The sequence below is a fragment of the Coregonus clupeaformis genome, chromosome 23 (genome assembly GCF_020615455.1).
Source record: "Coregonus clupeaformis isolate EN_2021a chromosome 23, ASM2061545v1, whole genome shotgun sequence".
Lineage (NCBI taxonomy): Eukaryota > Metazoa > Chordata > Actinopteri > Salmoniformes > Salmonidae > Coregonus > Coregonus clupeaformis.
The window spans coordinates 13590128-13712023 of record NC_059214.1 but is presented as its reverse complement, the minus strand read 5'-3'; the positions used below and the strand labels follow the sequence as shown (position 1 = coordinate 13712023).

Genomic DNA, 121896 nt, shown 5'->3' with positions numbered 1-121896 from the left:
ACAAACCCCATGCCAATTCCACCCCAACTACCATTAACAGTTCTCTATGTTTGACAAGTAGTATGAAACTGCGGCTTGGAGTATTGTTTCTCCATACTATGTAATGTATTCCCTGTGAATCTTATTTTTTTATTGAAGTCGATTGCATTATTTACCATAAAGTAGAGCGAAAGTTACAGGTTTTGCCCACTATATGCCGCTGTTCCTGTTATACAGCCACACCCTTTTATCAATATTGCTGGTATCTTGTGTTTATTAACTAGATTACAACATTTCCTTTGCAACTTTGGGTAGAAAACCAATAGATTTGGCTAATGATGAAAATAAATTGTGTGATCATCTTCACAATTCAAGCCAGTCCTCCATGAAAGAAAATCAGATGTCTTTTTTTTTTACGCTTAATCTGTGTCCAGAAAATGGCACCTTTGTGTATGGTTTATTCCCTTCAGAAATGTCTGGTTGAGTTACTATTAGGCCATTCCTGGTGAACAATCAAACCACAAGGCTACAGCAGTGCTAATGGTTTCAATGTTATGGTCTCTAATGGTCTTCAATGGTAAAAGGCCAAACACACACTGTATAGTGTTTTGCCATTGTAATGATATTGGGTTGGGTTTAATGGTAAATGTCACTAACTACAAAACATATAGAGCTGTTTCCCAATAACTTTATTGAAAAACATAAGACTGCCATGCAATTCATTAGTGTTGTCACAACATTTTAGTCCCTAGCCTATCTCTCCATCAAAGTTTTGGGCTTGTAGGAAAAGCCTTCATATGAGAATTGCACCATAGGGATAGCCCTCTCAGAGGACCACTTGTTGGACTATTGATGGAGAGTTGGGTTGAGAAGGGCATTTAATTGCTTTAATGGAGGACTGGCTTGAATTGTGAGGATTCATTTTTCATAATGAGCCAAATGTATTGGTATGTTATACCTAAAGTTGCAAAGGAAATGTTGTGATCTATTTAATAAACACAAGAGACCAGCAAAATGGATAAAAGAGTGTGGCGGTATAGCAGGAACATGCCCAATTTGGCAGCAATCAATAAGCTTAATTTCTCAGAGATCAAATTATATTTCAACAAAATAATGTTTCAGGAATGCTAATTGTATCTGTTACTAACTACAGAACAATCTGAGATGGTGGGTGTCAATCTTCTTTCTTGTGATTTTTGAGGTGGAACGACCCTGTTATGAGTGGAGATCCCGCCTATACTATACTTCTGTGATTGATAGCTTATTAGCCAGTCAGACAGCCTTGAAGTTATGTTTGTTGCGCACTGATTTTGAGTGTCAGTTGACAGTACGTATAGATCGGGTTGCCTGACAACGTCATGAAAATTATGCCTCCGCATCGATGGGGCAGAAGAACATGTGTTATGATTCTGAATGGTCAGATAGCTAGCAACAATTACAAAAATCTGCCATGTGGGGAATCAAAGGTGGTTTGTTTCAGCTAGTTGTATCTTGTTCTTGATACCATGTCTTGTTTTGAGGTGCTTGACTTATGTCTATGCTTATATGGCAAAAATTTGCTAGCTAGCTAACCAACAACTGTAATTATCTATTTGAGAGACAGCAACAAGTGCTTATTGTGAAAAAGTATGTTTTCAATAAACATTCGGAGACTAAATATAGTTCACATGTTGTCAATAATCCTTTGGAGTTTACAGTTGTTTTGCCCCAAAGTTGCGCACGCATCGGTTTTGTTGCTAAACAACCCAACTGTCTATTGCCCAGCATGGAACCTAGCTAGTCAGTATTGTGTTGCAAATTGTTAAAGGGATAGTTCTCCCAAATGACTAAATTACATATTGCTTACCTTACCCTGTAAGTAAAACCAAAGCATGAATTGCTGTCTTACTTTGTCCAAAGACTGCTTACAGGGTAAGGAAATCAATATGTTATTTTGTAAATTGGGTGAACTATCCCTTTCATAGAACTCCCGAAGGAGAGAACATCATTGTGGTGTTTTTCCCACGCCATCCATCTACAATTAAGTTGATAAGATAAGGAGCAATTAGAAATTACAGCACAGTACCTATGTGTGAGCTAACTGGTAAAGCTACTAAAGAGGCTAATGTGTGTCAAGTACAGCAAACCAAACACAAAGTCCAATGATGATAATAATTGCCTGTGACTGTAAATCAATGGCTTGCTGATTTGAACAATGTGGACAGAAACTCATCAGACAGAAATGGGCAACTTTCAGGCTTCTAGCATTCATATGTTGCCGTGACACGTTTTCATGGGCAGTTCTATTCCTAAAGGTTGGTATAGTGCTTTTGTCTGACCCGCCATGAGCCATTGTAATCATGCATCTCCCTGTAGGTTACATGCCTGCTGATTGCCCTCTCTCTCTCTTCCCTCGATGCTGCTCATTTTGTTCCATAATTTAGTCTGAAATGGAAGAGGAAAACAGGATTAGATGATACAGGGGGGAAAATCTACATCTGTGTTACACAAAAAATGCTAATGCCATTGTTTAAGTATGAAAAACAGCAAACTCTCCACCCACTGCTGTTGGGATGAAAGTTAAACATCAACCTTCCTACTAATAATACAAAAGTGATTTTGGCAGTACATCAAATCTTAGAGTTTCAGCCATATGGACAATAGAGGAGTTTCATTGCAATGGCATGAATCATTTGCAATTGGACGATTATGAGCTCAGCAAAATGTTCGAGACACCTGTCTCTCTGCTGCTGCCAATGTGTTGGAATGCAACATCGGGTCAAAGCCATCAACTTCAATCATTCTTGCTCATAATGATGTTTCACTGAAGGCTGCATATGTGAAAATGGAACCTAGCCCCACCCCCCAAGGTAGTTATTGAAATGACAAAGACTTTTACACGTTAATTAAGTACATTAATGCATTAAACAAAAACAACTAGGGGGAGGTGAGACATATTTTCTAAATCACCCCTTTCTGAACTACCAATAACATTTTAGGATCTATGTCTCTTTGCATGGCTATTTATTCGGTTACAGGGGGAGATTTTTGTAGGAGCACATATAGAGCAGGTTTAGCCTCTGGCTGTTAAAGATATACCAATAATGTCATCATGTCAATCATTGGGTCAAAGTGAGGACCTAGAGTACTGAATTAAATAATTACAGCTGTGCATAGGGTCAATAACTTTCTCTTACCTGATCAGAAAAAACTCTGGTTCCTAATCATCACCAATCATACATTATTATTAATACTGTGAAATCGTTATGCACTTAGCTAATACACACACCAAATACTAACCTCACTGTTAATATTTTACTTTGACCTTGGGACCAGGACATTGTAAAGACACGTTTGCCAGGAGAAATTTGCCAGGAGTGATTAAAAAAACACAGAAACACATGTCACATACTTTCTGGATTCTTCTCAGAAAAAAGTAACCTATACAGAAAATCGATGCAGAAGACAGAAGCCACACTTCATGTCAAGTTCAATTTCCTGCACACAATTAAAAAAGTTTTTGGTGAGAAAATAAGATGTATCAGACCTCGGGCCATTGTCGAATTTCTAACCTTATAGCAAACTACAGCCTTTCTTTCAAAGTCTTCGGATGCTTGTGAAATAACAAGAGAGCAGAAAACAGTCACAGGAGCAGTTCTGTGAAAGTGTAAAACAGTGTATACAACAGTGCAATCTAACAGTCAAGTCTTGACTTTGACATGCTTTACGGCTCTTTACAGTCAAGTGCACAGTCTCTAATTTCAATGATGAAATATGAATCACTATAATATCTAACACTCTTTTCCAAATGGTCAAAGTGCTTTATATTTAGAAAATGAAGTTCAATTAAGTTACATAAAATACATAAAAGTACTGTCATCAATATATTTGTATTGTCATCAATATATGTGTTGATGTTCCAGTCAGTCTACATAACTTTTACAATGACACACAGGAATACACTAGACTATATTTATGGTCATTCTGTTCTGCTGTCTGTTATCATTCCTCCAGGGGACATTCAGTGAAGGTGGAGAGTTAGAGGCCGCGCTTGACAAATAGCTTAGACCTGTGGGGTTGTATTGTGATGGTTTAATCAATACTCTCATTAACCTGACAGAGACATCAGGCTGGCCCCAGTCTTTAACTATAAGTGTGGCATCCACAGGACACTGTTAACTGACTCATCATACTCCAATTTGGCAAGGGAATTGAAGATAAATAATCAAGAGAGGCTTTATGGTGCTCAACAGAACCCAACATCTTACATATTTACTCCTGTAAGTGCAGGCCTATGGTTGATCAACTACAGATGACTTTAGAAACGTTGATTCTATTCTGAAAATGATTTGTGTGCATTACTTGATTGCTATAACCAATTAATTGGATATGAAACGGGTAACGGATCTAACAGCAAACTGGAGTCTTGTCTGCTCTCTATGTTGGCAGGGCTTGTCTTTGATTTGAAATGGCTAAATCAATTTAAATCAAATTTTATTTGCCACATGCGCCTAATACAACAGGTGTAGACCTTAACGTGAAATGCTTACTTACAAGCCCTTAACCAACAATTCAGTTAAGAAAAATAAGTGTTAAATAAAAAATAGATAAGTAAAAAATAACATACAATTAAAGAGCAGCAGTAAAATAAAATAACAGTAGGGAGGCTATAAACAGGAGGTACGGGTACAGAGTCAATGTGCGGGGGCACAAATTAGTCAAAGTAATTGAGGTAATATGTAACATGTGGGTAGAGTTAAAGTGACTATACAAAGATAATAAACAGAGAGTAGCAACAGCGAAAAAGTGGGGGGGACAATGCAAATAGTCCGGATAGCCATGATTAGCTGTTCAGGAGTCTTATGGTTTGGGCGGCAGGTAGCTTAGTGGTTAAGAGCATTGTGCCAGTAACCGGAAGGTCGCTGGTTCTAATCCCAGAGCCGACTAGGTGAAAAATCTGTCGATGTGCCCTTGAGCAAGGCACTTAACCCTAATTGCTCCTGTAAATCGCTCTGGATAAGAGCGTCTGCTAAATGACTAAAATGTAAAATAAGTAGAAGCTTTAAAGAAGCCTTTTGGACCTAGACTTGGTGCTCCGGTACCGCTTGCCGTGCGGTAGCAGAGAGAACAGTCTATGACTAGGGTGGCTGGAGTCTTGACCATTTTTAGGGCCTTACTCTGACACCGCCTGGTATAGAGGTCCCTCTGTAGTGCCTTGCGATCGGAGGCCGAGCAGTTGCCATATCAGGCAGTGATGCAACCAGTCAAGATGCTCTCGATGGTGCAGCTGTATAACTTTTTGAGGATCTGAGGACCCATGCCAAATCTTTTCAGTCTCCTGAGGGGGAATAGGCTTTGTCGTGCCCTCTTCACGACTGTCTTGGTGTGTTTGGACCATGATAGTTTGTTGGTGATGTGGACACCAAGGAACTTGAAGCTCTCAACCTGTTCCACTACAGCCCCGTCGATGCGAATGGGGACGTGCTCAATCCTCTTTTTTCCTGTAGTCCACAATCATCTCCTTTGTCTTGATCACGTTGAGGGAGAGGTCGTTATCCTGGCACCACATGGCCAGGTCTCTGACCTCCTCCCTACAGGCTGTCTCATCGCTGTCGGTGATCGAACGTACCACTGTTGTGTCGTCAGCAAATGTAATGATGGTGCTGGAGTCATGCCTGGCCATGCAGTCATGGGTGAACAGGGAGTACAGGTGGGGACAGAGCACGCAATCCTGAGGGGCCTCCGTGTTGAGGATTAGCGTAGCAGATGTGTTGATACCTACCATTACCACCTGGGAGCGGCCCGTCAGGAAGTACAGGATCCAGTTACAGAGGGAGGTGTTTAGTCCCATGGTCCTTAGCTTAGTGATGAGCTTTGAGGGCACTATGGTGTTGAACGCTGTGCTGTAGTCAATGAATAGCATTCTCACGTAGGAGTTCCTCTTGTCCAGGTGGGAAAGGGCAGTGTGGAGTGCAATAGAGATTGCATCATCTGTGGATCTGTTGGGGCGATATGCAAATTGGAGTCGGTCTAGGGTTTCTGGGATAATGGTGTTGATGTGATCCATGACCAGCCTTTCAAAGCACTTCATGGCTACAAACGTGAGTGCTACGGGTCGGTAGTCCTTTCGGCAGGTTACATTAGTGTTCTTGGGCACAGGGACTATGGTGGTCTGCTTGAAAATTGTTGGTATTACAGACTCAGTCAGGGACATGTTGAAAATGTCAGTGAAGACACTTGCCAGTTGGTCAGCACATGCTCGGTGTACGCGTCCTGGTAATCCATCTGGCCCTGCGACCTTGTGAATTTTAACCTGCTTAAAAGTCTTACTCATATCGGCTACAGAGAGCGTGATCACATAGTCATCTGGGACAGCAGATGCTCTCATGCATGATTCATTGTTGCTTGCCTCGAAGCGATTTAGCTCGTCTGGTAGGCTCGTGTCACTGGGCAGCTCTCGGCTGTGCTTTCCTTTGTAGTCTGTAATAGTTTGCAAGCCCTGCCACATCCGACGAGCGTCGGAGCCGGTGTAGTACGATTCAATCTTAGTCCTGTATTGACGCTTTGCCTGTTTGATGGTTCATCAGAGGGCATAGGGGGATTTCTTATAAGCGTCCAGGTTAGAGTCCCTCCCCTTGAAAGCGGCTGCTCTACCATTTAGCTCAGTGCGGATGTTGCCTGTAATCCATGGCTTCTGGTTGGGGTATGTACAGTAACTGTAGGGATGACGTCATTGATGCACTTATTGATGAAGCCAGTGAATGATACTCCTCAATGCCATCCGAAGAATCACGGAACATATTCCAGTCTGTGCTAGCAAAACAGTCCTGTAGCTTAGCATCTGCGTCATCTGACCACTTCTTTATTAACTGAGTCACTGGTGCTTCCTGCTTTAGTTTTAGCTTATAAGCAGAAATCAGGAGGATAGAATTATGGTCAGATTTGCCCAATGGAGGGCGAGGGAGAGCATTTAACATGCTGGTAGAAATTAGGTAGAACAAATTTAAGTTTCCCTGCATTAAAGTCCCCGGGCACTAGGAGAGCTGTCTCTGAATGAGTGTTTTCCTGTTTGCTTATGGCCTTATACAGCTCATTGAGTGCAATCTTACTGCCAGCATAGGTTTGTGGTGGTAAATAGACAGCTACGTAAAATATAGATGAAAACTCTCTTGGGATGAGATACTCTACCTCAGGCGAGCAAAAACGTAATATTAGATTTCATGCACCAGCTGTTGTTTACAGATATACACAGACCGCCACCCCTTTTCTTACTGGAGTCAGCCGTTCTATCCTGCCGATGTAGCGTATATCCCGCCAGCTGGATGTTATCCATGTCGTTGTTCAACCACGACTCGGTGAAACATAAGATATTACCGTTTTTAATGTCCCGTTGGATCGTAGGTCGTCCGCTTTGTTTTCCAATGATTGTACGTTGGCTAATAGGACTGATGGAAGAGGCAGATTACTCGCTCACCGTCGGATCCTTACAAGCCACCCCGACCTACGTCCATGATATCTCCTTCTCTTTCTCATGCAAATGATCGGGATTTGGGCCTTGTCGGGTGTCTGTAGAATATCCTTAGTGTCTGACTCGTTGAAGAAAAAATATTCTTCCAATACGAGGTGAGTAATCGCTGCCCTGATATCCAGAAGCTCTTTTTGGTCATAAGAGACGGTGGTAGAAACATTATGTACAGAATAAATTACAAATAACGCAAAACAACACACATAATAGCACAATTGGTTAGCGGGCCGTAAAACGGCAGCTATCTCCTTCGGCGCCAATCTCATTGGTTCCATTCCACCTACCAATAAAACAAATAATGTTTTAAAAACAACTCACTGCTGATGGTTTCTTAGCAGTTGTCCTTGTCAGTCTTTTCATGATCATGTCATTCTAACTGCTGAAAAAGGAAGAGAGAGCACTGTTTTCTTCAAGTTGTATGGTCATTACATTCTAACACATTCTAAGTATTCTAAAACAGCAATATAACAGCAGTGTCAAGTTGATTTGCTCTTACACCCTCAGGGTAACAATATCTGCAATGCAGACGGATGTAAGTTGTAACACTCTCTCCATGTATAAAAAGTCATATTTTATTAAACATACAATAATATTACATCCATTCCCAGTAGTTACTTATTTTTCGGCAGCACCTCCTCTCTATTTGTTTGAGCACAAAACATTTTTCACCGCACACATTGACATAAAACAATCCTTGCTGTTGCGGAAATTGTTGTTTCCATGATACTGCTGAGTGTCATCCCATATAAAGTTAACCTCATCCAGAAAATAAGTTATTAAGGGATTGTTCTGTTGTTTTGCACACAGTAACAGGAGAACATGACAGTTGTAATAGAACACTTCTAGAGAATAGAGCCTCATTCACTAAATCTGGTGTTCGGTAATTAACAGAGGTTATATTGTCTCATCCTAAGGCATTAGCTGGACATCACTTAACATCTGCAATTTCTTCAGTTTTTCCACTTGACACTACACCCCAGAAATTGTGCCAACCAAAAAATAGACCCTCTGTGCATCACTATAACCAGGTTTCCATCCAAACTTTTTATCAGTGAAGTACATGAAAATGTCATAACAGGTCTAATAAGTTATGCGAGAAATGTCGGTGGAAACGCTTTTATTCGCAAATATTGTTATAATAACCATCATATCGAAGTAAACTTGGAGACTTGGGAAACCATGCAGTTTATTAGGCTACAGATGAAATGTATGAACTTCACAGAAAGTGGAAGTGCACAGTGATCTTCATGCTCCTCAGGTGACAGGATAATTGATGCTTGGCTGCCGTTGGACAAATACAAATAATCTCGCTATTTTGTCCATAATAATCTCATCATGTAGGCTATAGGCCTACCCACACTGTATCTGAGCTGTTGGCTAGATTGCATGTGCCATTACCAGAGTGGGCACACTCGCTTTATAAAGCAACATTTTTGGGTGATAAAACCATCAGTAGAGTTGAAAATTCGATGGAAACCCATTTAACATGTATTTTGTATTTGGTACATGGGAATTGAACTGCAAAAGGTATTTTTATGTGCATTATGTCATCACGCATAGCCTTTTGTGAAAATCTGTCACCAATTGGATGGAAATCTAGCTAGTGAGATATGAATTTCAATCACCACCAATTGTATTTATTTGTCTGAAAAACTCAGATTTGAAATACATCTCCTCTCATGAAAGGATAATTGAGTGTCTGCACTGTGCATATTTTGACAGCAATATAAACGCCTCCTCAACAATAACCCTCAAAGCCCTGGAGTCAGGCTTCTTTTGGTGGTCCTCTGTAGCTCAGCTGGTAGAGCACGGCGCTTGTAACGCCAAGGTAGTGGGTTCGATCCCCGGGACCACCCATACACGAAAAATTTATGCACGCATGACTGTAAGTCGCTTTGGATAAAAGCGTCTGCTAAATGGCTTATTATTATTATTATTATTATCTCCATGTTCACAAGATTTATTGAGTTGAAACAGCATGAAACTGAAACTAAGACAAAATTGTCTAGGTGAGACAATGTAATCTGTCCTAAAATACAAACTAGATATGAACGTAACCTGATATTTTTTCCTCACACTGACAACTAGCAAAAGCTAGGCTAACATTCTGTAGCAATTAAGCTAGTGCTGTCATACACATCCAAATTCCACAAATAATGATCTGAAACGAAAGATACATGCAAAAGGAATGAAAATACTCACTGACAAAGCTTCCTAAGGCATACAACGTAAAGGATGGATGAAGATTGTGAGCAGACAATTGAAACAGAGCACTCTGAGCTCTACATGAGGCAACAATGACCAACTTCCTCCTAACAAGTCACATGACTGGTCATTTTCTAGCTAAAGGAAATTAATCCAGACAACAATAAGGGAAGCCAAATTCAAGGTAAGTTTTACAACAAACAGAACACTCCCCACCTGCCGTGATAGAACGCCACTCTAATAACTATGGAATGTCCATATAAGAGACCTTGTTTGCTTAGACCTCTGGAGGAAGGAGAAGGACCGTCTCTGTGACGGGCCTTAGAAAGAGATTAATTCCTTCTTGCTTGCAGAGTCTAACCTCGACTTTACGGACTTTACCATCCTTGCTGGGAAAGACCTCAGTGATAAGTCCAACAGGCCATTCATTACTCTTGACTTGTTTGTCTTTGAGGAGCACAATGCTTCCAGGCTCGAGGTTGGGCTGGTTTGACTGCCACTTCCTTTTTATCTGGTGAAGAGAGGTATTGTTTCCTCCACCTATCCCAGAAGGTATTTGCAAGATGTTGAACCTGATGCCACTGCCGCTTAAAGAGGTCCTTGGCGCCATAGTCGCCAGCAGGACTCGAAGGGATACTCACTTTCTGTGAGGAGAGTAGCAAGTGTAAGTATGAGAGGGTCATCTGGATTTGTAGAGACTGGAACCAGAGGTCTGACATTGATGATGGTCCCACGGTCGGAACAAATCTGCTTTGCTGGGCCTCGGATCGAGAAGAAACGCCTCAGGGTGTTGATAAAGCTTGAGGTATCCAGTGACTCAAGGACTTTGATATGAATGGCTCTCACGCTCATACAGGTGAATATGACGTCCCACGCTTACTATGGGCATGGCCTCTTGTCCGGCGAGAGGCAACGATCCATGGACCAAATACGTCCAGGCCGACATGGGTCAACGGAGGTTCGGTGGAGAGATGATCAGCAGGAAGGCTAGCCATCTTCTGTGCCTGAGGAAGACCACGAAGTCTCCGACAGGTGACAGGCTGGTGGATGATGCTGTTCACGTACCTTTTACCGCCAACTATCCAAAGACCGGCTGTACGGTTGGCTCCCTCTGTGAAAAGGCATCCCTGGAGTTGGTTCCGTTTGTGGTAATGCTTCAGCAGAAAAGTTGCGACGTGATGCTTCCCCGGGATGATCAGGGGGTTCTTCTTGTCGTGTCCGGGTTTTGCTTCTGTTATGAGACCCCCAACTCTCAGAAGGCCTGGAACCACAGGAATCTCAGAAAGTTATGGTCTTCGTGTTTCACTAGGAAACAGTGAAACATTTGTTGAATAGCCACTGTCATAGCGACAGATTCCTTACGGAAGCGAGTAAGCACCCCAAGGAGTGTGTTGTTGAGGTCGGGCCCAGTCATGTGGACGTCATTGAGGGATAATCCATCGTATTGGGCACTGGAGTCAAAACCACGCGGATTTGACCAGGCTTCTTTGGGTGATAGACACCAAATGTAGGTAGGTACCACCGTTCTTCTTCTTCTTCTTTCAGGGGCGGAGCCACTTCGACATGACCATTCTCGAAAATCTTCTACATGAAAGAGACAAAGTTGTCTTTCATCTCGGGCTTCCTAAGGAAGTTGCATTTGAGGGAGGAGAAGCATTTCAGCGCTAGAGGTCTATTGTCGGGGAGACGACGCCTTGGTGACTTGAATGGTAAGGGTGCCACCCAGCTGTTGCTGTCATCCTTCCTGATCCCTTCCTTCATAATTTTCAGAAAAGTGCTGTCTTCAATGGAGAATGCCACTTTATTGTCGTCTCTAGTTTGCTGGAACACATTGCAGCCCAAGTGAACATCCTCTTTGTCGCAAGGAAGTCTTTTGCAGCAGCATAATGCAGGTTGATCGGGAGCTCGGGCATTCCGGAATCTTTCTTTCATCAAGAAGAGTTTGGGACAAGGCTCGAAGAGAGTAGGGCGCCTTTCTCCAAAGTGTTTGTGTAAAAGGTACTCACAGAGAGGCTTGTGAATGCTCCCCAGGCAGACGTTGCCTATTATGACCCACCCAAACTCAAGCTTCTGGGCGTATGAGTCATGGGGCCCATTAACTTGCTTGCGCACCTTATGGACTCTGATAATGTCTCTTCTTCTTCGCTTTAAGTTCTGGGATGAGGTGAGCGAGGGGTTTCAGGTGAGCATGGTGGAGCGCTGCATCTGGAGTTGGGATCTCAGATCGGTTGTTCGGGATCTCGTTACACTCGATGAGAGTTGGCAGCAGAAGACTGACTTGCCCATCCATAGATTCTACCTGGTAGCCGTTGGCTCTTCTTCCTACTGTCTCCATCACTCTGGCGCAGGTCTTAAGGGAGTAGGGAGAGCTGGGGTCTTGTACCCTGAAGATATCGAAGAACTCAGAACGAACTAATGATCTGTTGCTTTGCTCGTCGAGGATGGCATAGAATGTCACTGCTCTATCTCGTTAACCTGTTGGGTAGATTTTGACGAGGCAGATCTTAGAGCAAGGCCTGTCGGTGAGGTTCCCACCGCAGACTTGCGTACACTGGGACGTTATGTCAGAGGGAGGTGTGAGCTCTTCCTCCCCCACCATGCTCTGTAGGAAGGTCTGCCTTTTTGATCCAGGGGGTGGTCCTGGATGAAGGGCGCTGTTATGACTCTTGCGCTCACATTCTGCGCAGCTAACGCTTGACTTGCAGTTCTTGGCAATGTGAAAGGAGGATGAACAACATCTAAAGCATATGCCATTCTCTTTCAGGAAAGCCTTGCGCTGGTCAAGTGGTTTCTCATGGAAGGCGCTGCACTTCTGTAAGGGGTGAGGATAGGGCACTGCCGTTCGGAGTTCTCTGCTTTCTTAATAGGCTTGTCGGAGGAGGTAGTGAGGGATACCTCTGTTTTGTGAACCAAGACTTCTCTCTGTCTGCCTTGCTTCCAGGGAACGTTGTTTGCTTTAGCAGGAACATCAGCAACAAGGTTGAAACTGGGGTCGTTCCTGATTCTGGCTTGCTGGATGACGAAGTCAACAAAGAAGGCAAAGGGAGGGAACGGAACATGATATTGTTGCTTGTAGTTGGAACCAATGGAGAGCCATTTCTCTTGTAACCCGAAGGGCAGTTTCTGCACTATAGGGTTAACACCTTGAGCCATATCGAGAAAAGCTAGGCCAGGGAGGTCTCCTTCGGCCTTGGTGGCGAGTGGTCTAAGGCACTGCATCGCAGTGCTAGCTGTGCCACTAGAGATCCTTGTTCGATTCCAGACTCTGTCGTAGCCAGCCGCGACCGGGAGACCCATGGGGCGGCGCACAATTGGCCCAGCGTCGTCCAGGGTAGGGGAGGGAATGGCCGGCAGGGATGTAGCTCAGTTGGTAGAGCATGGCATTTGCAACGCCAGGGTTGTGGGTTCGATTCCCACGGGGGGCCAGTATGAAAAATAATGTATGCACTCACTAACTGTAAGTCGCTCTGGATAAGAGCGTCTGCTAAATGACTAAAAATGTCAATTGAAGCTCCATAAGCAGGTCACCCAACTCCCTCAGCTTTGGGTAATCCTTGTTGGAGATCTTGGGGAAACTGTTGATATGTTTGGTGAGCGCACTCTATCACCTCTAGTGAACTGTAGCATTCCTCGAGTCTAACCATCCTCAAACCTTGTTCTGGATGGTTTACGTGAATGGCTCTGATTCATTTTATATGTGCAGTAGACTCTCTTCCAAGCCACTTAACTAGAAGATCAATTTCTTCACTGTAGGTTAAGTCTAAGCCTCTGATGGCATTGTGAAAGGAGAGCCGCCAAGCCTGTAGCTCTCCAGTTGGTCATGAAATTGGAGTAGACCCGTCGTCAGAGGACGGCTCTACTCCTGTCGTTGGCTTGGGAGTGTCGTAGGATTTAGCTTGCTCCATGAGATACTCCCTAGTTCGCTGTGTGGGGTCGAGTGGGTTGGAGTCGAGCTTGAGTCTGCAGATACTTTTCTGACTGCTTAAATCAGCAGCGGCCTCTAGAGCCTCAGCTTCAGCCACTTGCTTTTCCTCTTTCAGCACGTCCATAGATGCTTCTAATTGTGCTTTTTCTATTTTCATTCTCCTTTCTTTCTCCGTAAAGGAGAACCGAGCTTCTGCAGCTTCTTCTTTTGCCCTTGCTATGGCGGCTGCGGCTTCTGTAGATGAGCTGCTTGAATGGTGGAATGAGGCTGAGGCACGAGACCTGGTATTGAAGGTGGATGCCTGCTCCTCGGCCATAGTGTGTTGGAGGTTGTCTTTACACTGCCGTAATTGTCGTAGGCCTCTCTTGGCGTTGTGACGGATTAGCAGTGTCTGTTGCTTGATCCAACTTGTGGTCCTGCCCACTAGAGAGCTGTCATTTCACTGTACTGTCCTCCGTATGCGTTACTGTGCATATTTTGACAGCAAGATAAACGCCTTCAAATCAATAACCCTCAAAGCATGATCTCCATGTTCACAAGATTTGAGTTGAAACAGCGTGAAACTGAAACACAAAGACAACAATGTCTGCATAAGACAATGTAATCGGTCCTAAAATACAAACTAGATATGAACGCAACCTGATATTTTGCTCACACTGACAACTAGCAAAAGCTAGGCTAACATACTGTAGCAATTAAGCTAGTGCTGTCCATCTATTCCACAAAGTAAACATACACATGCAAATTCCACAAATAATGATCTGAAACGAAAGATATATGCAAAAGGAATAATAATAATAAATACTCACTGACAAAGCTTCCTAAGGCATACAACGTAAAGGATGGATTACGATTGTGAGCAGACAACTGAAACAGAGCACTCTGAGCTCTACATGAGGCAACAATGACCAACTTCCTCCTATCAAGTCAGATGACGGGTCATTTTCTAGCTAAAGGAAATTACTCCAGATGAACAATAGGGGGAGCCAAATTCAAGGTAAGTATTACAACTAAAACAGAGCAGTGTCCCTTTGACAGAGTCTAAACTGGGGGTATCATTCACATACTAATATGGGTAAGCCTCTCCTCTCTGCACACTTAAAAGGTAATCCTCTGCCTTAATGCTGGCTTTAGTTGTAGTAATAACAGGGTCTGATCACTGTCACCTCCAGGACTGTATTTACCTCACGGGTAACTGCGATCAATAAAAGACAGTACTGTGCAGCCGTCTTCATTGACCTGGCCAAGGCTTTTGACTCTGTCAATCACCGCATTCCTATTGGCAGACTAAATAGCCTTGGTTTCTCAAATGACTGCCTCGCCTGGTTCACCAACTACTTCTCAGATAGAGTTCAATGTGTCAAATTGGAGGGCCTGTTGTCTGGACCTCTGGCAGTCTCTATGGGGGTGCCACAGGGTTTAATTATTGGGCCGACTCTATTCTCTGTGTATATCAATGATGTCACTCTTGCTGCTGGTGACTCTCAGATCCACCTCTACGCAGACGACACCATTTTGTATACATCTGGCCCTTCATTGGACACTGTGTTAACAAACCTCCAAACGAGCTTCAATGCCATACAACACTCCTTCCGTGGCCTCCAACTGCTCTTAAACACTAGTAAAACTAAATGCATGCTCTTCAATCGAACGCTGCTTGCACCCGCCTGCCCAACTAGAATCACTACTCTCGGCGGCTCTGACTTAGAATATGTGGACAACTACAAATACCTAGGTGTCTGGTTAGACTGTAAACTCTCCTTCCAGACTCACATTAAGCATCTCCAATCCAAAGTTAAATCTAGAATCGGCTTCCTATTTCGCAACAAAGCCTCCTTCACTCATGCTGCTAGACATGCCCTCGTAAAACTGACTATCCTTCCGATCCTTGACTTCATTTACAAAAAAGCTTCCAACACTACTCAGCAAATTGGATGTAGTCTATCACAGTGCCATCCGTTTTGTCACCAAAGCCCCATATACTACCCACCATTGTGACCTGTACGCTCTCGTTGGCTGGCCCTCACTACATACTCGTCGCCAAACCCACTGGCTCCAGGTCATCTATAAATCCCTTCTAGGCAAATCCCCGCCTTATCTTAGCTCATTGGTCACCATAGCAACACCCACCCGTAGTATGCGTTCCAGCAGGTATATCTCACTGGTCATCCCCAAAGCCAACACCTCCTTTGGTCGCCATTCCTTCCAGTTCTCTGCTGCAAATAACTGGAACGAACTGCAAAAATCTCTGAAGCTGAAGACACTTATCTCCCTCACTATCTTTAAGCATCAGTTGTCAGAGCAGCTTACCGATCACTGCACCTGTACACAGCCCATCTGTAATTAGCCCACCCAACTACCTCATCCCCATATTGTTATTTACATTGTTATTTATTTTGCTCATTTGCACCACAGTATCTCTATTTGCACATCATCTTCTGCACATCTATCACTCCAGTGTTAATAATAAATTATATAATTGTAATTATTTTGCACTATGGCCTATTTATTGCCTTACCTCCATAACTTACTACATTTGCACACACTGTATATAGATTTTCTATTGTGTTATTGACTGTACGTTTTGTTTATTCCATATGTAACTCTGTGTTGTTGTTGTTGTTTCCGCACTGCTTTGCTTTATCTTGGCCAGGTCACAGTTGTAAATGGGAAGTTGTTCTCAACTGGCTTACCTGATTAAATAAAGGTGAAATAAATAAAATAAAAACGGGCAAAACATTTTAGAGGTCCCATTTCTGGCAGTGGAGAGAAAAATGTGCAGTTTTAAAGCACATTTTCTGCAATTCTACACATTTTGCTATGGGGCTAATTGTGTGACTGTCAGTGACTGACATAACAGGAGGAAAACTGCTGATGCACTACCAAATTTCAAAACTGCAACTACCATTCCGGACGCACCGGTAGGATTGTCGAGCATCTTGTACTTAGCACCTCTGAACAGAGTGCCGGTTGTAATTTGCAAACTGAGTGCAAGCCGATTCTAAATGTAAAAAAGCGCGGGGAAATTACGGCTGTCAGTCTCCCACCGGCAGGTTCAACAAGCGAACGAATAGCGAACAAACGGCAGACCATCAATCGGTGCGATGTGTTTTCTCCTTAAGTCTCAACAGTAAGTTGAGACACCGACTGAGTTCCCGGTGACCAGAGACGTATCTCTGGACAAGAGCTCTTTTGGCTTTACCTGAGGATAGTCTGGGCAGCCTGCTCTGGGTTTCACACACACTGGCACAGGTCACAAGGGGCTCAGACAGAGATTGGACAGGCTGCAGGAAGGCCACAGTGGGATAAGGCACTGATTGGACAAGGGTCACAGTGGTGTCGGATAACGAGGAGTTGGCCAGGCCTGGTTGGCTGCAGGGATGGTATTTTGAGCCAGATGGTCCTCTCCACCGGGGTAATGGGGAGGGTGACACCTTCTCACTAGAGGAACTGGGAGCACTGGGAGGGCTGAGGGAGTGTTGGGCCGATATTGACTTGGGAAGGAGGTGGAGGATGGAGGAGAAGAAGGAGGAGGAATCGAGGAGGGGGAACGTTCCAATACCACTGTCCAACGTTCGCATCTTGCAGCCGGAGCCTGAGGCACAAGGAAAAAACATGATGGGGCTTGGGGATGCAGGAATTACACACAACAAAAGGAAAGACATAAACAGAATTACATGTTTTCATATAATTGGTTAAATAGCTATCAACAAGTCAAGCATAGGCCTACTGTATTGCATCAAATAAAAATGAGATACAATCACACTGCAAAAAATAATTGTCTTTGGGTCATATTAATACATACTATGGCATGTGTTATTTATGCCCTATGAATAATGATAACGACCTCATGTTATGACTAGTATAACATAAAATCTATGAATTAATGGGTTTATAATAGCATTGGGAGTATGTCTCCACAACTTGAAATACAACATTATCCTCAACATGATCAATTATTTTCTCTCCAGCCGGGTTTGATTGTCTGTTTTCTCCTTGTCCGCTGTCCTATCTCGGCCACATTATGTTGTGCATGAGAGAGTCTAAACCAGCTGCGACTGGCTGATGACACCCAGGCCGCCTATGAGGTCATTTCAGTGCATTAATGCAACAGATGGTCTGGTTTTTTCGTTCTACGACACTCGGCAAAGGTCCTCTCTAAGAGCCAAGCCAGATGGATGGTAGTTACAAACCATCCAATTACATTTAACTGTGATGCTGGCTAATGACTCCTTGCTAATTAGCACATAAAACCATGGTTGCCACCAGAGAGAATGGGCTTCACCAAAACTGAGAGGAATCGTGGTGGAAAAAGCTTAGGGAAAATTAGGCACTTTTGAGACCAATTGAGATTTTGATTTAGTGACAGTGTGTTAAATGAAGTGCATGTATGATATTGTACAGTTGGTGACAAAGCGATTGCTAATTAATTACTGTTCATGCAGTATTGAATACATATCTATTTAAACTGTAATACAACTGTGCACATCATATAGTATGCTGGCCTACACAATTTTTGAAATATTTAATGTATAAAATAATTAAAGTACTGTAATGACCGCTGTCAATTTGCATTCTCACACTTCATGCTTTGATACAGTTACAGATCTTATGTAAACTTTTTGAAAGAATTGAAAATAAAAAATTGATCATTTTATTCCTGCTGTTATCATGAAACAGAAAACCTGATCAAGCTGATAGCTTATCTGAAAAAGTTTCACATGTCCTTCCTGGCACAGACAAACACAGCTCAGAACAAGATATCCTAAATTCAAACCATCAAAGTCCCTGTCTCCTTGTCATGCTTCTTTATCAACAGAAAATAAAATACTGGCTTCTCTTCAGCGATCTAGAGAAAAGCTTGTCTCAAAACAGGTGGGCTGCTAACTGACAACTTCACTGATAATTGGATGTCTTCATTCAATTTGTGTTTTAATTATACATCAAGAATAAACATAAAAGATTCAGGGGGTCAGTTTCAAATTGTGACAAATCTGTGACAAACAGCTCTAAAAATAAATAACAACAACGATGGAATAGCTCTTACTTTCCTGTCACACAAACAGGAGTAACTAATAGGATTAACGAATTAAGGCAAGAGCACGATACAGATCGCAGACATTATTGATTTGTGTTCTTGAAGGAAAAACTTAACAAGGACCTCTGTGACACTTCCTTGCATGGGAAGGCAGCATCAGAGAGGTTGACCATTGATTGCCCTCAACAAGCCCTTGGCACTAGCTAAGGATCCTCTCCTTTCAATTTGCCTGAAGGAATGGAAAGATACCGAACAAGGACTAACAAGCTAACACCTACAAAGTTCAGTGGCTACAAACAACCGAAGATGCACAAATGGAACAGTATGAAAATCAAAACTCTTTAAAGGTCAACTGTATATTCAATTTCATAAAGTCATACAGAAGTGTCCTTGTGTGTAAATATTCATGAGAAGGAATAAAGTAGTATTTATGGCAGGATGTTTACAGTTCATCCATATTCAAGCATTAAAAATAGGTTCAATGCACAGCAGCAGAGTTCAAAGTATTAGTCTAACACTGTGTACACGACCAATAAACGTTGATTTGATTTATCAACTTTTCATCAATGTGGCTCGGTGGTTGAATAACATTTTTATATAACATAATCAACATAGTTTAAACGCAGATTTTAAGCACACAGGTTTCAAGGTTTGCTAGGGGTTGATAGGGGTAGGGGTTCTTGGCCAGAAAAGTTAGATAATCACTTCGGTAAAGACCAAAGATCTTTATAAGTCTATTTATGAATTCAAAGGAGACAAGATAAATGTATGAATTAGAGACATTTGCTTAGTTGGCGGAGTATAGAAATGTCACTGGTGATTTGGGGAGGGTTGTGTTGGTTTTGGGGGGCACAGGGGAGGGTAGTGCGTTTTCCCTGGTTTACATTAGCTCTTCTGATCATATTTTAAAGGGCTTGACTTACTTTTGATATTACAGTAACCAAATAGGGTTATCTATTACCTTGTCACAACACAACTGATTGGCTCAAACACATTTAGAAGGAAAGATATTCCACAAATTAACTTTTAAGAAGGCACACCTGTTAATTGAAATGCATTCCAGGTGACTACCTCATGAAGCTGGTTGAGAGAATGCCAAGAGTGTGCGCTGATGAAAAAAATATTCAATTTTATTTGGGCCAATTTATTAATGAATATGAATTCGGAGGACAGTCATACAAAAATTATATTTAAATCCAAACTGGTTCTCTAGCAAATTAGTAAGACTGTCTCACCCCATGTTCAAGAATGGCCTTTTTCACTTTATTCAGATTACAACATCTCACTTTCAGTTATTTGAAAAGGAAATCATCTCCCAAATATCACTATTTCTAAAACAAGCCATAGAAAGTTGGTTGCAATTTCAATGTAATCCTCCAGAAATGACAGAACAAATAATGCAACAAATATTGTGGTTAAACTCAAATATACAAATTGATTAAAAAAAACTATTATTTTTTGAAAAAATGTTTTAAAAAGGTATGATCTTCTTAAATTATATCATAGGTAGGACTGGTGGAGTTATGTCGCACATGCAGCTAACAAAATATATGGAAATGTCTGCTCTACCCAAAATTACAACCAAATAATTGCAGCATTACCACAAAAATGGAAAGTGGAAGGGGGATAAAGTAAGGAACTTGTCTGTCGGCCCTGCATTAAAGAACATAATTGGTTAAAGAAAATTGTGATAAATAAAAAAGTATACCAGTTTTATTTAAGGACCAAAGGATTGACAGCCATCCCATATAGATTGCAAAATAGTTGGGAAGAGATTTTGGACGTACCGATTCCATGGCATAGTGTTTATGAACTGATACGCAAAACGACGTCGGATTCAAAACTTAGAACTTTTCAATTGAAATTATACAAAATTCTTGCTACCAATAGAATGTTATTTATATGGGGGATACAATCTTCCCAGCTCTGCAGATTTAGCTGCGAAGAGACAGAATCATTAGATCATTTGTTTTGGTACTGTCCATTTGTAGCTTGTTTTTGGACACAGGTCCAGGAATAGCTAAAGGATTGCAATATTTACCTGGAGTTAACCCTGCAGATAGCACTACTGGGTGATCTGAAAAGTCATTGTAAATCGATCAATAATCTAATAATATTTTTAGCAAAAATGTTTATTTTCAATTTACAATCTGTAGAAACATTGAGAATAGAAGGGTTCAGAACTTGTGTAAAACATCGCAGTACAGTTGAAAAATATATGACAAATAGAAATCCAATATGGATGGTGTTAAGAGATTGATGGGTGGTCTTGAATGGTTGAAGGATGGGACTAATAACAACTAACAACAACTAATAACAACAAGATAACTAATGTAAAGCATACTGTGTCCATAATAAGTATATAGGTTATAGGTTGAGAGCTTTCGTGAAAGAGCACAGTTAGAAAGATATGGCATATAGAAGCAAACCGAAATGATCGGAGATGTTGATGGTAGAGGCAGTTCAGGAGTAAAAACAAACAACATGGAAGTAGAGGCCTAAGCATTGTTGTTCACTAGTTTACTCCAATTAGGGAAGGGTTGGTGGGGTTGGAAAGTAATAAAGGGAAATATATTTTTTTAAAGGATATGTCTATATATGTATGTATATGTATTTATTTGTATGTATGTGTATATATATATTTGTGAGAAAAAAATACATATGGGGGATTGGAAGTGATGCAGACAATTACATTGAAAAAGGTAAAGGGTGGCTATTTGAAGAATTTGTTTCACACTTATTTGGTTTCTAAATGATTCCATATGTGTTATTTCATAGTTTTGATGTCTTCACTATTTTTCTACAATGTAGAAAATAGTAAAAATAAAGAAAAACCCTTGAATGAGTAGGTGTTCTAAAACTTTTGACCGGTAGGGTATATACATATACAGTTGAAGTCGGAAGTTTACATACACCTTAGCCAAATTCATTTAAACTCAGTTTTTCACAATTCCGGACATTTAATCCTAGTAAAAATTCCCTGTCTCAGGTCAGTTAGGATCACCACTTTATTTTAAGAATGTGAAATGTCAGAATAATAGTAGAGAGAATTATTTATTTCAGCTTTTATTTCTTTCATCACATTCCAAGTGGGTCAGAAGTTTACATACACTCAATTAGTATTTGGCAGCATTGCCTTTAAATTGTTTACTTGGGTCAAACATTTTTGGTAGCCTTCCACAAGCTTCCCACAATAAGTTGGGTGAATTTTGGCCCATTCCTCCTGACAGAGCTGGTGTAACTGAGTCAGGTTTGTAGGCCTCCTTGCGCGCACATGCTTTTTCAGTTCTGCCCACACATTTTCTATAGGATTGAGGTCATGGCTTTGTGATGGCCACTCCAATCCATTTACTTTGTTGTCCATTTTGCCACAACTTTGGAAGTATGCTTGGGGTCATTGTCCATTTGGAAGACCTATTTGCGACCAAGCTTTAACTTCCTGACTGATGTCTTGAGATGTTGCTTCAATATATCCACATAATGTTCCTTCCTCATGATGCCATCTATTTTGTGAAGTGCACCAGACCCTCCTGCAGCAAAGCACCCCCACAGCATGATGCTGCCACCCCCGTGCTTCACGGTTGGGATGGTGTTCTTCGGCTTGCAAGCATTCCCCTTTTTCCTCCAAACATAACGATGGTCATTATGGCCAAACAATTATATTTTTGTTTCATCAGACCAGAGTACATTTCTCCAAAAAGTACAATCTTAGTCCCCATTGCAAACTTTTTTATGGCGGTTTTGGAGCAGTGGCTTCTTCCTTGCTGAGTGGCTTTTCAGGTTATGTCGATATAAGACTCGTTTTACTGTGGATATAGATACTTTTGTACCTGTTTTCTCCAGCATCTTCACAAGGTCCTTTGCTGTTGTTCTGGGATTGATTTGCCCTTTTCGCACCAAAGTATGTTCATCTCTAGGAGACAGAACGCGTCTCTTCCTGAGCGGTATGACGGCTGCGTGGTCCCATGGTGTTTATACTTGTGTACTATTGTTTGTACAGATGAACGTGGTACCTTCAGGCGTTTGGAAATTTCTCCCAAGGATGAACCAGACATGTGGAGGTCTACATTTTTTTTTTATGAGGTCTTGGCTGATTTCTTTTGATTTTCCCATGATGTCAAGCAAAGAGGCACAGAGTTTGAAGGTAGGCCTTGAAATACATCCACAGGTACACCTCCAATTGACTCAAATTATGTCAATTAGCCTATCAGAAGCTTCTAAAGCCATGACATCATTTTCTGGAATTTTCCAAGCTGTTTAATGGCACAGTCAACTTAGTGTTTGTAAACTTCTGACCCATTGGAATTGTGATACAGTGAATTATACGTGAAATTATTTGTCTGTAAACAATTGTTGGAAAAATTACTTGTGTCATGCACAAAGTAGGTGTCCTAACCGACTTGCCAAAACTATAGTTTGTTAACAAGACATTTGTGGAGTGGTTGAAAAACAAGTTTTAATGATTCCAACCTAAGTGTATGTAAACTTCCGACTTCAACTGTATATGTACTATGTATCATACAGTTGACAACTAAGCCTATAGGCCTTTGCATGCATTGCCCTGATACATTTAGTGCTTAAATCTCTGACAGCTGAACCGAGGTGGACAATTATTTGGGAAAGTAGCCATAAAGTTTTGCATATGCTATGAATCGAATCACAGAGCTGTGCCAAGCAGGAGCGGCATACTCCGGGGTGGGCCGGTGTAACCGGTGTAGCTGGTGTAAATGGTGTGGCACATGGAACCTATTAAGGCAGCGAGGAGAAAACGTTTTCTGTTGCTCTTGGTTACCATAGTAGCAACCTGCTCACCTCATTGTAAGTCCTTCTGTACCATTACCCCTAAAATCTTCATACTATCACACACTTTGAGATGCTGGCCCTCGATCCAGTGAGGGCATGGGACAGGTGGATTTCTTGTGAAGGTCACTTTGCACTTGACAGTTGAAGTTGTTCAGGGCCTGCTATAGTGTGCTGATGTTTCCTGTTGTACACGTGTGTACACGTTTTAACCAGATTTAGATCGTAAACATATTTCCACCTATTGTCTACATCCCGGGCTGCACTGTCTATGATTGCAAGGATGATGAGAGGGCCAAGAAGAGTTCCTCGAGCCACACCGTCAGCTCCTGCCAGTATGAGAGGCTGTCTTAGTAGTGTACCTGTTGTTTGCGGCCGGTCACAAAACTGCAGAGCTATGCTGTGAGGGCCGGTCTGACACCCAGTTAGATTAGGCGTTCAATGGTTATGGTGTAGTCAATTTTGTCAAAGGCCTTGGAGAAGTCAGTGGTGATGAGGGTGGTTATGATGGGTGGGATGTCTGATTGCTTGTATAAACAGTCCAGGAGGCTAACAAGTGTGTGGGTAGATGATCTTTCTGGTCTACTTCCAAACTCTCTGGGTTCTATGTTGGGTGTTATATCTTCCTTCATCCAGGTGGCAGTGAAGCTCTCAGCAACCTTTGATAGTTATGGTGTCAGGGATATTGGCTGTAGCTAGTCGACTGATGGAGGGTGGGTTTGGGGTTGGCTTATTTCCACTGGTAGGGGAATTCACCTTGCTGGAATGAAGTATTGAGGATGTGGGTTGACTCAACTCACAGACAAATTAAGGTAGGATTCGCTGTGGCACACCGTCGGGGCTGGGGGATTTGTTGGTTTTGATCACACACAGCTTGTCATACACCTCCCAGGGTTTCATTTCCGGGAGAGGCTTCAGGGCAGGTAGGAAGGCTGGGAGGGTTGTTGTGTCCAGGGGGGTTAGTGGTTGGCTGACCTGAGAAAACCGGTTGTTAATTTCATTTGCTATTCCAGGTTTGTTGTTTTGATCATAGCCAGGAATATATTGATTTTCAGATTAGCCTTTTTCATTCCAGCCATGGTTTGCACCTGTCTGTGCCACTGTTTTGGGTTTTCTTTTTTAAGATGAGAAATGTGGTTAGAATAAAATGTCTGTTTTGCATGACAGATGGATTTCTGAATGTGGAAAGTGTAGAATTCTTTCCACGCCCATATTCCTTTTGATAAGGAGTCATCATGTTCTTGATATCAGCTGTCATCCAGGGTCTGTCAGTAGAGTGCCAATATGATTATAATAATAATAATAATAACAATAATAATAATAATATGCAAACCATAATGTAAGATATGCTGATTTCAAAGCTTATTGTCACCAAAAACGTTATTAATTCACTTAATTGTCTTTCCCTCACGTCCAAATATACTTTCCCCTTTTGTCTGTGTCACATCTTCTCCCCTGACCCTCACCTAACTGAACTCAACTGTGTGGGTATGTGCCTGGTCATGAATGATGTCATTACTTGGTTAAAGAGACAGCGCACACTTTTATAAAAGAAGAGATTGCTACTTCTATGCAAATATTCTTGATCAGTACAATAAAATTAATCCCAAATGGATTTCAGGAAATCAGCGAATGCATGCACATACTCTGTCACCTGTATTGTGAATAGGCTTAGTCTACATCTTGATTTACCCAGTTTATGAATAGAGATTTACCATTCAAATACATGATTACCATTATATTTTTATGCAGTTACATTGGTAAAAACAAAGTCAAATGAATTGCATGATTGTATAATTGATTCATTAATGCATACGTGGCTGTCTCTGAAAAATTTTGACATCAAATTTGAAATGTAATGATTGAACTCAAAAGATGCCCAACGATTGAACCGAGCAGTAGCTGAGTTTATCTGTCTGGATCAACCTACTGGGCACAGATGTCCATTCAATGTCTATTCCACATTGGTTCAATGTAATTTTATTGAAATTACATGGAAACAACGTTGATTCAACCAGTGGATACCAAGTGGGAAGTGTTATTCTGTGACTTAGCTAATACGCCTTTTTTTGCTGTTGCATCAATTTGGTATCGTTTTGGTATCGAGTATCGTGAGTACTAAACCTTCGGTATCGAAGTCAAAAATTCCATGTGGTAAATTAGTTAATAGACCAAAAAGAAAGAGAGTTCCAAACCTCTCTGCCAATAACAGCTAATTTTCCGTTTTCCCCTCCCCACTCAAACCACTCCCAGAAAATCCTAGCAAGATTCTTGCTTGAGAAATTGCTATTTGCTAAGAAGCCATTTTTGTTTCTTTTTGACCATTTTAAATGAAAACAATCACAGTAAGGTACTTCATTGTTACCCAGAAATTATTTGATATTGAGATAAAAACGGCTGCATTGGACGTTTACAAAAGCAACATTTTCTCTACATTTCTTTGCCCTTTGGCAAAATGTGTAGAATTGCAGGAAATTAACTTTAATACTTACATTTTTCTCTCCGCCATCAAGAGGGAGTTGACTGAAATGTTTTGCCCGCTAGGTGGGGGGCCTTCTAACCAAATCTCGCTTAGGGCCCCCAAAAGGGGGCATGTTTTTATGAGCTTCGGTTCCAGGAAAACACTGAATTTCTCATTTGGGTCCCAGGCCGTATGTGAAGGCTTCATTAGGGGTGAGACCAATGCTAGAAGGTTAACCATCTGCTAATTTTTTATTCACTGGAAATCGTGTTACTTATTAATGTCTATTTAACTTATTTCAAGGTTTTCAAATGGTTGAGGGAGGGCACTTGACAGGTGAATGTAACATGGCTGTGGGATAGACAGTCAAATTGTTCTCACAGGCTCTTTAAAGAAGATTTTGAAAGGGAAAACCCAACCAATGCTGAAAATAACCAATCTTATCATCCACTCCAAACTATTGTTACCTTAGACATGTTATTAAACTGAACAAAAAATATAAACGCAACATGTAAAGTGTTGGTCCCATGCTTCATGAGCTGAAATAAAATATCCCAGAAATGTTCCATATGCACAAAAAGCTTATTTAGCTCAAATCTTGGCCACAAATTTGTTTAGATCCTGTTAATGAGCATTTCTCCTTTGCCAAGATAATCCATCCACCTGACAGGTGTGGCATATCAAGAAGCTGATTAAACAGCATGATCATTACACAGGTGAACCTTGTGATGGGGACAATAAAAGGCCACTCTGAAATGTGCAGTTTTGTCACACAACACAATGCCACAGATGTGTCAAGTTCTGAGGGAGAGCGCAATTGGCATGCTGATTGCAGGAATGTCCACCAGAGCTATTGCCAGAGAATTGAATGCTAATTTTGCTAACAATGTCGTTATAGAGAATTTGGCAGTAGGTCCAACTGGCCTCACAACCACAGACAACATGTAACCACGCCAGCCCAGGACCTCCTCATCCGGCTTCTTCACCTGTGGGATCGCCTGAGACCAGCCACCCGGACAGCTGATGAAACTGTGGGTTTACACAACCGAATAATTTCTGCACAAACTGTCATAAACCGTCTCAGGGAAGCTCACCTGCGTACTCGTCGTCCTCACCAGGGTCTTGACCTGACTGCAGTTCGGCGTCGTAACCGACTTCAGTAGGCAAATGCTCACCTTCGATGGCCACTGGCACGCGGGAGAAGTGTGCTCTTCACAGATGAATCCCGGTTTCAACTGTACCGGGCAGATGGCAGACCGCATTTATGGCGTCGTGTGGGCGAGCGGTTTGCTGATGTCAACGTTGTGAACAGAGGGCCCCATGGTTGCGGTGGGGTTATGTTATGGGCAGGCATAAGCTATGAACAATGACAACAATTGCATTTTATCTATGTTAATTTGAATGCACAGAGATACCATGACAAGATCATGTGGCCCATTGTAGTGCCATTCATCCGCCACCATCACCTCATGTTTCAGCATGGTAATACACGGCCCCATGTCGCAAAGATCTGTACACAATTCCTGGAAGCTGAAAATGTCCCAGTTCTTCCATGGCCTGAATACTCACCAGACATGTCACCTTTTGAGCATGTTTGGGACATGGGGAGGTGCATTATCCAGCAACTTCGCACAGCCATTGAAGAGCAGTGGGACAACATTCCACAGGCCACAATCAACAGCCTGATCAACTCTATGCGAAGGAGATGTGTCGTGCTGCATGAGGCAAATGGTGGTCACACCAGATACTGACTTGCTTTCTGATCCACACCCCTAACTTTTTTGTAAGGTATCTGTAACCAACAGTTGTACAGTACCAGTCAAAAGTTTGGACACACCTACTCATTCAAGGGTTTTTCTTTATTTTTACTATTTTCTATATTGTAGAATAATAGTGAAGACATCAAAACTATGAAATAACACATATGGAATCATGTAGTAACCAAAAAAGTGTCAAACAAATCAAAATATATTTTATATTTGAGATTCTTCAAAGTAGAATTCAAGGCACTCTTAACCAGCATGGCTACCACAGCATTCTGCAGCGATACGCCATCCCATCTGGTTTGCGCTTAGTGGGACTATAATTAGTTTGTCAACAGGACAATGACCCAAAACACACATCCAGGCTGTGTAAGGGCTATTTGACCAAGAAGGAGAGTGATGGAGTGCTGCGTCAGATGACCTGGCCTCCACAATCACCCGACCTCAACCCAATTGAGATGGTTTCGGATGAGTTGGACCGCAGAGTGAAGGAAAAGCAGCCAACAAGTTCTCAGCATATGTGGGAACTCCTTCAAGACAGTTGGAAAAGCATTCCTCATGAAGCTGGTTGAGAGAATGCCAAGAGTGTGCAAAGCTGTCATCAAGGCAAAGGGTGGCTACTTTGAAGAATCTCAAATATAAAATATATTTTCATTTGTTTAACACTTTTTGGGTTAGTACATGATTCCATATGTGTTATTTCAGAGTGTTGATGTCTTCACTATTATTCTACAATGTAGAAAATTGTAAATTATAAAGAAAAACCCTGGAGTGAATAGGTGTGTCCAATCTTTTGACTGGTACTGTATATCTGTATTCCCACTCATGTGAAATCCATAGATTATAGCCTAATGAATGTCTTTCAATTGACTGATTTCCTTATGAACTCAGTAAAGTCTTTGAAATTGTTGCATGTTGCGTTTATATTTTTGTTCAGTGTAGTTTAAGAATTGTTTTCCTTTGTTTGACTAAATGCATTTTTTACATGCTAATTTTACAGATGTCTTTGGCAGACCTATTTAACAAGTAGATTATTTCAAATATCCAAATATTTTACGTGCATCAGCATATTGTCCTTAAATGGTACAAGTCAAATTGCTAAAATATACTGAGTGACATTTAGACCTCCACTCACTTGGAAGTTGCCTCTAGGTACCTTTAAATTGGATAAATTGCATTACTTCTTAGACTCACGCAGAGTTGAAACAATTTTAGCATGCTTGGCTGTGGCTTTGATACTATCTAAATAATCCTTAATGAGAGAAAGACCGAACACACTGTGCTTCAGTATTTCTCTGTGAAGTTAAATGCATAAAATGGAACGTTAACTCTGGGTGAGGGGGTGTCACGTACAGTCAAAACACAGTGTTTGCTCTCAACCTTGCTATTTCAACTGCGATCCCATCCCTTTCACTCCGGTTCATAGGTTAAAATGACATGACAGAAAAGAGGTAAAGGGGCTATTAAGGAAATCTGCCAACATTACCAGTGCTTGAGTAATTCGAAGGATGAGAAATGAAAATGTACTCAGGACCAGGTTTGAAGCATAGAATTAGTCATTAGAATTCTAATTTCATAGGATCTTGAAGATCACTGCATTGGGGTTAAAACAGAGGGTAAAATGGGCCTTGACTGATGAGAGTGCACTTGTGTAGATCTGATAGGATTGGATGGTGGAGCTATTACCATAAAACAGCTACCCAATTCTCACAAATCTACATGAAGTTCCTATGGGTAGGAGCAAGGGATTGCTTTTCGACAGGGCCCATCTATCAAGTTCAATACAAATAGTTTTCTTAATTCCCTTACCAATCAAGTGATCTTCACTGGGGCTCTTCAATGTAGCTCCTTTGTCGTTATCAGCCCTGTTCATCCTCTGTGTTTTTGTCTGTTTGTGGTAGCAAGAAGAAAAAATAATTATACATGAAAGGAACAGGGGACTATATTGGGATATGTGAATTGTAAAGCCATAGATGAGTTGCCTATACTTGTGATTACATGGTTTATATTTAATTTTAATCTACCATGATGGTTTGAATCTATGATTATAGAGTGGTATGAATCTATTCCTTAAAAGGCAGAGAGTCCCTGATTGACTGACTAAATGTTCCTCTTTCATGCAATCCTCTATGTTAAGACATGATTTCAGTTCTTTGTAAAGCACAATCTCACAAAAGTTTGTGAACCAGCAAGAAGTCAATTTGGCCAGTTGACAACTTGATAGTTTTGACTTATTTTCACCCCTGGTAATGTAATTGAACAACGGCTGTCTTAAGTTTGGTGGGAAAATCTCTGATAGGCCTATAATAAACTGTAATTCAATTGCCATTTTAGCTGTCTAGACTATCTGATCATTTATCCATGCAACAGGTAAACAATATTTATCTGAATCACATCAGGACAATGATGGACTGTCACCTGAAAATACTTCCAAGCAATTTTTATTCTATTGATCACTCTATTATCAAGACTGCTTGTGAATGTTTGTACAAATCAAAAATAGTCCATAGATTTTCCTCAGTATCTACACTGAACAAAAATATAAATGCAACATGCAACAATTTCAAAGATTTTACTGAGTTACACTTTATAAGGAAATCAGTCAATTGAAATAAATTCATTAGTCCCTAATCTATGGATTTCACAGGACTGGGAATACAGATATGCATCTGTTGGTCAGAGATATCTTTAAAAGAAAAAAGGAGGGTTGTGGATCAGAAAACCAGTCAGTATATGGTGTGACCACCATTTGCCTCATGCAGTGCGACACATCTCCTTTACATAGAGTTGATCGGGCTGTTGATTGTGGCCTATGGAATGTTGTCCCACTGTTCTTCAATTGCTGTATATTGGCAGGAACTGGAACATACTTTGGTACACGTTGATCCAGAGCATCCCAAACCTGCTCAATGGGTGACATGTCTGGTGAGTAGGCAGGCCATGGAAGAACTGGGACATTATCAGCTTCCAGGAATTGTATACAGATCCTTGCGACATGGGGCCGTGCATTATCATGCTGAAAATTACCATCGATAAATGCAATTGTGTTCGTTGTCCATAGCTTGTGCCTGCCCATACCAAAACCCCACCGCCACCATGGGGCACTCTGTTCACAACGTTGACATCAGCAAACTGCTCGCCCACACATTCCCGTACACGTGGTCTGCGGTTGTGAGGCTGGTTGGATATACTGCCAAATTCTCTAAAACAATGTTGGAGGCATGGCAACAGCTGGCAACAGCTCTGGTGGACATTCATGCAATCAGCATGACAATTGCATGCTCGCTCAAAACTGTAGCATTGTGTTATGTGACAGAAATGCACATTTTAGAGTGGCCTTTTATTGTCCCCAGCACAAGCTGCACCTGTGTAATGATAATGCTGTTTAATCAGCTTCTTGATATGCCACACCTCTCAGGTGGATGGATTATCTTGGCAAAGGAGAAATGCTCACTAACAGGGATGTAAACAAATTTGTGCACAAAAGTTGAGAGAAATAAGCTTTTTGTGTGTATGGAACATTTCAGCTCATGAAACATGAGACCAACACTTTAAATGTTGAGTTTATGTTTTTTGTTCAGTGTAGATTAAGTATCTCCAGTATCTCATCCATGTTAGTGTGCATGTGAGCATGTGTTGGAGTGATCAATACCACAGGAGGTCAAATTAAATAAAATCATATTGTATTTGTCGCATGCGCCGAATACAACAGATATAGACCTTACCGTGAAATGCTTACTTACAAGACCTTAACCAACAATGCAGTTAAGAGTTAAGAAAAATATTTACTAAGTAAACTAAAGTAAAAAATAAAAGAGCAACAATAAAATAACAATAACAAGCCTATATACAGGGGTTACCAGTACCGAGTCAATGTGTGGTGGTACAGGTTTGTCGAGGTAATTGAGGTAATATGTACATGTAGGTAGGGGTAAAGTGACTATGCATAGATAATAAACAGCGAGTAGCAGCAGCGTAAAAAAAAAGACTTGGCACTCCGGTACCGCTTGCCGTGCGGTAGCAGAGAGAACAGTCTATGACTAGGGTGGCTGGAGTCTTTGACAATTTATAGGGCCTTCCTCTGACACTGCCTGGTATAGAGGTCCTGGATGGCAGGAAGCTTGGCCTCAGTGATGTACTGGGCCGTACGCGCTACCCTCTGTAGCGCCTTGCGGTCGGAGGCCGAGCAGTTGCCACACCAGGCGGTGATGCAACCAGTCAGGATGCTCTCGATGGTGCAGCTGTGGAACCTTTTGAGGATCTGAGGACCCATGCCAAATCTTTTCAGTCTCCTGAGGGGGAATAGGCGTTGTTGTGCCCTCTTCTCAACTGTCTTTGTGTGTTTGGACCATGATAGTTTGTTGGTGATGTGGACACCAATTAACTTAAAGCTCTCAACCTGCTCCACTACAGCCCCGTTGACGAGAATGTGGCATGCTCGGTCCTCCTTTTCCTGTAGTCCACGATCATCTCCTTTGTCTTGGTCATGTTGAGGGAGAGGTTGTTGTCCTGGCACCACACTGCCAGGTCTCTGACCTCCTCCCTATAGTCTGTCTCATCGTTGTCGGTGATCAGGCCTACCACCATTGTGTTGTTTGCAAACTTAATGATGGTGTTGGAGTCGTGCTTGGCCACGCAATCATGGGTAAACAGGGAGTACAGGAAGGGACTAAGCACGCACCCATGAGGGGCCCTTGTGTTGAGGATCAGTTTGGCAGATGTGTTGCTGCCTACTCTTACCACCTGGGGGCGGTCCGTCAGGAAGTCCAGCATCGAGTTGCAGAGGAAGGTGTTTAGTCCCAGGGTCTTTAGCTTAGTGATGAGCTTTGAGGGCACTATGGTGTTGAACGCTGAACTGTAGTCAATGAACAGCATTCTCACGTAGGTGTTTCTTTAGTCCAGGTGGGATAAGGTCAGTGTTGAGTGCAATAGAGATTGTATCATCTGTGGATCTGTTGGGGCGGTACGCAAATTGGAATGGGTTACTGGGATGATGATGTTGATGTGAGCCATGAACAGCCTTTCAAAGCGCTTCATGGCTACAGACGTGAGTGCTACGGGTCGGTAGTCATTTAGACAGGTTACCTTGGTGTTCTTGGGCACAGGGACTATGGTGGTCTGCTTGAAACGTGTAGGTATTATAGACTCGGCCAGGGAGAGGTTGAAAATATCAGTGAAGACACTTGCCAGTTGGTAAGCGCATGCTCGGAGTACAGATCCTCGTAATCCGTCTGGCCCTGTGGTCTTGTGAATGTTGACCTGTTTAAAGGTCTTACATCGGCTACGGTGAGCGTGATCACAGAGTCGTCCGGAACAGCTGGTGCTCTAATGCATGCTTCAGTGTTGCTTGCCTCGAAGCGAGCATAGAAGTAATTTAGCTTGTCTGGTAGGCTTGTGTCACCCTTTAGCTCAGTGCGGATGTTGCCTGGACCTCCTGTAGCTCAGTTGGTGGAGCATGGCACTTGCAACGCAAGGGTTGTGGGTTCGATTCCCACGGGGGGCCAGTATGAAAAATGTATCTACTCACTAATTGGAAGTCGTTCTGGATAAGAGCATCTGCTAAATTATAAAATGTCAATTGGATCACTAAAAAATACAACTTTAAACCCCCGTGTAGCTCAGTTGTAGAGCATGGCGCTTGCAACGGCAGGGTTGTGGGTTCGTTTCCCACGGGGGCCAGTATGAAAAATGTATGCACTCACTAACTGTAAGTCGCTCTGGATAAGAGCGTCTGCTAAATGACTAAAATGTAATCCATGGCTTCTGGTTGGGGTATGTATGTACAGTCACTGCGGGGACAATGACATCGATGCACTTATTGATGAAGCCGGTGACTGATGTGGTATACTCCTCAATGCCATCGGATGAGTCCCAGAACATATTCCACTTTGTGCTAGCAAAACAGTCCTGTAGCTTAGTATCTGGGTCATCTGACACCTTCTGTATTGAGTGAGTCACTGGTACTTCCTGCTTTAGTTTTTGCTTGTAAGCAGGAATCAGGAGGATAGAATTATGGTCAGATTTGCCAAATGGAGGGCGAGGGAGAGCTTTTTACGCGTCTCTGTGTGTGGAGTAAAGGTGGTCTAGAGTTTTTTTTAAATCTGGTTGCATATGTAACATGCTGTTAGAAATTATAGAAAATGGATTTAAGTTTCACTGCATTAAAGTCCCCGGCCACTAGGAGCTCCGCCTCTGGATGAGCGTTTTCTTGTTTGCTTACGGCTTTATAGAGCTCGTTGAGTGCGGTCTTAGTGCCAGCATCGGTTTGTGGTGTTAAATAGACAGCTACGAAAAATATAGATCTAGAGAACTCTCTTGGTAAATAGTGTGGTCTACAGCTTCTCATGAGATACTCTACCTCAGACTAGCTAAACCTAGAGACTTCCTTAATATTTTATTTTGTGCACCAGCTGTTATTGACAAATAGACACAGACCGCCACCTCTTGTCTTACCAGAGGCAGCTGTTCTGTCTTGCCGATGCACGGAAAAACCAGCCAACTGTATATCATCCATGTCATCGTTCTGCCACGACTCGGTGAAACATAAGATATTACAGTTTTTAATGTCCCATTGGTAGGATAGTCTTGAATGGAGCTCATCCAGTTTATTCTCCAATGATTGCACTTTGGCCAATAGGACGGATGGTAGCGGTGGGTTACCCACTCGCCGACGAATTCTCACAAGGCACCTGGACCTGCGTCCCCTGTATCGGCGTCTTTTCTTCATGCGAATGACAGGGATTTGGGCCTGGTCCAGTCTCTGGAGTAAATCCTTTGCGTCTGACTCGTTAAAGAAAAAACCTTTGTCCAGTTCGAGGTGAGTAATCACTGTTCTGATATCCAGAAGCTGTGGTGTTTATTTGTTTATTATTCTTTGTTACAATTTTCTCTCTCTATTCACCTTCTCTCCCTTCTTGTCTTTTTTGTCTTTCACCCTATCTGATATGCCACATTTCTTCCCGGGTCCTTTATATTCTTCTCATATTTTCCTTTCTTTCTGTCACCCACCCCTTTTCCCTTTGAATTAATCTCACATCTCTATTTTTCCATTAGATGGGACCTTGCATGCATATCCCATAACTGAATCATTAGACATGAAATGGACACATTGTAGAGTTATGGTCAATACATTTTCCAGTCAATTCAGGAATTGAATTGGACATAGAATTTGTATGGGAAAATGCCCATAAGGTTAATTGAACAGTTCTCAATTCTAATTCCAAGTTCAATTTAATCCCTGCGTTGACTGAAATCTACATAAAATGGACCCTAAACCGATAACACAGTCCTTCTCCTCATGTCAGGTAATAATTGAATGTACCTTTGTGTCCCCACAGATGGCGGTTTGTCCTTGCATGTTGCTGTTACTTGGGGCTCCCTGGGAGGCCATCGAAAGGCAGAGGAGCAATGCATCTTTGGAGTCTCTTTTCCCAACCGAGCTGAAATAAAACAGGTTTTCACTCTACCACTATAATCTACAAGTCTTTCATACTGACTCAACATGCCCAGGGTGTTTCAGATAATAGATGATACTGTGAAGCCACTGCCTACCTCGCTATGCTATATGGGTATAAAATGTGTCTGAACTGGTCTCGGGGCTTAGTGGAGTGATACATGTTTCAAACAGCGCTTGATAAAAATGGCTTAGGCTATCTGGGGCAGCAAATCACCTCATGGAAAGATATGAAGAGATCTGTTTGATAGTTCAGTCAAGTTGTGATGGTTCAGTGTACATGAGGTATGACTCAAAATTGAGAACTTAGTAGTTTTAAGCCGAGATACTGATGTTGGATTTTATTGATTTTAATCATTACTGAAGCCAATATCAAAAATCAACTTTCACTGAAAAGTGACAGTAGATTTCGGCCTTTGGTAAATATGACCAATGCATTACATTAAAGCAAGGTTATTTTTGTAATGAATGAGAAGTGACATTGTCTTGAAGCCTCATAAACATTATTTTCCCAGCAGTAAAACAGTGAACATGACTTCTCAGCTACCCCACCTCAGCATTATAAAAGCCTTACCCATCCATTCGATGACCTTCACTTTTCCTCCTCTCCTTCATTTTGTCGGACTTTGCCTGCTTCCCACCCAAGAGAGATCCAAGCTTTGGTTCCTTCTTCTCCTCCTTTCCCTTTGGAGAATCTCCTTTTTTACCTCTCGGAGCAGGGAGCTTGCTCTTGCGGAATCCAAACCAGTTTGCCAGTGAACCGGATTTCTGCTTAGTTTCAGTTGTCTTCTCCTGCTGCTGAGATTTCTGCAAATTCTCCTCGATTCCCATCATGACCTTCTCCTCAATGGTGGAGATTGTTGACTGTCTCTCTTGTTCCCCATGGATGCGTTCACAAAAGGTGCTAGGATACTGTTTCTCAGTCTGGAGATGTGATAATGAGTTTACCCTCTGGTGTTTGAGACCAAATTGATCACTGGAAGCCTCCAGATGCAGAGGTATTGGCAAGTCTTCCTCAATCATGAATTTGTTGATGTGGGATCTGTTCATTGGACAATGGTAGCTATTGGAGCAACTCATACTACCCCGAAATACATCACCAAGAGAATTCAAAGAGCTTCCTGAGTTAGTTTTTATGTGAGTACGGACTTTTCCAGACCTGCTGATGTTCGGTCTGTCCATGTAGCGTGCCCCGAAGCTTTGACTGCGTGCCTTTGCTCCGTTCATGCCCATAACCGGATGGAGAGGATGCCGGGTCGAGACTGAGACCGAGCGCTTGAATAGCCAGCTCTCTTCATCAAATCCCCAGTCCAAAGTTACACCATTTTCTGCCACTGGAGGTGGGAGCGCAGGCTCCTCTAGTGAGCTACAGCGGGTCTCAAGCTTTCTCCTGGCTTTGGCCTTGGCTACAGCTGCATTGACACAGTGCATCATTGGACGTGTGTGGGTGTCCTGGTTGGAGGTGTCAAAAGTCTGCACTCCCTTTGTAGCCGTGATAACTGCAAAGTTGTTGCCCAGCTTTGGGGTTGTCTCATTGGTTTTGGAGCCAACAGGAAGGGATGCATTTACTGCCCTGGTCACAGAATGTTGAGAGTTACTAACTATGTCATGGCAAAGAAGAGATGCTGAGGCCTGAGGTAAGGGCTCTGTACTTTGTGGCTCACCATTGCCTTGCTGGGACACAGGTAAGCTGTCCTGATTTGGCACCACAAAGGGGACACTATTTTGCTGATGGGAGGCTTGTGCCACAGTCCTGCTCATTGAGGATTGGGACGAGTCTGTTTCCTTGGATTCTTGAATAGGGGTAGAAGTTGGTAAGGGATGGTAGACTTTGGCAGGGACCCGTTTCGGTGACTTTTTCACCTCAACACCCATTTTGGGAGCCATATGACGAGTGTCTTGCATTTTGTTGGGGGCTTGAGGTTGCATTAGTAAAACAGATGAATGATGACTTGACTGAGGTTTGATGCTACGAGCGGTTGCCTTCACGGTGCTAGAGGTTTGGGGCTGAACCACAGGCTTATGCGCCTGAGGTAAGGAGTCATAACCAGTTTGAATCAGTAGGGAGGTGGTCCGACCTGGTGGGAGTGGAGGTGAAGGGGACCTGATATCATTGCAAGGGGAATCCGAGTGCTGGTCTTGCTGCCTCTGTTTAAGTGGAGAGCCAGCTGAATTTTTGGAGTTGGGGCCTTTTACCCAACAGTCGTTTCTTGATGGGAGTTTGGATACTGTTTGGGATACTTTAGATGCGCTCTTGGGGCAATCATTCAGCACAGGTGGCTCAAATACTTTGACCAGTTTCTGAGGGGAAGAAGAGGGGGAGCCCTGTACTGTACTCTCAAGGGGCGCTGAAGTTCTTGCACCAGTAGCAGTCTCACCTTTCTCAGCAATTTGTACTGATGCCTTAGCTGGACCTGGTGCCTTGCTGAGGTTAATCTTTGTGCGAGTGCCTCTGGGCCCAGGAGGGTTTGAGCGGTTATTGGCCCTTTGATTGACTTTTATAAGTTTCTGATGTAGGGGCTGATGCAGCTTGGCCTGGTCTGGACCTCCGTCCGCACTCTTGCTTCGGAGGATAAAGGCCTTCCTTGCTGAGTCGCAGGCCTTAGGCTTTGTTTTCCTCTGTCGGGACTCCAAAATGGTGTAGTCCTTGGTATCAACTCCACCCTGGCTGTTCGGCTCTCTGTACTGCTTTGTATCCATGGAAGCACTGCGCTGTCTGGCCTCACTAACCCAACTCAGAGCTCTGGCTGCTACACACCGAATGGGTAGACTCACTTCCTTAGCCCGTGCCTCTAGATGTTTGACCGTAACTTTATTTTGTGGCTGTTTAACACTCTCTGGCCTCAAATTGTAACTCTCCCTAATGTTCCACTCTGTAAAGGCAGACCGCTTGTCTTTTTCTATCCAGTTTTTACTCTCAAGTCCACTCATAGTGGTAGGGCTCGCCGTTGGGCTGAGTCCAGGCTTCAGTGTGGGACCCTCGTGCAAGAAGACATCTTTGATAGGTGAGAAGGAGTTGCTGGGACTTCTTACGAGTCTTACAGGCTCCTCTTGGGAGTTGTAGTCCGTAGAGCTCTTTCCCCCTTGTGCCGTTCCCAATTCAGACGGAGGCTCTCCTTCCAGTTGGAGAGTCTCTTTAATGGGTTGGTCACAGGACTCCCTGGCTGGGGATTGAGGCGATTCATCATCTGCATCGTCTGAGTCAGAGATTAAGGTACAGACTCCTGCTCCTGGCTTGAAAGGCTTTCCCTTTGCCAATGCCAATTTGGGCACTACCCCCTGGGGCCCACCCTTTACCCCTAGAGAGTATATGGCCTCATTGGAGGTCATGCAGTCCTTGAAATGTGACTTAGAGACGAGTGAAGATGTCTCCTTGGGAGCTGGGCTGCGCATTTGGAGCCTCTTCAGGCCCTTCAGAATGTGGCCCTCCTTCCAGCTTAGATCTGGTTGCTCTGCTGGGACAGAGTGATTACTGGACACTGACCCTGCGCTCATCCTTTTCTCCCGGCTTATCGCAGACTGTGACAAAAGAGAAAGACAATTTAGTTGTCTACAACAACAAAAATAAAGACATTGGAATTTCTTGATGAACGTTGAGGATCCATCCTACATAGTAATTTATGAAAAATTACCTCACTTTACGCAATTTGTTTATTCAGACTGGGAGACTGACCTGCTTGGAGGAGCGATGTCCTTCTGCCCAAGTGTGTGAGCCACTGGAGTACTCAGTAGAGGCGCTGGATAATGAGGCCTCACTGCCGCTGCAGCTACTGCGTGGACAGGTTAGACTCAGCAGGCTGGGCCACCTCCCTGCAGGAACACTTGTCTTCCCTTTCCGCTGGACCTCCTGGAAAATAGTGTGTTCAGAAATTAAATTCAAACTTTATTGAAAAGATAGACACATGGAAGTGAAGTGTCAGCAGAGAGAAGTGACTGTAATGAAAATAAAGGTTTATTTTGAGAAGATTTTGGTAGAAAGCCCATCTTCAGAGCAATTACAAATATTTTCCTATAGTTTTACCAAATACGTTAAGCAGTTCACAATTAACTTTTTTTTTACTGGGTCTTGGTGAGTCAGGATAGAATCAACTTTTCATCACGTGTGTTGTTTTTTCTTTCTTTCTGTGAAGCAGAGTGACCCCCCCCTCCTCCCCTCCCTCTCTGTGGATGACTTCGTCAACCATTTTGAAAAGAAGGTTGACGACATCCGATCCTCGTTTGTTAAGTCAAATGACACTGCTGGTCCTGCTCACACTGCCCTACCCTATGCTTTGACTTCTTTCTCCCCTCTCTCTCCAGATAAAATCTTGCGACTTGTGACGGCAGGCCGCCCAACAACCTGCCCGCTTGACCCTATCCCCTCCTCTCTTCTCCAGACCATCTCCGATGACCTTCTCCCTTACCTCACCTCGCTGATCAACTCATCCTTGACCACTGGCTATGTCCCTTCCGTCTTCAAGAGAGCGAGAGTTGCACCCTTCTCAAAAAAACCAACACTCGATCCCTCTGATGTCAACAACTACAGATCAGTATCCCTTCTTTCTTTTCTCTCCAAAACTATTGAGCGTGCCGTCTTTAGCCAACTCTCTTGCTATCTCTCTCAGAATGACCTTCTTGATCCAAACCAGTCAGGTTTCAAGACTGGTCATTCAACTGAGACTGCTCTTCTCTGTGTCACAGAGGCTCTCCACACTGCTAAAGCTAACTCTCTCTCCTCTGCTCTTGTCCTTCTAGACCTGTCTGCTGCCTTTGATACTGTGAACCATCAGATCCTCCTCTCCACCCTCTCCGAGCTGGGCATCTCCGGCGCGGCTCACTCTTGGATTGCGTCCTACCTGACCGGTCGCTCCTACCAAGTGGCGTGGCGAGAAGCTGTCTCCGCACCACGTGCTCTGCTCTCACCACTGGTGTCCCCCAGGGCTCAGTTCTAGGCCCTCTCCTATTCTCGCTATACACCAAGTCACTTGGCTCTGTCATATCCTCACATGGCCTCTCCTATCATTGCTACGCTGACGACACACAACTAATCTTCTCCTTTCCCCCTTCTGATAACCAGGTGGCGAATCGCATCTCTGCATGTCTGGCAAACATATCAGTATGGATGACGGACCACCACCTCAAGCTGAACCTCGGCAAGACGGAGCTGCTCTTCCTCCCGGGGAAGGACTGCCCGTTCCATGATCTCGCCATCACGGTTGACAACTCCATTGTGTCCTCCTCCCAGAGTGCGAAGAGCCTTGGCGTGACCCTGGACAACACCCTGTCGTTCTCCGCTAACATCAAGGCGGTGACCCGATCCTGTAGGTTCATGCTCTACAACATTCGGAGAGTACGACCCTGCCTTACACAGGAAGCGGCACAGGTCCTAATCCAGGCACTTGTCATCTCCCGTCTGGATTACTGCAACTCGCTGTTGGCTGGGCTCCCTGCCTGTACCATTAAACCCGTACAACTCATCCAGAATGCCGCAGCCCGTCTGGTGTTCAACCTTCCCAAGTTCTCTCACGTCACCCCGCTCCTCCGCACACTCCACTGGCTTCCAGTTGAAGCTCGCATCTGCTACAAGACCATGGTGCTTGCCTACGGAGCTGTGAGGGGAACGGCACCTCCGTACCTTCAGGCTCTGATCAGTCCCTACACCCAAACGAGGGCACTGCGTTCATCCACCTCTGGCCTGCTGGCTCCCCTACCTCTGCGGAAGCATAGTTCCCACTCAGCCCAGTCAAAACTGTTCGCTGCTCTGGCACCCCAATGGTGGAACAAGCTCCCCTCACGACGCCAGGACAGCGGAGTCACTCACCACCTTCCGGAGACATTTGAAACCCCACCTCTTTAAGGAATACCTGGGATAGGATAAAGTAATCATTCTACCCCCCCTTTACTCCAACACCCCCAAAAACTTGTAAAGTGGTTATCCCACTGGCTATAAGGTGAATGCACCTATTTGTAAGTCGCTCTGGATAGGAGCGTGTGCTAAATGACGTAAATGTAAATGTAAATGTAAATGAAGGCACCCACAACTCAGTTTACCCTCTACGATACAAAGCAGCAATTCATGTGTGCAGCAAAAGAGGCCATAGTACCATCTACGTACCTTTATTAGCATGTTAATGGATAGATTGCGCGATTCACAAAGTGTCAGTGTTAATTGCCATTGATTATTGATTCACATTGCAATACCACACAGAGGATAAAATGCTTGTTTGTTCAATATAGCCAAATACGGGTAACCAGGTAATGTTGATGATGATTCAAGTTTTGCGTATAACCAATCTATTTTTACACGAGTCAGTTTTGTGCTCTTGCAAATAATGCCTTGCATTGTATTCATTAGATAATCTCAATGCTTTGCACAATGCACAACCGAGATGGTTCCCTCTAGCTCTCTATTTGTATTTTTCACAGAACTAGAGTAATCAATATGCTGAATACATCAATATCCCTTTCAATCCAAAGGCTGATTAAGGATAAGAATGACATTCTCCACTCCACTTGTCACAGGAATCCCACTCTACAATGCGGGTATTCACTCATCTTCTCTGTGCATGCAGACAAATCTTTGTTTTGTCTTGATTATGTATTGTTGGACACATGGTCAACAGTCAGAAACTAAGGCTGAGATTCAATCCAATGTGCATTACAGCGCAGGGCACTATAACAGACTTTTAGAGCTAATTTCCCCTTTAGCCGAATGAATGCAATCTATGTGGACATCAGCGAAAATGCTGTTTAAAGGCGCATTGCCGACTGTATAGTGCCCTCTGCTATAACGCACAATGGATTGTATCCCAGTTTCTGAACACTTTACAATCTGTGGTCTCAGTGCCAAGAGAGAGATATACAATTCACTGAGCCTGTAGACCCTTGGGTTTTTGGAGTTCTATCATATCTTAAAAGTGAATGCATAATAAATGACAAATGTCAGATGAGTAATACTGTTGTTTAGCGTGAGTCTACAGGACGGGCAGTGATCGCTAATCATGCAGTGGTCTATGACTCAGCCTCATTCCTCCTCTCTTAACCTCTGTCTCTCTGGCTGGAACCATGGGACCTCGTTTCCCAAAAGGAAAATGCTTTATCTAACTTTCAATCACATAGCCTGTGAGCAAAGGGAGAATGTTTTAGTGCCCAGAATGGTAGGTCTACTTGGCCATCCCTCAGCCACACTTGATGGGTGAGGCCAAGAAGAGCATCAAGGACCTCAGCCACCCGAGTCACGGTCTGTTCATTCTGCTACCATCTAGCAGACAGAGAGAGCACAGGTGCATCAAACTCAGCACCAAGAGACTAAAAAACAACTTCTATCTCCAGGCAATCAGACTGTTGAACAGCCACCGCACCATCTCCTGTAGTAAGAGACAAAGCTTGTCACCTCATTAAAACACAGACTCCAGTACTCACATATACACTCACACACACACACACACACACACAGCCAATGCTGCTGTCCCATGTATATAGAGACAATAAACACTGGACCGTTTCTTTTATACTGTTTTTCACACAGTGTGTTCATATAGTATATTCTTCACAGAGCTCATTCTAATATATCTACTACTGTACATCACATTTTGTTACACTCTTTATTTATACACTGAATTCTCGACGTAGCTCACTGTAATATATCTACTGGTGTACATATCATTCTTAATATATCTTTTTGGTGTATTTATGCGTAGATTGCGTTTCGATTACTGAGAAAGTGACACTTTCTGTATTTCGAACATTCTATATCTTGAAAACTTGATTGCTGACATGCAAAACATTTTGATAGACGGAAAGTGTTAGGTGTGCTGCGACCCCTTTTTAAATAGCATTGATCCCTAACAGGGCTGCCATCGCCAGCTTTCGCTGAAAGTCATTAGTGTCATCTGTTAGCAATAATTAATGTGAATAGAAAATAATTGCATCAGGGAGCTGGGGACTAGGCCGATTTAGTCCATTCATTGATATTCACATTGTATTTGATGATCTGCTCTTTCTTTATTTCACATGCGCTGTGGGAGAATGCCAAACAAAAGCACGTTCCAGCGGATTAATCTGCAAGCTAATTACCGCTGACAACTCCAAGGGTTTCTCAGAGATTTGACATCACCGATATAGTAAGACAAAAACATTCCATGTACAGCAGTGACTACAAGTCAAGGGCGACTTCGCCTGCCAGTCCTGGGATAATTTTTCCTGCTTTCATATCTGAATGACTTTATGGGAATTTGAAAGCAGGGGCTACTGTACAATAACTATTGCTATTAAGATTCATTTTGAATGTGAAATACAAGCTGGGTATAATCAATGTCACCTTGATTGCATCAACACACTTACAATTTGGAGGAGCTGCAGAGCAATTGAATGTAACCCAGCAAACACAGATATTATATGTATACAGTCAGTATTTGTCAACATGAAGAGAGAAAATAGGATGTCACATATCTCAGGATATCGAATGAGTACATATCTGGCCATAGGAAATGTCCATATATGATATTCGAAAGTAATCCCAATATCAAATATGTCTAAAAGACACATATGGATTCAGCATTTGTCAGGATATGGTGCATATCCACAAATCTCCAAATATGCATTAGAAATGGTCTGAAAACGTTTCATGTAAAGATATACCCTGATATGGACCCTTTTCACCCTCTCCCCCTCTTTTTTCCCCATCTCTCCTCTTTCCCCTCGGTTGCTGAGCACCATGCCTTGCAGTCCATACAGTAATTAGGCTGTACTGCTGTTCACTTTCCATTTTCACACTATACAGAGAGATGAGGAAACCAGCACAATAGACCAAGCTTGGTCTGGGCCCATGCAGCGTTACGTAACCTGGTAACTCCCTGTATGTAGCTGGTACTCCCTGTATATAGCCATTTCATTTTTAGTCGTCATTGTTACTCGTTATTTACAGTGTATTCATTCCTCTTGTCACTACTTATATACAGTTGAAGTCAGAAGTTTACATACACTTAGGTTGGAGTCATTAAAACTCGTTTTTCAACCACTCCACACATTTCTTGTTAACAAACTATAGTTTTGGCAAGTCGGTTAGGTACTTGCCACCTTAGGCACCATGCCTTGCAGCCCATACAGTAATTAGGCTGTACTGCTGTTCACTTTCCATTTTCACACTATACAGAGAGATGAGGAAACCAGCACAATAGACCAAGCTTGGTCTGGGCCCATGCAGCGTCACGTAACCCTGAGGGAGAGAATCTCCTGTGTGTCTCTATCTGACTACCGCTCTATGTTACAGGAGGGGGTCGCAGTTCCGGAGCGAACCACTAGGTGTCATCCTCCGACAACCTTAGGTACCTCCTCACTCACAGTCTAGACTAATCAGTATCCTATTGTTGTCACCTGTGTCTACATGTTCACCAGTGTATTTATGCCCTCACTTCCCTGTGTTCCCATGCTCAGTTTTCTCTGTTAGTTTCTCTATGTCCAGCAGTACTACTCAGTGTCTGATTGGAGACCTATGTACAGGTACTTGAGAAGTGTTCTCCCTGTTTCGTTATTTGTTTCAGTCGTAGGTAGTATTTTGAATTTTGGCTGTCAACCGGTTTTTGGAGACTTATTTGCTCCGCCTTTATTTTATTGTGATAAGTCCGTTATTTTGTATTTTGGCTTCGGGACCACCAGTAAAGATCCTTGTTTCACCATCTCTGCCTACTGCCTACTGTATATCCTGCACCGCACCTGGGTCACACCTCACACCAACCCTTACAGCGCTACAGTTACTACTACGTGTTGTGTGCATCTGGTTCATTGATAGAAATAAAGTACCACTTTAGCTACGAAGGTTTTAGGAAACTCACCCCAGGACAGTGTGAGGACATGGTCTTCATTTCAAATACTTCTACTTTCCTTTGTGTTGTTAATATTGAATGTTTCTGGGCCTTGATACTTGGTAAGTAACATTGCCATGATGGAACTATTCATGTTTGTGTGTCTGTACAGGCATTGTTTAAAACTACCATCAATGCTTTGGCCATTTGGGGTATTTCCAGTGATCGTGATACCCCCAACCCATAAAACTGCTAAACAATACCGCTAAATAGCTAGTCAAATGGCTACCCGCTGCTGCAAATATCTATCTATCCTGTTACCTACTTTAACCCTATATGTACATACTGTAGCTACCTCAATTACATCGTACCCCTGCACATCGACTCGGGACAGGTACTCCCTGTATATAGCCATTTCATTTTTACTCGTCATTGTTACTCATTATTTACAGTGTATTCATTCCTCTTGTCACTACTTATATACAGTTGAAGTCAGAAGTTTACATACACTTAGGTTGGACATCTACTTTGGGCATGAAACAAGTCATTTTTCCAACAATTGTTTACAGACAGATTATTTCACTTATAATTCACTGTATCACAATTCCAGTGGGTCAGAAGTTTACATACACTAAGTTGACTGTGCCTTTCAACAGCTTGGAAACTTCCAGAAAATTATGTCATGGCTTTAGAAGCTTCTGATAGGCTAATTGACATAATTTGAGTCAATTGGAGGTGTACCTGTGGATGTTTTTCAAGGCCTACCTTAAAACTCAGTGCCTCTTTGCTTGACATCATGGGAAATTGTAGACCTCCAAAAGTCTGGTTCATCCTTGGGAGCAATTTCCAAATGCCTGAAGGTACCACGTTCATATGTACAAACAATAGTACACAAGTATAAACACCATGGGTCCACGCAGCCGTCATACCACTCAGGAAGGAGACGCGTTCTGTCTCCTAGAGATGAACATACTTTGGTGCGAAAAGTGCAAATCAATCCCAGAACAACATCAACAGACCTTGTGAGGATGCTGGAGGAAACAGGTACAAAAGTATCTATATCCACAGTAAAACGAGTCCTATATCGACATAACCTGAAAGGCCACTCAGCAAGGAAGAAGCCACTGCTCCAAAACCGCCATAAAAATGCCAGACTACGGTTTGCAACTGCACATGGGGACAAAGATTGTACTTTTTGGAGAAATGTCCTCTGGTCTGATGAAACAAAAATAGAATTGTTTGGCCATAATGACCATCGTTATGTTTGGAGGAAAAAGGGGAAGGCTTGCATGCCGAAGAACAACAACCCAACCGTCAAGCACGGGGGTGGCAGCATCATGCTGTGGGGGTGCTTTGCTGCAGGAGGGACTGGTGCACTTCACAAAATAGATCACATCATGAGGAAGGAAAAATATGTGGATATATTGAAGCAACATCTCAAGTCATCAGTCAGGAAGTTAATGCTTGGTCGCAAATGGGTATTCCAAATGGACAACGACCCCAAGCATACTTCCAAAGTTGTGGCAAAATGGCTTAAGGACAACAAAGTCAAGGTATTGGAGTGGCCATCACAAAGCCCTGACCTCAATCCTATAGAAAATGTGTGGGCAGAACTGAAAAAGCATGTGCGAGCAAGGAGGCCTACAAACCTGACTCAGTTACACCAGCTCTGTCAGGAGGAATGGGCCAAAATTCACCCAACTTATTGTGGGAAGCTTGTGGAAGGCTACCAGAAATGTTTGACCCAAGTTAAACAATTTAAAGGCAATGCTGCCAAATACTAATTGAGTGTATTTAAAATTCTGACCCACTGGGAATGTGATTAAATAAATAAAAGCTGAAATAAATCATTCTCTCTTCTATTATTCTGACATTTCACATTCTTAAAATAAAGTGGTGATCCTAACTGACCTATCACAGTGAATTTTTACTAGAATTAAATGTCATGAATTGTGAAAAACTGAGTTTAAATGTATATGGCTAAGGTGTATGTAAACTTCCGACTTCAACTGTATAAACTCAGCAAAAAAAGAAACGTCCTCTCACTGTCAACTGCGTTTATTTTCAGCAAACCCAACATGTGTAAATATTTGTATGATCATAACAAGATTCAACAACTGAGACATAAACTGAACAAGTTCCACAGGGATACAATGGAATAATTTGTCCCTGAACAAAGGGGGGGTCAAAATCAAAAGTAACAGTCAGTATCTGCTGTGGCCACCAGCTGCATTAAGTACTGCAGTGCATCTCCTCCTCATGGACTGCACCAGATTTGCCAGTTCTTACAGTGAAATGTTACCCCACTCTTCCACCAAGGCACCTGCAAGTTCCCAGACATTTCTGGGGGGAATGGCCCTAGCCCTCACCCTCCGATCCAACAGGTCCCGGACGTGCTCAATGGGATTGAGATCCGGGCTCTTCGCTGGCCATGGCAGAACACTGACATTCCTGTATTTCAGAAAATCACGCACAGAACAAGCAGTATGGCTGGTCAGTAGAAAGGCCTCTTTAGTGTCCTAAGTTTTCATAACTGTGACCTTAATTGCCTACCATCTGTAAGCTGTTAGTGTCTTAACGACCGTTCCACAGGTGCATGTTCATTAATTGTTTATGGTTCATTGAACAAGCATGGGAAACAGTGTTTAACCCCTTTACAATGAAGATCTGTGAAGTTATTTTGATTTTTACTAATTATCTTTGAAAGACAGGGTCCTAAAAAAGGGACGTTTCTTTTTTTGCTGAGTTTATATACAGTACCAGTCAAAAGTTTTAGAACACCTACTCATTCAAGGGTTTTTCATATTTTTACTATTTTCTACTTTGTATAATAATAGTGAAGACATCAAAACTATGGAATAACACATATGGAATAATTTAGTAACCAGAAAAGTGTTAAACAAATCAAAATATATTTTATATTTGAGATTCTTCAAATAGCCACCCTTTGCCTTGATGACAGCTTTGCAAACTCTTGACATTCTCTCAACCAGCTTCATGAGGTAGTCTCCTGGAATGCATTTCAATGAACAGGTAAATGCCCAAATAAATGCTTCGCAGAGTTCAAGTAACAGACACATCTCAAAATCAACTGTTCAGAGGAGACTGTGTGAATCAGGACTTCATGGTCGAATTGCTGCAAAGAAACCACTACTAAAGGACACCAATAAGAAGAAGACACTTGCTTGGGCCAGGAAACAAGATCAATAGACATTAGACCGGTGGAAATTTGTCCTTTGGTCTGTAGTCGAAATTTGAGATTTTTGTTTCCAACCGCCGTGTCTTTGTGAAACGCGGTGTGGGTGAACAGATGATCTCTGTCATAAAGGCTGTAGGTGGGTGTAGTGGTGGAATCAAGCGCAGGACACCGAAGTATAGTCCAAAAGACTTTAGTGGAATATCCAACAAGGAAAACAGAACAAACTTGCCCGAAGGCGAAACTACGCACGTAGGCGACAAACAAAAGGCGCACTACACAGGTGCGTAAAACGCTCCAACACAGTGGAGTAAAGCTCAACCGAGCGAATAACGAAATCGACAAGCAAACATACGACAGGAACAATCACACACAAACACAGACACACCCAACGAGACTTAAATAGAACACTAATGAGGACTAACTAGACACAGGTGTACAACATCAAGACCAAACCAAACGAACATGAAACATAGATCGGTGGCAGCTAGTACTCGGGGACGACGACCGCCGATGCCTGCCCGAACCAGGAGGAGGAGCAGCCTCGGCCAAAACCGTGACAGTACCCCCCTTGACGCGCGGCTCCAGCCGTGCGCCGACCCCGGCCTCGGGGACGACCAGGAGGACGCGGAGCAGGGCGCGCGGGATGGTCCCGGTGGAACTCCGACAGGAGAGATGGGTCTAGGATGTCCCTCCGCGGCACCCAGCACCGCTCCTCCGGGCCGTACCCTCCCACTCCACGAGATACTGGAGACCCCCATCCGGCGTCTGGAGTCCAAGATGGACCGAACGGTGTACGCCGGAGCCCCCTCGATGTCCAATGGGGGCGGAGGAGTCTCTCCTATCTCATTGTCCTGGAGTGGACCAGCTACCACCCGGCCTGAGAAGAGACACATGGAACGAGGGGTTAATATTATTATATTCAACAGGTAGATGTAACCTATAACACACCTCGTTCAATCTTCTCAGGACTTTAAAGGGCCCCACAAACCGCCGACCCAGCTTCCGGCAGGGCAGGCGGAGGGGCAGGTTTCTGGTAGAGAGCCAGACTCGATCTCCGGGTGCGTACACCGGCCCCTCACTGCGGTGGAGATCGGCGCCGCCTTGTGACGAAGGACGGCCCGCTGCAGGTGGACGTGGGCAGCGTTCCAAGTCTCTTCCGAGCGCCTCATCCAATCATCCACCGCAGGGGCCTCGATCTGGCTCTGCTGCCATGGTGCCAGAACCGGCTGGTAACCCAATACACATTGGAAAGGGGTTAGGTTAGTAGAGGAGTGGCGGAGAGAGTTCTGGGCCATCTCGGCCCAGGGAATGTAACGCGCCCACTCCTCAGGCCGGTCCTGGCAATACCACCTCAGAAAACTACCCACATCCTGGTTAACACGTTCTACCTGCCCGTTACTCTCCGGGTGGTACCTCGAGGTAAGGCTAACCGAGACCCCCAAACGCTCCATAAACGCTCTCCACACACGGGAGGTAAACTGAGGGCCTCGATCAGACACTATATCCTCGGGGACCCCGTAATGCCGGAAGACGTGGGTAAATAGGGCCTCAGCGGTCTGTAGGGCAGTAGGAAGACCCGACATAGGGAGAAGACGACAGGCCTTAGAGAACCGGTCCACAACGACCAGGATGGTGGTATTCCCCTGAGAGAGGGGAAGGTCTGTTACAAAATCCACCGAGAGGTGGGACCATGGTCGTTGTGGAACGGGTAGGGGCTGTAACTTACCCCTGGGCAGATGTCGGGGCGCCTTACACTGGGCGCACACCGAGCAGGAGGAGACGTAAACCCTCACATCCCTAGCCAAAGTAGGCCACCAGTATTTAGTGCTAAGGCAATGCACTGTCCGGCCAATACCCGGATGTCCAGAGGAGGGTGACGTGTGAGCCCAGTAGATGAGTCGATCCCGAATCTCGAGCGGAACGTACCTCCGACCCTCAGGACATTGTGGGAGGGCTGGGGGTCGTGCACGCAACGCTCGCTCGATCTCGGCATCGACCTCCCACACCACCGGTGCCACAAGGCAAGACTCCGGTAGTATGGGAATAGGCTCAACGGACCTCTCCTCCGTGTCATACCGCCGGGACAGTGCATCTGCCTTACCATTCTGGGACCCAGGGATGTACGTGATTTTAAATACGAACCTGGTGAGAAACATACTCCATCGAGCCTGGCGAGGGTTCAGTCTCCTCGCTGCCCGGATGTACTCCAGGCTCCGATGGTCAGTCAAAATGAGGAAAGGGTGTTGAGCCCCCTCAAGCCAATGCCTCCACATCTTAAGGGCTTGAACTACAGCTAACAGCTCCCTGTCCCCAACGTCATAGTTACGCTCCGCCGGGCTGAGCTTTTTGGAGTAAAAAGCACAGGGGCGGAGTTTAGGTGGCGAGCCGGACCGTTGAGAGAGAACGGCCCCTATACCAGCCTCAGACGCGTCCACCTCAACCTGAAATGGAATTGTGGGATCCGGATGCGCCAGCACCGGAGCCGACGTAAACAGGTCCTTCAGTCTCCCAAAGGCCCTGTCCGCATCAGCTGACCACTGCAGGCGCACCGGACCCCCCTTCAGAAGGGACGTGATGGGAGCTGCCACCTGTCCAAAACCCCGGATAAACCTCCGGTAGTAATTCGCAAAGCCCAAGAACTGCTGCACCTCTTTTACAGTGGTTGGAGTTAGCCAATTACGCACAGCGGACACACGATCCACCTCCATTCTCACCCCTGACGCGGACAACCGATAACCCAAAAAGGAGACTGACTCCTGGAAAAACAGACATTTCTCTGCCTTGACATATAGGTCGTGCTCCAACAGCCTCCTCAATACACGTCGCACCAGGGTTATATGCTCAGCTCGGGTAGACGAGTACACCAGAATATCATCAATGTACACGACCACCCCTTGTCCCTGCATATCCCGGAAAATGTCATCTACGAAGGATTGGAAGACTGATGGAGCATTCATCAACCCATATGGCATGACAAGATACTCGAAATGACCTGACGTGGTACTAAACGCCGTTTTCCATTCATCGCCCTCCCTAATGCGCACCAAGTTATACAACAAAATTCCCAGCTGCGCCTGAATCTACTAGCGCCTTATGCTGGGAATGAGGTGCAACCTGTGGAAAACCAACAGGTATACAAAAGTGCGCAACAGAAAGCTCTGGGTAAGCGGGGCGTCTACTCACCTGGGAGGCCCCCCAGTGCGTGGCCTGTTGTACTCTCCCTCGGAGAACCCTCCCCAGCACCTGGCCGCAGTGTGCCCTCCACGACCGCACTTGGTGCAGGAGACAGGCCCCCTCGGGCTCTTCCTCCTCCGCTCTCTAGCGCCAGCGCCCCCGAGCTCCATGGGGCACGGCTCGGAGGCGCTGGAGGGTGAAATGGACGGACCCCCCTCGGAACGTCCGTGGGTAGCTAGCAGGTTATCCAGCCTGATGGACATGTCGACCAACTGGTCGAACGAGAGGCTGGTGTCCCTACAGGCCAGCTCCCTACGGACGTCCTCGCGTAGACTACATCTGTAGTGATCGATGAGAGCCCGCTCATTCCACCCTGCATCCGCCGCTAGAGTACGGAATTCTAAGGCGAACTCCTGGGCACTCCTCCTCCCCTGCCGGAGGAAGACCAGACGCTCCCCCGCCGCTTTCCCCTCCGGGGGATGGTCAAACACCGCCCTGAAGCGGCGGGAGAACTCGTCGTAGGTGATGGTGTTCGCGTCGATCCTCCTCCACTCTGCGTTGGCCCATTCCAACGCCTTCCCGGAAAGGCAGGAGATCAGGGCGGACACGCTCTCATGTCCCGAGGGCACCGGGTGCACGGTGGCCAGGTAAAGCTCCACCTGGAGAAGGAATCCCTGACACCCGGCCGCGGTCCCATCGTAGGCCCTCGGGAGCGAGAGTCGAACTCCTCTGGGTTCCGGAGCGGGAATGGGCTGACTTCCCGATGGGGCTGGCAGAGAGGATGGCGGTGTAGGAGTCCCCCAGCCTCGGATGGTGGTGATCACCTCCTGCAGTGCGGACCCCATCTGCAGGATCTGGTCACTCTGTTCACGGACCCTGTCCTCCAGCGTCGCCTGGGCTGTTGCGGCTCCTGCTGATTCCATTCTTATGGTGTGTGATTCTGTCATAAATGCTGTAGGTGGGTGTAGTGGTGGAATCAAGCGCAGGACACCGAAGTATAGTCCAAAATACTTTAGTGGAATATCCAACAAGGAAAACAGAACAAACTTGCCCGAAGGCGAAACTACGCACGTAGGCGACAAACAAAAGGCGCACTACACAGGTGCGTAAAACGCTCCAACACAGTGGAGTAAAGCTCAACCGAGCGAATAAGGAAATCGACAAGCAAACATACGACAGGAACAATCACACACAAACACAGACACACCCAACGAGACTTAAATAGAACACTAATGAGGACTAACTAGACACAGGTGTACAACATCAAGACCAAACCAAACGAACATGAAACATAGATCGGTGGCAGCTAGTACTCCGGGGACGACGACCGCCGATGCCTGCCCGAACCAGGAGGAGGAGCAGCCTCGGCCGAAACCGTGACAATCTCCGCATGTGTATTTCCCACCGTAAAGCATGGGGGAGGAGGTGTTAAGGTGTGGGGATGCTTTGCTGGTGACACTTTCTGTGATTTATTTAGAATTCAAGGCACACTTAACCAGCATGGCTACCACAGCATTCTGCAGTGATACGCCATCCCATCTGGTTTGTCTTAGTGGGACTATCATTTGTTTTTCAACAGGACAATGACCCAACACCTCCAGGTTGTGTAAGGGCTATTTTACCAAGAAGGAGAGTGATGGAGTGCTGCATCAGTGGGAACTCCTTCAAAACTGTTGGAAAAGCATTCCAGGTGAAGCTGGTTGAGAGAATGCCAAGAGTGTGCAAAGCTGTCATCAAGGCAAAGGGTGGCTATTTGAAGAATCTCAAATTTAAAATATATTTTGATTTGTTTAACACTTTTTTGGTTTCTACATGATTCCATATGTGTTATTTCATAGATTTGATGTCTTCACTATTATTCTACAATGTAGAAAATAGTAAAAAATAAAGAAAAACACTTGAATGAGTAGGTGTTCTAAAACTTTTGACCGGTAGTGTATATACAGGGAAGCTCATCTGCATGCTTGTCGTCCTCACCAGGGTCTTGACCTGACTGCAGTTCAGCATTGTAACAGACTTCAGTGGGCAAATGCTCCCCTTCAATGACTACTGGCATGCTGGAGAAGTGTGCTCTTCACGGATTAATTCCGGTTTCAACTGTATTGGGCAGATGGCATTGTGGCGTAGTGTGGGCAAGTGTTTTGCTGATGTCAACGTTGTGAACAGAGTGCCTCATGGTGGCGGTGGGGTTATGGAATGGGCACGCATAAGCTACAGAAAACAAACAAAATTGCATTTTATCCATGGCAATTTGAATGCACAGAAGTACAGTGATGAGATCCATTGTTGTGCCATTCATCCGCCGCCATCACCTCATTTTTCAGCATGATAATGTCACAAGGATCTGTACACAATTCCTGGAAGCTGAAAATGTCCCAGTTCTTCCATGGCCTGCATACTCACCAGACATGTCACCAATTGAGCATGTTTGGGATGCTCTGGATCAAAGTGTACGACAGTATGTTCCAATTCCCGCCAATGTCCAGCAACTTCGCACAGTCATTGAAGAGGAGTGGGACAACATTCCACAGGCCACAATCAACAGCCTGATTAACTCTATGCGAAGGAGATGTTTCGCGCTGCATTAGGCAAATGGTGGTCACACCAGATACTGACTGGTTTTCTGATCCACGCCCCTACGTTTTAAAAATGTATCTGTGACCAACAGATGCATATCTGTATTCCCAGTCATGTGAAATCCATAGATTAGGGCCTAATGAATTGTTTTCAATTGACTGATTTCCTTATATGAACTGTAACTCAGTAAAATCTTTGAAATTGTTGCATATTGTGTTTATGTTTTTGTTCAGCGTATAAGCACAATTTAGTATAACACCATAAAGGTTATGAAATCAGTACCTCGCTTGTCCGTGGTTATAAAGGAATACACACAGAATACATTATGCTCCATACATAAATAGATGTGCTACAGTAGAAATGACATGATATACAGAAACTGTATTATGATAAGGCACTTACTTTGATAAGAACGAAGGCAATGCGCCAGGGGAAAAAAGTTTGCCCACCTTCTGACTGGAGATGACCAAATGTCTGCATACTTGACCTGAGGAAACACTGGTGGAGTGCTTGGGCCATTGGGCTCTTATTGAAGAGAGACGTTTGTCCAGCTCATCTAGCTAATTCTCGCTTTACATTAGCATAGCATGCCTCAAGTGTAAGTATTCCGCCACAGTGAAATGGGCTACTTCTATGTGAATTAATGAAGAGGTGGAACTCACATCATTTCAAATTGTTGTTAGAAAATCATGTCAAATTGACAAGTTGAAAGATAACCTATAGATAATTAGCAGGCAGCATGCCTTGGTTTGAGGGCAGCGCGGGTTAACTGTCCTGTTGCATAACAACATTTTGGAACAGTGAGTGAATTCTGACATAACACGCATAAATAAAACTTACTCTGGGGGACCGTTAGATATTTAGAACTCACACGTGAAAAGGTTCAATTCAAAATCAAATAGCTAAATTATCCTTGGTATGACCATCTTAAAACAATTCCATATGTTAGCTTAGTAGAAACTCAGCCCAGGCCCTTGGACCATAGGGGGTTAATAAGCTGCCGCCGTGCAGTTAATATTCGTTATTCAATGCTTTTCGGGGATGTATTAATTGGTTTTTGCTGTGTTACAAAATTTCATATTATTGCAACGTTAATGTGTTGGCTACTCTTATAGCTTGTGGATAGTATGGTGTTGACTACTGAAATTAGTCTGCTGTGCTTTTTCTGTTCTTGAACGCAGTTGTTGTGTTGTGTTGTGGTTTGTTGAGCAATTGGGGGGTGGGGGGGGTGCTTTGGTGAGAGGTTCCAGTGATAAGTGAGTCCACTTTGCTGGATTTAGTTGGGTGGCAACGGCATGATTCTGCATGGAGAGCTCTCAGCTCTGTTTTGTAAGCGGTGCGCTCATGATTTATGCTCTTATCTATTCAGTTGTGGGGGTTTGGAGTCTGACACACGCTCTTCTGTATGATAGGCAGTTTAGTTTCAGTTGAGTCAGGTGTCTGTCTCTCCCTCCTCTCTGTCCCTCTCCCCTCTCCCCTCTCTCTCCCTCTTCTCTCCCCCTTGTGGTGGATATCAAGTGATCTGGAGCAGTGCTCACAATAGATCTTCCACTTCTATTTTCTATTAGTTTACGATTCTAAACTTGGAGGAAGGGCCCATGTCAAACACGTAGCCCACTAGCAAGCAACACAGTACATGGCCCCGCCGGTGCTGGATCAAGGTCCTTTTTTCCGCGATGGCTCGCATAGCTGTCAATGGTCCTAAAACAGTTTATTTTTGTGCTCAGTTTTATTAGGCACAATCTTGTGTTTACTCATTTAGTTACAACACCCCTCTCGTTTTTTCTCTCTCTCTCTCTCTCTCACACACACACACCCATTGTAATTATGCAGTACAAAGAAATGTGCTCGCTGTTCACAACAGTTTTTTTTTACAAACAGCTACGTGTTACATTAACTTAGGCTGCAGTGATACTGTTACCGAATCTTGTACTATGCTTAGGCTACTCATCTCATTAGGAATGATATTTTATTGTTAGTCTGCATAGATGCATGCAATGCTTTATTATAAAGGTTATTTTTTCCCCAATAAAATATTTATTGGGTCAGCACCCCCTCCTCAAAACAACTTCCTATGGCTATGTCTAATCCCACTTGAATCTTGTACTATAGTAACAAATGTTGTACCCTGTCAGATCTGTACCAATACAACTTTCTGCAGCCACTGATCTCCGGCAGGAAGAAGTACATTCAGTCGCTCCCTTAGCAAATTGGTGAATTTAACCTTTAAAGAAAAGGCCAGGGATGTGGAATGACATTTTACTGCACTTGTAAGCATACATTAGACTTAATGAACTGGCAGGGGATTCATACATTTCATAAATGTTCTATGCCAAGTTCAAACCATGACCATTTCAAGTGAGGTCATTTTTTGGTTGAAAATAACTAGAAAGAGACATGATTAATGTAATTATTTTAATCTGTCATTTTCTCTCTCTATTGTAATACATTTTTCTTCTCATGAAATACCAACAGGCAAACCTCCAAAGATTCTTATTCCCTGGTGGACCTGTGTAGCCTCTTACTACTGGTCATGGCTTTGCAAAGAGATGAATGATCCACCATACTGTAGATGTCAAAACATTGTGCAACACTACACAGGGAGTAGATGTGCTAAATCCCCCACTAAACAGAGATATGAATAGTGTTTGTCTATATTGGGCTAATCTACTTCGAACATTGGGGTATTAACAAAGTAGCTCCTATAATTATTTAGGGTAGCCATACTCTTAGCTGACAGAATGTAATTTGGATGCAATTTCTGATGCAGATGAAAGTTGCAAGTGACATGATCTCAAGCAACTTTGCTGATACACAAAGCATTTCAAATGCAATTGAAATTGCATGCTACAGGCAATCCTGTCATACATCACATCATGGTTTCATAAATTATGTGTTTATCAAACGTTTGGTAATTGTAACAACATTAATATACACAAAATGCTGGCTGTACAATTTAGCTAGCTAGCCAAAATCTTGCCTATTTGCCAACCATGTTTTACCAAGCTAGCCAACTAGTGCAGTTCATGTTGGACAATTTCTGTTGAAACTGTACAGAGAAAGGTCTGTGTTCACTTTTACAATTACATTTATTGAATGCCAGATCATGTACATAAACCCTGACTGGCCATGGTGTCTAGAATGTTGTATACATTTCCCATTTGGCATGTCTGTTTTGTCAGCAGCACTGACAGCTGTGTTGACTTGACAACTGGGTCAGAGTTCCAAAATGACAATATGACGAGTCATGTAAACCTTTTTCTGCTCACTGATTGGACATTGCATACAGTCAGTTGCGTGAAATAGGATTGATTTCTATCTCATGGGATGCAATTTTTTGGGGGTGACACACTGAGTAACCCAGATGCAACTTTGTTGCAAGCAACATTGCATCCAGATTGCTTTGTGTGACATCGGCTTAAGCTGTTGAAGGCAATATAGGTTGGGTATCATCTGTTTTGGATATGCCTGTAGCTCGCTTGAAATCAACAACATGCTCCTTTTGAATATCTAAGAGGACAAATAACAAGATAATTGGCTGTCATAACACTGTAATAATCAATCATTCAGAAACATCATTTAATTACATGATTATTCTGTAATTATTATAATTTACTTAATTATACATTACTCATTAAACCTATTCTTAAGATGCATAGGGAATTTGAAGGCGACAAATACGGTTCTACGGTGGAATGTGTGTTGATATGTTATTGCTCTTAATTAATAACTTCTCTGTATCTCCTTTCAAAGGCACAATCTGAGATTTGAAACAAAACTTGTTTTGGTAAACAGCTAAGGGATGGGGCTGGAGAAATGGAACTGCTCTTAAATTCATAGACAGAGCTAAGGATGAAAGGATTGACCATCCATGAGCTAAAAATAACAGTTCTACCCATGTTTTGAAGCTATACAGTGTTTGTTTACAATTATATTGTTTACAATCAAGAAAGTAAAACAATCTTATATTTTGAGTTATGCTGGGGTAAGACATTAGAACTAAGCTCATGAGGCATTTGTAAGTCATAGTCTTCAATAACCAGTGGCTATATATCGTTACTTTAAAAGTCAAAACTACTAGTCAAAAAATGTATTTACCAATCTTAGACTACTCCATTAAGGTCATCACCTTATAATGTTATTATAAACCCATGAACCTGCTCAAATGCTGTTATAGCTTACCTATAACTGGTCAATATTTGTCTTTATCCAGTCTATGCCAAGCCAGCCTACCTGAGAGATGGGGTTGGTGGATGTTTTGACCCGCTGCTGGAACAGAACGTTCAGTAAGCGGTTCTGCTGCTCCAAGTCAAACACGCGTGTTCTCAGCTTCACACACTCCTCCTTCAGGTCCTGGAGATTCACCGACATACACACAACAAAGGATGGTTACACTTTGTATAAACCAGCTTTATAATTATACATGTCCAGTGTGCCTTCTTTTATGCATTATGTAGGGCCAGGAGTTTGTCCTGACCACGTGACCTGACCATTAAAAACATGGGCCCTACAAGACATTCTACATGCAATCATTACAGATCGTGGCTCCTGATAAGAGCCTCAAATACATACAAAATGCAAGTATGCATTCATAATGCTTTACACATACACACATGACTCATAAAAGGTGTCCCTGTAATTTTAATTCAGAAGCATTAGTCCATGGGCCATTGGAAAAACGTGTGTACTTTGGGGTGGCAAAGGTTTGACGGTATTAAATTGTTCCCCACAAGCCCCTGATCAAATTGATACTGTATATCATACTCTCTCCCAAAAAAGTAGTTTCTATGTTTTTCACTCCTTTATATACTGTATCTTGTTGTATGGGAGTCTATGCAATAGAACGTTTCCAGGCTAATAAAGGATTGTTGAGTTGAGTTGGAATGTTCACATGCTCAATGAAAAATGACTGTATCAAAGAACAACGGAACATTCTATTGGGTGGATCTCATCTTAAAAACCATGGGATTTTGTCAATTTTTGCCATCAGATCTAATGAGTTACCTAGACTGACTCATCATTGAAACAACAATGTTAAAAATAGCAGAACTACAAAATAATACAAGTCGAAGAGATCCAAATCTGGTAGGCTATTGGTTTTATGTCAAGTTTGGTGCACTCGTTATGAAGGCATTTTGCGAAAATGGGTTGCCTGTACCTCTTTGCTGGACGTAATGCATTCCTATGGGATGTCATATAGGGTGCAATGTACGGGGCAGGTTTCACATCACATTTCTTGACGTTAACACAATTTATAGAATCATATTGCACGTCATTTTAATTAAATGATGAATGCTAATAGAACCTTTTAAGTGTTTGAAATGGTTACAAAACTAAATACATGTAACTTACATTTTTACATTTACATTTACATCATTTAGCAGATGCTCTTATCCAGAGCGACTTACAAATTGTAACACGCATTTTAAGCAATTATTGGTCTTATTACACAAATTATTTATTCAGTTATGGCCATGCAAAATCCATACAGTTTCTCCCATTTTGAATGAATGACGGCCATCTTGAAAATAGGCTGCTGGGACTGATTATAGATCTATAAAATCTATGATGACTCTATATAGCTATAAAAAAAAAAAATCCCCAATGGGTCTCCTTGTTCTGTGGGAAATGTTATGTAGTTATCATCTCCTGTTACCATTTGATAATAGAGCACATCCCAATACTGTCCATTCTGGATCGGTATACCCCAAAATACATACATGTATGACCTTTGACCCCCAAGGTGGGCCCATAGAGATGTCATTACCATTCCAATTGTTTCATACCTTAAAACGTGTTGTATTATGAAGTTAATAACATATCCAATTGCCATATATTGAGAAGATTGTTCCCTGTATAATACAAAATTAAATTTCACACCATCAATCCTGTTGGCCCAACTGAACGCATAGGGGTCGTAACATATAATGCAGTGATAACCACAATTAGCTAACTCCGATATGTGGGTATCATACCAAAATACAGTGAATTCGGAAAGTATTCAGACCCCTTCCCTTTTTCCACATTTTGTTACGTTACAGCCTTATTCTAAAATTGATTAAATAAAACATTTTCCTCATCAATCTACATACAATACCACATATTGACAAAGCGAAAACAGAAATAACTTATTTACGTAAGTATTCAGAAATCTTGTTTTGTCATTATGGGATATTGTGTGTAGATTGATGAGGGGAAAAAAACGATTTAATCAATTTTAGAATAAGGCTGTAACGTAACAAACGTGGAAAAAGTCAAGGGGTTTGAATACTTTCCGAATGCACTGTATAGCCCACAGACATGGACCTTAATGAAAATCATCATTAGACTTTGCTACCACAATGTGGTAAACATGTGAAATTTGGCCTGCTGGCCGATGGATTACATGGCACATCCGCAGAAATCTGACAAGCATATACCAACAGTTGTAGTGAGCATGTGGTCTTTCAGTTTCAATAGACATGACGTACTACCTAGTACACAACTATATATCATTATGACATTCCATCATTATTTATCTTATAGCCTCCCTTAGACTTGATTGACTTATTTAATGATGCTTCAATGAAACAAAACAAAGACAAACCTTTTGAGTGAGGAGCGCTTGAACCACCTGATTAGCGACCTAGAAGAGGAAGATAGCGGCGAGAGCGGAGGTAAATTATAGAGAGAAACATTGCATAAACAATACACTCAATGAAAAGTTAAGACAATATTCAGTCAACATACACCCGCAATAACATCTGCTAAATATGTGTATGTGACTAATCAAATGTTGATTTGATTCTTCCAGGCTTGTTGTATAACGTTTGTGTGAAGAAGCAGATTTATTCACCAATGTTGTAATTGTTGTCTGTATTGGTTGTTTGTTTCAAGGGCTCTAGTTGTTATTTTCATTCAATATTATCAACAATATTAATGCAGAGTTCAGATGCTCGTCGGATGTGTGAAACTTCCTAATAAGGGACAGTTCGGGGGTGGTCCAACTTGAGTTGTCATAAAAATGAAATGCACCCCCCTCCCCAACGTAAACAATATTTTCACACGACCCTCTCCTTGCACCCCCTCCCAGTGCATTTTACACGACCCCCCACCCTTTGTACTGTAAAAAACAATTATTTTGCGCAATTATTTAAATGACATTTTCACTACAGTTTACAGCCTAGAGTATAATTTTGTACTCACTTGAAAACAATAATGCAATTATTCATTGCAATGTGGTGTTGTAGGCTAGTCTAGGTAGGATAATTGTGTTGTCCCTAAACAAGATCAAGAGGGTAGCTTTTTGAGCTGCGTGTCTCATCTCTTCAATGTTCTTTCATGCGCAATGACTCACCTGTCCTCTCCGCTAATGTGCAGCTTTGAATTATTTTATGTGGTATGATTGCTAGTTAGCAGGATAGACAGTCAGACTGATAGACTATATTGACCTGTAGTATAGTAAGCGTGCGGTAAAGCATGGCCAATTGCATAAGGGAAGTACCAAAACACCTTCATATAGTGGAGTCATATGCAAGCAGAAGAGGAAATTTGGCTATGATAGAATAAATTACACTGAACAAAAATATAAACGCAATATTTAAAGCGTTGGTCCCATGTTTCATGAGCTGAAAAAAAAAATCCCAGACATTTTAATAAAGCCCTTTTGTGGGTAAAAACTCATTCTGATTGGCTGGGCCTGGCTCCCAAGTGGGTGGGCCTGGCTGCCAAGTGGGTGGGCTTATGCCCTCCTACACCCACCCATGGCTGCACCCCTGCCCAGTCATGTGAAATCCATAGTTTATGGCCTAATTTATTTATTTCAATTGACTGATTTCCTTATATGAACTGTAACTAAGTAAAATCTTTGAAATTGTTGCATGTTGCATTTATATTTTTGTTCAGTATATATAGTAAAACCTGCAAGAGGGTGAATGTAAACCAGGGAAAAAACGCACTACCCTTCTTCGTGCCCAATAAAAAAACACACAACCCTCCACTACTTTGGACCACCCACCCCAGTAAATGTTGAACTGTCGCTAAGGAGGTCATGAGTCTGACATTATTGTGTTCAAGTGCTATTAAAGTCAGAATCATTATTCAACCAATACGATTTCAGCTAGCTAGATAAGCAAGCTAACGTTGCAAATAAAGTTACTTGCTTGCTTAACATTGACAATATGGTCAAACTAGCTACATTATCCACATTGATAGGTTTGTAATTGTCAAAAACGGATTTGTTGACATCTTTTGGTTGAAAAGGTGAAAGGCCAGTGGTGAAACGCCACTACCTCGGCAACTCGGGTAACAACATTTTCTCTGAGTTTCCCACGTGTAATTACAACTTGGAGCGTTGTTCAAGTGAAATTTCCCAGTCGGAACTCCGAACTTCCAATAACTCCGATAGCATGTGATGTCCCATTAATACTATCATCTACATCTCTACAGTTGATGAATTGTGTCTAGCTGCTTGTGTGTGTGTGTGTGTTTAGAACAGGGGTGCGTTCAGTTCACTTGAACGTTTGCTAAGTTGCGGAACGGTTTGTACTGAACGACACGTTTTCCCAAAACGTTCTTGTACGTTCTTGAACAGACTTTGAGATACATTTGCTCCATTCGGTGGGTGTGCTGGGGTGTGGCTTGAAGCAATGAGTGATATATTTAAAGGGCAGCGTTTCATTTTGAACCCACAACTCAACCCCTCCCCGTTTTTTCAACTGGTCATTCAGTACAGTAAATATTTAAGTGCCTTTGAATGGGGTATGGTAGCTGCTAGGTTTCTCACACTCAACAGTTTCCCATGTGTATCAACAATGGTCCACCACGCAAAGGACATCTAGCCAACTTGACACAACTGTGGGAAGCATTGGAGTCAACATGGGCCAGCATTCCTGTGGAATGCTTTCGACACCTTGTAGAGTCCTTTTTACCATCAGGCCTTTTGCATTCTCATGACTACCTGTACCATTCAAAAGTTCTGTATTAAACCTTTTCCTTAGACTGGATCCTGGTCAAGTCTCCTCTTTTACCTTTTCAAAGTCAACTATCATGGAGAATTCTCCAGTCTTTTCAAGAAGAAGGCTTTTAATGTGAGAGGCCCTTGGTCCGCTTCCTCGCAGTTTAAACAAATGAGTTGAGTTGGTAGCCTTGAATATGCAATATGAATGAAGGTAGCAGAATGTCATGAAAGGCTTGAACTTATTACTTGATCTCAGTTATATAATTGAGCAATTATGTAGTTTAGTTTCAGAGACCGTGCTGATCATTCAACATTTTTGGGATGTCAAATGTGATGTTCAGTGTACTGCATATTGCTGACTGTGTGAGCTGGTAGGGGGCAGAGATGCTGTAGAAATGTGACTTTAGACTTAAGATCCTTACAGAAGACAGTGGTTCTTTTGGAGGGTACTTTGATAGCTGATGAGTTGCTACTGGTGACAAAGATGAACTGGCTGGTTGCATCACAGTGACCACTAATTCACTGCTATACATGGCATAATTTAATCTAATGAGTTAAGCTCTCCTTATGTAATATTCATAAGAGCTGGAGGATGGGAGGAAGGCTGAAGATTGATACACAGCCGTAAACAGATAAGCAGAAACATGAACACAGACAATATTATTTTTTGTCTGAAAGACAATTGTGTCAACCAGAACTGTATCATGCTGGTTCTGATAAAAAATAAAATCACATTGTCCATTTCAGCACTGTTCCTGAAAGTATGGTGGACGAATACCTAGGCTAGTGCAGACACAGTATAGCTTGGCTTGACTCGGATCTGAATCAACACATGTAGTTGAGACTCAGTGGTACCTCAGTGGTACCATTTTTATTCAGTAGAAAATGTAGCCCTTTAATCTAGCTGTCACAACAATTTGTCTCAGAAGTCATGACACAGAGCACCCTGAGAGATTGGCAAAAAAGCTCATCCACAAACTATAACAAGTTCTCAACCCATACAGAGTGAATTACTCTCACTAATGTTGCTTCAAAACATTTTATCTTCTACCTGAATACTTAAAATTCAAGAGGGCAGCGCCATGGTAACTGCCTCTAAGTAACATAATAAAAAAGTCCCCTTCAAAATCCATCAGTTTAAGCTAGAGATATCTGTTTTTTTTCATGGGCTGTGTCTCAATCCACCACATCCGCCTATGTCAACCTTCAGCTGTTTGTCAGACCAGGAGACATCCCAAAATAGCATCCGAACAGTTTGGCCTACAAACTAATAGGATTCTGATTTGCTCTACGATTTTCAGTTTTGCTCTACGACCCCCACAAGTGTCACGGGACTAGTCTAAAGGTAACCCATAAAAATCAATGGAAGTATGGAGGTAGTTTTGTGCCAACAAAAATAAGGGGTTAAATATGTGTACTACTATCTGTCCTAGATATAGGACAGATAGTAGTAAAGGCAAAATGCAATATTTTATCAAACCATTTTTTTATATATCTTTTTTGATACCTAAAGGGGTCCTAAAATTCCAAATCAAATAGCTAAATGATCCATGGTATGACCATCTCAACACAATTCCATATGTCAGCTTAGAAACATCATGTTATCAAAATGATAGTTTTAACCATGTTTGTTTACATTTAATTTCTTTACAAATGTTGGAGTAAACCAAGGTTATATTTAGGGTTTTTAGTTAAACTAAGCTCATAAGGCAATTACAGTGCATTCGGAAAGTGTTCAGACCCCTTGACTTTTTCCACATTTTGTTACGTTACAGCTTTATTCTAAAATTGATTAAATCGTTTTTTTCCCCTCATCTATCTACACACAATACCCCATAATGACAAAGCAAAAATAGGTTTTTATACATTTATAAAAAATACAAAACTGAAATATCACATTTACTCAGTACTTTGTTGAAGCACCTTCGCCAGCAATTGCAGCCTCGAGTCTTCTTGGGTATGACGTTACAAGCTTGGCACACTTGTATTTGGGGAGTTTCTCCCATTCTTCTCTGCAGATCCTCTCAAGCTCTGTCAGGTTGGATGGGGAGCGTCGCTACACAGCTATTTCCAGGTCTCTCCAGAGATGTTAGATCGGGTTCAAGTCCAGGCTCTGGCTGGGTCACTCAAGGATATTCAGAGACTTGTCCCGAAGCAACTCCTGCGTTGTCTTAGATGTGTGCTTAGGGTCGTTGTCCTGTTGGAACGTGAACCTTCGCCCCAGTCTGAGGTCCTGAGTGCTCTGGAGCAGGTTTTCATCAAGGATCTCTCGGTACTTTGCTCCGTTCATCTTTCCCTCGATCCTGACCAGTCTCCCAGTCCCTGCCGCTGAAAAACATCCCCACAGCATGAAGCTGCCACCACCATGATTTACCATAGGGATGGTGACAGGTTTCCTCCAGACCTGACGCTTGGCATTCAGGCCAAAGAGTTCGATCTTGGTTTCATTAGACCAGAGAATCTTGTTTCTCATGGTCAGAGAGTCCTTTAGGTGCCTTTTGGCAAACTATAAGCGAGCTGTCATGTGCCCTTTACTGAGGAGTGGCTTCCGTCTGGCCATAAAGGCCTGATTGGTGGAGTGCTGCAGAGATGGTTGTCCTTCTGGAAGGTTCTCCCATCTCCACAGAGGTACTTTGTAGCACTGTCAGAGTGACCATCGGGTTCTTGGTCACCTCCCTGACCAAGGCCCTTCTCTCCCGATTGCTCAGTTTGGCCAGGCGGCCAGCTCTTGGAAGAGTCTTGGTGGTTCCAAACTTCTTCCATTTAATAATGATGGAGGCCACTGTGTTCTTGGGGACCTTCAATGCTTCAGAAATGTTTTGGTACCCTTCCCCAGATCTGTGCCTCGACACAGTCCTGTCTGGGAGCGCTACGGACAATTCCTTTGACCTCATGGCTTGGTTTTTGCTCTGACATGCACTGTCAACTGTGGGACCTTATATAGACAGGTGTGTGCCTTTCCAAATCATGTCCAATCAATTGAATTTACCACAGGTGGATTCCAATCAAGTTGTAGAAACATCTCAAGGATGATCAATGGAAACAGGATGCACCTGAGCTCAATTTCGAGTCTCATAGCAAAGGGTCTGAATACATATGTAAATGTCATATTTCAGTTTTAAATGATTTATACATTCATCAAAATGTATTAAAAAAAAACAGTTTTCACTTTGTTGTTATGGGGTATTGTGTGTAGATTAATGAGGAAATTTCTTTATTTAATCCATTTTAGAATAAGGCTGTAATGTAACAAAATGTGGAAAAAGGGAAGGTGTCTGAATACTTTCCCGAATGCACTGCATAAGTTATATTCTTGAAGAGTCAATGGGTATATATCATACATTTATATGTCAAAAAATGGATGTAGCAGCTAAGGATTCTAGCTTTAACTCTCATCAGATTCAAAACTGTGTCTGTTTAAATAAGGAAACTGCAGTCATTCCTAGTCCTTTCCAGACCCTATCAAGCATTTCAGCTTAGAGTAAACCCAGTGAACTCACTGGTTGCATCCCAAATGGCACCCTATTCCCTATATAGTGCACTACTTCTTACCTGAGCCCTGGTCAAACGTAATGCACTACTTAGGGAATAGGGAGCCATTTGAGATGCAGCCACTCTGGTGAACTTCAAAGTCTATACCAGTTCTGGCCTAAATTGCCCCTGATTCATGCTTGTGTCTCATCCAGCAGCTGATTGCAATCTAGATTCTGGCACTGCATCGACAGAGCATTTACGACGATCAATATCTTGATAAGCATCCATTTACTCATGACAATATGGGTTCAGACGGGCTGATACAATTACAAAGGAATGAGTAAAAGACAGAGTGCTTCACATCATTAAGTGCTTTGAGAGGTTAAGGTTCACCTGTCACCCTAGACCCACTTCAATTTGCTTACCGCCCCAATAAATCCACAGACGATGCAATCGCCATCGCACTGCACGGTGCCCTATCCCATCTGGACAAGAGGAATACCTACGTCAGAATGCTGTTCATTGACTATAGCTCAGCCTTCAACACCATAGTACCCTCCAAGTTCATCATTAAGGTCGGGCCGTGGGTCTGAACCCCGCCCTGTGCAACTGGGTCCTGGACTTCCTGACGGGCCAACCCCAGGTGGTGAAGGTAGGAAACAACACCTCCACTTCGCTGATCCTCAACACAGGGGCCCCACATGGGTGTGTGCTCAGCCCCCTCCTGTACTCCCTGTTCACGCATGACCGCATGGCCACGCACACCTCCAACTCAATCATCAAGTTTACAGACGACACAACAGTAGTAGGCCTGATTACCAACAATGACGAGACAGCCTACAGGGAGGAGGTGAGGGCCTCTCCCTCAATGTCAACAAAACGAAGGAGCTGATCGCGGACTTCAGGAAACAGCAGAGGGAGCACGCCCCTATCCACATCGACAGGACCGCACTGGAGAAGGTGGAAAGCTCCAAGTTCCTCGGCGTAAACATCACTGACAATCTGAAATGGTCCACCCACACAGACAGTGTGGTGAAGAAGGCGCAACAGCGCCTCTTCAACCTCAGGAGGCTGAATAAATTTGGCTTGGCCCCTAAGACCCTCAGAAACTTTTACAGATGCACAATTGAGAGCATCCTGTCGGGCTGTATCACCACCTGGTACAGCAACTGCACCGCCCGCAACCGCAGGGCTCTCCAGAGGGTGGTAAGGTCTGCCCAACGCATCACCGGGGGCACACTGCCTGCCCTCCAGGACACCTACAGCACCCGATGTCACAGGAAGGCCAAAAAGATCATCAAGGACATCAACCACCCGATCCACAGCCTGTTCACCCCGCTATCATCCAGAAGGCGAGGTCAGTATAGGTGCATCAAAGCTGGGACCGAGAGACTGAAAAACAGCTTCTATCTTAAGGCCATCAGACTGTTGAATAGCCATCACTGATAGAATAATTGATATCATTTGAGTCAATTGGAGGTGTACCTGTGGATGTATTTCAAGGCCTACCTTCAGACTCAGTGCCTCTTTTCTTGACATCATGGGAAAATCAAAAGAAATCAGCCAAGACCTCAGAAAAAAATGGTAGACCTCCACAAGTCTGGTTCATCCTTGGGAGCAATTTCCAAACGCCTGAAGGTACCACATTCATCTGTACAAACAATAGTACGCAAGTATAAACACCATGGGACCATGCAGCCGTCATACCGCTCAGGAAGGAGACGTGCTCTGTCTCCTAGAGATGAACGTACTTTGGTGCGAAAAGTACAAATCAATTCCAGAACAACAGCAAAGGCCCTTGTGAAGATGCTGAAGGAAACAGGTCCAAAAGTATCTATATCCACAGTAAAACCAGTCCTATATCGACATAACCTGAAAGGCCGCTCAGCAAGGAAGAAGCCACTGCTCCAAAACCACCCTAAAAAAGCCAGACTACGGTTTGCAACTGCACATGTGGACAAAGATCGTACTTTTTGGAGAAATGTCCTCTGGTCTGATGAAACAAAAATAGAACTGTTTGGCCATAATGACCATCGTTATGTTTGGAGGAAAAAGGGGAATGCTTGCAAGCCGAAGAACACCATCCCAACCGTGAAGCACGGGGGTGGCAGCATCATGCTGTGGGGATTCTTTGCTGCAGGAGGGACTGGTGCACTTCACAAAATAGATGGCATCATGAGGAAGGAAAAATATGTGGATATATTGAAGCAACATCTCAAGACATCAGTCAAGAAGTTAAAGCTTGGTCGCAAATGGGTATTCCAAATGGACAATGACCCCAAGCATACTTCCAAAGTTGTGGCAAAATGGCTTAAGGACAACAAAGTCAAGGTATTGGAGTGGCCATCACAAAGCCCTGACCTCAATCCTATAGAACATTTGTGGGCAGAACTGAAAAAGCATGTGCAAGCAAAGACGCCTTCAAACCTAACTCAGTTACACCAGCTCTGTCAGGTGAAATGGGCCAAAATTCACCCAACTTATTGTGGGAAGCTTGTGGAAGGCTACCCAAAACGTTTGACCCAAGTTAAACAATTTAAAGGCAATGCTACCAAATACTAATTGAGTGCATGTAAACTTCTGACCCACTGGGAATGTGATGAAAGAAATGAAAGCTGAAATAAGTAATTCTCTCTACTATTATTCTGACATTTCACATTCTTAAAATAAAGTGGTGATCCTAACTGACCTAAGAAAGGGAATTTTTACTAGGATTAAATGTCAGGAATTGAGGTTAAATGTATTTGGCTAAGGTGTATGTAAACTTCCGACTTCAACTGCCACTTTAATAATGGAACACTAGGCACTTTAATAATGTTTACATACAGCTTTACTCATCTCATATGTATATACTGTATTATATTCTTCTGTATTTTAGTTAATGCCACTCCGACATTGCTCGTCCTAATATGTATGTTTCTTAATTCCATTCTTTTACTTTTAGATTTGTTTATTGTTGTGAATTGTTAGATACTACTGCACTGTTGGAGCTAGGAACACAAGCATTTCGCTACACCCACAATAACATCTGCTAAATATGTGTATGTGACCAAATTTTATTTGATTGTGATTGTGATTGTTAACTTAACTGTGTGAGTGTGTGTGTCTGTGTCTTCTTCTGTGAGTGTGTCTGTGTGTCTGTTTTAGTGTGTCTGTGTGTCAGAGAGAGAGAGAGAGAGAGAGAGAGAGAGAGAGAGAGAGAGAGAGAGAGAGAGAGAGAGAGAGAGAGAGTCACTCACCTCATCCAGACAGCGTTCATACTGCTTCCTCTGGTTGTCGTTCTCCATCGTCAAGGCAGAGTTCTCCACCTGTAATAGCAAACACCTCCAGATATACTGAATATTTACACAAAAAACATCTTCACGTGTCCATATAAATATCTTCTTAATATAAATCTGTAAATATTACAGATAAATATACCACTTGTATACACATCAGCTCTTGACTGAGCTGAAGGGAACCCTTGTACTCTTAGAATGTTTTGTTATTTCTAGAACTTGAAAGGGTTCCTCAGCTGTCCCCATAGTAGAACCCTTTGAAGAACCCTTTTGGGTTCCGGTATGAGTGTACGCAACACATTCTGTACATCACCTCCTTGCTTACTATTCTACAATCTCTTTCTCACTGGAGTCATACGTCAATAAGGGCTTTATGAGGCCTCTCTGCCAAAGCATACAAAGATAATGGACGGTGGTATAAATCTGTGGTGTCTCAATCCTATCCCTAAGAGCCACCAGGTCTCCTGGAGTGGGTGTAGCGAGGTATCCCAGGTGGAATTAAATTACTGATAGAAGGTTTCCAATCAGGAACTGATCCATTCCAGGAACACAGAAGTGAGCGAGGTGACTTTCCATTGAAATTATGAATTCAGTAAATCTATCAAGGGCTAGCTAAGGTATTGTATTGGCCAAGAGACTCAGGCATGCTACTTTGTAAATCTTGTAGACAACTGCTGGAAGTGTTTGGTGTTTGTGGTTTGCGAGGGAGGAAAAGTGAATAGTTTGTTTGATGCTCAACCTCGATTCTCTCAACAAAGAGAGTTGAGGTGTTGCTGAAAATCACAGGTATAGAAGCAACTCACAATGATTTACAAAACAGTTTTATTGACCTCTCATATATACTATGTTCTTTAATTAGGATGCGCATCACTGTTTTTTTGTATTATAAATGTGTGTCCCTGCCTGTGTGTGTGTGTGTGTGTGTGTGTGTGTGTGTGTGTTCGTGCATCACATTTTTACCCCACCCACAGCTCTTTATGCGTTCCATTAGCACTAACACTCCGTAAATAACAGTGGGTTTAAATTTGAATAATCAAAACTTAGATTAATAATTATTTGAAGACAAATAATTAAGTTGATTGACATGCGGAAAGCACAGTATCAACCCAGATATCCGTCTCACTCCTTTGACTCCTCAGCAAGCAAATAAGAAACAAATTACTTTTTGGTTGAGGTGGTGAAGAGAATCAAATGAGAGGCTTCTCTAGACAGTGAGCACAGTGGGCTGGATCTGTGTTCATTTGTTTATTGACTCACCTCAGTTTGCGGCAAATTGTTCATGGCGGATTACAGGGAAGGCCCCCAAGTGTCTTCACTGACATTTTCAACCTCTCCCTGACCCAGTCTGTAATACCTAAATGCCCAAGAACGCCAAAGTTGACCTGTATAAATGACTATCGCCCCGTAGCACTCACATCTGAAGCCTTGAAATGCTTTGAAAGGCTGGTCATGGCTCACATCAACACCATCATCCCGGACACCCTGGACCCACTCTAATTCACATACCGCCCCAACAGATGCACAGATGACGCAACCTCTATTGCATTCCACATTGCCCTCTCCCGACTGTATAAGAGGAACGCCTATGTGAGGATGCTGCTCATTAACTACAACTCAGCATTCAACACAATAGTGCCCACCAAGCTCATCACTAAGCTCAGCACCCTGGGACTGAACACCTCCCTCTGCAACTGGATCCTGTGCTTCCTGACAGGGTGATGGTAGGAAACAACATATCCGCGACGCTGACCCTCAACACGGGAGCCCCTCAGGGGTGCGTGCTTAGTCCCCTCCTGTACTCCCTGTTCAGCCACGACTGCGTGGTCGCGTACGACTCCAACACCATCATTAAGTAGGCCTGATCACCGACGACGATGAGACAGCCTACAGGGAGGAGGTCAGTGACCTGGCAGTGGGGTGCCAGGACAACAACTTTTCACTTAACGTCAGCAAGACAAAGGAGCTGATCGTGGACTACTGGAAATGGAGGGCAGAGCTTGCCCCCATCCATATCGATGGGGCTGTAGTGGAGCGGGTTGAGCGCTTCAAGTTCCTTGGTGTCCACATCACTGAGGAATTAATGGTCCACACACACCAACACAGTCATGAAGAAGGCACGCCTAGCATGGACACTCAGATCAACAAAAAAAACACAAAAAAGTTATACAACTGCACCATTGAGAGCATCTTGACTGGCTGCATCACCTCTTGGTATGGCAACTGCTTGGCATCAGACCGCAAGGCGCTATAGAGGGTAGTGCGTATGGCCCAGTACATCACTGGGGCCGAGCTCCCTGCCATTCCGGACCTATATACCAGGCAGTGTCAGAGGAAGGCCCGACAAATTGTCAAAGACTTCAGCCACCCAAGTCATAGACTGTTCTCTCTGCTACCGCACAGCAAGCTACCTCGATTAACACGTACCCCTGCACATCGACTCGGTACTGGTACCCTGTGTATATAACCAAGTTATCGTTACTCATTGTGATTTTATTCCTTGTGTTATTATTTTTCTTTTATTTCTCTTTTTTTCTCTCTGCATTGTTGGGAAGGACCCTTAAGTAAGCATTTCACTGCTAGTCTACACCTGTTGTTTACAAAGCATGTGACAAATCAAATTTGATTAGATTAGATTTTTGAAGTGTGTTTCACAGCCGGAAAACTAGGGAAGTAGTTTGAAATTAAATGAAAAAATGTATAATGTAAGTCAAAGTTTATTACAAGTATAATTTAAAGGGAAAGCAGACACCATGAAAATATATGAGTCTGAAAGTCAAAACATAAAATATGCAATAGAGTGTAAAGAGGCAGACAAGGTATTCAATGTTATTCAAGAAACCAGTTTATGGAAGTAATAGTCATGGTTGCATGCTAAATGAAATGTGGATGTCATCCTCCTGAGATGCTCTATCTCAATTCCAAATACATTTAATTGTAATACAATTAAAACTATGAAGGCTACTGCTGAGTTAGATTACACTGTTTTCATTAATCCAGTCTAATTAATGTGGATATATATAATAGTCCATTACTCCTGCTGATCCATTGATCATCTGAATGGGGTTTAGCCCTAAATCACATTTACATGGGGTGGGGCACAGTAACTAAATCCTCCCTGTAAGAACTGGTAAAGCAAAGGTAGATCAAAAAGACCTTGAAGTTGTACTATTTCTCCTCATCGTATAGGTTTTATGCAGTGCATGAATCCCTAACTTTTCCTAGTTCATGAAAAAACTGGTAAAAATGTATTTAATTCAGTCAGAGCATCACTATTCCACATGTGTTTACAGGAAAAACCAGATCACTATAACCAGTGCCACCTCTGCCTATACGCAGACTACATGCTGTGCGTAGGGTCCCACAGCCGCTAGCGGGCCCCTGATCCAAAAATAATACAAATATTTTATTTTGTATTTATTTTGTATTTTTTAGGAACTCAATCTGGGTCTCAACTTACTGTTAAGAGTTAGAAAAGTAGAATAAATTTGTTAGTGCATCAGCAGTTTTCCACTTGCTTTGTCAGTCACTAGCTAGGTTTCCATCCAATTGGCGACAGATTTTCATGCAAATATTCTAGATTCCGTATAAAGAAGATATGCGCAATTTCACACCAGTGGTGTGTTTCTACAAAATGGAGTTGTTGTGGGTAGAAATCAGTGCGAGATGACTTAGTGCACACAAAATGTACTTTTTTGCTTAAGTTTTCATGTACCGAATAAAAACGTAAAGTTCAATGTGTTTCCATCGCATTTCAACTCTACCGATAGTTTTTTCACTAAAACAGCTGAGTTAAGTAGCAAATTTGCCTACTTTGGTCTTGGCACGTGCGCTCTAGCCAACAGCTGGCAGATACAGTGTGGGTAGGCTATGCGGTTAGGCTAGTCTACATGATGAGATTATTATGGGTAAGAGCAAGAATATTTTATTTGTCAAAAGGCAGTCAAGCATCGATCATCATGTCACCAGAATAAGACCCTGTATATTTACTGGAAAGGAGCATCAAGATCACCCTGCACTTTCAACACCCTCTGAAGTTCAATGTAGCCTAATAAACTGCATGGTTTCCCAAATCGTAGTGGGAGGACCACACACCATATCATCGCGTGACTCAGAGTTTACTTCGACATGATGGTTATTATATAAATATTTGCGCATAAAGGCGTTTCCACCACCATTTTGCTCATAAATAATTTTACCGACACAAAAAGATCACATCATGTCGAACGAACAAATGAACTGTCGGCATTTATAAATTGTACCGAAACTTCCTGTTTCCATCACAGCTGTCGTGATTTTCTTTTTATACGGTATGACTTAAAAACTGTGGATGGAAACATGGTTACTGACAGTCTCTCAATTAGCACGTCGGCTAACATGTTTTAGATTGCTAGGTAAGGTAGTCTAGCCAGCTATCTAAACCTTGTAGTAAACACCACCAAATTACCGACCGGGCACACAGGGCATGTGCCCAGGGGTCCTGACCTCCAGGGGGCCCCTATTGATATTGTTAGTCACTCTCACTCAGATATAATTTGAACATGGCATAAATCATGGCAAAATGTGTAGAATTGCAGGAAATGTGCTTTAAAACTGCTCAAGTTTCTCTCCACCTCATGGCAAAATTGCAATATTACCTTTGAAACTGCAAACATTTCTATGAGGAATACATTCAAAGGAACATGGGCTTCAAACGTTAACTACCCTGTTCGTTATTTAATTATCATGTACTGGATATGACTAAGTACTGTCAAATCAGACCCAGTCCTCTTTGCATGAATATACTCAGGCCTTTTCACATAGAAAATACTGAAATGAACACAAAGAATGAATAGAGTAGAATAGAATAGAATGAATAGAATCACTGTCATCTTATCGTTTCATCAAGCTTCTTTCTGCATTAACCTGGGACTATGTATTCAATGAGCTCTTAGCTCATAATGGAATCAGCCAGACTAAAGTACGATTGATGGTCTAAGGAATGTTACCTGGCAGCTACAACAGACAGAATGAATGTGTATAGTTATCAAAAGTGTTTCTGACAGGCCAGATACTATCCGCTTCAGTACGGTGCCCACTGCACTATGGTATCCTCATATAACCTTTGGAGAATTTAAAATGTTCTCTTTATGGGCCATATTCAGACAAAGAATGTCCAGTGTAGGGGCAGGCGTTTGCTCCAGCCAAGCAGTAACACACCTGGTTCAACTAATCATAGCTTGACCAATCAGCTTTAATTAGTAGAATCAAGTGCATTTCTATTTGGTTGGAGAGAAAGCCTCCAAGATTGTCCGTCTCTGACCTACATACAAGTAACACCATTGTAACCAGCACTTTATCTACTCTTAATTTATGCTTATATAATGATATAATACAAATTAGCCAATGTGAATGGGCTTCCCGTTCCTGACCAACTTCGTATATACCAAAGTATGACATTACAGTAAAACATTTATATTGATAATTAACCTAATGAAGTACTTATTATCCATAAGAGAGGATGGAGAGAGGTACTAAGGGAAAAGAGACCCTTCTGTAGCTGAGCTTACCTCAAGGGCCCGCAGACGCTCTAGAATGGGCTTGGTTTCATCGTAGTCCTCCTCGTGTCCACTACTGCTGGCTCCTGGAGAGTTGGGCCTCCTTTCTGTCGAGGGGGGCGGTGGGCCCTCCAGACTGTTCTGCTGTTTCCACATCTCCTCCAGGAGTTTGTCCTAAACCATAGAGAGAGGGGTTGCAGGGAGCCACAAAGTTGCTGAAACTAGTTGCCTATTGGAACTAGTGGGCTATTTGCCTCCTCTATTTTCTCTAGCATACAAGATACTATACATGTACACAAAGTATTCATAGAATGACATTGAATTTGGCCTACAGTATGGATTTTATTTACTAATATACAGAAGGTGAACTGCTGTTCTGCATCTGCAGTTTGCTGTATATGGATGTAGCTACAAGCACTGTGCAGGCAAGCAAATTAAGACTTCCAAATCATAGTATTTTGACTCCTTCCAAGAAAAACAATCACAGGATTTGTTTAATGTTATATTTGATATTTTGTAGCTGCCTCTTCACAATTATAGTTGGTTTTACAGCCACAACTAACACTGTAGGCAACTTCTTATTTTGCTGGCTGCTTATTTGACCAGTTTTCCACCGTAACTCATAGGGGTTGTCCTTGGTTGACCCCCCAAACAACTTGGCATTAATTATCTGTAACATTATGAAATATGGGACCCCATATGTTACAAAAACATCAAACATTTATAAAAGTCTCCTTCCTTCCATGAAATCTTGTGAAATAACTTTAAAAGCCCTGATGATTAAAAATGCATTTGAATTATGAGGCTTATTGGCATTTGTACTACGCTGCGTTCGTTTTTATGTCAAGCACTTTCACCCTCGCTACCTACGCCAATCAATAGCATCTCCCAAACGCTCAAGATGAGGACTAATTGAAAAGGCGTGTGAGGACATAGTGTGCTGTCGAGTCTACAAAACATCATGGCTGCAAATCGATTTACTGTTCATCGCATTGCAACTTTCTCGAAACCAAGCAACTATCCAGTAGACAATTAGTAAGGTCTCCAGTGACGCATACTTCCCTCATAATTACTTATACATGCAGTGTAGTGCAGTGTTACATATGTGCAAATTAAAATCCAGCCACTTTCCCATTAATCATGATTAACAATGTGTTACAGGTACTTAAAACCTGAATTGTGGCCAAAGACCCCAAAATGGGTTACAGGAAAAACAAAATGATATCTTGCACAGAGATCAGGGTGAAATGTTTTTTATATGACAATACAATAGCACCCCATCGACGTATTGTATTGTAACGACCCTGGCCTGAATGAGTTGGTAGCATTCCCCAGTTTATTAACTATTTTGGGACTGTGGTTAGCGTACTTGCCTTGGGGCCAGGCGAACCCCAGTGGTCGTACCTGCTCTTGACGGTCGCTGCGTTCGTGTCAGAATGTATGACTAGCCTAAGCTGCTACAGTATATGACCTTCATCAGGAGATTTGATAGAATCTAACCTAAGGGTGACCACTCTTCCCACGGTCTCTTCCGAATACCCTGCCCCCACGCTACTGTATGTAGTACATCACGATATTACAGGGGATTGCCGATGACAGTGAACTGAAAGGTAATATATTTTTTTGTGATATGATCATTTCTCCCCCAAAATCGCTGATTGTTCACAGCCTTTTATCCAACACTGTTTATTACAGAACCTGGAAGGTGATTTATCAGGTGTTGCATACTTGCATAACAAAATGTTTTCATTATTTAGTTAACAACATAAACAGAAAGCAAATGAACCAATATGGTCAGTGCTGGACCTTGTAGGCCTTCATGAGGTCTAATGGATCCACCCTGGGGCCCTCCAGTGTGTCCTGGTTCTGTAGCAGGCTCCTCACCATCTCCTCCATGCTGCAGGCACACAGAGCAAGGGAACCAATCAGAACATAAACCGTGGAACAAACAAGCCTGAAAGAAAATGTTTTTTCAATGTTTTGCAACTGAAAACTAAAATGAGCCTTTCTTACTGGACAAGTCCAGGTAGTCCCTTCCTGTTTCAGACAGTGTTCTTCCGTTTGGTGCCTAATGAACACGATTCAGGTCTAAGCAACAGTATGGGCGCAATGGGCTGGTTTATACAGTATATGGGAGGACAAATACATGCATGTAACAGCACATGTCATGAAGCTGATATTGAATGCGTTTCAGATCGACACCCAGGATAGTGTGTCAACAAACCGAACAAAGTGACACTTCATTCTAAGGGATACATAAGATAAGACATTACTATTTTACACCTGACATAACTATTATTTAAGCATTATGAATGCGTTATATGTAACCACATTACCACAACCTCCTAACTAACAACAAGTAGCCTACAAAGAGACCTCAGTCATCCATGAATAAGATCATAGCCCCAAAATATTTTGACTCTAACCCATTGTATCCATACTTTAGATTACTCTGCTGGTGAACGCTTTGCCCGTCAGTTAGTAACCTTTGCAAACAACCATCATGCTAGCTGACATTTGCGCTCTTAGTCCTCATTAAACGAGCAGATCCTTGTTTACGGATTTGTAATTGCTTTCCCTTAGAGCGCTGGATGCTTGAGAGACACTGACCGCGTTTCCCATAATGCCGTACTCAGTGACATTTTGCTTGGTTATTTCCATCGCAACTTTTCTCCGCTTGATGCACGTGGCACGGATATTAGTCCAACCCAGCTAACTGTGACCAGGCCCTTGACAGCCTTGCTAGGCAACTCTTTGAGAGAGAGTCTTAGATATTGGAGATAAACACTGGCACTGACCTGAAACCTCCCCAGAAAATGAACAGGAGAGGAGGTGAGGCACCCACTTATGCGTGACTAGCAGGAATTTACAACAAAAAATGCTAAGTAAAAACAAAGGAAAGTAACCAAATGCAATAATACAACAATGCACACAGTTGTAGTTGTATATAGTACTTTACTCTAATAAATACATTCAATTCAATGTATTCATTAGATTAAGTACTAGGAACAACGGGTTCACTGTGTGACACAGCTTGTAGTTACATAAGAACAGAAGTTGCTGAACTGTATCAAACGTTTACATAATAATGTGTGAGTACTTTACTAAAATGATTTGCACCCTCGTTGATTTGCTTTCATGACGTTTAGCCATAACCTCTTCTCAACCCTGCTGAGCGAGCCCCTCTTCTTAGAGCTTGTCTAACCATCACTAAATCCCCTCCATCCCTTTCCATTCACTTGTCACACTGACCTTGACTCCTGGGCTAACCTATGGCAGCCTGGCGCTTTGTGTCACATTACTGTTTCATTCACATATATCACAGTGAGACTGGTATGCATGACATACCAGTCTCACTACAGCTCAACTTTGTCTCATTCAGAATATAATAATAAAATAATAATATAATATATAAATCTTATTCCCATCTCTGTGCTTTTCCATTTATCACAACTTTGTCCCATTACATCTCATTCTCAGCCCATTTATTCAATCACATACAGTATAATACCATTCTCAGAACATCACAGCAATTCTTTATATCACTGTCTCATTACGTCTCAGCTCTGTCTCACTTCATACATTGCAATTCATATAAAATGACATGCTCTTAAACTAACCAATTGTTTATCTTCAACCTAAATAAAACCTTATTTTAAACTCCTCTTATAACACACAGTCAACCACTCACCCCATTCTGTTTTTCCATCCAATTTCAGGGACGTTGTTATTCCCTCTCAATAATGCTACAAACATGGTGCACATATTCCTCAGATCCATACTGTAGCTGGGATTCAGTTAGCATTCCGTGTGTATGAGTGGGCATTTGGTAAAAGTGGGTCTCCGGCCTCCTTATGTAGGCCAGTGAGGAATAATGTGAGCCTGAGTGCTCCCGGGATCGGAAAATGACATGTTCCACCCTCTGTTCGACTATTCACTAAAAAGGAGGCCCCTGTCTCTGTGGCAACCCCATCCCATGACTATGGCAGGGGGAAAGGTTGGGAGTGATGCCCTCTTCCCTCTGTCCACAACTGAATTCCTCAAGGGCAGGGTGAATGCAGCATTTAAGGCCTTTACTCGTAATTAGTTATCAGCAACAGCCTTTAGCTCAATGTAGCACTATGGATGGAGTTTGAAAAAATACTCTAAATATGATAGTATTTTCCTCATACAGGACTTACAAGTTTACACAATATCAGAACTAAGACATTAGTCCCTGTTCTACTGTGTAATATGCTCACTGCTTCTATCAAGCATGCATGACAAACTATAGAAATGTTGTTAAGAGACCACCAAATCACAGTTATAACAATAGTTGTTTTGTTTTCATGGATTACTGAAACTAGGCAGTTCAGACAGACACAATGTTCAGACAGACAGCCTGTTCAGACAAACAGACAGACAACCTATTCAGACAGACATAGTGCAAAGGGGCGGACAGACGGACAGACAGACAATGTAAATATGTAAACGCACAAACACATTCACACAAACATATAGCTGGCCTACTGTCACACAGATAGTAAAGGAGGCAGGTAGTACCATACCTGGCTTGTATTGTCCTAGTAAATCACCCTGTTCAATTGAGTTCTTTTTTACTGCATTACTGTTAGACCACTAACCGTGACAGCATCAAAACATTACAGCCACAAATCAACTTAGAGACAGAAAAACAATCAGGTGCTTGTCCCTTCATGGATTGGGATCACACAGGTCCACCTTGTGGTGACCTCTTATCACCTTTTCTTGACCAAGATCCAAAAACACAGCCTGGTGAGTAGTGCTTCAGTGTGTTTCAGTGTTGGCCTTTTGGTGAACTCTGTCTGCCCTCGTCCTCATCCATCTATAGTGAAGTCATATGATCACTTACTCACATGGGCAGTAGCTCATGAGGGAATTCCACCGTTAAAAAAAAGCATGGACAAGAGTAAATCATAAGAATACAGCTTCTTTTAAATGTTTGATTACCATCTTGTACCATTTATTATTTTTCATAGAAAAAGTTGGTGTATTGATGGTTATGGTTAGTATTTGTTGAGCCGTTATCTAATAAATGGTAAGATTACCTTCTCATTAGATGACACATTATACAGTTTTGATAGTTATTTAAGTATTTTAACTGTTGATAGTGTAAGCATTTTGCAAGAGAAATGTGTTGTTTTGGCAAACACACTTGCAGTTTAGTGGGCTGTGTTTACTGTTTGCAAAAGTGATCCCTGTTTCGAGTGTTAAGCAATCGAGAAAAACTCTAATCACACAAAGAGGCCTGCCAGATAATACTGCTATGTATAGTTAAATGCTTATTGGGGATCTGGGACCACTTAAACCTCTTGCATTACAAGGATAAAGCATTACATTTCTGATTGTGAAATGTTGCTAATGTTACAAGCATTTGGTTAATGTGTGTGTGCATGCATGTGTGATTTCCGCACACCTGTGTGTGTGTGTGTGTGTGTGTGTGTGTGTGTGTGTGTGTGTGTGTGTGTGTGTGTGTGTGTGTGTGTGTGTGTGTGCGTGCGTGCGTGCGTGTGCATGCGTTCGTACTTGCGTGTGTTCAACCCCACACGTGGATATTCCCCTTGTATGTGGTCATCTAGATTTTCTCCATTGAAGCCACAGACAAAGCGACAACCACCTTATCACCAAATGGTTTGTTGCTGCTCCATAATATTTTGCCCAAGGCTACAATTCTCAAAACCTCCCCCATCTCCAGCACACAATGTGTGAATGGATGGCCTAGTTTTACAAACAGGCCATGAAGTGACCCCTTTCACCGTCCGCTCCAATGACAGACCCTAACTACTGTAGCCCTGCTAATCTGAGGCAGGCAGGCAGAGACTAACTCAGAGCACAAAGCTGGCCTCTGCTCTCCAGGGTTGTCATTACTGAGCAGCCACAGCTTTCTAATGCACTGAAGTGTATCTGGATACCAGAAGCTCCACAGAAAAACACTTTTAACTCTGGAGTTGAGGTTGAATACAGTCAAGAGGGGGAAGTGGGTCAATGAAGTGGATCGTGTACTATTGCAGGTTGTCAGGCATTTTCAATTGTTAGGTTCTCTACCAGCATTAATGAATGAAATATTATCTTTATGTGGTGCAGGGATCACAGATATCAATTTACCTATGTAACGCCAGATCGAAGAGTGGTTTGAGTCTGCAACACAATTATCATATCTCCCTGTCTGAAAATGGTCTGTACAACAGTTATTCGGCTCCGCCTCGATTAGACCAAACCACATAAACTTTCTGTAGGCCTACATCTAATTTACTTTTGGGGGAGGCAAAACCTTTGTGTGCATATTCAACTGGGTTTATTTAAATGTAAAATTAAGATGTGTGCTTGTCAATTAAAAGAACAGTGCTTTAGGGAATATTCATTGACATTTTGGAGAGGGTGCAAGATAAGAAAAAACTATTACAAGGTTTAATTGGTGTCTCCAAGTGGCCACACACCTCTCCAAACTGTGCACAGTTCCTAATGAATTTCAATGCACTTCTATGACTCAAGGAAAGAGCCTTCAACTATAAGGTGCTTTTTTGAGCTCTCCTAGTTTTGCCATTGAAGCAAGCACACTTGTCGTTTTTTGTTTGGAACATAGCCTTGCGTCCCCACCATCACACAATTACTGTTGTTGTTTACGCAATCCAAAAATGTTCCATTATAAATCGCAATCTGGGTCAGGTGGGCATCATTTAAAAGCTTATTCTATTGCCAAAATGGCTACCTAAGTTATAAAATATGATCTTACATTTTTAGGCTTTCAAAAGGCACTTCAGACAAACCGATTGTAATTTTGGTGTGCATAGAATGTAGTCATGAGTGCAATCAAGTGCTTTTTTCCTGTGGCAAACATAGGCCCATTATGTTCAGGACAACCCAGGGTATAGTGCATGTCATCCTTGTAACTGTAGATCAAACATAATGATCATAAACGTTGATACTGTGAATGAGTTTTCAAATATGGAAACGTAAAGTGCACATTTGGACTCAGGTGTGTGGTTTGCTTATATGACATCAAAGTGGTATTTATTATAATCCTCAACATCTCATCTATCAGAACACTTCGACTCCTCTCGATTTACAGCATTTCCCTCACTCAGACAACAACAAATGTGAAAAAGTAGCCCAATTAGCGGGAGGGATGGGGGCATCTTCTTGTCGGGTGCTTAAGTTTATAATGTCTGTCAGTCAAAACGCTTAAAGTGCTGTGAAGAAGGATCACATGAGCTCTGACGTGATGTATAGCATGTTACTGCCGTACCATTAAACCCCTACAACTCATCCAGAATGCCGCAGCCCGTCTGGTGTTCAACCTTCCCAAGTTCTCTCACGTCACCCCGCTCCTCCGCACACTCCACTGGCTTCCAGTTGAAGCTCGCATCTGCTACAAGACCATGGTGCTTGCCTACGTACCTTCAGGCTCTGATCAGTCCCTGCACCCAAACGAGGGCATTGCGTTCATCCACCTCTGGCCTGCTGGCCCCCCTACCTCTGCGGAAGCACAGTTCCCGCTCAGCCCAGTCAAAACTGTTCACTTCTCTGGCACCCCAATGGTGGAACAAGCTCCCTCACGACGCCAGGACGGCGGAGTCACTCACCACCTTCCGGGGACACTTGAAACCCCACCTCTTTAAGGAATACCTGGGATAGGATAAAGTAATCCTTCTACCCCCCCCTTACCCCCCCCCAAAAAAAAAACATATTTTAAAGTGGTTATCCCACTGGCTATAAGGTGAATGCACCAATTTGTAAGTCGCTCTGGATAAGAGCGTCTGCTAAATGATGTAAATGTAAATATAAATGTACTGTACAGCCAATGCATTCCAATTAAGGCGCTTATGTTGTACCTCTCTCTTATGTTCTACAAATGTCCTTTTGTGCTGAATGAGGAGAATAGATATAGCTGGGTAAAACATCTCAATGAAGAGTTATGACTTGTTATCTCTCCCCTCCTCCTCTTAAGACCCTTAAAGAAAAACTCCACCCCAAAACTATCTTTTGGTAATTGTTTTCATATCCATTGTTGATATAGTCCCAAAATGTTTTGCATGTCAGCAATCATATTTCAAGATATGTAACTTTCAAAATATGGAAATCTGGCCCGTATGATGCATTTTGCATAAAAATGTGCTCAAGGGCACATTGGCAGATTTTGCACCTAGTCGGCTCAGACCAGAGACCAGTTAACTGGCCCAATGCTTAACCGCTAGGCTACCTGTCACCTCCTGTGAGAAAGGCTCTAAATTAACATTTTTAATTGGTAGCACTGGTCCTCCCAACTTAAAAAGTTAGGAGCACCACATTAAATTTAGGAGCACCAGAAAATATGATTTTTTTAATTGATTGAGAAAATAAAGCTTTTATTGGGCCTATATGAATTCTACCTACTTCTGAAGCACATGTTGTGCCCTAGAAACTAATATGTAGCACTGTAAATAAATGTGTTAATTATAAAAGCTAAAATGTTGATACAAATTACAATTACATTACAAAGTCATTTGTGGAATATTAGGTTTCTACATTGTGTAAAAGCCCTATTTGCCTATTGAGAATGCATTACATAAACAATTGTACACTGTCTCTTTAAAAACATCAGATTTGTGATGATGACATGCAAGAGATCTGTCATTCATTAATTGCTATGATCATTGATCTCCTGAAGAAGCTATCCCTTTACTTTTCTTTCTGTCCCCCCAAATGTTTGGATATACTGGTAAAGTTAACAAATATCATTCTTTCATGATGGGTTTTTTATGAAAATCTAATCATAGACAGAACTTTAACTTCACTGGAACTTATACAATGCATTTTAGAAGCTTTAATCGTTTGTACTGTACAATCGTCACAATAAATCCAAATTAAATCATTTAAAAAGGCGCATAAACATACATCTCTCTCACACACTGCTGATGTTTATGTTTAAAGGAGCAAGTGCCATGAAGATATAAAATAAACTAGGGAATGTGTTTGATTGGATGTGCTTTTCTGAAACATTCAATTTGCCATGCTTTGAAATCACCAACATTGCACAAAACCTTACCATTAGGCAGAAGAGGCTATTGCATCAGGCCTCACATCATCAAGGGGCCTCGTGAGCTGGGCATAATTTAAATTCAAATAAAATAAAATCGAATAATATCTCCCCTCGAGGCCATTCATTGAAATTAAGCTGCAGCAATGAGATGCTTTCAGAGTGGGGAAGAAAAAAAGAAAAAGAAAGAAAGAACATTTCATTTTACCAGACAAATTACCTAAATTAATGCATTTCTTTAGTAAAAAGACAGGTTGTTGTCGAGGCAGAGGACATGTGCACTCTTCGGATGCTGGAATTATTTTTGATGAATTATCATGCACTGAGAAGGCGATCAAAATAAAAATAAATACATGTAGTTGCCGGATTTCTGCAAATAGTTGATACTTCATATTACGTTTTAGAGAAAAGTGTCGACACCTGGCTTTGTAGTTTTTCATTGAAACAACGTCAGCATGCGGCAGTACAGTACCCATCGGTCGCTTCTGTGAACTTTACTGAATTTAAAGCTGATCTGGGTTCATATTATATTGATTTATTGTGGTGATAGACAGAAGGATATTGACCTGGAATATGACTATGTTGGCCATGTTTGAATATGTTACCACAGTGTTTGAGTTGGGTTGCCTTGTCTGGGGTCTGTCTAGATTGCCACAGGGTTGTCATTGGGTACTATGCACAGTTGTTCATGTGTTGCATAACAGAAGGGAATATGTAAATGTGATTTTCCACCTGAAATTCCTCAAACCTACCATTACATGTCATGGAGGTAAGCCATAAATATACGTTAAATGGTGTAATTCCCTCACACAAAAGTGACTGGAAACAATTGCGTTGGTTACATCTATGCTGCATGGCACCCTAAGGTGGTGTGGGTGGATGTGAAGTTGCGTTACAGTACCTGGAGAAGTGTTGTTGCAGTGACACCATCTGGCTATGTGCCTGCTGAGCCTTGTCCCTCTCCTCTCTCGCTACGCCCAGATGTTGTTTGTTCTCCAGCTAGGCTTATGGATCACTCAGGCTGTAAGAGGAATGAATACCGGTAGTAACATAAATATAATCATTTTCTGTTCATCTTGCATGATATCATCATCCTTTATTACTATGCAAAGATAGTAGTACATCCCTTCACCTTATTCACCAAGAGAAGGACAAAGCAAATTGACATGTTACTTGTGAAAAGCTAAAGAATGATGTGTTAAAGCCCAATAGTTGTCAGGTTGCAGGTCTGACTACTATTAAACAAATCTGAGTTGTAACCTGCCACCTAGAGTGCCTTCAGAAATGATTCACACTACTGGTGCGCGGTTCAGCTGTTTGTTCACCCGCAGCTACCTGCAATTGCTAATAATGTTTTTCTTCAACATTTAGGCTATTCCTTTAATTATTGAATATTTAGGCCTACTGAACAGTAGCCTATGTGATGATGCGAGCTCTCTTCTGCTCTCTCAACCTGTCGAACCACCGTTCTCCATTCCACATGCTGCCAAGTAGCCTACAAACATTTTTAATTCTATAAACTGCATTACTGCCATTGCAACTTATGAGTGCACCATTCGTTTGTGCTGTTAGAGGTTACACAAACTCAATAACTATTTCATTTGTTTATAAAAGAATGTGCTTTATTTTACGAGTTTTATTCATTGTAGGCTAATAGGCTACCTGTTGGTTTGAGAGATTTGTGGGTGTTGGGTGTGCAGTGTTGCTAGCGCACACCACACCTCTCTGTAGGCTATTTCACGCTATCATTCCATTGGTTAATCCCATTTGGGATTCATACTATATTCGGACAACTATCCGTTGTTTTGCTTTACCGGTAGTGCAATTATGGTTTAAGTTTACTGTGGTGACGACTGTATGGAGAGGCACTCCAGACGACCCCAACGGCTAAGTTCCTTGGGGTCACATTTCAAGAAAACATGTCCTGGAGTGCCCGCATAGAGTGCCTGGAGAAGAAGGGAAGGAAGCGACTGAACGACCTGAGGGTACTCTATAGAACAAAAGGAGGAGCCACCCCCTGAACAGCCATCAGAGTGTACCGGAGCTACATACAGCCGCTCTTTTGAGTACGCTACACCAGCCTGGTGTAATTTGGGGAGGTCTCATATCAGAAAACTTCAGATCATTCAAAACCTTGGCATCAAGATGGCATACAGACTCCCCACGTACACAAACACACACTAAATACAGTTGAAGTCGGAAGTTTACATACACCTTAGCCAAATACATTTAAACTCAGATTTTCACAATTCCTAACATTTAATCCTAGTAAATATACCTTGTTTTAGGTCAGTAAGGATCACCACTTTATTTTAAGAATGTGAAATGTCAGAATAATAGTAGAGAGAATGATTTATTTCAGCTTTCATTTATTTCATTACATTCCTAGTGGGTCAGAAGTTTACATACACTCCATTTGTACTTGGTAGCATTGCCTTTAAATTGTTTAACTTGGGTCAATTGTTTTGGGTAGCCTTCCACAAGCTTCCCACAATAAGTTGGGTGAATTTTGGCCCATTCCTCCTGACAGAGCTGATGTAACTGAGTCAGGTTTGTAGGCCTCCTTGCTCGCACACGCTTTTTCAGTTCTGCCCACAAATTGTCTATAGGATTGAGGTCAGGGCTTTGTGATGGCCACTCCAATACTTTTACTTTGTTGTCCTTAAGCCATTTTGGCACAACTTTGGAAGTATGCTTGGGGTCATTGTCCATTTGGAAGACCCATTTGCGACCAAGCTTTAACCTCCTGACTGATGTATTGAGATATTGCTTCAATATATCCACATCATTTTCCTTCCTCATGATGCCATCTATTTTGTGAAGTGCACCAGTCTCTCCTGCAGCAAAGCACCCCCACAGCATGATGCTGCTACCCCCGTGCTTCACGGTTGGGATGGTGGTCTTCGGCTTGCAAGTACCCCTTTTTTCTTACAATCATAACGATGGTCATTATGGCCAGACAGTTCTATTTTTGTTTCATCAGACCAGAGGACATTTCTCCAAAAAGTACGATCTTTGTCGCCATGTGCAGTTGCAAACCGTAGTCTGGCTTTTTATGGCGATTTCGGAGCAGTGGCTTCTTCCTTGCTGAGCGGCCTTTCAGGTTATGTCGATATAGGACTAGTTTTACTGTGGATATAGATACCTGTTTCCTCCAGCATCTTCACAAGGTCCTTTGCTGTTGTTCTGGGATTGATTTGCACTTTTCGCACCAAAGTACCTTCATCTCTAAGAGACAGAACGCGGTATGATGGCTGCGTGGTCCCATGGTGTTTATACTTGCGTACTATTGTTTGTACAGATGAGCATGGTACCATCAGGTGTTTGGAAATTGCTCCCAAGGATGGACCAGACTTGTGGAGGTCTACCATTTTCTTTCTGAGGTCTTGGCTGATTTCTTTTTGATTTTCCCATGATGTCAAGCAAAGAGGCACTGAGTTTGAAGGTAGGCCTTGAAATACATCCACAGGTACACCTCCAATTGACTCAAATGATGTCAATTAGCCTATCAGAATTTTCTAAAGCCATGACATCATTTTCTGGAATTTTCCAAGCTGTTTAAAGGCACAGTCAACTTAGTGTATGCAAACTTCTGACCCACTGGAATTGTGATACAGTGAATAATAAGTTAAATAATCTGTCTGTAAACAATTGTTGGAAAAATTACTTGTGTCATACACAAAGTAGATGTCCTAACCGACTTGCCAAAACTATAGTTTGTTAACAAGAAATGTGTGGAGTGGTTGAAAAACGAGTTTTAATGACTCCAACCTAAGTGTATGTAAACTTCCGACTTCAACTGTACATGAACTTTCAGGACTGAGAACAGTAGAGTAGATGATGTCTGTTCTGGGGCACAGGTTTACACTCAGGTCTGTGGACAACCCATCTCTGCAGACCGTGATTTGGGAGGAACAAGCTGACCCTCCCAGATATTTATCCAGCACCCCCCTCTCTGTGCTTCTTAAATATTGAGCATATTTATCAGCTTTAAACCAATTTTAAACCATTTTTAGAGTGGATACCTGATGCATTCTATTGCGATTTTATCCACTCTTACTCCAACTGATAAGCACTGCAAAAGAAGCTGACATTTGAATAACTGATTTTACTGCACTGTAAAAAAAGAAATGTTTTACATAACTCAATGGAACCACAAACAACATCAACAATAACTACAACCATTCATCCCACTTTTCAAAAATCACAAACCACCACTCCCCTCCCAGTATCCTAAAGAACACGTTTCCATTCCCTACTTTCTATTTTTAATAAAGTTATTTACCCCTTCCCCCAACCCAAGTCCCCTTACCCTAAACCAGGTTTGTATCCTCTACCAACCCCTCCTCTATTCAATTTTTTAAAATAATTATTTACATTTTTTTAAATGTACTTCTTTACATTTTAAACCCATTCAAGTTTTTTTTAATCAAATCATGTTGAGGAAGAAAAAAAGAGAACTCCACCTCCCCCTCCCCCTTGTACCTTACCAAACCTGACCTTCACCAGACCGATACATGGAGAAGAGGGATAGAAGAGGGCGTGAAGCCCTGAGATATCCCTACCAGTCCCAAAGTTCGTAGTTATCGGGAGGACTGCTGTGAAGGAACATGTGTTGCTAAGTTCTCTATAAAAATTCTTAGTTGCATGAGTTTTCTTGGCCTGTTATAGGCTTTATGCATTTTGCTTTTGATAGCCGTTTGGTTGCTACTGCTGTTTCTTTCTCACAATTATTATACATTTATGAATTTTTTTATGCATCGTTTTTTTGGGATATGAATCAACCAGCACATCACTAATTCACACACCTTGACTTTTTCCATCTTTTGTTGGCTACAGCCTGAATTTAAAATTGATTAAATTACAGCCTGAATTAAAAAATTATAAAATCAAGATTTTGGGTCATTGGCCTACACACAATACCCCATAATATCAAAGTTTTTTTTTTTTTACAAATTAATTAAAAATGAAAAGCTGAAATGTCTTGAGTCAATAAATATTCAACCCTTTTCTTATGGCAAGCCTAAATAAGTTCATTAGTAAAGATTTGCTTAACAAGTCACATAATAAGTTGCATGGACTCTGTGTAAAGTAATAGTGTTTAACATGATTTTTGAATCTCTGTACTCCACACATACAATTACCTGTAAGGTCACTCAGTCCAGCAGTGAATTTTAAACACAGATTTAACAACAAAGACCAGGGAGGTTTAAAACAGTTACAGAGTTTAATGGAGAAAACTGAGGATGGATCAAGAACATTGTAGCTACGCCACAATACTAACCTTAATGACAGAGTGAAAAGAAGGTAGCCTGTACAGAATACAAATATTCCAAAACATGCATCCTGTTTGCAATAAGGAACTATAGTAAAACTGCAAAAAACATGGCAAAGAAATGAACTTTGTGTCCTGAATACAAAGCAGTATGTTTGGGGCAAATCCAACACAACACGTCACTGAGTACCACTCTTCATATTTTCAAGCATGGTGGTGGCTGCATCATGTTATGGGTATGCTTGTAATGGGTATGTTTGTAATGGGTATGCTTGTCATCGACAAGGAAAACAATTAATGGAATAGAGCTAATTACAGGCAAAATCCTAGAGGAAAACCTGGTTTAGTCTGCTTTCCAACAGACACAGGGAGACAACTTCACCTTTGAGCAGGTCAATAACCTAAAACACAAGGCCAAATATACACTGGAGTTGCTGACCAAGACGACATTGAATGTTCCTGAGTGGCCTAGTTACAGTTTTGACTGAAATCTAAGGCAAGACTTGAAAATGGCTTTCTAGCAATGATCAACAACCAACTTGACAAAGCTAGAAGATTTTTAAAAGAATAATGTGCAAATATTGTACAATCCAGGTGTGCAAAGCTCTTAGAGAATCTCCACACTATCGTCCCTTTAGGCCTACATTAAAATGCAATCAAAATGCAAACAATACAGTTGAAAAAATGTAATACGTTTTTGTATATATCGGTGGTTGTTCATCTTATCTCAATCGCCCACTGGAGTTTATAGTTTACCCATTACCCACCTTTCCTACTACATCCCTTATATTAATACAGAATCGTCAGTAATATTCTAATAATTAATGTGAATGTGATAATACGATCTGTGTGCTCTATAATTGTCTGTTTGTGGGGAGCTCGATTAGTAATGCCTAGGAATACAAACGTGAACGCTATGTAATTGAGAAAAGGGATATCTATGTAAAGAGTTAATGATTTTATGCATATCATATTTTCCCACTTTCAGGGGTATTACATTACAATTGTATAGCTAATAGGCTCTCTGTTTGTAGATCGACTGAGGCAAATAAACCTATAGCAGCCAAGGTGATAATGGCTGGGGTCATTTTGCTTGTTTTTGCTGTTCTCCAAATAGCATTTTAAAGTTTTCTAATTGTAGAGAAATGCAGTAAATGAGCTTCAACTTTCAAAACATTTCCTGGACCCTACGGACCTACTATAACTCAAATCCTGGTTACAGCCCTGCTGCCAAGGCAGCTTTTAGGCTACACTGAATAGGACTAGTCAGATTTAGGGGTAGGTCTTTGCAACCATTAAGCATCTTTTCATAAGGGATTGAATATGAGAAGTCTGCATTTTGTAAACCCAATTGGTAGGCCCATCACTGCCCATTATATCCTAAATGGAGTAAATAAACTATGTCATTAACATGGCTTCCCCATGCTGGGTGCATAACTATTTCACATGGTCAGTATGAGCCACAGTGTGAGCTTGATGTTGTAAACGATAAACAGTACGTCTTTATTCTGCCTGATGGTCAGAAAGACACAAAAAACTAAAACAATGAGCACTGTTTCAATAGTGGGCACCTCCAAAGTCTCTCTCTCTCTCTCTCTCTTTCTTTCTCTCTCTCTATATCTTTCCAAAGTTCTTAGTGGATTACAGCTATGAGGAAAAGGGCAAGAGCTATCCATAGAACCTAGTACATAGTCGTAATTACAAAAGGTCATTCAATTAACAATAGTCATGGCATTTGGCACGTCACAATTATATTATTACCCTATTTATGGGTTCCCTTCCACTGGCAAGGCTTACTGACAATGACCCCCTCACATCTGACCAACCTATACAGAAATCCCAATGGTCTATCTTAATCTAACCTCTGACTAGAATTGACATTTTAACGGTATGCCTCCAAAACAGATAAGTCACGTGTAACTCAGTGTGTTCCAGACTAACAGAGAAATGTTTACTTACGTACACAATGAGTAACGATATATTGGCAGTAGCAGAGGCGTAAGCAGTAGCAGCAGCTTATGTGATGAGTCAAAAGAGTTAGTGAAAAAGGGGGTCAATGCAGATAGTCCTGGTAGCTATTTGGTTAACTATTTAGCAGTCTTATGGCTTGGGGTAGAAGCTGTTCATGGTTGGTTCCAGACTTGGTGCATCGGTACCGCTTGCCATGCGGTAGCAGAGAGAATGGTCTATGACTTGGGTGGCTGGAGTCTTTGACAATTTTTAGGGCCTTCCTCTGACACCACCTGGTATATTGGACCACTTCCGTATTGAGCGTGTCACTGGTACTTCCTGTTTGAGCATGAATCAGGAGGATAGAGTTATGGTCAGATTTGCCAAAGGGAGGGCGAGGGAGAGCCTTGTGTGGAGTAAATGTGATCAAGAGTTTTGCCGCCTTTAGTTGCACAGGTGATATGCTGGTAGAAATGAGTTTTCTCTGCATTCAACTCACCAGCCACGAGAAGCGCTGCCTCTGGATGTGTATTTTCTTGTTTGCTTATGGCCCTATACAGCTCATTGAGTGTGGTCTAAGTGCCAGCATCGGTTTGTGGTGGTAAATAGACAGCTATGAAAAATATAAATGAAATGAAAACTCTCTAGGTAAGTAGTATAGTCTGCAGCTTATCATGAAGTATTCTAACTCAGAGGAGACCACCTTAACATTAGAGATTGCGCACCAGCTTTTGTTAACAAAGAGATACACCCCTCCCCCTCACCTTACCTGAGGCTGCCGTCCGGTTTAGGTTTAGATGATGTATGGAAAAGCCAGCGAGATGTATATTGTCCATGTCCTTGTTCAACTACGACTCCTAGAAACAGAGAATATTATAGTTCTTCAGGTCCTGTTGATAGTAGTCTCGAGCGGAGCTCGTCCAGTTTGTTCTCTGGTGATTGTACATTCGCCAATAGAACGGAGGGTAGAGGCGGTTTATTTGCTAGCCAGCGTAGTCTCGTCAGGATGCTGGCTCGTCTGCCTCTCTTGCACCGTCGCTTCCTCTTTAGAGTCCCAGGGATTAGGGCCTGATCGGGAGTAAGCAGAACGTCCAGAGCTGCCGACTCGTTGAAATGTTCATCCAAATTGAGGTTAGTTGATTGCTGTTCTGATATCCAGAAGCTGTTTTCGGTCATAGGAAATCATGGCGGAGATATTATGTAGAGATCAGCGGAAAAGAACCACACAAAATAGCAGAATTGGTCAGGATCCCATAAAAAGGCTGGAATCCACTGCAGCACCATCTCACAAAAAACATTTGCAGTAAAATGTTGGTTCATTGATTCAATAATATTTTCCATAGTCAAAGATAGGGAATAATTTCCTTAATCTAATCTGAACAGAATTGTTATTGTAAACCTATGCCTCCAAAACAAACAAGTCACGTGTAACTCAGCCTTGAGTTTGTTCCAGACAACGTATGAGCTTATTGCAGTAAACGTTGGTTCATTGACTCATTCAACAATCTTTTCCATAGTCAAATAGATTCTATTTTTCCTAAAACATGTATGCAATTTAGAATGGTGCAATTATTTAACTTTGTTGGACAGAAACATGTTTTTACTTGTAGATACTTACTTATTCATCATCATTAGTCTTATATTCTGGACATATTTCTCCTTCAAAGTAACCATAATAATCTCTCTAGCAGTATCATCCCAAACATTTACATTCTAACTACAAATGTGCGAGACATCAATTTGAATGTTAGTTTTTGTCATATTTGTCTGCTTCTTGGTTGCAGAGATTAGGTGCCTGGCAGTATTGACTATATCCTGGGTCACTACTCCCATCTAGTGGTAAACACAATCAGTTACTAGAGGGGAATACGTTATGGAGTCTTGACATCAAGCTCCATGTCATGTGACACATTTGATTTCATCCCAGCATGTATTTCTTGTTCTAGTAACATTTTGTCACTGCATGTATGTCACTCTTATGGACATTCTGTGTATGGGCAATATGCATACAAAAGGAGACATTTCTATTCTTTAATATACGTTGTGGAAAACACTCCATACTGCTGGTTATTAAACACATCTCATGTATGGGCATTATGTAACAGTCTGCCTCATATAGCATCATCAATGTTCTCTTTATTGTCTCCTGCAGATGGAGCTCTCAGCCCAAGAGCATGAATCTTTGACACGCAGTTAAGAATGATCTGGAATGTACTTTTGTATGTACTGGTTGATAAATAGCATGATCTGCACACATTGTATTAATCACTATTTCATCAAAACGGTAACAATGCCATCATTTTGAAGCTTGTGGATTTAGGATCCATTGAGATAGTTCATAATTGTACAATTTCAAAGCCTTTCTAAAAGAGCAGTATACCTAGCTCAAAATCTGCTCATTTATAACAGTGAATAAAGAAATGCATTTCAAAAACAAAGCTATATCTACAATATCTATCAAAGGGACTTTGAAAGTGCAGAGGCTACAGTAGCATACTAATCTGATTTCACAGACACAATAAAAGGCAGATTTGTGATCTACGAGAGTTCACTGAATTAGTAGGATCTGCAGAAATTCAGGACAAGTGACCTAGATCAGGAGTGTCACACTAGCATCTTAGAGGGTTGTGTGAGTGCTGCTGTGCTGGGGTTTGTTGTGTGTTTAATTACATTACCAAGCCAAATGATTCACCCACTATTGGGGTTTACTGAGAGAACAACCATGATAGGCACTCATATGCTCAGATAAACACACCACCTATGGTGACCAGGGTAAAACATACAATTGTAGCCAATGGTCATAGTGGATTAATAGTTCCTCACGATCCTCACAAATTGTTCCTCTGACAAGCAAAAATATAAGAGTAAGATGCTGTTAAATCTTCAGCAATTGCAATACTCAAATGTGTGCAAATCAATGTGTGCAAACATTTATGCCACAATCTTGAATTGAGCTCATGGTGTGGGAACAATTGAGGGTGGGCCCACAGTCATTCCATTGCTGGCTTGTCAGCAGCAGGCAGCTGTATATGTGCTTATTTGGAAAAACTTAGGACAGAAAAGTAAACACTGTCATTAAATGTCTTCCTCTGGGTGGGGGGTAAATTGGTATAATTGAGGAAGCTCTCCTCTTCCTCTCGCATTGATGTTTGAATGAATTAGAGCAAGGCCTTGGGACCTTTACATTAAAATACATACTTCTTCAGTAACTCACATCCTGCTGCAAACCAGAAAACTTGATCATTTGACATAACTTGTACAGTGTACTGTGCTGTTTAATTCGGGAACCCAGAACCAACCACATTTAGTCTGTTCCATCTGACTGAACAATCCACTGTCTCATCAGCCCAGCCAGGCAAATTATAAACTTAATCTCCACTATAAAAAGCATCTAGACATTATCTCATATTTCTTTTAGACTAAGATTTAGTTTTCAACTGCAGAGATTTGTATAAACCTTGCTGTCTGTCTCTCCGACATTTGCAACATTGTTTCAATATTACAATTTGATCTCCAGCTGTCCCATAGTAACGAATGTGTCGGGAGTCTGGATGAGACAGCAGTGTTTCTCACCCAGTCGAAACCATGAATCAGCTGGCATCATTTTTATGGATATATACAAAGAAATGTCAAAAGGTCAAACAAAGTGCAGCTAGTTTGCAGTCTTTCCAGCTTCAGTTTGAAGTGATTGTGTTAGCTGTGTTGTTGGCTAGCTCCACTGAACAACAGTGTCCTAACGAGTGAGCAAATGTTCTATGCCAGACGACATTGCGCATCATTAGCTCATTGTTATGGATGTATCCAAATAAATGTCACTAGAAAACAGCTTAAACAAATGCAAATGCGGCTACTATGCTGTTATTCTGGCTTTTTGACGTGACTGTAAATTAGCCGTAGTTGGCTAGCTAGCAAGCAAGGGATTAGAACGTTGCTAGCCAGTATGGCAATGGAACATTTAGAACGAACGACTGTAGATACAGAACAAAAAGACTGAACGACTGGGTCGCGTCTCTAGCAACCGAACCTATAGAACGAATGACCAGCTGGCTTGGGTAGCAACCCTGAATTTGTGTCAGGACTATATCTTGTGGAAGGATGAAATAGTATGAATAAATTCATCAAAATTAAGTTTTTAATGAAAATATGTCAATCGTTATTTGAATATGGTGGTAACCCGTTGTATAAAAGTGATAATGCCCTCAAAGCCGGATATATTGGCACGGTTTGCCGGCCCTAAACTTCGTCTCGGGACTTACAACACCCGTGCCAATATATCCTTCAAACACCGGCTTCTCAGGCATTATCACTTCAATAGACACCAGCTGGAATGCGGTTTTAACCAATCAGCATTCAGGATTAGACCCACTCTTTGTATCACACTTAATGAATTCAAATGTATGTTTTTGCTCGATATTCCAAATGCCTATATCGCAAGAATCAAAGTTCTGTTATGACTCATAGAAACACATTGGCCTTATTTTGGACAGATTTTAGCGAGAGTGAAACCTCTCACTTTGCCTCTTCCTCTATGGTTTACACACACACACACCAAGCCCCTCCCCCTGCCTCTCTCGCCAACAAAGGTGAGAGAGATCACATCTTCCTCTCTGACAAGCGGTTTCAACTGGCTATTTACATTTGAGGTTTGGTCCAACAGAGTCGGTCATATGGACACCAAAACAAATTGAGACATTATTTTACTGTAACAGAGAAGTTAACTTTTCCAACGATACCCTTTTTACATCTCAAATGCTCAAATTACGCGCAGAGCATACACTACTAAAACCAGTGGTGGAAAAAGAACCCAATTGTCGTACTTGAGTAAAAGTAAAGATACCTTAATAGAAAATGACTCAAGTAAAGTGAAAGTCACCCAGTAAAATCCTACTTGAGTAAAAGTGTAAAAGTATTTGGGTTTAAATGTACTTAAGTATCAAAAGTAAAAGTAATTAATGCATTTATAATTCTTTATCTTACGCAAACCAGATGGCACCATTTTCTTGTTTTTTTAATTTACGGATAGTTGGGGCACGCTCCAACACTCAGACATCATTTACAAACGAAGCATGTGTTTAGTGAGTCCGCCAGATCATAGGCAGTAGGGATGACCAGGGATGTTCTCTTGATAAGTGTGTGAATTAGACAATTTTCCTGTCTTGCTAAGCATTCAAAATGTAACGAGTACTTTTGGGTGTCAGGGAAAATGTATGGAGTAAAAAGTACATACTTTTCTTTAGGAATGTAGTGAAGTAAAAGTAGAAGTTGTCAAAAATATAAATAGTAAAGTAAAGTACAGATACCCCCAAAAAACTACTTAAATAGTACTTTCAAGTATTTTTACTTAAGTACATTACACCACTGACAGAAACGAGAGTAGCCTATCAATGAACATTGATTATGGAAAATTAATGCTCAGTTTGTCGCGAGGCATTGGGGTACCACGTACCGCTAGCAGCGTTTTAGCCAAAGACTGTTATATTCAGTGCTTATCAGGGCCGGGCCTGATATTGTACGAGTTGATTCGGGTTTGGCCGGCTTATGATTTGCGCAACATTATAACCTATGTTTGAGACCAACGGGTGGCGGTGGCTGTGTGAGAAGCGTGCCTGTGTCTCTCAGAACTGGAACGAGATTCACTTTCTATGATCTCTCTCCCAAATATACCAAAAGCTAAATCAAACAGAGCTTTACGACTATTTAACTATGCTAATTATTGTTTTTTATTTTATTTGGTATTCTTATTATTATTTTTGTGTACTTTTTACCCTTTTTCTCCCCAATTTTGTGATATCCAATTGGTAGTTACAGTCTTTTCCCATCACTGCAACTCCCGTGCGGACTCGGGAGAGGCGAAGGTCGAGAGCCATGCGTCCTCCGAAACACGACCCCGCCAAGCCACACTGCTTCTTGACACACTGCTCGCTTAACGCGGAAGCAAACATTTAACCAATTAAAGATAATGAATACATGACAACTAGATACAAATATTTTATAAAAAATTATTCATACAAAAGAAAGAGTTGGCTATAACATGAGTACAAACAATGTAAGTGTGTGTATATGTGTGTAAGTGTTTGTGTGCGTGTGTGTGTGTGTCCCCGCACATTGACTCTGTGCCTTGGGTCCAGGGTACCGGCGGATAGCTCAGTTGATAGAGCTCTTTGCACGCCCACGGGGGGCCAGTATAAAAAATATATGTAATCACTAACTGTAAGTCGCTCTGGATAAGAGCGTCTGCTAAATGACTAAAATGTAAATGTAAATGTATTGTTATTTTACTGCTGCTCTTTAATTATTTGTTACTTTTATTTTTTATTTTGTTAGGTATTCTTTCTTGAAACTGCATTGTTGGTTAAGGGCTTGTAAGTAAGCATTTCACTGTAAGGTCTACACCTATTGTATTCGGCGCATGTGACAAATAAAAGTTGATTTGATTTGATTATGGTGTGTATCATAATCTCCCTTCATAAAAATGTATCCCCATTCCCCAATCAAATACCTTCATCGATACAAAAAACAACAACATAAAATTCGACATAGCCTTGTATAAAATGCATTATTAAAGAAATGGTGTAATGTACACAAAAAAGTGGAGCCTTGTATTAAATGCATTATGAAGAAAATTGCGTAATGTAGGCTCCACGAAATATGAAATGCGTTATGAAGAGAATCGTCTAGGCCTACTGTTGCCTACATGAAAAAATAGCCTTTCTGACTACAAGTGCACCAGTATCCGAAAGTATTAAGCGAAAACAAGTATAGAAAACAGTATTGGCTACTATTACATAATTATTTCAGTGACAACCTGGTTGATTAACAATATTCGGTTGTTTACAAGTTTTTTTAAAATATATAAATAAATGTGGGACACAAAAAATGGCAGAGTAGAACACCATTGCCCATTGTGCATTGCTCTAATAACTTTCAAAAGATTGTTCCGAAGTTTGCCCCCCCCAAAAAAAAATAAAAAAAATAAACATGTTTTCCTATGAATGAAGTCGCACAAAAATGTGTGTCTTTTCCTATGAATGAAGCTACACAAAAAACACACAAAATCTGCTGAAATACTTTTTGTATTTGCATGAATTGTTGTGTGGGATTGTTGTGCGTGCGATTGGTGCTGGAGGAGCTGCAGGACCCCTGATAAATGGAAATACATTTGCCAAAGTTATAGAGTTACTGCTGTCTGTTTAGAAATAAATGAAATAATTAAGAATAGCCTACTACACCATGTGAAAGCACATAATACAGAGGATCAGCTTAAAAATAAATGTAAAAAATGCCTAGCTAACAGTCGGGAACGCGTGGCAAATCTGTCAGTGAACAACAGCATGCAAACGAAACAGGCCTTTGGCAATACTTCAAATACAATAGCTGGAAAACACAGGTCGGAAAGCAAATGGCTCCTGCTGAAAAGAGAAGACTCTAATTCGTCTGATGTAGTCTACCAAAATATTTGATCAACTTTCAAATAGGCCTATTGTTTTACAAAGTAAAACAAGAGAGACAGAGGCTTTTTGCACGAGCACATCGGCCATCACCAGCAAGTGAGCTGTGCATAATTGGGTGAATCAGTGAAGCTGGAAAGCATTTTTAGGACTATAATTTCCTCCTCATGTTGTAGCCTACAATATGTGTCTGCACACACCTAGGCCTAGGCTATTGATGGATTCAAGACAAGGTCGTTTTTATTGATCTCGGATTCTCAGTTTGTCAGTGTCAAAGTAGCCTCTCATTTCGATCATTTGTGTGGTATTATGGTGCTTTGATGACAACGAGGTCGAATCATGACGTCAGTGATCTTCAGGTCGGAAAGTCGGAGCTCTAGAACGAGACCTGAGTCCCAACTTGGAATTCCGAGTTGGATGAGTTCTCAGTTGTCTTGAACCCACTGAAGTCAGAAGTTGGAGATTTCCCAGTTACGAGTTCCCATGTTTTGAACACGGCATTAAAAATATTATGCCAATGTCTCCAGTCATGTAAAATGATGTAGAATTGCATGAAATGCATTTATAAAAGGTTACATTTTTCCCAAATTCTAGGCCACTAAATATTTTCTGCATATGTGCAACTTCTGTAAGTGCCTCTACTCTACTGCTCTATGCCACTATGCAAATGCGATGATATACATGCAATGCTTTACTATGAAGGTGATTTTTTTCTCATGCGTTCCGGTACCTCAGAGCTCCCTAGGTCACCACCCTCTCATGCTCACCTTTTGTTCCAGCTCCTCGCGATTTACAAATTAAGTACTGATTATACTAGCTATCAAGTCTGGGTTTTAGAAATGTGCATAAGTATAAAACACAATTATATAAGGATAAATATATATATATATATATATATATATATATATATATATATATATATATATATATATATATATATATATGTATGTATATATATATATATATATATGTATGTATATATGGCAACTCGTTCTCATTCTGAGAAATAAGGTAGGCCACTTGATTTCAACAACTTGATTTCAAATTAACTTTTAACAAGACACACCTGTTAATTGAAATGCATTCCAGGTGAACAAAGTGGACAGGATAACATGCTTTTCAAACAGTTGGAGACAGAGAGAAGGGTGTGTTCATAACAATTCAACTGTTCAACCTTGTTACCTAGCAAATATATCCATGTTGGCTAAACTTGGAATACAAAGATTATCTGGCTAATCACTAGCACGTGGGCTTGAGAGATTGTTGATGAGACCTGTGTTGATTTTCTATAGCTTAATATAAGTTATCATTATTACTGAATGTGCATGATGCTTGGATCTAGTTCAATTTGTAACAAAAAAAAGGGCATTTTCATAGACTTGAAAGCCAGATCAGTGATTATTGCAAAAAAAAGCAGGTTAAACTATTTTGATAAAATAATAAAATAATTAGTGGGTCTTGTGGATGTGGAAGGCTTATATTTAGCCTAGGTACAACTTCACAAGCCCTGAATTCATTAGATTATTGCTGACTGTTTGAAATGCAGTGTATTTTACCTTTAATTGTACAACAACGCTTATTTAGAGAATACCTAAAATAAAATTGAGATATATAGTACCAGTCAAACGTTTGGACACAACTACTCATTCAAGGGTTTTCTTTATTTTTACTATTTTCTACATTGTAGAATAATAGTGGAGACATGAAAACTATGAAATAACACATATGGAGACATGCAGTAACCAATTTTTTTTTCAACTAATCAAAATATATTTTCTATTTTAGATTCTTCAAAGAAGCCACCCTTTGCCTTGATGACAGCTTTGCACACTATTGTCATTCTCTCAATCAGCTTCACGAGGAATGCTTTTTCCAACAGTCTTGAAGGAGTTCCCACATATGCTGAGCACTTGTTGGCTGCTTTTCCTTCACTCTGCAGTCCAACTCATCCCAAACCATCTCAATTGGGTTGAGGTTGGGTGATTGTGGAGGCCAGGTCATCTGATGCAGCACTCCATCACTCTCCTTCTTGGTCAAATAGCCCTTACACAGCCTGGAGGAAAACAAATGATAGTCCCACTAAGCCCAAACCAAATGTACAATCACCAGAGAACAAACTGGACGAGCTCCGCTCGAGACTACTATCAACAGGACCTGAAGAAGTATAATATTCTCTGTTTCTAGGAGTCGTAGTTGAACAAGGACATGGATAATATACATCTCGCTGGCTTTTCCATACATCATCTAGACCGGACGGCAGCCTCAGGTAAGGTGAGGGGGGAGGGGTGTGTCTCTTTGTTAACAAAAGCTGGTGCGCGTTCTCTAATGTTAAGGAGGTCTTCTCTGAGTTAGAATACTTCATGATAAGCTGCAGACTATACTGTTTACCTAGAGAGTTTTCATTTATATTTTTCATAGCTGTCTATTTACCACCACAAACCGATGCTGGCACTAAGAGCACACGCTTCTCGTGGCTGGTGAGTTGAATGCAGAGAAACTGAAATCTGTTTTACCTAATTTTTACCAGCATATCACCTGTGTAACTAAAGGAGGCAAAACTCTTGATCACCTTTACTCCACACACAGAAACGCATACAAGGCTCTCCCTCGCCCTCCCTTTGGCAAATCTGACCATAACTCTATCCTCCTGATTCATGCTCAAACAGGAAGTACCAGTGACACGCTCAATACGGAAGTGGTCCAATGAAGCGGATGTTAAACTATAGGACTGTTTCGCCAGCACAGACTGGAATATGTTTCGAGATTCATCCGATAGTATTTAGGAGTTTACCACATCAGTCACCGGCTTCATTAATAAGTACATCGACCATGTCATCCCCACAGTGAATGTATGTACACTACCAGTCAAAAGTTTGGACACACCTACTCATTCAAGGGTTTTTCTTATTTTTGTACTATTTTCTACATTGTACAATAATAGTGAAGACTATACTGTCCTGTTGAAAAGCAAATGATAGTTCCACTAAACGCAAACCAGATGGGATGGCGTATCGCTGCAGAATGCTGTGATAGCCATGCTGGTTAAAAGTGCCTTGATTTCTAAAATCACTGACAGTGATTTTTTTAGGCAAGTCAGTTAAGGAAAATTCTAATTTACAATGACGGCCTACACCGGCCAAACACGGACGACGCTGGGCCAATTGTGCGCCGCCCTATGGGACTCCCAATCACGGCCGGTTGTGATACAGCCTGGAATCGAACCAGGGGGTCTTTAGTGACGCCTCAAGCACTGAGATGCAGTGACTTAGACCGCTACGCCACTCGGGAGCCCACACCTCCTCCTCCATGCTTCACGGTTAAAACCACACATGTGGAGATCATCCGTTCACCTACTCTGCGTCTCACAAAGACACAGCGTTTAGAACCAAAACTCATCAGACCAAAGGACAGATTTCCACTGGTCTAATGTCCATTGTTCGTGTTTCTTGGCCCAAGCAAGTCTCTTCTTCTTATTGGTGTCCTTTAGTAGTGGTTTCTTTGCAGCAATCCGACCATGAAGGCCTGATTCACGCAGTTTCCTCTGAACAGTTGATGTTGAGATGTGTCTGTTACTTGAATTCTGTGAATAATTTATTTGGGCTGCAATTTCTGAGTCTGGTAACTCTAATGAAGTAACTGGTAACTCTGGGTCTTCCTTTCCTGTGGTGGTTCTCATGAGAGCCAGTTTCATCATAGCGCTTGATGGTTTTTACGACCTCATGAAGCTGGTTGAGAGAATGCCAAGAGTGTGCAAAGCTGTCATCAAGGCAAAGGGTGGCTACTTTGAAGAATCTCAAATCTCAAATATATTTTGATTTGTTTAACACTTTTTTGGTTACTACATGATTCCATATGTGTTATTTCATAGTTTTGATGTCTTCACCATTATTCTACCATGTAGAAAATAGTAAAAATAAAGAAAAACCCTGGAATGAGTAGGTGTGTCCAACCTTTTGACTGGTACTGTGTATCATGAATCGCCCATAAGTTTGAAAAAAAGTTGATATGATTTTTAGGCCACATTGCCCGGCCCTACTTGTGTAACAATTCACTTCTATTCAAAGGGGTGAAGCAAGGACGTGCAGTAAGGGCCTACAAGGTGTTCAAAACAACAACAACAAAAAATGTATACAAACATGTTGTTGTTAAAACCTCTGATGACGTCAGCTGAAAATTAACTGTCCTTGACATCGAATTAGTTTTGTGTCTGTGTAAAGCATTTATTTTAGCTAGGTTAGAGAACCCTATAAGTCTGTATAAGCGGGGCTAGCTATCTTTGTTCCTAGGCTATTGCTAGCTAATGCACGAACATATGTATTGATTATGTTAACAACACCTTGATTACATCACAGTCAAATGCCGACCATATATCTCCCAAGATAATTTTATTTGGTTATAGTCACGGCCGTGTATTACCCCCCTCTAGCCGATACCACGACGGCCCTCAAAGAACTTAACTGGACCTTATGCAAACTGGAAACCACATATCCTGAGGCTGCATTTATTGTAGCCGGGGATTTTAACAAAGCAAATTTGAGGGCTAGGCTGCTTCTATCAACATATCGACTGTTGTACTAGCGCTGCTAAAATCCTCGACCATTGCTATTCGAACTTCCGGGATGGTTATAAGGCCCTCCCCCGCCCTCCTTTTGGAAAATCTGACCACGACTCCATTTTGCTTCTCCCTTCCTATAGGCAGAAACTCAAACAGGAAGTACCCGTGCTAAGGACTATTCAACGCTGGTCTAACCAATCGGAATCCACGCTTCAAGATTGTTTTGATCACGCGGACTGGGATATGTTCTGGGTAGCTTCTGGAAACAATTTAAACGAATACACTGAAACGGTGACTGAGTTTATCAGGAAGTGTATAGGTGATGTTGTGCCCACTGTGACTATTAAAACCTACCCTAACCAGAAACCGTGGATAGATGGCAGCATTCGCGCAAATTTGAAAGCGCGAACCACCGCATTCAACCATGGCAAGGTGACTGGGAATATGGCAGAATACAAACAGTGTAGCTAATCACTCCGCAAGGCAATTAAACTGGCAAAACATCAGTATAGAGACAAAGTGGAGTCGCAATTCAACAGCTAAGACACGAGACGTATGTGGCAGGGTCTACAGACAATCACGGACTACAAAAGGAAAACCAGCCACGTCGCCGACACTGACGTCTCGCTTCCAGACAAGCTAAACACCTTCTTCGCCCGCTTTGAGGATAACACAGTGCCACTGATGAGGCCTACTACCAAGGACTGTTGCCTCTCCTCCTCCATGGCCGACGTGATTAAAACATTTAAGCATGTTAACCCCCGCAAGGCTGCCCAGATGGCATCCCTAGCCACGTCCTCAGAGCATGCGCAGACCAGCTGGCTGGTGTGTTTACGGACATATTCAATCTCTACCTTTCCCAGTCTGCTGTTCCCACATGCTTCAAGATGGCCACCATTGTTCCTGTACCCAATAAAGCAAAGGTAACTGGACTAAATGACTATCGCCCTATAGCACTCACCTCTGTCATCATGAAGTGCTTTGAGAGACTAGTCAAGGATCATATCACCTCTACCTTACCTGTCACCCTAGACCCACTCCAATTTGCATACCGCCCCAATAGATCCACAGACGATGTAATCGCCATCACAATGCACACTGCCCTATCCCATCTGGACAAGAGGAATACCTATGTAAGAATGCTGTTCATTGACTATAGCTCAGCATTCAACACCATAGTACCCTCCAAGCTCATCATTAAGCTCGAGGCCCTGGGTCTGAACCCCGCCCTGTGCAACTGGGTCCTGGACTTCCTGACGGCCGCCCCCAGGTGGTGAAGGTAGGAAACAACATCTCCACTTCGCTGATCCTCAACACTGGGGCCCCACAAGGGTGTGTGCTCAGCCCCCTCCTGTTCACCCATAACTGCGTGGCCAAGCACGCCTCCAACTCAATCATCAAGTTTACAGACGACACAACAGTCGTAGGCTTGATTACCAACAATGACGAGACCACCTACAGGGAGGAGGTGAGGGCTCTGGGAGTGTGGTGCCAGGAAAATTCAACATTTAACAAAACAAAGGAGATGATCGTGGACTTCAGGAAACAGGAGAGGGTGCACCCCCCCTATCCTCATCGACGGGACCGCAGTGGAGAAGGTGGAAACCTTCAACACATCACTGACAAACTGAAATGGTCCACCCACGCAGACAGTGTGGTGAAGAAGGCGCAACAGAGCCTCTTCAACCTCAGGAGGCTGAAGAAATTCGGCTTAGCACCTAAAACCCTCACAAACTTTTACAGATGCACAATTGAGAGCATCCTGTCGGGCTGTATCACCGCCTGGTACGGCAACTGCACCTCCCACAACCGCAGGGCTCTCCAGAGGGTGGTGCGGTCTGCCGAACGCATTACCGGGGACAAACTACCCGCTCTCCAAGACACATACAGCACCTGATGTCACAGGAAGGCCAAAATCATCAAGGGCATCAACCACCCGAGCCACTGCCTGTTCACCCCGCTATCATCCAGAAGGCGAGGTCAGTACAGGTGCATCAAAGCTGGGACCGAGAGAATGAAAAACAGCTTCTATTTCAAGGCCATCAGAGTGTTAAATAGCCATCACTAGCACATTAGAGGCTGCTGCTGCCTATTGAAATCACTGGCCACGTTTAAGAAATGGAACACTAGTCACTTTAATAATGTTTACATATCTTGCACTACTCATCTCATATGTATATACTGCATTCTATTCTATAATATTCTACTGTATCTTAGTCCATGCCGCTCTGTCATTGCTTGTCCATATATGTATCTTAAATTCTTAAAATTCCTTTCTAGTTTTGTGTGTATTGGGTATATGTTGTGAAATTGTTAGTTTTACTTGTTAGATATTACTGCACTGTCGGAGCTAGAAGCACAAGCATTTCGCTACATCCGCTATAACATCTGCTAAACACGTGTATGTGACAAATAACATTTGATTTGATAAACTATTTGATTTAATGAAACTAAAATTAATGCATACTACCACAGTATATTTATGATGGGGAAGTATTTCTATTTTTCACTGTGTCTATCATATTCTCATTGCACTTGCCTGGTTGTATCCAAAACATGTAGCTTAATTACCTCAACCTACATGTATTTAGCATTCTCCCTTGTCCACACAGTCGATTGTGTGCCTTGACGGACCAATCATGCAATCATGTGGACAATGACCATCCCCTTGCCCTGAGCCACATCACATCCACTGTTGAGTAAGAGTCCTGTCCTATTCAGGGCTGCTGCTGCTATGTTGTTGCCCATAATCTCCCATTTATATTGGATGAGACAGCCTTCTCATCAAGAAGAAACATGGATGTATGCATCACATATCGGGTGATGCGCACTTTTCAAAATTCTGTATTCCCGTTTTGGATCTGTGTGCACACTTGTTTAGATAGGTTCCAACCGATGCAATATTCTGTGTGTACACGAATCTAAGAAAGTTGCTCCACCTAAAGTGCACAGCTGGCACAGAAACCCATTAGATTCCACATTGGAGTCCCGCATTCAAGTTTCAACTGTAATTTACAGTTACCTGGCACAGTGACATTTTAATATACCCCTTGGGGTTTATACTCCTTTGGGTTTATCCAGTTTATACTTCTTATTACATAGGTGCAGTCCATTAACACGTCTCAGACCTTGCTACTGCTACACAAACCATACCTCACAATTGTCATACGTCTGTCTGTAAGTCTGTCGCCATGACAATTCTCAGGCCATGCATAACACACGAACAATGTGGTAATTCAGTGCCACACTAAACAGTCTTACATTTCAGCATGACGGTCATTCATTTAAAGCAGCCATCATGGCAGCATCTTACCCAGCCAGTGGCTATCCTCGAGTAGGGATGTCAGAATAGATAGCACATGGAGGAATCTTCACTGAAGAGCATGCAGAGTGGTGGTGAAACATAGCATCATTCTTCATGGCCAGGTCTCCCTTGAAACATAGGTATTTTGATCTCAATGGGACCACCTGCTAAGATAGAATAAAAAATAAAAATAGTGAAGGGTATCGGTGGTAGTTGGAATCCAGTCAGGGAACCCAGTCAAGGGCCCATGTTGAAGCTTCAATGAAGAGAAGGCATGGTTTGGTCTTCACAACTTCAACAGCTGTTTAGATCCAGGGAGGAATTACAGGGAAATCCACTGTGAATCTGAGAAAACAAAATCCACGTGAGGTTCATATCCACAGAAATTTACGGAAAATGCTCTCGCAACAATACCATAACCCCATGTCCACGAAAATTGCTCTCTCTCTCTTTCTCTCTCTCTCTCTCTCTCTCTCTCTCTCTCTCTCTCTCTCTCTCTCTCTCTCTCTCTCTCTCTCTCTCTCTCTCTCTCTCTCTCTCTCTCTTAGCCTCTCTCTGCAATCACTCCTTAATCACTCTATTTCTGTCCTTCTCTCTGATGCTCACTCATACTTCCACTTCCACTTCCTCTCTCTCTCTCTTTCTCTCTCTGTCTCTCTCTCAGCTGTGTCTCAGTGTTATGCTCAGCCTGTGCCCAGGGGATGTATAACATGTGTTCAGGGTGGGGGTTGGGGACTGCTGACTTTATAGGTGGCACGTTCTGCTTCTGCAAGGCGGGTGAGGATAGCCATCGCATTTTGCACTATTTTAAAGAGAGCGACCATGATAGAGTTCAAAGTTGCCTCCATTGGTACTTCAAAATCATAATACTTTACATGAGAAGGTAGCTACGCAATATTTGACCAACGGTATACATTACTTTCTTTGAATTGACAAAATCTATTAAATTTAAAGGGAATATGTGACTTGTCTGTCACGACTGAATTGGCCTCAGCTGTGCCACTCTTTTGAAAGGAGTAGTATCAACAGAAGATGCACAGATGATGTATTTGTCTATGCATTTGACAGGGCAGGGAGAGAGAAAAAAATAACTCTGTTCTGGAGTATTATTAATAGTACGTTAGATACTGATGTAAAGAAATCAGCTCCGTTATGTCTGTATCATGTCACATGACCCTCAGATGATACGCTGCCAGGCTACTCATGTCAAAATAATCCTATGCCGCTTCTATTTAAGAACTAAAATGCACAAAACTCTTAAAACATTTGATTATGACAGTGAAATGTAAAGGCTATAAAATAAGGGTAATAACATTAACGCCTGATATGATATAATATAGTGTCTGCAGCAGGGAGGGGTAACTCAAGTCCTCGGGGGCCGGAGTGGTTTTCCCCATCTCTAGCAAACACAGCTGATTAAACTAATTACATTTTAAACTGAAGATCATAATTAGTTGGTTATTGGAGTCAGGTGTTAGCTGGGGTTGGGGCAAAAGAGTGACACCAATCAGGCCCCCGAAGACTGGAGTTGCCCATCCCTGATCTACAGTATATTTTTGGCTTGAAAATACAGTAACAGACAACCAATTCCATGTTATCATAATGTGTGTTTGCTCAGTGGTTCCCTAATCCACACGATCTAGTGAGGATCCAAAGTGCCCTCCTTGAAAGTGATTCGAAGGGATTGTCAACCTAGAATCTAGAATGATGGCATTTACAGTCGTCAGGGCTATCAGAAGTGACTCACTAGGCCTAATGAGATTAATAGAGAGGGAGGGATGTAGAGAGAGAAAAGAGGAGTGGGAGAGAGTTTTAATGTCATGTGCACAAGTACAGTGAAATGCCTTTCTTGCAAGCTCTAACCCCAACAATGCAGTAATCAATATCAATGTAGTACTAAAAATAACATTAAAAAAAAAATAAGACCGCGAAAAGTAAGTAAGCTATATACAGTGTCAGTTCCAATAACCATATTTACAATGTGCAGGCATACTGGAGTGATAGAGGTATAGGGGTAAGGTGACTAGGCATCGGGGGATATACAGTGCCTTTGGAAAGTATTCAGACCCCTTGACTTTTTCCACATTTTGTTACGTTAAATTTGAAAAAACAAAAACTCATCATTCTACACACAATACCCCATAATGACAAAGCGAAAACAGGTTTTTAGATTTTTTGATAAATTTAAAACAGAAATACCTTTATTTACATAAGTATTCAGACCCTTTGCTATGAGATTATAAATTGAGTTCAGGTGCATCCTGTTTCTATTGGTCATCCTTGAGATGTTTCTACAATTTGATTGGAGTCCACATGTGGTAAATTCAATTGATTGGACATGATATATAAAGTCACACATTTGTCTACATAAGGTCCCACAGTTGACAGTGGATGTCAGAGCAAAAACCAAGCCATGAGGTCTAAGGAATTGTCCATAGAGCTCCGAGACAGGATTGTGTCGAGGCACAGATCTGGGGAAGGGTACCAAAACATTTCTGCAGCATTGAAGGTCCCCAAGAACACAATGGCCTCCATCTTTCTTAAATGGAAGAAGTTTGGAACCACCAAGACTCTTCCTAGAGCTGGCCGTCCGGCCAAACTGAACAATCGGGGGAGAAGGGCCTTAGTCAGGGAGGTTTTTTATTTGTATACTTTTATTTAACCTTTATTTAACTAGGGAGGTGACCAAGAACCCAATGGTCACTCTGACAGAGCTCTAGAGTTCCCCTGTGGAGATGGGAGAACCTTCCAGAAGGACAACCATCTCTGCAGCACTCCACCAATCAGGCCTTTATGGTAGAGTGGCCAGACGGAAGCCCCTCCTCAGTTAAAGGCACATGACAGCCCACTTGGAGTTTGCCAAAAGGCACCTAAAGACTCTCGGACCATGAGAAAAGATTCTCTGGTCTGATGAAACCAAGATTGAATTATTTGGCCTGAATGCCAGGTGTCATGTTTGGTGGCAGCATCATGCTGTGGGGATGTTTTCCAGCAGCAGGGACTGGGAGACTAGTCAGGATCGAAGCAAAGATGAACGGAGCAAAGTACAGATAGATCCTTGATGAAAACCTGCTCCAGAGAGCTCAAGACCTCAGACTGGGGCGAAGGTTCACCTTCCAACAGGACAACTACCCAAAGCACACAGCCAAGACAATGCAGGAGTTGCTTCGGGACAAGTCTCTGAATGTGCTTGAGTGGCCCAGCCAGAGCCCGGACTTGAACCCAATCGAACATCTCTGGAGAGACCTGAAAATAGCTGTGCAGCAACGCTCCCCATTCAACCTGACAGAGCTTGAGAGGATCTGCAGAGAAGAATGGGAGAAACTCCCCAAATATGGTTGTACCAAGCTTGTAGCGTCATACCCAAGAAGACTCAAGGCTGTAATCGCTGAAATAGGTGCTTCAGCAAAGTACTGAGTAAAGGTTCTGAATACTTATGTACAGTGGGGAGAACAAGTATTTGATACACTGCCGATTTTGCAGGTTTTCCTACTTACAATGCATGTAGAGGTCTGTAAAATCCAGAAAATCACATTGTATGATTTTTAAGTAATTCATTTGCATTTTATTGCATGACATAAGTATTTGATCACCTACCAACCAGTAAGAATCCGGCTCTCACAGACCTGTTCGTTTTTCTTTAAGAAGCCCTCCTGTTCTCCACTCATTACCTGTATTAACTGCACCTGTTTGAACTCGTTACCTGTATAAAAGACACCTGTCCACACACTCAATCAAACAGACTCCAACCTCTCCACAATGGCCAAGAGCAGAGAGCTGTGTAAGGACATCAGGGATAAAATTGTATAGGCTGGGATGGGCTACAGGACAATAGGCAAGCAGCTTGGTGAGAAGGCAACAACTGTTGGCGCAATTATTAGAAAATGGAAGAAGTTCAATATGACGGTCAATCACCCTCGGTCTGGGACTCCATGCAAGATCTCACCTCGTGGGGCATCAATGATCATGCGGAAGGTGAGGGATCAGCCCAGAACTACACGGCAGGACCTGGTCAATGACCTGAAGAGAGCCATTAGAAAACCATTAGTAACACACTACGGCGTCATGGATTAAAATCCTGCAGCGCACGCAAGGTCCCCCTGCTCAAGCCAGCGCATGTCCAGGCCCGTCTGAAGTTTGCCAATGACCATCTGGATGATCCAGAGGAGGAATGGGAGAAGGTCATGTGGTCTGATGAGACAAAAATAGAGCTTTTTGGTCTAAACTCCACTCGCCGTGTTTGGAGGAAGAAGAAGGATGAGTACAACCCCAAGAACACCATCCCAACCATGAAGCATGGAGGTGGAAACATCATTCTTTGGGGATGCTTTTCTGCAAAGGGGACAGGACGATTGCACCGTATTGAGGGGAGGATGGATGGGGCCATGTATCGCAAGATCTTGGCCAACAACCTCCTTCCCTCAGTAAGAGCATTGAAGATGGGTCGTGGCTGGGTCTTCCAGCATGACAACGACCCGAAACACACAGCCAGGGCAACTAAGGAGTGGCTCCGTAAGGAGCATCTCAAGGTCCTGGAGTAGCCTAGCTAGTCTCCAGACCTGAAACCAATAGAAAATCTTTGGAGGGAGCTGAAAGTCCGTATTGCCCAGAGACAGCCCCGAAACCTGAAGGATCTGGAGAAGGTCTGTATGGAGGAGTGGGCCAAAATCCCTGCTGCAGTGTGTGCAAACCTGGTCAAGACCTACAGGAAACGTATGATCTCTGTAATTGCAAACAAAGGTTTCTGTACCAAATATTAAGTTCTGCTTTTCTGATGTATCAAATACTTATGTCATGCAATAAAATGCAAATGAATTACTTAAAAATCATACAATGTGATTTTCTGGATTTTTTTTTTAGATTCCGTCTCTCACAGTTGAAGTGTACCTATGATAAAAATGACAGACCTCTACATGCTTTGTAAGTAGGAAAACCTGCAAAATCGGCAGTGTATCAAATACTTGTTCTCCCCACTGTAAATGTGATATTTCCATTTTTTATTTTTTAGAAATTAGCAAAAATGACTAAAAACCTATTTTTGCTTTGTCATTATGGGGTGTTGTGTCTAGATTGAGGGGGAAAAAAACGATTTAATCAATTTTAGAATAAGGCTGTAACGTAACAAAATGTGGAAAAAGTCAAGGGGTCTGAATACTTACCGAAGGCACTGTATGATAAACAGAGTAGCAGCAGCGTATATGATGATTGTGAGTGTGTGTTCGTTATGCAAATGTAGGAGAAAATTAAGTGTGTGTTTGTGTGTGTGGTATGTGTTGGAGTGTCAGTGTGCGTGAATGTGTAGAGTCCTGTGAGAGTGCAAAAAAATTTAATAAAAGGGTCAACTCACATAGTCTGTGTAGACATTTTATTTTGTTAGCTATTTAGCAGTCTTATGGCTTGGGGATAGAAGCTGTTCAGAAGCCTGTGATAGATCGATAGAGAGAGAGAGAGAGAGAGAGAGAGAGAGAGAGAGAGAGAGAGAGAGAGAGAGAGAGAGAGAGAGAGAGAGAGAGAGAGATTAATAAAGTACCTATCTAATGCTCAATTCGTTGTTTTTTCTTCACCTGAGGGGAATACATGAGTCTTCAGACTTGTGGTTGTTCTTCTAGAAAGAGCACCCAACTGACTGACAGGTTCTAAGCCACCAGATGCCACACATCACCTGGACCAATTTCATCCTATGACAGTAAGCTAATGTATGGGGACATGATCGACAGCTGCTTAGATTGAATTAGGTAGCTTTTCAAAACAAAGTGTGGAGTGAGTGCTAATGTACGAGTGTGCGGTGGATACTGTAGGGTTGGAAGATAAATTAGCAAAAATGAAAATAGGGTTCCATGTGCATGTCCATGTACAGCATGAGTGTGTGTGTGTGACAGCGTTGGGAGGACCAGGACACCCCTGGGCTTATGTCGTGACCTACATTGGGGCCTGATGCTCCCAAGGCTGGCAGGGAGTGTGTGTGTGTGTGTGTGTGTGTGTGTGTGTGTGTGTGTGTGTGTGTGTGTGTGTGTGTGTGTGTGTGTGTGTGTGTGTGTGTGTGTGTGTGTGTGTGTGTGTGTGTGTGTGTGTGTGTGTGCAGTATGTACTGTACTGATGAGATGAAGCTGCATGGCTGCATTAACTGTATGCCTAAGAGGCTCAGCTGGACAAGATACAAAGGGATGAATGTGCACACAATAAGAGGGATCGTACAGATGCATATAAACACTAATGCAAACGAGTATAGCCTACTGAAGGAAAATTCATATCTAAAGTATACTGTACAGACAAACCATAAAAGTACACAAATCCATTAAGATGATAGTGCAGGCATAAAGGTACATTAAGGGTACAACACACCCAATTTTCTCTCTGGAATGCCTAGATACAGTATTATACTGTAACTCACACTATCAGATCTCCTTGTGTGCTTTCAAAAGTATATGAAACACAGACTAGGGTCAAAATAATATTATGTTTTTGTTATGTGCTTGATTTAGCTTGTCTGATCTGCTGGGTGGGCAGGGTTTGCACCTTTGGGACAACTTAATGGGTTCCATTGTGCCATTTACCACTTTTAGCCAACTCCAGTAACAAAGGAGCACTACTATACATCACTAAAATCTTTCTGTTATACTGTCCATGCAAATATAAATTACTTCCACACAGAATTGGGGTCAATTCCATATCAAATGCTGTGATTAGATTGCTCTAAGGAGTGACTGCAATCCACACTTTTTTGGTAGAAAAGTCACTGCCAAAAAAACCACTTATGTTAGCATTTTCAGACTAAATACTTTAGTTTCCTCAGCATAGAGTGTCTGAAGTTAGACATCACACTATTACAACAGTGTGACAGTTTTGGAATAAAATGTTCAATATTCTTAAACATCCTCTGTATTGTACACTTACTGTTAAACCATTGATATGTTCTTGGGGTCATTTTGAGACCTTAAGGAGCATCAGGTACTGCTGGAATGTCTAACCAATAGCATGTCCATCTTTTTGTGAGAAATTACACTGTTCACTCAAAACATTTATAAAGTATTTATAAAGTATAAATAGCCCACACTTTAGATGAGGCCACGCAAAAATACTTAACTAATGATTAGTAAATGGTTTATAAGGACCTATATTACATTTTATGAATGATCTTATGAATTTCGAAATACTTTAAATTGTGTTTATAAATGTGTGAATAACTAGGTTAACATTTACAATTGTGGGATAATGATTCATAAATGATGAATAAACGATTTACTAATCCATTATAAATGCTTTGTTACGTGGAGTTATTATAAAGTGCTACCAGCATTCCTTTATTCAGTTATTGTACTGCTCTTATGTAACCAGTGAGTGAAATCCTCTCGCCCCAGTTCCATCCGCTTGTCCTCTGGCCAAATTCCCCTGCGTGTCATCAAATAGTAATACTGTGCGTCAGAATGGATGAAAATACACTCGCAACACGGTACACTCCAATGTAACACTCAAATTTCACTAAAACATGAATATGTGAAGATTAAATTATAAATGAGTAATATCGTGAGTTAAATGACTACAATAAACACAATGTGGTCATGCATACAGTACACATCACTTGTGTAAGCTAGATATTGCAATTAGTTGAATATATAGTGAAGGAGAATGCAAAAACGATTCCCCAAAATGCTGTCCACATGAATACATAACATAAACGCCTTCAGAAATATTCACACCCCTTTACTTTTTCCAAATTTTGTTGTGTTACAAAGTGGGATTAAAATGGATATACATTTCATTTTATTGTCAACTTTCTACACAAAATACTCTGCAATGTCAAAGTGGAAGAAAAATTTGAACATTTGTAAAAAATATATACAGTTGAAGTCGGAAGTTTAAATACACCTTAGCCAAATACATTTAAACTCAGTTTTTCACAATTCCTGACATTTAATATTAGTAAAAATGTCCTGTCTTAGGTCAGGTAGGATCACCACTTTATTTTAAGAATGTGAAATGTCAGAATAATAGTAGAGAGAATGATTTATTTCAGCTTTTATTTCTTTCATCACCTTCCTAGTGGGTCAGAAGTTTACATACACTCAATTAGTATTTGGTAGCATAGCCTTTAAATTGTTTAACTTGGGTCTGTCACGCTCTGGCTCCGGGACTGTGTAGTTTGAGCCAGGGTGTATTCATTTGGTTGTGTTGGGTATAGGGTGTGTTCATTTGGTTGTGTTTGGTTTTGGTTGTAGTGTCTTGTCTCGTCATGTGACTCCCAATCGGAGGTAACGAGTGTCAGCTGTCGGCTCGTTATCTCTGATTGGGAGCCATATTTAAACTGTCAGTGTTCACCTTAGGGTTGTGGGTTTTTGTTCCATGTTTCCAGTCTGTGTACTGAGGACTTCACTATCCGTCATTGTTTATTGTTTTCGTTCGTGCACTTTAACTTTAATAAAGTAATGTTCGCTACAAGCGCTGCGCTTTGGTCCACTCCTTCCGTAGACGGCCGTGACAGAAAAACCCACCACAAAAGGACCAAGCAGCGTATACAGGAACACCCGCGGGAGAGAACGCTGGTGGATGTCCTCCTCGGCTGGGGACATATTACGCAGGAGGAGGCCGTCCGGTACCGGAAGGCGATGAAGGGGAGACCCAGGATGGAGAGGAGCAACGGCGTCAGCAGGGCCATAGTCGGATGGAAGAGAGGCAACCCCAAATAAATTTTGGGGGGGCACATGGCTTAGGCGGCTGGGCAGCAGGCGGCTGCTACAGGACGTTTTGGAGAGGTGGTCACCGGGTGTTGGGAGGCAGAAGGCAGGTTGGCGAGGCCTGGAGGTAGAGCGGAACCAACTTCCCGTACTCAGGCATGGCAGCATGAGACGGGGCAGGTTCCGCGGTATGCGAGCAGCGTACTGTGCCACGAGTGGTCCGGCACAGTCTGTACGTCCTGTGCAAGCACCCCGCACGTGTCGTGCGAAGGGGATGCAGCCAGGACGGAGTGTGCCGGCTCTACGCTCGAGGTCTCCAGTGCCTCTCCGCGGTCCCGGATATCCTGCTCCCGTATCGCGTGCTGTCATGTCGGTACGGGTTCACAGCCCTGTCGTCCTGTGCGGATGCCTCACGGAGTGTGTGAGGGTAGGCATCCAGCCAGGACGGGTGGTGGCCGCTCTTCGCTCCAGGTCTCCTATCCGTCTCCACAGTCCGGTGAGGCCTGTCCCAGCTCACGCACTAAACCTACGGTGTGCGTCGCCAGCCCAGCCCGGCCGGTTCCTGCTCACGCATCAGGCTCACGGTGTGCGTCGCCAGCCCAGCCCGGCCTGTTCTGCTCCACGCACAGAACCTACGGTGTGCGTCGCCAGCCCGACCCGGCCTGTTCCTGCCACTGCACCAAACCAGGGGTGCGTAGTCGCCAGCCTGGTCCAGCCCGTTCCTGCTACTGCACCCAAGCCAGGGTGCAGTCGTCGGCCTGGTCCAGCCCGTTCCTGCTACTCGCACCAAGCCAGGGTGCGAGTCGTCAGCCTGGTTCAGCTCGTTCCTGCTACTCGCACCAGCCAAGGAGTGCAGTCGTCAGCCTGGTCCAGCCCGTTCCTGCTACTCGCACCAAGCCAGGGGTACGAGTCGTCGGCCTGGTCCAGCCCGTTCCTGCTACTCGCACCAAGCCAGGGATGCGAGTCTTCCAGCCTAGTGAGGCCTGTTCGGCTCACGCACCAGGCAAAGGGTGCGTATCGTCTGCCAGGTCCGGTCCATTCCTACCTCACGCGCCAAGCCGGGGTGCGCATCGGAGGTCCTGATCCAGCAAGCGGGGTCAGATCGGACCGGGGGCACTACGGGGAGTGAAGTGGGGTGGTGGTCAAGCCCGGAGCCGGAGCCGCCTCCGAGGAGCAACACCCACCCAGCCCTCCCCTATTTTGGGTGTAGGGCGGTCGGAGTCCGCGCCTTTAGGGGGTACTGTCACGCTCTGGCTCGGGACTGTGTGGTTTGAGCCAGGGGTGTATTCATTTGGTTGTGTTGGGTATAGGGTGTGTTCATTTGGTTGTGTTTGGTTTTGGTTGTAGTGTCTTGTCTCGTCATGTGACTCCCAATCGGAGGTAACGAGTGTCAGCTGTCGGCTCGTTATCTCTGATTGGGAGCCATATTTAAACTGTCAGTGTTCACCTTAGGGTTGTGGGTTTTTGTTCCATGTTTCAGTCTGTGTACTGAGGACTTCACTATCCGTCATTGTTTATTGTTTTCTCGTTCGTGCACTTTAACTTTAATAAAGTCATGTTCGCTACAAACGCTGCGCTTTGGTCCACTCCTTCCGTAGACGGCCGTGACAGGGTCAAACATTTCGGGTAGCCTTCCACAAGTTTCCCACAATAAGTTGGGTGAATTTTTGCCCATTCCTCCTGACAGATCTGGTGTAACTGAGTCAGGTTTGAAGGCCTCCTTTCTCGCACACGCTTTTTCAGTTCTGCCCACACATTTTCTATAGGATTGAGGTCAGGGCTTTGTGATGGCCACTCCAATCCATTTACTTTACTTAAGCCATTTTGCCACAACTTTGGAAGTATGCTTGGGGTCATTGTCCATTTGGAAGACCCATTTGCGACGAAGCTTTAACTTCCTGACTGATGTCTTGATATGTTGCTTCAATATATCAACATAATTTTCCTTCCTCATGATGCCATCTATTTTGTGAAGTGCACCAGTCCCTCCTGCAGCAAAGCACCCCCACAGCATGATGCTGCCACCCCCGTGCTTCACGGTTGAGATGGTGTTCTTCGGCTTGCAAGCAACCCCCTTTTTCCTCCAAAGATAACGATGATAATTATGGCCAAACAGTTCTATTTTTGTTTCATCAGACCAGAAGACATTTCTCCAAAAAGTATGATCTTTGTCCCCATGTGCAGTTGCAAACCGTAGTCTGGCTTTTTTATGGCGGTTTTGGAGCAGTGGCTTCTTCCTTGCTGAGCGGCCTTTTAGGTTATGTCGATATAGGACTCGTTTCACTGTGGATATAGATACTTTTGTACCCGTTTCCTCCAGCATCTTCACAAGGTCCTTTGCTGTTGTTCTGGGTTTGATTTGCACTTTTCGCACCAAAGTACGTTCATCTCTAGGAGACAGAACGCGTCTCCTACCTGAGCGGTATGACGGCTGCGTGGTCCCATGGTGTTTATACTTGCGTACTATTGTTTGTACAGATGAACGTGGTACCTTCAGGCATTTGGAAATTGCTTCCAAGGATGAACCAGACTTTTTTTCTGAGGTCTTGGCTGATTTATTTGGATTTTCCCATCATGTCAAGCAAAGTAGCACTGAGTTTGAAGGTAGGCCTTGAAATACATCCACAGGTACACCTCCAATTGACTCAAACTATGTCAATTAGCCTATCAGAAGCTTCTAAAGCCATGACATCATTTTCTGGAATTTTCCAAGCTGTTTAAAGGCACAGTCAACTAAGTGTATGTAAACTTCTGACCCACTGGAATTGTGATACAGTGAATTATAAGTGAAATAATCTGTCTGTAAACAATTGTTGGAAAAATTACTCATGTCATGCACAAAGTAGATGTCTTAACCGATGTGCCAAAACTATAGTTTGTTAACAATACATTTTTGGAGTGGTTGAAAAACCTGTTTTAATGACTCCAACCTAAGTGTATGTAAACTTCCGACTTCAACTGTACATTGAACTGGGTGAATGGAATATGAACATGCTCATCATAAACGGCACTGACAGCCACTGATCTCAATGTCACAAAAAAATGAAAAACACTAACATATCTTGATTATAAAAGTATTCAACCCCCTGAGTAATACATGTTAGAATCACCTTGAGCAGAGATTACAGCTGTGAGTCTTTCTGGGTAAGTCAGAGATGAGGTAGTCATTCAAAAATTATATTAAACACTATTATTGCACACAGAGTGAGTATATGCAACTTATTATGTGACTTGTTAAACAAATTTTTACTCATGAATTTATTTAGGCTTCCCATAAAAGAAGGGTTGAATACTTATTGACTCAATAGATTTCAGCTTTATATTTTAATTAATTTGTAAAAATGTCAAAAAACATCATTCTACTTTGACATTATGGGGTATCTCAATTTAATCCATTTTAAATGCAGGCTGTAACACAACAACATTTGGAAAAAGTAAACTGGAGTGGATACTTTCTGAAGGCACTGTACATGCTCTAGGATATTAGGAACCTGCGTCTTGGATGGTAAGAATAGTCTCTGACAGATGGTGACTGACTGAAAGCGATGTACACTTGATTACAGGAAATTACCCAGGAGCCATCTGTAAACACAGTGCCTTATTTATTCCAAAGAGGAAATGGCCTGAGCATTGCCCAAATTCCAAAGTGGTGGACATTAGAATAAATGATCTTGAATAACATAAGCACCACCCCTTAACTTAACCATGACCGCTTTAGGAGTAAGCCATCTCCATCAACATCATCCCGGAAATATTACATCCAATCGGGAAGGCAATAACATGTAAAAAGACAGAACAAATGTCTACGTGTTTAGGCACGTCTCAGTGAAGGACAATACCATGCCAAACAGTGTTCACGTTTGTTTTTTTCTGAAGGTGGCCAGAACCGGCCTGGCTGACACCAGACCATGCCGTACAATGTACCCTCACAAACCTTTACAGATGCACCACTGAGAGCATCCTGTCAGGATGTATCACAGCCTGGTACGGCAATTGCACAGTCCGCAAACCACACGGCTTTCCAGAGGGTGGTGCGGTCAGCACAAAGCATCACCGGGGGCACACTGCCTGCCCTCCAGGACATCTATAGCACCCGGTGTCACAAGAAGGCCAAGAAGATTATCAAGGAACTCATCCACCCGAGCCACAGTCTGTTCACCCCGCTACCATCTAGAAGGCAAAGACAGTACAGGTGCATCAAAGGTGGGAGCAAGAGACTGAAAAACAGCTGCTATCTCCCGGACATCAGAATGTTAAACAGTCACCACTAGCTGGCCTCCGCCCAGTATCCTGCCCTGAACTTAGTCATTGTTAATTGCCGGCTACCACCCAGTACTCTACCCTGCACCTTATGGACTGCTGCCCTATGTACAGTGCCTTGCAAAAGTATTCATCCCCCTTGGCATTTTTCCTATTTTGTTGCATCACAACCTGTAATTTAAATGGATTTTTATTTGGATTTCATGTAATGGACATACACAAAATAGTTCAAATTGGTGAAGTGAAATGAAAAAAATTACTTATTTCAAAACATTATAAAACATAAATAAAGGAAAAGTGGTGCGTGCATATGTATTCACCCCCTTTGCTATGAAGCCCCTAAATAAGATCTGGTGCAACCAATTACCTTCAGAAGTCACATAATTAGTTAAATAAAGTACACCTGTGTGCAATCTAAGTGTCACATGATCTGTCACATCATCTCAGTATATATACACCTGTTCTGAAAGGCCCCAGAGTCTGCAACACCACTAAGCAAGGGGCACCACCAAGCAAGCGGCACCATGAAGACCAAGGAGCTCTCCAAACAGGTCAGGGACAAAGTTGTGGAGAAATACAGATCAGGTTTGGGTTATCTATATACAGTGTCAAATTGTTTCTTAGTATCGCTCTATTTCAAAAAGAAATATACTTAACTATCCTTATCTATAATTATTGTCCTATTTGACTGTTCATTTTCGGCAGTTCCTACTAGAGGGCGTTTAGACGATTTCTGGGGGTCTGTACTCCCGAAGTTGTTGACTTTTTGTGCTTGCCAACTAGCAAATAGTTCTCGCTGTTAGCAGCCAATAGATAGTAGTTTCTTACTGGTGATAAAACAGATCTTGCCATAATATTTTGGCATAGTTACATAATTATTTAATGTAACAAATCAAACATGAAACCTTGTAAACAATTCATGGTAATTCATGGTAACCTCGTAAACAATTAATTTAGACCCAACGTTTATTTGAAAGCCGTTTATTTGCTGAAATGTGTGCCGTTGCCCAGCTATTAAAAGGGACGGGCGGCTATTTGAGACAGCATTTAATTGAAGTTTTACGGTATGTCTAAAATTATGTGGTAAACTGCAGCATGGGTGATCAAAAAGTAGGGGATATTGCGCCATCATAACATAAATAAAAAAGCTATAAACATGTTCATTAAAGTTGTAGAAGAAAACAAAATACAAAAGCATTCGGAAAGTATTCAGACCCCCTTCACATTCTCTACATTTCATTACAGCCTTCATTACAGTATTCAGACCCTTTACTCAGTACTTTGTTGAAGCACCTTTAGCAGCGATTACAGCCTCGACTCTTCTTGGGTATGAAGCTACAAGCTTGGCACACCTGTATTTAGGGAGTTTCTCACATTCTTCTCTACAGATCCTCTCAAGCTCTGTCAGGTTGGATGGGGAGCGTCGCTGCAAAGCTATTTTCAGGTCTCTCAAGAGATGATCGATCGGGTTCAAGTTCGGGCTTTTGCTGGGCCACTCAAGGATATTCAGAGACTTGTCCCGAAAAAAACTCCTGCGTTGTCTTGGCTGTGTGCTTAAGGTCGTTGTCCTGTGGAAGGTGAACCTTCGCCCCAGTCTGAGGTCCTGAGCGCTCTGGAGCAGGTTTTCATCAATGATCTCTCTGTACTTTGTTCCGTTCATCTTTCCCTCGATCCTGACTAGTCTCCCAGTCCCTGCCACTCAAAAACATCCCCACAGCATGATGCTGACACCACCATGGTTCACTGTAGGGATTGTGCCAGGTTTCCTCCAGATGTGACGCTTGGCATTCATGTCACGCCCTGGCTTTGAGAGGCCGGTTGTCTTTAGTTGGTTTGGTCAGGGCGTGAGGATCTATGTTATTATTTCTATGTTTAGATTCTAGATGTGTATTTCTAGGTTTGGCCGGGTGTGATTCCCAATCAGAGGCAGCTGTCGCTCGTTGTCTCTGATTGGGGATCATACTTAAGTAGCCTGTTTGCCAACCTTAGTTGTGGGATCTTGTTCTGTGTTTAGGCTTGTATGTGTATAGCCTGAGGACTTCACGTTACGTTGTTTATTGTTTTGTTTATGTTTATTGAGTTTAATAAACATGTTTGCATACCACGCTGCACCTTGGTCTGAACGGTCTCTCAACGATCGTGACAGAAGATCCCACCAAACGAGGACCAAGCAGCGTGGCCAGGAGCAGACATCCTGGACATGGGAGGAGATCCTGGATGGTAAGGGATCTTGGACGTGGGAGGAGATCCAGGCTGGGATGGATCGCCATCCTTGGGAACAGACAGAGGAAGCCCGGGATAGAGCGGATCAACG

General features: G+C 42.4%; 1 protein-coding gene across 1 annotated transcript; it reads right to left on the bottom strand.

Moving 5' to 3' along the window:
• Window positions 1-1134: 1134 nt before the first annotated feature.
• On the bottom strand, window positions 1135-78925 carry LOC121536633 (nck-associated protein 5-like). The gene is made up of 12 exons (XM_041844044.2): window positions 78776-78925; window positions 76891-76981; window positions 75097-75258; window positions 69512-69580; window positions 60447-60485; window positions 58094-58213; window positions 38802-38975; window positions 35703-38647; window positions 34997-35114; window positions 29485-29563; window positions 7802-7862; window positions 1135-2403 (listed from the first exon to the last, which is right to left on the bottom strand). Exons 1-11 carry the CDS (start codon window positions 78862-78864, stop codon window positions 7846-7848), a joined length of 3903 nt encoding a protein of 1300 aa, XP_041699978.2. The 5' UTR covers window positions 78865-78925; the 3' UTR covers window positions 1135-2403; window positions 7802-7845.
• Between the last annotated feature and the right edge of the window lie 42971 nt (window positions 78926-121896).

Excerpts from the sequence above, each read along its gene's own strand:
- LOC121536633 (XM_041844044.2), bottom strand. The coding sequence starts at position 78,864 with ATGGATCTGAGGAATATGTGCACCATGTTTGTAGCATTATTGAGAGGG. Across the intron at positions 75,259-76,890 it reads ACCTCATGAAGGCCTACAAG|GACAAACTCCTGGAGGAGAT; the intron begins GTCCAGCACTGA and ends TCTATGGTTTAG. Across the intron at positions 60,486-69,511 it reads ATGAACGCTGTCTGGATGAG|GTCGCTAATCAGGTGGTTCA; the intron begins GTGAGTGACTCT and ends TTCCTCTTCTAG.